The sequence below is a fragment of the Melitaea cinxia genome, chromosome 15, assembly GCF_905220565.1.
Source record: "Melitaea cinxia chromosome 15, ilMelCinx1.1, whole genome shotgun sequence".
Lineage (NCBI taxonomy): Eukaryota > Metazoa > Arthropoda > Insecta > Lepidoptera > Nymphalidae > Melitaea > Melitaea cinxia.
In genome coordinates, this window is record NC_059408.1 from 1158492 (window position 1) to 1302670 (window position 144179).

Here is a 144179-nt window from a genome sequence, read left to right on the forward strand (position 1 = left end):
GGCTCTGTAGATATACCACCGATTAAAAGAACGAAAAGCTTAGAAATTTTGGATGGAAGTAATGAGGAATGGAACGATGTAAATAGGATTATTCAGAGCTTTAATGAAAATGTAGAACGGTGTGAAAGTATTGCCAAAGATCTGGATCACAAACCTACGTCTAAGAGTTCCGATGGACTAGACAGTAAAACACCTCCAAGTCCAAGGAGAAAGCATTTGCTAAAAAATTCTAAAAGTAGTGACCAATTAGATGCAGGGTCCAGTAGATGTTCCAAATCTCCCTACAATCTTGCGCCTCATTCGGCTAGTAGTCATGAGCCGTCTCCTAACGTCACAGCAGAAATTCACGTTAGACCTAATAAAATTTCAATTTCACAGTCACCAGTGTCAGACGTTCCTATTTATAACGAAAGATACATGGCCTCTTGTCGACAATCGGAAACAATATCACCAAGCAGTAGTAACAGATATTCGGATTTTAAAAATATTGAGACGGAAGGAAATACTAAATTAAATCAGCCACCAGAACCTCGAAACGAACTTGCTTGGAAAAGTCAAGTCTTACAAAGAACGGCGGACGACATTCGCAAAAGAGTAATACTGGAAAAAGAAATGGCTGAAGTTCTGTCTAGAAATACGAAGTCTTTGGACATATCTAAAGACGGATATATTAAATTTCAAAAACAACCAGATTATAGAGAAGAAAGCAACATAGAACGAGAACCTCGAAAAACAGTACAAGAGCTAGTAGCTCAAGTTGAACACCAACAACGGTGTACTTCACCAGAGAGGGTGACACCTGTACAAAGAAAAATTATTGAAAAAGATCCACAGATACAAGTAGCTCAACCGCCTCCTGTTGTGTTAAAAATGCCTCAACAACCAATGAGACCAGCACCTGTATTGAAAGAAAAACCACCGAAATCGAAAAGATTTAGCTTACATAACCTCATACCATTCCCAACGAGGAAAACGTTTCAAACCCCGCCAAAAGAAAATGGTAATAATTCAGAAAGTAGCGACGAAGAAGACAATCCAATAAGAAGTACAAATCAACCGGGTCCCATGAAGAATACCAACCTCCTCCAAACTCTACCTCTACCGAATTACGAGACCATGTCTGTGAATTCTCAATCACCAGCTCCTCAAGTCCAACCACAAAACTATCCCCACGACGTCAGAATGATTCCGAAAGATGCATATTTTCATGAAATACCAAACAGGCCTATACACCATCAGTTGCCTTACAGGGAAATCGAAAATGGCGTACCATACCCGCAATATCCCTGTCAAAACCAATACGAGCACAACGAGCCAGGGCCACAAAATCAAATCCAAGGTCGGAACAGAAATCCAATATACCATCACCAGACTGGAGTCTTCAACGCTATGATGCAAGATCACATAATACGAGAGATAGAACGGATACCACATTGTTATAGCGAACATTTAGATCAGAATACGGAAGTGGAGATCGCCAATCAAAATGAACACTTTCGCGGTGGTTACTACGATAACCGTCCGCCAATGTACCCGGGCTTTAGAGGGAACCCACATGCAGTGAGGAAACCTGCTCCAGATCATAATCTGCTGCATAGTCGCCTTCAATCCTTAGCCATCAATACTCATTTGACGGAAACCCAAAGTCAGACAGACAGAGAATCGCATAACGACTCGGGATACAGCACGAAAGTGTACGGTAGTTCACAAGGACCTTCTCCAAGCCTTTCTGGACACGTAGACGATAACTTATCAGGGCAGAGAGTAAGTGTATTGCCTAACAAAGATGACGGACAAATGGGTGCCTCGAGCTTAGTCTGAAAGACAAAATTATATACTTAATCAATAAAGTCTGAACCAAGCCATATTATTAAAGAAATAGCCTTGTATCAATGAAGTTGTAACTTCTTCCTATGTTTTTAATTCATCTACAGCACTACACATTTCTATTTATTCTGTATTAACAAAATAAACATACTGATAAATAAAAGTAAACTTACAATGTTTTTTTTATAATATTAACTAAAGTACAAATTTTAATTAGAAAAGAGAGATGCCATGTTCACAATTTTATTAAGTTAGTATAATGTTTAAAAGTAGTAATTTGTTTTGTATAAAAATAATGTAAAATAAAGATTGTTTTGTATGTACATTCAGTCAATTTGTTTGTAAAAGTCAGTTTCAATAGAACTTGTATTTATAATAAAGTATCCTTGTAATAACTGACAATAATATTAAATTGATATTAGAATAAAAAGTTTTGATTGATTGATTTGTTTAATGGCTTTCAGCTGTGTCAATGTCACGTAGAGACAAAAAGTTTTAATTTATTTTGTACCGAATCTATGTACCGAATTTATAACTGATTTTCAAATGAAATTATCCTTGTTGTCAAAGTATTTTGTATCTTAATATGTTGTTTTATCTATGTAAGTTTTGTTGGAACTGACTGTAAACATTTGTAGTTGTTTGGAATTTGTGTATTATAATTATATTTATTGTAATATCTGTGAGCGTTTAATACTGATTATATTTTAATAAATGCACTTTGAGTGACACATCTAAATATTTTGTATTTTTTACAAGTTCCAGACATAGAGCATAGATTTAAAAAAAAAAAAAAACTAATGTATTTTGTAGTATTAAAAACTTTGCAGTTTATTTCTTTTATAACAAAGATTTTGTATAATGATTATTTAATTATTATTAAAATACACTCAGATTAAAACTAGCGATATTTTATAAATGAAACTACTATTTTACACTTATATCTTTATTTACAACTTATTCATTTGCAATCTATTATTACTTTACATAATTTTGAAACAATATAAAAATTAATTTACATTATACCCTCAAAGCAGCTCTCTCCCCCCAACTATACTCCTTATAAAACTCCCTAATACTAGTATGGTACAGCGGAACTCCAGACAAGACCGAACACTTCGCTGCAACAATCCTAACGCCCACATAGTCCCCTGGTTTCACTCCCTTTACTCCACACTCTGAGGGTATTTCCATCTGATCGAATACTACCTTGATATAAAATTCGTTTCTACCCATTATTTGACCAGTTTTAGGTACAATACCCTCTACAAGTACTAAGTGTATGTTTCCTATCTCCGCATTGTTTAGTTTCTGACATTTGCGTCTGTATAGTTCGATCATCCGCTGGTGTCTCTGCTTTTTTACTGATTCCGGTACATCGTCTTTGTAACGTCGATATGCTGCTGTTTTCTGTAAAATAATGTAGCATTTATTTATAGTGCTGTGTATTTAAGACTGATAGATAAACACTATATTTTTTTTGTTTATTCATTATTATTGAATATTTTGGGGGAATACAACAAACAAAGAGTTAATATTGCCAAATTTTTTTTTTTTTGTCACACAATTCGCTAATCCCAAAAAGTACTAACTAACAAAATTTATTACGATGATTGTTTACATACATTATCTAATATATAAAATTCTCGTGTCACAGTTTTCGTTGCCATACTCCTCTGAAACGGCTTGACTGATTTTGATGAAATTTTTTGTGTTTATCCGGTATCTATGAGAATCGGCCAACATCTATTTTTCATCCCCCTAAATGTTAGGGGTAGTCCACCCCTAAATTTTTTTTTATTTTTTAGACAAAATCTTTAATTTCTATTTTTTTATGATACAACATTAAAAAATACATACAACCCTAAATTTTCAACCCTCTACCATCAACCCCTATTTTTAATAGCGTTTAGCAGCAAGACAACGATTGCCGGGTCAGCTAGTGTTACATATAAATAATCATTTTTTGAATGTTGGAACCGGGCATATTACAAAAATAAAATGAACCTACCTCTCTCATGCTGTACAAGAAGAGGAAGGCCACGTTGTAATCGACGAGCTCCATCAGAGAGAGAGTCTCTTCGAACTCCGCGTCCGTCTCCCCACAGAACCCGCTGATCATGTCCGTTGACAAGCCAACTAGTAACGTTACATATTAGTTAATTTTATCAAGGTAGGGTACAGAAGGAAATATCTTGCTCACAATTTCGAGCAGACGGAATGGGGAAGTACCTCGACCTTACAGAAGATCACAGCTAAATGATACTGTTCTCAAATACTTTTGTGTTCCTGCGGTGAGCTCCTGGTGAGTTTTGGGTGTAGAGTCATTAGCGAGGTTGCAATAATGCTGGTGTTGCAGGCCTCTATAAGCTACGCTAAGTGCTCCCGCAGACATACAATTGTAAGTTGGCCGACTAAATCGCAGAGTATACTAATAGCTATAGTGAGATATGCTAGCCCGCACATCTCAACTAAATTGTCCAACTAATTAATTGGATACCGATCGTATCAGAATCGAAATTCAGTTCCGATCGACGTACAATTAAAAATTGGTCCAACTGTTCGTTAGCACGGTTACCTTATACAAGCTCGCTGACTATCCAACTTAGTTGGCCAGTCGCACGGCAAGATGGAAGACGACTACACGCGTGTGCGTGATTTCCCTACGCCCGGATCTTAGTCGACGGGTATGACGTCTGCGTCCCGATCAGTTGTTGCAAACGAAAAAGTAGAAGAACTTATAGATGAACCTTAATTTAAAAAAAATAGCATGTTTTAGAAATACCAAAGGACATGGGTTTCAAAAGCCCGTGGATATATATTAATTATATTTAAAAAAAATCCTTTCTTCAACGGCTATAGCGAGTCGGAAAGGTGTCCTTTTTTATTATTGCTGGCCCAATTAGATATACGAGCTCATCAAAAGACGAACGTTACTTAATATAGGGTGCATCCAAAATTTTCTATTTTGTTTTCGTCTTCTTTTTATTATTAGAGCAATTATAGCGTTTTTTTTTTCGCATTTTCACGCACACGCACCGCGCTAGCAACACTGTCACTGATTAAATCGAATAGTCTGCGGCTAACCAACCAACAAAACAAATTTGATCAACTGAATTGTAAACGTACGCAATTTAGTTGTTCGGTAGTCGGCCAACTTACAATTATTGTACGTGTGTGGGAGCACTAACCGCTTATCATCGGGTGGACCGTACGCTCGTTGGTTACCTTTGTAGTATAAAAATTGACCTACTAATTTATAAAAGATTTGAGATTACATACTTCATGTCGTACTAGCACCACAGTACCCCACCGGCAGTGTCATACGACCTCACACGACCTCACAGTACCTATCTCCCGGTATCACGGCCCGGACGCGCTCCACGAGGCGCAGGAAGGCCTCCCGCGTGTAGCCGCGCCGCACCACAGTACCCACCGGCAGTGGCACACTACCTCACACGACCTCACACTACCTCCCAGTACCTACCTCCCGGTATCACAGCCCGGACGCGCTCCACGAGGCGCAGGTAGGCCTCCCGCGTATAGCCGCGCCGCACCACAGTACCCCACCGGCACACTACTTCACACTACCTCACACGACCTCACACTACCTCCCAGTACCTACCTCCCGGTATCACAGCCCGGACGCGCTCCACGAGGCGCAGGTAGGCCTCCCGCGTGTAGCCGCGCCGCACCACAGTACCCACCGGCAGTGGCACACTACCTCACACGACCTCACACTACCTCCCAGTACCTACCTCCCGGTATCACAGCCCGGACGCGCTCCACGAGGCGCAGGTAGGCCTCCCGCATATAGCCGCGCCGCACCACAGTACCCCACCGGCACACTACTTCACACTACCTCACACGACCTCACACTACCTCCCAGTACCTACCTCCCGGTATCACGGCCCGGACGCGCTCCACGAGGCGCAGGTAGGCCTCCCGCGTATAGCCGCGCCGCACCACAGTACCCCACCGGCACACTACTTCACACTACCTCACACGAACTCACACTACCTCCCAGTACCTACCTCCCGGTATCACGGCCCGGACGCGCTCCACGAGGCGCAGGTAGGCTTCCCGCGTGTAGCCGCGCCGCACCACAGTACCCCACCGGCAGTGGCACACTACCTCACACGACCTCACACTACCTCCCAGTACCTACCTCCCGGTATCACGGCCCGGACGCGCTCCACGAGGCGCAGGTAGGCCTCCCGCGTGTAGCCGCGCCGCACCACAGTACCCCACCGGCAGTGGCACACTACCTCACACTACCTCACAGTACCTACCTCCCGGTATCACGGCCCGGACGCACTCCACGAGGCGCAGGTAGGCCTCCCGCGTGTAGCCGCGCCGCACCACAGTACCCCACCGGCAGTGGCACACTACCTCACACGACCTCACACTACCTCCCAGTACCTACCTCCCGGTATCACGGCCCGGACGCGCTCCACGAGGCGCAGGTAGGCCTCCCGCGTGTAGCCGCGTCGCATACGCTCCAGGACCGCGGTAGAGCCCGACTGTGCGGGCAGGTGTAGAAGTTTGCAGATGTTGGGCCTCTCTGATATTACTTGTAACACCTAGCAATATAATTTGCACCCTATAAAAACTGAACATATTACATATAATGGCTATCAAAATGGCAATGTGGGCAGCATATCACAGCTAGCAACACTGTTGCGCATAGGATGGTAACAACAGTGTGACTATGGACAAACTCTTCTATCTTATAATATACACACGGTCGTCTGTTCCAATGATAAGAAACTTCATGCTTGTGTTACAGGTAACAGCCGACTGTTAGAACTGTTTTTTTTAATATCCTGCTTCAAACTGTAATATACCACTACTAGGCATAGGCCTCTTTCCCCATGTAGGAGAAGGATCAGAGCTTAATCCACCACGCTGCTCCAATGCGGGTTGGCGGATATATTACCTACTATGAGTAACGATCGCTTTCAGGTGTACATGATACAACCGGGACCGACGGCTTAACGTGCTCTCCGAGGCACGGTGGGGAAACCCACAAGGACTGCACAAACACCCAGACTACGGCCTGTATGGCCAATACAAATGATTGTCATGAGCGGGGATCGTACCCGCAACTGCCAGCGCAACAGGTACAATCCATGGCTGTGACCATTTAATATACATACATATATTACATATATAAATATATAAATACTAATATTACACCCAGACTCAGGTGGGAATCGAATCCGCAACCTGCGAAATAGAAAGCAGGGCCACTACAAACTGCGCCAACGGGCTAGTTACTAGCGAGCTAGTAACTAGGGCTTATTGTAAACATTATTAGTTTGCAATCTATCCACGGCAACGAACTTCAGCGTGATACAGAAACTAGTACAACACCATCTCTGAAGGAGTCGTGTAAGTGCTGTTTCAATTTATTGTTACTGCTGGTGACATCAAAGGTGATCTTGGTAAATGCTGATGGGGTAACAATCGTTAATTTATTACTAAATCCTTACATCATTACCTCATCTGGAAAATCTTTAGGGTGCGCTGCAGTAAACCTTATTCTCATTTCCGGATCGACAGACGAAACTTTATCCAGTAAATCTGCAAACCTCAGTCCTCCTTTTTTGTGTTTGTACACTGTTCTGAAGCCTTAAAAATTCGTAATTAAAACGAAAAATACAAAATAACCAAAAAGAGCATTTGATTTTTTTGTCTATTTAAATAAAGTTTTTTTGTTTAAAAAATTTTCAATTTTACCTTCAGCCAAATGAGTGTCATATTTCTCAGTCCTTTCAGTGATATCTCTGTAGCTGTTAACATTCTGCCCTAACAGGGTGACCTCCTTCACACCACATTCCGAGAGGTGCCTGACCTCATCGACTATAGAGGACACAGGTCGTGACCTCTCACGACCCCGTGTGAAAGGGACTATGCAATATGTGCACATATTGTCACAGCCGCGCATGATTGAGCTACAATTGAAGGACAATATTTTAAAAAAAATCTCATTTATCAAGTACCAGCAGCCCAGGCTTCTCATGTGTAGTAATAGTAGTGTTGTAGTTAAAATTATTGTATTTTATAATAATAAATAAAACAATTATAGCGGCAACGAGAGCACCGTGTAGGTGATGCTTTCATCAACCTTTTTGTATCTAACAATATCTCTTAAGGTTCTAAACATTTTTGAATATCATATCAAAAATTGACCGCTCCAGCGGGGTTCGAACCCGCGTCTCCGACTTACCGTGTCGGCGCTCTAGCCAATTAAGCTATGGAACGATGCACCCTTATTTATAATTTTTAATTTCGGTTTAAGCGAACCGTGGCGCCGTCTATAGTGAGCTCTTTACAGAAACCCGCAACTATTCAAAGTTTCATATTACAATGAAAATCTTTGACAGGAGACGACACCGTGCTATTTTTAATATCTAAGATTTTATTTTTGTGTTATGTGGGTAACACAAAAATAAAATCTTAGATATCTCTTAAGATATTCATTTAAAGAGTAAAATATAAACGATAGTTTACAGGAAATACTTAAGATTATACTTAGGTTTATATATTCAACTTCATAAAGGATTAATACTGTATGTTTAATACTATAACTCAATACCATAACATAATATAATTAATCATCAATTTAAATTAGTAATCTGACATTTACCAAAATACTAAACTTTAATTATTATTAAATTATGTTTTGGAGAACTCAATAATTAAATTTACGTACAAATTTAATTGGTGAAATTTTTGGAAATTATCACAAGAATAGAAACACTTATAGATACACTTACATAAAAGCAGAAATACTGTCTTGATTCAATCTGACAGGAACAACATCGGCATAGGTCTCATCTAAGGACAAAAGCACATTGACCGCCGTTTGTCCATTTTCTGTTAAAGCTAAGAGCCGTGGTAGATCTCTGTAACTATCTGGTCCAGCAACTATAATTACAAGTTGAACTATATTTCATACTGATTTTTTTTTAATTATCATTGAAAAAAAAGTAATATTATTGCAACAATTTTAATTCCTAAACATAAGCTATGTGAACTTTCAAGAAGTTATTTTATTATTTTAGCATTTATAAAAGAAATGATAAGAAGAGATTGGATGAAGAGTTGTTTGCAAGTTCAAATAAGTTATGTTTTTTGTAGTCTGAGCCTTTGTGATTATATGCATATGTATACTGGGGGCCATGAGAAAAATGTGTTAGTTCAACAAACCTACCAACATCTACACACTTTTCTTTCTCTAACAACTTCTCCTTCAACCGCTCCGCCATACATCCTAGAATACCAATTTTAACTGGTTTGTTTTTATTCTTCGAAGATGCACGTCTGTTCTTAAAACCTCTTAAATGGTCTAAACGGTGCCATATCTTGGTCTCAGCTCCTTCTCTTATAGCACACGTCATTACAAGGAAAATATCAGCTTCATTTTCCACTTCTGTCTTCTCGAAACCTTCATTTTTTAATATAGACCAGACTATTTCAGTGTCGTTGAGGTTCATTTGGCAACCGTAAACATCAAAGTAAACTTTTCGTTTCGTAGTATTCTGAATGTTATCGGGTAAATAAGGTATGTGTGGTGGATGTGTAATCACTTCTGATATCCCATTTGACTCTTCTATGAATTCTTTTAGACCTGGGCCGTGTTTTAACTTGTTTTTTAGAGTACTCAGTGTTGCGTTCGATTTGCAACGACATTTGTATGAAGCACTGACATAACGAAGGAATCGCTTTCCATTTTGCAAAAATAACATTTTACTGAAATTATATGCTGTTGCATTCGACGATTTTTTGTTTTTATTCAACAAAAAAATATTATAAAATCAGCATAACCTCAAAACAACATCAGCTGAGATTTGACATTAGTGTATTGTTCTGAAATTTGTAGTCTGTGTATACCAATGGTGTATACTTCTGTAGTCAAATCTATAATTTGATATTATAATTATGTACCTATTTTTAATTTTAAAAAATAACTTTACATTTGGAAATTTAAGTTTTTCATGTTATTTATTAGACGAAAAACCTAAATTGTGGCTTTTAGACATATCTCAATTTTTTATTTAAAATTCAATTTGTTCTCAATAATTAAATATTATATTTATAATATTTATTGAAAATGTTTATGCTTGTAAAAAAAAAACAAAAATAACTAAAACTACCAAAAAATTTATATCGCCTTAAAAAATAAAAACAAAATGGCCGATTGACATATTCTTATGGCTACTACTTGCGTTGCGTAGAAAATGCTAAAAACGTCTAATTTTTCATTCTTTAACGATTGAATAATAAAGAGAATAATAACGATGAGCGATCGCTACAAAGAACACAAAGGTACTCGGATATAAATGTTATAAAACGTAAAGACTTAAACAACATTTCACTTAGATCTTTTACTCAAAATTTATATATTTTTATTTATCTTTGCCAGTGTTTTCGCATTGGCAGGGTCTTCGCGATCAGCGCGTGATGATTATAGAAAGCACAAGCAGAGAGATGGGAGGTCGAGATCGAGATCGCGGTCTCCTAGGCGGAATCGCTCACCAGCATCCAGCTTCACCCACTCGGAGAGGCCTAATAAAAGTCGAGACAAGGTAGAAATCGAAGGTATGTTATTCCCAAACATTGGCAAATACACCTTTCTTTATTTAAGCTTTCTGTGTTAAACGCATTTGAATGTGTGACATGATAAAATGATAGGCATGTTAAATTTTTTCCTGTATGGCTGCATGAACCTATTTATTTCATTAGTTAAATTTGTAACTACATAATAAATCACGAAAATAATAAATAGTAAATAAGTAGATATACAATAAAATTGATGTCAATGCTCTCAATATTTTACTAATATAAGCTAATGGGTACAATGGGATTTAGAAAAGAACCATTATGCCGGTGATAATTGGGAGGAATCTGATGAAGAAGTACCAGCGCCGCCGCCTCCTCCACGCATCAGCAAGATCTCGATTGGTTTTTCGAAACCTAAAGCACCAATTAAGATGACTCTTGGTGCGACATCAAAGGCTATAGAGAAACCGAAACCAACGGTAGCGTCAGTGTTCAATGCTGATGATGATGAAGAACCTGAGGAGATGCCGGCGGAGGCACGGATGAGAATGAGGAATATTGGCAGGTAAATAAAGAGAGAAATGAAACTGTTTAGGGCTTATTTCATTAGTTGTTGGAAGGCCCTCGATCTTACAGAAGAACAGAGCCAAATAATACTGCTTTTATGAAGTGTTGTGTTCCTGTGGTGAGTAAGGTGACGAGAGCTCCTGGGGGACTGAGGGTAGAGTCTGCAATGTGTTATGACATTTCTGGTGTTGCAGGCGTTTATAGGCTACGGTAATCGCTTACCATCAGGTGAACCGTACTCTTGTTTGTCATCCTGCAAATAGTATTATCCACTAACAGTGAAAGATATCCTTAATGTTCTATTATTAGTAAAAAGGAAAACAGTTACACAATTTTTGTTGAGTATTTCCACTTTAAAATCACTTTCAGTTGTATATATTGTTTAGTATTTATGATTTTAATAATTTTATTAGTCTGAATTAGCTTTTTAACCTCTTGCTCTTGTGAATAGCTTCATAAAACAAAATGTGTATTCAACAAATTTACTTTTTAAATTGTTCATTAACAAACTTCAAAAATCAGGTTCTCAATTGAATTGTACTTTTTTTTGTGTGCTACCTCATAACTTTACTGGGATTATGCATTTTAATTATTATTTTTCTATCAAAAGCTGGGTACGTACGTATCTACCCAAATACATAAATTAAAGTCTTTTTTTTTTTTTTTTAATTTAAGAACAAACCATTACAATACAGCTTACAATATATAATAATATTTATGTTAACAGGGAAACACCAACATCAGCTGGTCCAAATTCATTTGGGAAGACGAAACAAGGTTTCTGTGACGCTAAGAAAGTGTTTGAGAAAAATCTAAAGCAAGCACTGGAAACAGCAGACAAGCCACAAATCAAATTTCCACAGACAATTTATAAAATAAAAGGACCATGATAATTGATTTAAAATACGTTGTCTATGTATTATTGTAATTTATGTATGTTCATTAATATATAGAATGTAATCATTTTATTGATGTATCTGGATTAGAAAAAGCTCATTTAAGGCCTGATTAACGGGTTGACGATAAAGCTATCTAGCTTATAATGGTATTAAATAATTAAAAGTTTTTATATATATTTTCGCCATCAAACTGCTTTGTCTGTCAAATATTGTTTGCATACAAAAAGTTATAGTAATTGAGTTGAGGTGAAATGGTCTGTTAGTTTTTTAGCTTGTTTCATTAAATCGTGCTGGTAGAAACTATCAGCTTATGTGCGAGATAAACTATCAGCAACTAGCAAAAAAGGTTCTTAGATATACTTGCTGTAGAATTATGTGTCACTATTAAAATAGATCTACATTTCTTTTTTTGTGTCGCTCTAAACAAAAAACAATTTCATAAATTTTATTCAGCACATGTTTTATCTGAAGTGTTTATAATAAACTAGTTACATTAATCACATACCTGTTTATTTTCTGTATCTTGTCTATGAGGCTTCAATGGTTATGTTACTCATATTAAAGAAAGTTTTTAAAAAATAAATCATATAATCATATAGGGCCTATCCACACAAAATTTTTGTGGCATGTTTGTATCGATTTAAACGTCGATAAATATGTCGGTTATTGCTCTTCTCTTTTTTTTTTTAAATTATTTACAAACCGAGTGCTATGAATGTCTTTAATTTAGAGATGTTCGCAACGGCTATATATAATAATACGTTAAAAACAATATGCTACTTTTAAAACGCCTATTATTTTTTACGTTATAATATTAAATTACAACGACGCGTTTTGAAGCTCGCACATATTATAAATTATTTAATACTAGCGAGTACAAGTTTTATCACTAAAAATTTTATAATTTTGATAATATTCCTCTTTTCTTATTATGTAACTGATGTTACAATATATCGATTATCATATTTTTTTTATTATTATAAATTAAATACTTCCAGGTCACTATTAGAAAAAAGTGAGGCGTACTTAGAAGTCCATTGCTTTTATGTACAAATAGTTTATTTACAAAATAATTACTGACATTTTTATTTAAAGTTCAAAATCGAGATTAAATACACTTGTACACTGATTTTATTTACACAAAATGTTTTATTTTTAAAAGGTTTTATTGCCGTGTAGGAACATTAGTTTTGCCACTTTACTCGATGTGAGCCTTGTACGTCGATCGTTAATCAAATGTCCCGCCTTGGAAAAAGCACGTCCACAGGGCACTGATGTCACTATTATATTGAAGTATTTCACGAATATTAAGAATAAGGATGGGTAAATAATTTTATGACCACGCCACCACTCAAGAGGGCAACTTTCGCTGTTTATGACAACTTGTTTCAGGTACATGTCTACTTCTTCTGAAACTTTAGTATGTGTGGAACGGGGTGGCTGTGAGGCTGATATTTTTTGGTCAATTACGTTCCAAAGGGAAAGTTCTGGCGCACAACTTTCTGGAATGGTACTCGGTTGATCCTCACCAATTATGTTACAAATCTCTTTAATTATGTACGTTTTAGTTATTCTTAATGTTTCGTTATCGAAAGCAAACTGTTTAAATCTTGGATCTAAGAATGTACACACGGTGATGTGTAAATTATAATTTATGTTCGATAACCTTTGTTTTAGGCCTACATCAATATCCTTCGCTAATTTTTGGACGGGTTCATAAAAAGTATTATTTGACGCCATTTGCGCATGCATATTTAAAAGGCCCTGTGTAATAACCATGGCTTTACTAGCTGTCAAGTAATTATCTCCACTCATAATTAAAGTGGCCTCATAAAGAGGTTTTAGAACTTCACAAATTTGCTCTAAACATTTCCATTCTTGGAGTGGTATTACAGGCAAATCTACATTCAAATTAGGAACAGTTGCCTTAATAGATTCCTGCAGATGAACAAAGCGCTGCAACATAAGAAATGTCGAAATCCACCTTGTCGGCACAGACATAATTAATGTCAGTGCACTTCCTTCAGCTATACCTTGCGAATTAATTTGATATCGCAGCAGTTGCTCTTTTGCTTGAGAACTGCGCTTAAAATGGGCAACAATTTTTTTAATTTTAACTATCGCGCTGTCCACATCGGGAAGTGCCAAGGCATTTTTAGCTATCAAATTTATCGTATGAGCGAAACATCCGTAATGAGAATACCCTAAAATGTTTGCTGCACTTAGCATGTTTGGTGCATTGTCGGTAACAAAAAAATTAATTTTATCTGTCAAATTCCATTCACATATTGCTGAACTAATTGCTTGAGCAATGTTTTCTCCCGTATGAGTTCCATCTAGAAGGCTGCATTGTAAAAGTATAGACTTAAAGTCCAATGTAGTTTTATTTATAAAATGACCGGTAATGGCTATGTATGGCTGCATTGTACGCGATGTCCAACTGTCTACTGCTATGCACATACTGCTGCATTCCGTGCTTACAACAGATTTAATTGTTGCTAACCGCTCTTCATACTCACGTGCCAAAAGGGTAGTAGACAGCGTTTTCCGATCGGGTAATTCATAGTTTGGGTTTAATCCGTATACAAACGACTTAAACCCCTCATCATCGACAATGCTAAAAGGCTGGCAATCGATTGCCATCATATTCAACAATAATTTATCCAGGTTTGTCTTTTCATTTGTAGACAAGGGCCTAGATAAATACGACACTTTGACACGTTGCTTTTTCGGCGCATTTTGTGATGAGGGGCCTGAACGAGAAAAAGGATACACATTACTATCATTGGACCCAGATGTGATTGCATCACCACCACCGCCACCAATAACACCGGGATTAACAGCAACACCAATGTCCACATTAGCAGGAACAGCAGGCATAGCGATTCCAGGACCTGAGTACAAGATAATAAAGTTGAACTACGAGGTTTTATACTAGGGTACATTTGTAGAATCCCACCCGATAACCCTGTCAATAGAAATTACTTCGGAGGTTAAATCATACAATAACATCAATAATAAATTTCATTTTTTTTTTTTTAATATACTTTTTGTGTAAAATTACGTTTAATAGGAATTATAGCTGAATATAAAATGAAAGACTGTATCTGTATACAAAATTTCATCAAAATGATTTCAGCCGTTTCTGACATATCCAAAGTATAACAAAATAAATACAATAGTTACTCGTTTACTTGTACAAGATAAAATAAACTTACCGCTATTTTCGTTCCTGTTATTTTCTCTACTTATTTCTTCATATATAGTTAAATGCTTTTGTTGTAAATGATTTTTTAAATTCGATATAGTAGTTTTATATGAAAGTATCTTTTTACAATATTTACATTCCGCTTTTTTTGCAATTTTATCTACCTCAGTAAAATAATTCCACATGAGTCCTTTTCGTGGCGCTTTGATTAAGTCTGTTTTCTGTTCTGTTTCATTTGTAGACAAGGGCCTAGATAAATACGACGCATTGACACATTGCTTTTTTGGCGGATTTTGTGATGAGGGACTTGAACGAGAAAAAGGATGCACTTTCCGATCATCGGAGTCCGATGCGATTGGATCACTAACATCATCACCACCGCCACCAATAACACCGGGATTAACAGCAACACCAATGTCTTCATTAGCAGAAACATCAGAGATAGCGATTCTAGCACCTAAGTACAATAAAATAAAGTCGAACAATGAGGCTTTATACTTGTAATTCCACCCGCATAACCTCTGTGAGTAGAAGTTACTTGGGAGGTTAAATCATAAAAAAACACCAATAATTATTTTTTGAAGGCTGAGGATATTCAGACACTTGCGTTACTCCAGCGGTAATCTAGCCTGACTGATACTTTTTGAAAAAAAAAACTAACTAACCAAACCTAACCTCAAAATTAGACCGTTCATCGGCATAATTTCGTTCCGTGACTTCTCCGGCTTCTAAAGAACACTCTAGGGGTATTCAGTGTGATTAAATTACGGAAACGGAACCACAATAGATTTGAAACTGTACTTAGTGCCAGTCACGCTTGTCACGCTAAATTACGGCTGGAGTCACGCTAGTGTCCGAATAACCTTATCGTTTTTTTTTTTAATGTAATTTTTGTGTAAAGTTACATTTAACAGGAATTATAGATAAACTTAAAATGAAAGACTATATCTGTATACAAAGTTTCATCGAAATGATTACAGCTGTTTCTGACATATCCAAAGTATAATAACAAAAATAAATACAAGAGTTACTCGTTTACAGGTACAAGATAAAATAAACTTACCGCTATTTTCGTTCCTGTTATTTTTTCTACTTATTTCTGCATATATAGTTAAATGCTTTTTTTGTAAATGATTTTTTAAATTCGATATAGTAGTTTTAAATGAAAGTATCTTTTTACAATATTTACATTCTGCTTTTTTTGCAATTTTATCTACCTCAGTAAAATAATTCCACACTTGTCCTCTTCGTGGCATTTTAATTAATTATATTTAAAAAAAGTATTACTAAACTCACAAAACAACTAAATTAAATTTAAAATTTCTTAAAACGCAACACCGCAATCGTTAAAAATAACAAACTCACGAAAATAACGAACATCACACACGAACAAACGCGTTGTCCATACTGATCGAAATTCCAAATAAATAATATAACGTGTAGTATAATACGAACAAAAATATATTCGTTCTGGAGATTTAAAGGAAAATAGTTCTTATCTAGTTCCAATAAAATACAATTTGACATTGGACTAATATATTATACGGCAAGGTGAGATATTCTGGACATTGAAAGGAATTTTGTTCTTATTCCCTTTTAGTAGAGTACAATTTGGCTCTGTGTACATTTGAGTTGGAAAGTAATAAAAATGACTTCAACATAAGTTACGTTTGCCAGGTAAAATAAAATATAGGTTGTATGATTTATTTATAAATATTAGGTTATTTTATCCGTTATCTAATCAAAATCAAAAATAGCTTTATTCAAATGGCTCCAAGAGCACTTTCGAATCGTCATTTTACAAATTAAAACTTTAAAATCAAATTATTATTTTTGTAAAAGTGAAGCTACCACCGATTCGGAATGTAGATTCTGCAGAGAAGATGAAATACAGCGTCACTAAATCCACACATCTTTATCAACTATGTAATCCAGCACCGAGTAATAAGCTTTATCTATTAATTTTTTATAATAAAAACTTTTAAATTTATATGTACGATTTTATTTTTGTGTTACCCACACATTAGGAATTCTAAACATTTTTGAATATCATATCAAAAATTGACCGCTCCAGCGGGATTCGAACCCGCGTCTCTGACTGACACGGTCAGTCGGAGACGCGGGTTCGAATCCATATGATATTCAAAAATGTTTTAAATTTATGTTGAGACAATTCCAAAATCGTTTGTGGTATTTTATTATACATGCGAATACCATGACCCAGAATGGAAACGTTTACTTTGCGCAGTCGGAAACTTGGTGTTACAATTTTGTTATTCCTTCTCGTGTTTACAATGCGATTATTACTATTTATACATATACATACTGAATATTAAAACTATTTAACAAATGTTTTTAATATGTCTTAACATATTACTGACTTACCAAAATAGATAACAATTTTGCACGTTTTTAAAGACGAATCGATCGTTTGTACCGATCGCGTTCAAAGGGTCGTTAACCTGCGGGTGACCCTTTAACAGGTTCCCTGTCCCCATACAATCAACTTTTTGGCACTAATAATGTCCCGGGTCATTTTTGCAAATACATAATTTTTGATATTTTTAAGGGCTTATTAAGTTATTATGAAATCGTAACAGTGACGAAACGACCCTAAAACAATTTAAAAAAATCATGACGCTTATATGATTCATGAGCGTATCATAACGTATCGGATCGTTATACGTCTCATGAATCATATTTGATTCATATAATTATCTGTGCAAAAAGAAGACCAGAGACAACAAATGGCACAAAATTTACAAAATGTGTTCTACTAATGGTTATACATGGTCCTATTCTATTCATGCGGGATCTGGATCGGCTATTGAAGGATTGGATAAACCAGAATGTTGTGGTAAGGCTATGTGTCTTCCACATCTAAATAAAGGTAGATTGATTGTTGCCGACAACTACTAAACCGGGGTAGCTCTAGCTAGATACCTAAAGGATAGACATACAGATTTATGTGGAACTTTGCGTAAAAACAAAGTAAATTTGCCTAAAGATATCATTCGGAAAAACTAAAACGAGGTGATGTCGTTGCTAAGCAAATGGACAGCTTTGTAACTGTTTTGAAGTGGCACGATAAGCGTGATGTATTGATGATTTCCACTTGCCATGGTAAGGAAATGACGGATGTCACATCTTGGAGAGGAGAATCAAAAAAACCAAACATGGTTATGGATTACAACGACGCTAAGTAAGGCATTGATGTTGCAGATCAACTGAGCTGTTACCATTCCCCTCTAAGAAAAAGTATGACGTGGTATAAAAAAGTAGCTTATGATTTGATTTTTCAAACAGCAATAGTGAATACCAAAGTGATTTTCGAAGAGGCTACCGGTTCTTCAATTTCGGTTTTAGATGTACAGGAAGCAATGACACGTCATTGGCTTGGCAACTTGGTCATGAAAAAAAACAGCCAGCAAGAATATCCACTCTGCCTTCAACATCATCAGAAAGACACGCTCTAACTGAGATGGAAAACTCGTAAGGAGGCGTTGTGTCATCTGTTATGCTAACAAAAAGGCCGAAGGAAATCCTTTGCTAGCTAAAACAAGTAAACAACGAATGTGTAAAATGTAAAAAAAAAAAACATTTTGTTTGAAATGTTTCAATGAGACACACTGAGGCCAAATGCTGTTTTTTTTTTCAATTTTTTACTATATTTTTTAGTAACTTCGTGATAAATATTGTTCCTAATAAAGACTGATTTCGTACAAATTTGTTTAATTTCAGGCTGGAAAATAACTTTGATAAATAAATATATATAATAAATCACTACAGTTTTTTTCATTTTTTCTATTTTGACGATGTATCCCACACGTCCAAATACCAAATACCGTATTTATACTGATACGTCCATAAAAAAAATTCAAGCAAATTTGCTTCTATATTTGATCATATGTGATTCATGAACGTACAAAAATTGGTACAAAATATGTCCCATGAATCATATATGATTCATGGGACAGGGAACCTGTTAATAATGTTATACAACACGTAGTAATTTTAAAAAATGAAAAATCATATTTTGTGACTAAATTACTGGATGTATTTTATTGATTTTTTGTATGTGGGCTTGGAATATCACTATATATTCGATGTCAAAGTTATCGTTGTATTGTCATCTCCATTCTGTATAACAACATTCAATAAATTTAAAATAAAAATAAAAAATCAATTTTATGAAACAATTTTAATAAATTGATTTAGTTTTTTGAGTTTACGAATGAATCTAATATTTACGATATGAATGAAATAGCATTTTCACGAATCTTGTTTCCTTTGTTGAAGACATTACTGAAGCTCTTGATGATGGCAAATCCGTGGATGCAATATACACTGATCTCAGTAAGGTCTTCGACAAGGTTGATCATGTCGTTTTAACGAATAAACTAAAAAACATCGGCATAGAGGGACCACTGTTGGCTTGGTTCCAATCATACCTCACAAACAGAACACCGACTGTTGTCGTTAACGGTTATGCTTCTTTTTAATTTGCCGCTCGTACAGGTCGTCAAGGTTCCTATTTATGACCTTTATTATTTAGCATATTCATTAACGATATCAGCAGCTATTTCATAAATTCAAATTGTTATTTATTTTCTGACGATCTTAAGATATTTAGACCAATCTGTTCCAATGCTGATGCTTTACTTTTGCAGGGCGACTTAAACAAATTGGTATTATGGTGTCGAAGCAATGGCATGGTCCTTAATACGGATAAGTTCCAGATTATTTCTTTCTCGAGAAAGCAAACCACGCTTAGAAGGTCTTACTTCATTGAGGGCAGCATTTTATCAAAGGTGTCTCATGTGCGTGATTTGGGGATAATGCTTGATGATCGACTCCGTTTCCGTGTTCATATTAACAATATTGTCAGCAAAATCCTTAAGACCCTTGGCTTTATAATCCGCAATCGTAAAGATTTCAAAAACGCCCAGACAAAAATTACTATTTATTCAACACTAGTTCGTAGCAACTTGGAGTATAGTAGTATCGTGTGGAATCTTTATTACGATATCTACTGTAATAGAATTGAAAAGGTACAGAAAAGATTCCTACAGCACCTCTCCTTTTATCATGACATACATCGTAGGTCGCTCAATAGTTACGAGGAAAAACTAAAGTATCTTAAACTTCCACCACTTGTGAATCGAAGACGTCTCCACGATCTTGTGTTTCTGCACAAGTTGGTGAATGGTGTCATTGACAGCTCTTACTTATTAAATAAAAAAAATTCATGCCCCTTCAAGAGCAGCAAGACCATCTTCATTTACTCCATTTGTAGAAAAATTCACCTGTACTCGACAGGGACGCCTTTCACCAATTAACAGGCTGATGATGAGTTTTAATTCGTTTTACAAATGTAATTGCAGAAAAAACATTGAAAAAAAAGGTAAAACCCGATTCAAATGTTTCTACTGACATTTTTTCGAGTAACTTATCAATATTTAAATATATAATTGCTGATGATTTTTTTTTAATTGCATGACATAGTTCCTTAATGTTTTTTTTTTTTTTAATTCTCTAATTATTATATATCATTTTTTTTTAATTTATGTAAATAGATTTTCAGAATAGTTTTAAACAGCGATTCATTCATTAATGTTAATTTAATTTTATAATCAAACCATATCAAATTGTTTTTCATTTCAACAGTATAGTCAATTGATCGGGACTTTATTGAACTATATTGGAAGTGTTTTTTTAATGTATTTTAATTAATATTGTTTGTTATAATAATATTTATGTATAAGTGCTTAAATTAATAGAATGAATGTTAAGATAACGCTTACCTTTTATGATACTTTGTTTATGATTATATCTGTCTATTGTCAGTGTCTATCTTGTTGGCGTTAAATAAATAAATAGTAATACAAATTGAAATATATAGAAAATCTTTTTATTTTACAGATTTGAATGGTTACAATTTTCTTGTAGTAAGAACTTTTTTATCAAGATAATTGTTTCAAACATAAAAGTATCAATGTTGTCAATCAGTGTTGCAGCTTAACTAAAACAAAACTCAAGAACAACCTTTCTCAACTCAAACTGCCTAGACCAGAATTAATTTTAATTGAAAGAAATATGTTTTTATTTTAGGACTATATTTTACAGAAAAAATAAAGTGAATGTAAAAACTAATAATAAAATATTATATTTCTCCTTAATCTCCTTCAAAGGAAATGGTTAACTTAAGAAATATACCATTTTAAAACTTTTTATATTTGGATATAAAGAAATTATAGTATTTGTTCTAATTTTTAAATAAGATTTTAAATTTTTTTAACTCTTTCATGAATACGTTAAGGTGAATTTGTATGAAACAAAAATAAAACAAAATAATTTTTATAATATTATTTTAATTAAAGTTACTTCCTCTGTACATTTTGTGGTCTTGCCATGTCCCGGGGGAAGGTACTCTTAGGCGGAGTACGGATACGTCTGTCTTTCTTAGACCTGTTCCGTACTACCTTACTGTGGATAGCACATGACACGCAGTAGTGGAGCTTTGCATACAGCTTCGGGAGCTGGAATGCTGGAAAAATTATTGAAAATTAATTTTATAAATATTTTTCCTTTTATAACTGTACTATCACTTATGGTTATATTCATATTAAATTAAAATCGGTTAGAACACTTCATCTACATACATCTACTACATCTTCATCATACTTCTAGTGCAGCTTTTTTTCCTTTCTCAAGTTAACATTTGCAATAATTATATATTTATGACAACAAATGATTCAGTCTGTAACACACCTGTCCCACAGCTGGGCATAGACCTCTTGCTCTATGTAGGAGTTATGTAAGTAAATAACTATAATTATGGATTAATACCAACATACATAATAGCTATGTACTTTTATAAAGGCCTTTGTAGAGATTTTAAGCGAACAGGTTATTTATTAACGCCAAGTTGCACGAAACATAATTAAAATTTAAGTAGAGATTGAACTAATTTAATCACAAGGATTTCATACAAATCTTGCGACTAAATTAGTTTAACCACTACTTAAATTTTAATTTCTTTTCGTGCAACTCGGTGTATGTATTTTAAATATGCACTATTATTATTTAGATTAATATTTAATGTTTAAATAAATTATTTAATCCACGACTACTTACAAGCATACACGGAGGCCTCGTTGATGTCTCTGACAGCGGCTGCCTCGACAATGTTTCTGATCACAAACTTTTTGATAGCTTTGTCCTTAGGAACGCAACGGGCGCAGTTCGTGCATCTCACAGCCTTTACGTGCCCACGGCCGTGTTTGGCGCGTCCTCCATTACGGCGTTTGCGAGTCTGAAAACAAAATTCCTTACTTGAAGCCACATGTCCACACTACTTGACAATCACCACGCGTCCGAATCATATCGGTATCACTGAAATTCCTTTTAATTCACACTTGCGACGATTTGTATTAGTTTTTCATTAAGTTAATCGAGATTTTGGCAATTTTCTACTAATAATATAAAAGGATATACATTAAAAACTTACGCACCATTTTTATAACCTCCGATACGGTAAACGAAGAACGATGGAAAAGATTCTTTTGATAGAGACAACCAGGAATGAACGGTAAAAAGTTTCCGGTCATAGAGATGACTTTAATGTTTGTATAAATTGTCTATGCCCATGACCAAGAAATTCATTAGATCTATTTATTTTGGAATTAAAACCTTATGCTTGTGCATTAAGTATTACTTTAGATAAATAAAAATTAATAAAAAAACCTATGAAGGCTTTTTTTATACCTATTACGTAGAGAAATAACACGATGATTTTAAAATATTAATTTATTTGTCCATTCATTCATTATGTTTATATTCTTTGCTTGTTATATATTGTCTGTGGTTATTAATTTTTCTAATACGTTTTTGTATATTCTGTCGTCATTTCATTAAAAAAATATTTCATTCAATCGTTGCATGTAACATTATTTTTGTTGCTAAATAGTGTTAGATTTGTATAAATTATATTTGTTCAGCTTTTTTCATGAACTTTTAATATTATAAAATATATTGCTATACTTCAAATTTCATAAATTGTGAAAATATTCGTGTGTCGTCATAGTGATCATATGTGTATATCCATTTTATCATAATCAGGGCTGTAATTTTTTTTTTCAAATTGCGATGTGGCGCAGATAGTAATATTAATAACCGCGTGTGAAATGTCACAACATGGATGCCCAGAGAGACTTTCGAACAGATCGAAGGGCTTTCAGGAAGATGGGACGAGCCAACCCACTATGGAAGTGTTGGTGGAGACCCTTACGGGAACCGCATTTGAAATGACTGTGTCGCCTACCGACACGATATTCGCTATAAAGTCGAAGATATTCAGAGTAGAAGGTAGGTGATCACGTTTAAAATTACACAATCTTATTTCACAGTAAATGACTCGTTTATTATGCGTCATTGCAACAAAAGATATCGTGGCCTAGCGCTGCGTAAATTCAAATAAATACATAATACACCATTAACTAAACCCAAACGTATACATAACACACATTTATCTATTATTAAAACTTATACAAATAAAATAAATAAATTTGGTAGTGAATACACATCATTGTTTAGACCAAACATACGGATATTTGCTTATAGAACAAACAATGGTCACTAACAATTTAGTACAATTGTGTATTTAGTCACATGTAAGTATAAAATTATAATTTAAGTCAGATACAAAGAGTCAAGTGTTTATCAAAATATGTTAAGCTTATTATAATTCATTTCATATCAAGAGAATTGTAATAATAATAATAATAATATTCTTTATTGCACAACATTTAAAGATACAAAGCGCCCATGACTATTAAAAACGTCGGATGTGAAAAACAGAAACTTTACAGGAGAGCGATTCAAAGTGTAAATTGCGTGTATCTTTTTACTTATTTTAAGCAGGATCATGAAATTTTAAAGTATACTGTACAGGCTACTTATGTTTAATATTATTACTAGCCTTTATTTAATGTGTAAATATGAGAAAAGTCACTTGTTACATTTTTAACAGGTTAAGACTAATAGGTACTGATTTGTCAGAAGTACCACAACTAAATAATATATGCATAAAATAAAAAAATTCTCTTCAGCTGATGATAGACTTGGTTATTTGGGAATGTTTTATAAAATAAACAAAAAAGTGCGAATTTGCAGTTCCGACGATGTTAATAGTCACTAGCGAAACAAAAGTAGTACAATCAGAGGAAGATGTACGAAGGCGGTCTTATTGCTAAAAGAGCGATTTCTTCCAGGCAACCTTTGGGTAAAGACAGAAAAGAAATTGTACAAAAATGTTTCCTACTAGATTATCTATTTCCAACTAGACTGTAACAAGTCTATACATATGGCTTCAATCTTACTGGATGCCTATGTTTGTCAGATTTCCGTTTACTTATCTTATGACATAGTATCATGCTTTATTTTTGAAAGCCATTCTCAAACAAATTTTGTAATAGAAAATGAACTTTGAAAATTAGATGGAGAGAAGACCAAGAAAATATTCATCATCATCATTACAGCCTTTACAGTCCACTGCTGGACATAGGCCTCCACAAGTTCGCGCCAAAAATGCGTGAACTCATGTGTATTGCCCATAGTCACCACGCTGGGCAGGCGAGTTGGTGACCGCAGGGCTGGCTTTGTCGCACTGAAGACGCTGCTGCCCGTCTTCGGCCTGTGTATTTCAAAGCCAGCAGTTGGATGGATATCCCGCCACCGGTCGCCTTTTTAAGTTCCAAGGTGGTAGCGGAACCGTGTTATCCCTTAGTCGCCTCTTACGACACCCACGGGAAGAGAGGGGGTGGCCATATTCTTTAGTACCGTAGCCACACAGTAAGAAAATATTAATATTTTAAAACTTATAGACTATTATTCTTACAATAAGAAGTTTGAAGTATTTCTTTTTAAGGGAAACACAACATGCAATAATCAAACAGTAAATATGTAATAAAATATATATAATAAGATAAATTGATATACATTAAAAAAAAAAATATAATTATTTGATAATTTTATATATAAATAGTTTTACTAATACACATCAATAACTTTATGAAAATAACATCTCAACAACTAATTAATCCAGTAAACAATTAGCAATAAACTGATCAATTTAAATCTAAAGGAATGCAAGCCATAAAAGTTATAATAGTGTAATTAATAAATAAAAAAAATCAAAAGTAAATAAGCATTTTTTATACATATATTTTGTTTATCTGTGATAAATGATCATTCACAGGAATTAATACATTTTATATGTAACAGAAGGTCATATATTAATTATGTAAATTATTTAGTAAAAATAAAACTTGATTTGACAACAGATGTTGATTTGTATGCACAAGTCAATCAACTCAAACATGAAACTATACTTAATTACATATTATAATTATCATTTCCTATGGAATACTTTTTATTTATTTATTTATTTATTTATTTTAAATAAATTAAGTTGAACAATATTGCAATAAGGATGTAAAATGTATGGAAAATATGAACATACATTATGCATAGTGTGTATGTAATAAGTGTTTTTTGATTATTCTGACTGGAATTAATATTATTTTTACCAAGCAACATAGGCCATAATAAAATACTTGTGTATAACTCAATATAGTATATAAAAGTGGTTCTAATTGGTTCTGCTAGGTATAGGCATAGCTCTCCTACATGGAGAAAGAGGCATATTATCAGTGGGGTGCTACAGGCAATAGTATTATAAACAGTCCATTTTCAGTTAATTGAATTGTATCTATATTATTAGTTATGAAGAAATTATTTATAAAAATGTCGTATAGTATATGCCTTTGCACAAAGGTCAATACATACATACCATATTTTTGCAAAATTGAATGACTGCCAAAACATGTTTTCAAGTTGTAATGATGTAGTGACAACAAAAATAATCATTAATTTAAAGACAAGGATTGCATAGAAATAAAAGTATTTATTTGTGTAATTTTTGATGTTTTAGTTTCACAATTATTATTTAAACTGCTGTTACTTATGATGATGATGATGATTATCCACGGGCTATTTTCCGCAACTCGAGGTCTTAGTGCGCCTATTTTGCGTGGTAGGCTGGGGGCTTCATTCATGCCAGCCTAGCTCCTTGAGGAAACCTAGCAGACCCCTTGCGTTGCCGACGACTTCCCGGAGCGACCTCGGTGTCCCGAGGTGTATCGCCCTGTAGTTCGCCACACTACCGCATTCCAGCAGGATGTGTGTGGCCGTTTCTTCTGCCTCCATGCACGCTCTGCATAGGGGGCTGTCTGTAACACCTAAGTTGTGTAAGTGTTTGTTGAGCAAGGCATGTCCGGTAAAAGCCCCGACCAGTAGTCGGAGCTGGGCTCTCCCATAGCCGCGAAGTTTGCGGGACAATCCTGGGTTGATCGTCGGAAGAGCTTCCTTGGTCTGCCTGCAGGTGGTTAGGTTTGTCCAATATTCTTGGTGCATTACCTTGGTGTTGTGTCGCAGCTGGCTGCGCAGCCATCCGAAAGGCAGAGGTAGAATGGGTTCGGGTCCGTAGACCCTCATCTCCGATCCATTCCTCGCCAGTCGGTCGGCCGCGTCGTTGCCTCGCGATCCACTGTGGCCCTTTATCCATTGGAGGATAATGGTGTTTGTTTCACTTACCTTCGTCAGAGCTCGATGGCACTCGTATATTAGCCCCGATGTCATAGTGTCGCTCTGTAGGGCTTGCAGGACCGATCTGCTATTGGAAAGAATACGGATTGGAAAACCCTGTACCTCTCTAGCCGTGATCGCTGTTGCAACTGCTGTTACTTAAAATTTCTTTAAAATTTTATCAAAGTATCTCAACCTCTGCAACCAATCTTCGTGCATTCATTATTTAAAATTTATCATCGTTATTCTTTATGAAATAGTATTGGCCATGCAGATGTTTGCCGTGGTCTGGGTGTTTGTGCAGTCCTTGTGGGTCTCTGCACTGTGCCTCGGAGAGTATGTTAGGCAAATGGTCCTGGTTTGTTATCAGGTACATGTGACATCGATTGTTACTTATAGTAGGGAATATACTGGAGCTACATGGTGGATCTGATCCTTCTCCTACATGGGGAAAGAGGCCTAAGCCCACCAGTGGGATATTACAGGCTGCAGTGTATCGTTCTTGTAATTATTTATTTGAAAAAAAAATGCTAATAATTGTTTTATCTCAAACAAAAAAAAAATTCAATTTATAATTTTACATGGACAAGTACTAAAATGAGAACATCCTGAACATAGTCAAAGTACCTAAATTAAATATTAGCTACTCATCAGATTTCACTCTTTAAATGGGACCATGTGTGTAGCACCAGCTTTCGAATACAATAAGAATCAATAAAATTTGGACACCCAGAAAAATGTTGAGTTTAAAACACAAAAATGTACTGTCGAAAATAAAACCTCTTTTTTTGAAGTTTGTTCCAAAAGAGATTAAGAAGGTGCTACATTTTAATTTTTTTAATGGCAATTTAAGTTTGTGTTGTATTAATCAAAGTTGATCTACTTTAGAAATATGGATTATGTATATGCAAATATTGTTATGTGACTATTAACTTAGTAAGCTAGTTAGAGCCAATTGTTCAAATAACTTTAGTCAAATTACCCAACGATTACAGTGTGATTGATTAATATAAAGAAATTTAAATTTGTTTTCGTCCATAAATGCGTGATTTTGCGAAAGGGGGAAGGGTGGAGTTCGGAACATATTACGAAATGTGAGGGGTAGGCTGTAACGAAATATCAAATGTGTTTTTTTTTAAATTAACTACGATGAATAATTTTCGAAAATTTTAATATACTTTGTGCCAAAAAAAAAAATTTCGTGTAATTTTTGGGATTGGGGTTGTCTAAAATCTCACCACATATCAACAGATGCGAGATCTGGAATTAAAAAGTTGATAAAAAAGAAGTTTTACTTCAATAAGTTAGTAAAGGTAGAAAGAGTAAGGTTTATTTGTGTGCGTGTGTGTTTGTGTGTGTGTGTGTGTAGGTGGTGTGTGCTACATAAAAACGTTTTTCAATTTATATTTCAAATAGTAAATTGCTATATAGATTTCCTCATTTGATCGCCACATATGGACACTTGCAGATATTTTATGAATGTTAACAGATATAATTAATTGAACGTGATTCATGCATTTAAAGGTCGAAGAGCAAAAAATACTCCTAGTAATCTATCTTATGCTTGCTATTTCGTTATTTCAAAAAATTAAAATGGAAAGACATTTAATTGTTTATGTTTTTTGTTGCTAAATTCTACACTAAATCTTCAAGAAGTGTTATACTTTTAATTTTTTTAATTAATATCCATTTTGTAATATGGTCTTTTTACATCATTAAAAGTCTTAAGCAAAATAAAATAGTTTTATACACAGGGTTAAAATATTTTTTTTTTTTCATTTATTATTGAAACTAATTTAGTTATTTCGAGTTGGTTTTTTTTTCAAACATCAAAAGAAATGTTGAGATAAATTTTCGGTTTTTAGTAAGAGTGGCATTTTCTTTGGACTTACTCCAATGATATGATTCAGACTACTTTTTGTATGACATCAATTTATCTCGGGTTATTTAGTGATTATACGCTTATTATTTTGTTATTGCTATTTAAATACTGTGATAATTTCACTTTAATGTGTAGAGTAATTTTATATTGGCAGGTGACCTGGCAAACATTTTCCTGTCTTGTAAAACTATCAAAATGCGTGAAGTTTTTATAGTTGGGACAGTTTGCTGAAATTTTTCAATTTTCTTGTTTTCTTTATAAGAACCTTCTGTAAAGTATTAAAGAACTAAGAAAATATTGAAATTTGTAGAGTCGTTCTTAAATCATAGTTTGACTAAGAGTGACCTAGTCTACCTGACTAAGTTGATTAGAGTTCAGCCTTTCGATTAAAAACACATTACTCATTATCACATATGGTAATTGACGTAAATGTTTGCAACACTGTAGTTGATCTAAGAAAGTATATTCAGTATTACATCCTGTGTGTGTGGTGCGTCAGGCATCCCGGTGTCGCAACAACACCTGCTGTACAACCTACGCGAGCTCGACGACGCGCGCTCTCTCCGCGACCACGCCGTGGGGGACGGCGCGAGACTCCGCCTCGTGCTGGGGCTCCGCGGCGGGCCCGTGTCCACGCGCCGCCTGCCGCCCGCCGACCCGCTGCGCGACATCGAGCGCCTGCTCTACCCCGCGCGCTCCGACGAGTGAGTGCACTCTTTCTCTGACTCACTCACTCACTCAATCAATCATTCACTCACTCGCATGCTGTATCACTCATGTGTATTGTGCATTGTGCTCGACGAACTGACTAGCGACATTGGTGGTCTTACTAAATTTGTAGAGAACAAAAATATTTGCTAATACAGTCTGTTTTTTCTTTACTTAAATAGTTGAAAGTGCAGATTTTTCCATCCATGCAGTATTTCAGAAAAATAAAGAATATATATAAAAGTAAAAGATTTTTAAAATCAATTCAATTATCCCTAACGCAAGCAAATTCCTCTTTACAATAACAGTATAAGTAACTGTACCAATAAAAAAAATTTTCCCAAATGCAACAACAAAGGAAATGAAACATTTCCTCATTATGTACCATCACAATAGGCGCTTTGTTTTCCTAAAAATAGAAATTATTGGATAATTTCAGAGTCATTGTCACAAAGTTAAAAATACAATAATTATGTGGATTAGTTTTCTAAAAAACCCTTCTAGCTGACCTTCGTAATGTTTTCCTAGATCTGTATGTACAGTAAATCTATTTTGATAGTTTCCTTGTTATATTAATTAATAAATACAAGTTTTTGTCCTTTCACATTATATTTATTTTTTTATAAATATTAAGGTACTAGTATAATTCATTGAACAGAAAACTAATATAAGATAAGGGAACATACTCATACTACGCGACCTGTTTTGACAGTTTTTTAACCTCTTACTCCCCCTTGGTGACTATCCGTAATATTTGCAAGGCTATATATATTTATGTATCATACTGTAAATACATAGCCAGTACATATTATCAAAATAGTGAATCATCGTTGTCATTTGGCTGCGTTTCTTGACTTGGTATATGGTGTGCATGTTTCAGTGAGGAGGAGCGCGGCTGCAAGGCCACGGTGTTGGTGTTCCGCGAGGGCGAGCGCGTCAACCTCGTGCGCGTGCGCGAGAACCGCGACGGCACCTACTCGCCGCTCGAGCGCGCCAAATGTTAGTACCATCTGCCCACTTACTCTCTCGTCTCCCCCCTCTCTTTCCTTCTCTCTCTCTCTCTCTCCCCTCTCACTCCTCTCTTTTTCTCTCCCCTCTCACTCCTCTCTCTCTCTTTCTCTCTCTTTCTCTCTCTCTTTCTCTCTCTCTTTCTCTCTCTCTTTCTCTCTCTCTTTCTCTCTCTCTTTCTCTCTCTCTCTTTCTCTCTCTCTTTCTCTCTCTCTTTCTCTCTCTCTTTCTCTCTTTCTCTCCCTTTCTCTTTCTCCCTCCCTCTTCCCCTTCCTCTTTTCTATCTAATTTTTTCCCCACCTTGCTTCAACGTGAGCTTTACCCGCAATGAGTATCCCCATTCGATGTAAAAAAGTCATCAAGATATTGGATACCAAGAACTCTTGGCTCCATCGATTTTTGCTTTCCCGCTTCTCATTTCATCCTGTTGAGGTCAACCTTTAGTTGTGTTATACAGTACAATATTAATTATACATAATAACACACTGCTACTCTATTCTTAATAATGATTCATTTTTTAGTTTGGTTTTCGATATAACTTTTTTGATAACTAACACATTGAACCACCCGTCCGTTTGTTCCCGCTCATAAATGATGACACTCCCTGTCGCAGTCCCGGCCGAGCCGGCGGCTGGGCGCGCGGACGAGGCGGGCGCGCGGCGCGACAACGCCGTGACGCTCGGCAAGATGCTGGAGCTGCGGCGGCGCATGGAGGCGCTGGCCGTGCGCCGGCCCGCGCCCGCGCCGCGCGCGCGCAGCGAGGAGGCGCTGGCGGCGCCGCGCCTGCTGGACGCCGGCTGCGGCTGCGGCGTGCTGCTGCCCGCGCGCGCCGCCTCCGACCGCTCCATCGACGGCTCGCTCGTCGAGGTGAATCATACTCGCACACTCGCAGTGATACAATCATACTTGCACACTCGCAGTGACACGGCCACACTCGCACTCGCAGCGACACAGTCACACTTGTTCGCACGCAGTGACACAATCACACTCGCACACTCGCAGCGACACAATCATACTAGCACACTCGCAGTGACACAGTCACACTCGCTCGCATGCAGTGACACAATCACACTCGCAGTGACACAATCATATTCGCACACTCGCAGTGACACAATCACACTCGCACACTCGCAGTGACACAATCATACTCACAAACTCAGTGACACAATCATATTCGCACACTCGCAGTGACACAATCACACTCGCACACTCGCAGTGACACAATCATACTCACAAACTCGGTGACACAATCATACTCGCACACTCGCAGTGACACAATCATACTGACAAACTCAGTGACACAATCACACTCGCACACTCGCAGTGACACAATCACACTCGCAAACTCAGTGACACAATCATACTCGCACACTCACAGTGACACAATCACACTCGCACACTCGCAGTGACACAATCACACTCGCACACTCGCAGTGACACAATCACACTCGCACACTCGCAGCGACACAATCACACTCGTACACTCGCAGTGACACAATCACACTCGCATACTCGCAGTGACACAATCATGCTCGCACACTCGCAGTGACACAATCACACTCGCACACTCGCAGTGACACAATCACACTCGCACACTCGCAGCGACACAATCACACTCGTACACTCGCAGTGACACAATCACACTCGCATACTCGTAGTGACACAATCATGCTCGCACACTCGCAGTGACACAATAATACTCGCACACTCGCACTGACATAATCATCCTCGCACACTCGCACTGACACAATCATACTCGCTCGCACGCAGTGACACAATCACACTCGCTCGCACGCAGTGACACAATCGCACTCGCATAGCGCAGTCACATTCACACGTATACAATCATACAATTACACTCGTCCTCCGACACGCTCATGTATCGCTCCCCCCGCCCGCAGTCGCTGTCGTCGGAGCGCCTGTCGCGGCTCCCCGGCGCGGCGGGCGCGCTGCTGCCCGACGAGCCCGCCATCCTCGAGGAGTGCGACGACCACGCGCCGCTCGCCGCCGACCTGCCGCGCGACCTCGGTGAGTCCCGCGCTCGCCGCACCTTACACCACCTGCCCCGCGTCACACTCGCCTCGTACGTGCTGAGGATTGGGGTCAAAATCGAGCGACACGATTGGGAAGTATCTCGACCTTTTAGAAAACACAGTTAAATAAAACCGCTTCCAAGTAATGTTGTGTTCCGGTGGTGAGTAAGGTGGTCAGGACTCGTAGGGGGATTGCGGGTAGGGTTCGAAGACGCAAGTGTTGAGATAATTAATTCATCCATTACATGCTTTACGCTTCAGCCTGTAATATCCCATTGCTGAGCACACATAGGCCTCTTTCCCCTTGTAGGAGAAGGATTCGAGCTTCATCTACCACGCTGCGTCAATGCGTGTCGGCGAATATATTCCCTATTATGAGTAACGATCGCTATCGTTCATGATAACGACTGGGACCGACGACTTAATGTGTTCTCCGAGACACGGTGGGGAGACTCACAAAGACTGCATAAACACCCAGACCACGGCACACATCTGTATGGCTGTACGTCACAATTATTGGAACTGGCATAGTTTAAGAAAAAAATGTAACTAGCAAAAACACGGACTGTCTAAATAATAATAATAAGTAATAAATAATCATTATTATTTATTTATTTACTTATTTATGGCTCATTTAATGAATCGATTTTATTATTTTTAATCCAAATTTTTTAAGAGTCATCGGTCGAGATAGAAATTTGTGTATTTTATGCTCAGAAGTGATCCTAATCATTATCATCATTACAGCCTATACAGTCCACTGCTGGACATAGGCCTCCACAAGTTTACGCCAAAAATAACGTGAACTCACGTGTTTTGCCCATAGTCACCACGCTGGGCAGGCGGGTTGGTGACCGCAGGGCTGGCTTTGTCGCACCGAGTGATCCTAAACCTTATATAAAAAATCTAGACCGGTAATTTGAGTTGAGGTTGATCAAAAAAAATCGGCAATTTGTACTGAATCTGTACGTGGAGATCGACTGACATCGACGACAGCTAACGAGACATTGTTGCAGGTGCTCGCGGCTTCGGCTCCAGCGTGGCGCTGGCGCCGCCCGCGCACCGGCGCGCGCGCTTCTCCTGCTCCACGCCCGACCTCGGCCAGCTGCAGCGCAACAGGTGGGCGCGGCTACCCGGGAGCTCGGGGCCGGATTCGTATTCCACTTGAAAACAATATTATTTAGTATTTAGAGCCCCAGTCGGTCTGCTTCAGATTTCGAACTGGATATTATTTAACTGAGGTAGGGCACAGCAGGAATTTCCTGCTCAAAATATGGAGCAGCCCGACTGGGGTAGTACCTCGATCTTACAGAAGATCACAGCTAAATAATACTGCTTTCAAGCAGTATTGTGTTCCTGTTGGTGAGTAAGGTGACCAGAGCTCCTGGGGGGATTGGGGATTGGGTCGGCAACGGGCTTGCGATGCTTCTGGTGTTGCAGGCGTCTATAATCTACGGCAATCGCTTACCATCAGGTGAGCCGTACGCTTGTTTGTCGAACTAGTGGTATATATATAAAAAAAAGAATACTCGTTGGTATTCCAGGATGCTGCCCGCGCTGAGCCGCCACCGCAACCGCGAGCACCTGCACCTGAGCGACGACGGGCTGGACCTGCGGCCCGCGCCCGCCCCGCCCGCCCCCGCCGCCCCGCCCGCCCCGCGCCGCTGCCAGCTGTGCCGGCGCCGCCTGAGCGTGGCCACGGCGCACCGCTGCCGCTGCGGCGGCGCCTACTGCGCGCCGCACCGCTACGCCGAGGTGCACGGCTGCTGCTACGACTACAAGGCCGAGGCGCGCGCCCCGCCCGCCGCGCTCGCCGACCGCAAGCTGCCCAAGATATAGGCCGCCCGCCGTCGACACCGTCACAACCCATTCGAAAAACACTCAGCCGCACTCCGAGATATAGACAGGACGGCTCTAGCCCGCACTTACCACTGTGTTTCTATTAAAAAAAAGATCAGCGCCCAGGTGCGGGACACCGTCGGTACCGTCGCAGCCCATTCGAAAAACACTCAGCCGCACTCCGAGATATAGACGGGACGGCTCTAGCCCGCTCTTAACACTGTGGCTTTCTATTAAAAAAAAATTAGCGCCCAGGTGCGGTTTTAAATTAAAACGTAAAATGCGGCACCCCTGACGCCGTCGACACCGTCGATAGCGTCACAACCCATTCGAAAATCAATCAGCCGCACTCCGAAATATAGACGGGACGGCTCTAGCCCACACTTAACACTGTGGCTTTCTATTAGAAAAAAAAGATCAGCGCCCGCAGTTTTCAATTAAAACGTAAAATGCGGCACCCCTGACGCCGTCGACACCGTCGATAGCGTCGCAGCCCGTTCGAAAAACACTCAGCCGCACTCCAAGATATAGAGGGACGGCTCTAGCCCGCTCTTAACACTGTGGCTTTCTATTAAAAAAAAAATCAGCGCCTGCAGTTTTAAATTAAAACGTAAAATACGGCGCCCCTGACGCCCAGCGCCTACAGTATAGGTAGAGCCACCCCTGCACACACGTACACACAACAAGCACGGATCTAAACTGACAGTCTCGATCGGTGTTGCAACACCGAATAAAAACTATTTGAGTGGCTACTAAAATATCATTTACATATCTAATCTGTGTACAGATTTTCTGGTTAAAAAAAATGAAGAGATCGTCTCTTTAGAGCCGTTCGTGTGATTATAATGGGTTAAAAATAATATTGATAAAGCATAATTTAAATCGTATAGAAATTAAAAATTAATTTGTGAAATGAAACTTTGACCATAGTAAAACTTACATAGATGATCCTTTAAAAAATACGATAATGACAAAGAACAAAGTCTTTCCACTGTATGTTTCCCCATACCTAGAGAAAAGAAATATATTATTAAACCAATAAACTATTTCTCAATATTCAAGAGAAACGTAACTGCTATATCTATAATATTTATATATCGTTGAAGAGAAGCGGCTGTCAAAAAATATTCGAATCAAAGAATTCTAAACCAGTGGTTAGTTATTGAAAACTCTCACTATCAAAAAAAAAAAAGAACTTGCTATCTCAAATCCTAATTTACTCATTTTGATTTTTTTTAAGCTACCATTGAAACAAAAATTGTTATGGTGGTCAATATGTTTACTAGCTTGATATAAAACAATATGGATACCAATTTTAGGCTAAAATATTGTTCTAGATTAAGGTGTAACAATGAAAGTCTAACTATTTCGCCCGTTTTCAAAATTAAAATGTATTAAGTTACATTGACGAAATTAGCCATCAAACATGTATTTCCAAACAAAATAACAAGATTTTTACCGTGATTTGAGCATTTTAACAAACGAAATTACGAAATTATCAAATGTCTAAAAATTTTACGGAGAGTGTCATCTCGACCGCACCGATCAATCTTTGTGTACTCTCAACTCTAAATCTTCTCTATTAGCATGTTTTATTTTTATTTTTCTAATAGCGATAGTTTTCACCGATTACCCCACGAGTCGTCCACTTATATTTGTTCTGTGTAAAGTATACAATTCCGTCGGGACGGTGTCGATAGCTGTAGATATTAATGTCAAGTGTCTTACTCATTTCTTTCATTAAAATTTTATGTCAAAGGTTTTTTCTTTTCTTTGTAAAGCGGTTGCACGGGTATCTTTCTGCACGCTCACTAATCATTTTCCTGTGAATATTAACTTGAAACTGTAAAGATTCGACAAAAGAATGTTTAAAAAATTACAATACTAACATGTAGTTTATTGTTTTTTTGTTTTTAACAGGAAAACAGTTTGGAAAGATAACTGTGTGATGAGGTTATTGCCATGTAATATTATACTATAATCTTTATGTAATCTTCGGGACGGAAAGTTGTAAGTAAATTACACATTGAACGTCTTCAGTTGTTTCGAGTGTCTGGATATATTTGTCTTCGGTCGGACACTCGCTCGATTTTATTTTCTAAAAATTGTAGCGAGTCCGTCGGTGTTGAACGAATTGTGATATAATTGACCTAAATTAAGATTAAAGAAATGTTAAAAATCATCTGCCATGTGTGTTTTCGTAATTAAAAATAATTGAAAAAAAAAATGATCAAAAAGAAAAAAATATATATAAATAGATAATAATTGTTACAATACTTCGCCCTTACTCGTCGAAGGTGCTTTGTTTGTGCTAGAACACTTATTTCTATTCTTTTGTTCTATATTATTGTAATGTTAGATTAATTGCTTGTAATTATTATAATTGAGGCGCCCCCTGGACAAGTGGCCACACCCACGTAAGTATAAATATCTAAATTACCATAACTCCCTTTTTATCGTAATTTTTGACGTCCAAAACTATTTCAGTTTAAAATTAAAATGCCATCTACCAAGATGCAGTGAAAATCTGTGATTTGGTAAAATCTAAATATATGCTTTTGTGTTTGGCCACTTTTTCGCTCGCCTCCCTGTAGCGGTGTGCAGTATGCCGAGCGTGTCGCACGCGTGTCGCACACGTGTCGCACGCGTGTCGCACACGTGTCGCACGCGTGTCGCACACAGCGCGCTGTCCGCTCCGGTGCCGAATGCGCCAAATTTATACGTTATCTGTGGTATACTTTTGTGGTTTAATTACATTTTAGATAATTCATGATTTGTATTCGTTTAGTATCTATTCTTTTTGGTATCGAGTAAATTTATTTTTGTAACATGTATTATAATTTTTACTAACCGTTGTAGAGTGATGGAGGCGAATCGATAAATTGTCACGCTTCGAAAGGTTGCTGTTATTAAAAATATATTTTGTATAAAAAAAATATATTTTGAATTGTAAACCCAGTTAAGCGATTTTTTTTTCGACTTGCTCATCCTGAGGCAACAGAAGAGTTCCTATTCCGTAACTAAATTGTCCACATGATGCTTGTTCAATGGTATCGAGAAAGAATTTAATGTTGTTTATTGAATATTCACGATTTAATGTAACACAGTTGTTGACAAATGTACAATTTATTAAATTATACTTTATATTTGGGGCATTCGACTATTCCTTGAGTAATATTTAATGAAATTCTAAATAATAATAAAAAAAAAAATATTTAAAAAATTTCTGTACGTGGTTAGGACTGCCATTTTTCGACATGACATCACAAAAGTACACATTGTTAATAACTTCGCTATTATAAATTAAATATTAAATTCAAAAGAAAATTAATTAATTTTTGATATATTACGTTTTTCTTATTGTTAGTTGAAGCTAAAACTTAAAAAATGAATACACTCGCAAGGTGGCAACCCTAACTTATTTAAACTACAAAAAAATATATTGATATTAAAACCCAATACGGTTTATGGGATTGTTGATATAATCGTTGATAGTTGCGTATAGGAATCGTCTAGTACCTCGTAAAATGACCCTTTTCACTCATGTATAAAGTTCATAATGGTCCGTTCGTCGCCACAATGTCTTATAGTATTTTTATGTTAATAGTTACACATCTGATAATAGTTTTGGCTGACTTCGAAAATAAACATTGAAAATGCGTAAGCGTGATGTCATCTTTTTTATTTTATAAAATATACATTATTAGGTACTGGTTTTTAACACTATACAATTGTTTTATTTACACAATAATCAACTGATACCTTAAACATTAAAATTCAACATTTACAAACAAATAAAACTTAATATAATTATAACAATTATAAATATAATCAGAGTAACATCATTTTTGTCGATTTAATAATATTGGCACACAAGTATTAGAAGAGCTTGTATATTTTTATTTGATTATTGAACAGAAGGTACTGAACAGAAAAATTTGGCACAGTAGATAAGCCAAAGAAATCATGAGCTAATTGTTGGTGTTCATGTACTTTGTATAAATAATAAATATAGCTAAGAAAATTATAGAATGTATAGGATATAAGACATACGGATTGTGACATTTCAACCGGATGATTAAATAACAGTCATTTGAATAAAATAGGTACAAGAAGTGGGTATTTTGAAATTTAACACAAGTATTAATAATACTTTTCTAAAAAACAAATTATCGATACACATTCGGGTATCCAATAAGATATAAGAGAGAGACTATAGAGGTATCACTTTGAAATAGTTTGATCGATAATTAGGACAAATCTCCTCTTTTCTTCCAATCTTTTATTTAGAACACCTGATCATCGGTTTCCTTTAACAAAGATTCGAATATTTCGACCAAACTATCGATACCATCTCTAAAATTAGTGTCAACCTTCGCTTCCTGATCATCATTAAAGAAAGCATGAGCGAAGTCTATGATTTTGACTGTCCCCCAGGGATTAGGAGACGGGGAATCGCTCGCCAACTGGTCTAAGACCGCTCTATAGTTCATTTTGATCTTAGACAACTTGTCATCATAATTATGGTCGAAGGAATGGTTGTGATTCAGCTTTTCTAGAGCCGCAGCCCAGGGAGATTTTAGGGAGGGAGGAGAACCAAAGGTTTCCTGGGCTAGGGTCAAGGGAGCGACCGGGACGCTGCTCACTTTCCTGAAGACGGGGCCATTTGACGATATTTGTCCACTGAAGTTGGAGCCCGTTATAGGGCTGTGTAGCGAGTGTATGGAGCGCCGCCGCGGGACCGTCGGGGGGCGACATTGATTACGAGATCTGAAATAAATGAACTATTATAAAGTTTTACAGTTTATTTTCGTAATTTATGATATAATAAAAGTAATTGAGTGTAATAATATTATAACATTTAAAAACTTAATAAATCGAATCAAATATTTTAATAGACAAATACAAATACAGTAACTGATAAATATACAGTAACGACTCGCTCACTCATTCGGAGACTCGCTCACTCATTCGGAGACTCGCTCACTCATTCGGAGACTCGCTCACTCATTCGGAGACTCGCTCACTCATTCGGAGACTCGCTCACTCATTCGGAGACTCGCTCACTCATTCGGAGACTCGCTCACTCATTCGGCGACTCGCTCACTCATTCGTCGACTCGCTCACTCATTCGTAGACTCGCTCACTCATTCGTAGACTCGCTCACTCATTCGTAGACTCGCTCACTCATTCGTAGACTCTCTCACTCATTCGTAGACTCGCTCACTCATTCGTAGACTCGCTCACTCATTCGTAGACTCGCTCACTCATTCGTAGACTCGCTCACTCATTCGTAGACTCGCTCACTCATTCGTAGCCTCGCTCACTCATTCGTAGCCTCGCTCACTCATTCGGAGACTCGCTCACTCATTCGGAGACTCGCTCACTCATTCGGAGACTCGCTCACTCACTAGCGCACTTCGATCCACTTAGTCACTTGCACACGTCGACCCACTCCCTCGCTAGCACACGTCAAGCCACTCCCTCGCTAGCACAGTCGAGCCACTCCCTCGCTAGCACACGTCGACCCACTCCCTCGCTAGCACAGTCGACCCACCCACTCGCTAGCACAGTGAGCCACTCCCTCGCTAGCACAGTCGAGCCACCCACTCGCTAGCACAGTCGAGCCACTCCCTCGCTAGCACAGTCGACCCACCCACTCGCTAGCACAGTCGAGCCACTCCCTCGCTAGCACACGTCGCCCCGCCCACTGCACACTACTCACGCCGACGCGCCCCCCTCGCCGCCCGCGCAGCAGGCCCGCAGGCGCGCGGCGTCGTACACGAGCAGCAGCGAGGCGGCCACGAGCGCCAGCGGGCGCGCGCGCGCCGCCCAGCGCCGCACCGCCCACAGCGCCGCCAGCAGCTGCAGCAGCAGGGCGCGGCACACCACGCCGCCCGCGCTGTTCAGGAAGTTGCGGATCGCTGGCGGACACCGAGCCCGTTACTTGATCGATTTTATTTGTTCGGATGCGTTCATCTATACATGTAGTGGACTCGTCGTAAGACTAATAATCTAACGACGGTAGTCTTTTAACATGGTGGCGTCTATGGTCGTCCACTTTGGGAATGAATGGCTCGCATTAATCTCATAACTATTATGCTTTTGGTTTTTGGTAACTCATAGATGCCTGCAACATCAAAGGCAGGAGCTCTGGTCACCTTACACACCACAGGAACATAACATTACCTGAAAACTGTATTATTTAGCTGTGATCTTCTGTAAGATCGAAGTACTTTCCCAGTCGGACTGCTGCATATTTTGAGCAGGATATTTCCTGCTCTACCCCAATAAAAATTAAATTAAAAATTAAAAAAAAAAACCCGACACAATAACCTCAGTTGCCTTTAAAAAGTAAATAATAATTAAAGAAACTTATCTTAAAGTACCTAAGTATGTACGAGTATTAATAATTCTAAAAAAATACATCGCGTTGGGGGACCGCTCCTACTTATTTATTACCTACTATTTATTTTGTCATTAGTATCGCCTACCTAAGTCTTTTACCCGAGCCTTATTATTTGGGCAGACGTCGTTTCCGAACGGTCAGTCTCGTAGCGTGGTTGTCAGCCACCCGGGGTGGAAGAAAATTTTGCCGCCCTCTTATTTAGATATTTCAATTTAATGTATACTATACGTTACAAACATTATTATAGAGAACTTTTCGGCGAAAACAGTCATTATTTTGCATTGTACAGGGTATATCTATACATCTATACAAATAAAAAAATTGGAGTGTCTGTTTGTAATATTCAAATAAACGCTTTTTACTAAATGCATATGGATGTATAAAATACACGATACATATACCAAAATAACATGTTCTTACAATTTTTGTCTGTCTGTCTGTCTGTTTGTTCCGGCTAATCTCTAAAACAGCCGGACCAATTTTCACTGGCAGATAGCTGATGTAATAATGAGTAACTTAAGCTACTTTTATTTTAGTTATTTATTTAATTTTATAACTGCGAACTGAATAAAAACTTTGTTTAAATGACGTTGTGACGTCAAAAAACATTTGATGTGATATACCTACCAGCTTTTTAGACGGCGCGCCTATGCCGTAACGAACTCGCGGAGCACTATTTTCAGAGTTAAAAAAATATAAAATAATAGAGATCGAGTTCCGAGAGGCGAAATTTTTTTCTTGGAAATTTCCTCCTCTTTCAAAATAAAACCACAGAATACGATTCTGGATGAATAAGAGCGATTTTTCACTCACCGGAGAGGTATAAAAAATCTCCAGATCTTTTTCTCTATGGTTTTGCGATATACATTCTTGTTCTCTGATACTCAGAATAATGGTCCGAATTAATGGTTTCAATTAAAGGACTGTCCCTTACATCTTGTATGTAATAGAAGTCATTCTTCCTGATTATTAGTCATAAACGGGAAATTCCCGCAAGTAGAGACGTTGCCAGTCGCTACAAAATATCATTCAAAGAAAAGGGATTCCCTGACTTCGCGACAAAATAAGTAATTAAAAATTCCGTGCTCCTTTCAATTGGTTCGAATTTGTAGTTGCGATAAAAATAATATAATATGATTCAAATATTTACAAAATATTTTTATTATTTAACTATTGTTAAATTTTGCCGCCCCCTAAAAAGCGCCGCCCGGGGCGGACCGCCCCTGCCGCCCCACTACGCTACGCCACTGCGAACGGTCGTATCCGAAACGCAATATTTTGAAGTAATTTTATAAAAGTTTTCTTTTCTTAATTTTATTTTTAAACTCATCTATGTTGCTTAGTTAAGTTAGGTTAGTTTAGACTATTTGTCATTGAATTGTTAGGTTTGGAGCGGTCCCCCAACGCAATAAATAATAAATAAATAAATAAATAAATATCTACACAATACACACACGGTCGTCTGTTCCTAAAGTAAACAACTTAATGCTTGTGTTATAGGTAACAGCTGACTGGTATATAGCTACATATTTTTTTTTTTTTTCGATAAACATACTTATAAATAATACATATATAAATATATAAATAAATATTTATATTACACCCAGACTCGGGGTGGGAATCGAACCCACAACCCTCGGAGCAGAAAGCAGGGTCACTACAAACTGCGCCAACGGGCTAGGCAATGTATTTTTTTTAGAATTATTAATACTCGTACATACTTAGGTACTTCAAGATTGAGTTTCTTTCATTATTTTTTACTTTTTAAAGGCAATTCAGGTTATTGTGTCGGGGTTTTTCTTAAATTTTTAATTTAATTTTTATTTTATACTTTTCATAGGTACACTTATTATAATGTAGACTTTGTTTCTCCCCACCACATATATTAGCAGATATTGGGTATTTTCCCCACTTTTACCCCCAGAGTTTTTTCAGGGCTCAACCGATTTTCATTGAACACATTATTTTGTAATGTGCACGTGATGCGCTTTCATTTGAGACCCAAACTAGATTATATTTGCAGACATTCGGTTATTCTTCCCCACTTTCACCCCCCCAGAACTTTTAAACGACTCAACCGAATTTCATCAAACATATTTAAAAACACTCGCCCGTAACTCACCTTTCATACAATAAAAAAACTAAATTGAAATCGCTTCATTCGTTCGCGAGCTAGGGAGCCACAGACAGACAGACAGAGACGTCAAACTTATAACACCCCTCTTTTTGTGTCGGGGGTTAATAAAACACAATACCTCACACATTTATACTCTTAATCCTGTTAGATTGTGTGTATGCCCCATAATATATACTATGATCTGTGCTATTTATTATCTATGATTATACTCTTCCGTCTTCCCTCTCTGTGACACGACTGTAATAAAGTGAACGTATAATATTTCTTAATTAACTAAGTTTATCACTAAATAGTATAAAACAAAGTCGCTTTCTCTGTCCCTGCACATGTATGTACGCTTAAATCTTTAAAACTACGCAACGGATTTTGATGCGGTTTTTTTTAATAGATAGATTGATTCAAGAGGAAGGTTTATATGTATAATAAAATCCATTAAATAGTGGAGAAATACTGTTATTTTTGAGTTTTCTAATGTTATGTCGTAAATAATTATTATTTTTTTCGCTTAAATTGCAAACGCAGGCTGAACACTACGAGATTTATCAAAATAATGTACTAAGTATTGTACACATTAAAAAGGTCTACAGAAAACTCCGCTATGGTGTATGTCTATCTCTTATGGATATCCCACAATAACATTTTTTTGTCATTTACTTTTTACGACAAATAATGGCTAATTTTCAAAACGATTTTAACCAATACAGCATTAATCCTTATCTAATTAAATACCTTAAGTACATTATTGATTTAATATAGATCTATATGTCCCTTTACAGTATATGATTTAAATGAATATTTTCGAAGATATTACAGATTTAAAAATTGCGGTACGTAGCGTTTGCGGCGCGCGTTGCGCGCGGTTCCGGCCGGCTTTTACTTTAAGTTAACGCGTGCGGGTCACGGGCAGTAATGAATAAATCAAAACTACTGGATCGATTTTAATCATTTTTTCAGTGAATGACATAGGCTATAATTATATTTTATACCCGTGCGAAGCCGGAGCGGGTCGCTAGTAATATAATAAAAGATACGCAGTGAACGTGTTCTTATTGCATAACTCATTGTCAGTAATTCTTGATAACAACGCTTATAAAAATCTCAATAAATCCCAGAGCGGGACCTCTATTTATATCTACCTAAACGCTCAATCGACAATAAATCCTGTGAACTTTGTCCCATATTAACTTCAGAACGCGCTGAGCTGGCTGTTCATAAATTAATATCTAATCATTTAAAAGATATAAAGCTTATTCGAAGTGGTCTCCATTGGCTGCAACACAGTTCTTTAACTTTGAGGCCAATTATCAATTAAAGCACGCACTCTTTCTATAGGATAATTCCTTACAGCCAATCGTATGGATTGTTTTAGGGATTCCAAATTATCATGGCATTTAGAGCAAGTCATACTCTCTAAAGCTGACCATAAATCATAATCCAGCGGATTAAGATCGGGACTAGATGACGGCCAGTCTTCAGCTCTGATGAAGTCCGGAACGTTGGTTTCTAACAAGATTGGGTGGATCGAGTTTTATGATCGCCGAGTCTTGCTGAAAGGACCATTCTTAGTTATTGAGCATGGTATTGTTAAGGAGCTTAACTACGTTCTCAAGAATGATATCTTGATAAACTTGTGCCAATGTTTTGATATTTTTTTCACAAAAACATGGCTAAGTCACTCTGTCATAGTTAACACCCCACCAAACCATCACTGAAGTCGGATAGTGCCCACGTTTTTTGACTAAATGGGAAGCTTCCTCAGAGCATTTGAGCATAAAAATTTCTCGTCCGTAAACAAATTTTTTCTGTGCCTTCCCTTACCGTATCGCTTAAATAGTTGTTTTGATTATTTCACCCTATTTATTGTTAAATCATCAGTTAAGAATTGACCAGTATGTCTCTTATAGGCTGTCCTAAGTCATCTTTTAAAATACGCGACATGGTTCTAGGTGCTATCTTTATTTCCCAAGATAAAATCTTTTGCTGTCGGACAGGATGTCTTCGAATTCTTTCCCTTAGCGCTTTGATCGCCTTTTTCGTACGAACACTACATGGATGGGTTCATTTTTCCACAAGACTGCTACCCATGATAATAGCGTAATATTTCACTAGATTTACAAGTCCACAGTTTATTCAGATCGAGAGCAAGGTCATTGTTTAGTATTTCCATAGTCTCATGCAACATCGCCATGTAAATAATTTGCACACAGGTAAAATACTGATATCAGAAATGAAATATAGTAACGAAAAAATACACCCCCTTGCGGTATACCTGGATTAAGATTCAAATAATTTGGTGACTTATTTTTCGAAGTTAGAAACGGCTGATCTATAGATAAAATCTGTCAACGACAATTGAATATGACTTTTAAAAGATTGCCAGAGATCATAATAAATAGAATTACAGGAGCTACTGAAATCTTGGAAAACGATTCTAGTGAATATTTATCTGCATTGGTTGACCTGTTGATGGGAATACAGCTAATAATAATCTATGGTTTCTTTTATTAGTGTTTAAGAACTTTTTGGACAAAAAGACCTAACTTTAAACCTTCTTAATTAAAATCGATATGATGTAGATGACAAATAAACTCTTTAAGATTATACGGTCGCGTCGTATGTTTAGAAACTTACCAGCGATGACGGCGGGTCCATGCAGGCGCTTGCCGTAATCCTTGTTATATTTCAGCAGTTGCCCGCTGCCCAGCTTGTACACGTGGTAGCCGGGGATACAGAATCCGTACTCTTCTTTACACTGCTTGTACTTGCTTTCCTCGTTCTTTATCTTTTCTTCCGTGGCCAGGGGGTCCCATGTTCTTCTACCTAAAATATTTATAGCAGATGTTAAAATTAACTTATTTGACTTCTCGTCTATGGTAGTAAACATTTTTTTTTATACAATTAGTCGGCAAACAAGCTTACGAATCACCTGATGGTATGCGATTACCGTAGCTTATAGACGCCGGCAACACCAGAAGCATTACAAACGGGTTGCCGACCCGACCCCCAATCTAATCTACCCCTAATCTATCCCCAGGAGCTATGGTCATCTTACTCACCACAGGAACACAACACAACTTCAAAGCACTCAACAGTACTATTCAAGTGGGTTCCAAAAGCACTTTTGAATCCTCATTTTCGTCACAACCAATTCAAATTGTTTTTGAGACATTAATTAATCTTTAATTTGCTTACGCATCTGCCTGACTAACTGAGCGGTAGGACACAAAGTGAAACTTTTTCTGCTGACTTATTTATACAACTGCCGAAGGAACTCACCAATCTTGATATCCATGATGCACGGTTCCAGCATCCGCTCCGTCAAGTCCTCCAACATGATGTACTCCTGCTCGTAACCGTTGTACGTGAACTTCTTACAACCATAGTACTTAGGAATGAACTTTCTCAATTCTATCAGATCAGGGTCGTTTGAAGACCACACGCGAGAATAGAAATCTACTTCACGCTTCTGCGAGTCTTTCAGAATAGGTTTCAGTATTCTACCATTATTGCATTGGAGTAATCCTGAAAAAATGTGATGTTGTCAATAACATTATCGCCAATCCTTAGTAGATTAACCTGATAATTGCCAATACAAACATTAAGTCGAGAGAATAGAGGTATTTTACCCAGCAGTTAGTCATTGATAAATATATAGACATGGTGTAGTACTAATAGACTATATTAGTTATTAAGGTAGAAAGATAAATAATTGTGTTTGCTCGCAAACGAAAAAAACCGACTTCAATTACATCGACTAGTAATACAATGTATGTAGACGATAAAATAGTGAAGTAGGTACGCGTTATTATAGAGACAACTCAAAAAGTACTTGTCAGAATCAAATCAGATCAAATCAGATCAGTCAAATCAAAATATGTAAATGGCACCACGTGACAAGCACTAGCATTCGATTAAAACAGAATCGTCGAAATCGGTCCCATCAGTAAAAATTGGTAACATACCCAATAAAAAATACAGTCGAATTGAGAATTTCCTCCTTTTTTGAAGTCGGTTAAAAACGATAATTTTTCTAGGAGGCATTAATGTTTACAAAAGTAAAGCCGCGATCCAGTTGTGACATATATCATTTGAGGAGACTAAAAACAAACCAAACCTACATGCGTGTGAGTGTTCATGTGGCTGTGAGCGCTCGTCTGTGAGTATGTGTGTTGGAAAAAAATTAATTACCTATATACCGCTTATCAGTGTTTTCATTCTTGTGCCCGGCGACTTGCTGGTCGTAGGCGTGCACCTGCAGAGGTGTGCTGGGCATGGCGATAGGCTTGGCCATCATTTCGTCATTCTGAGGTCGGAGGCCGTAGTGAACCTGACGAAAAAGGTGAAAATATTTTTAAAACAATTATTTACAAACAACAAGAAAAAATATGTTAATGATTGCAAGAGTTACTCAAAATATTGTAAAAATATGTTTTTTTCTTTATATAAGTACAGGTTTACATAATTATATTATAATAACTAGCTGTGTCCGCGACTTTGTCCGCGTGAAATTTAACAAAACAGTTATTGTCCAGTTCGCCGAGTTATAAATAAATTTATAAAATAAAAGTAGCCTAAGTTACTCCTTGCTACATCTCTTCTTGCTACATCTACTCTCCTATACATTATGTACCGTCGGCCAAGAAAGTGGTGTACCGCCCTAAAGTTGAATGCCGCTTGCAGATTCATAGGTGATAAAGATTAGTTTCGCTTGCAGATCTGACAACTTCTATTGCCGTCTTTATCTGATTATTGATAACGATATTATTTATACCTAATAGAATTTAAAATGCTATGTATAATAATGACGTCTGAATACTTATCAATTAGGTTTACGTCATTATTATGTCTCCTTCAGTTACCTATATCTTTTAATAACGAACTTTGTTGTAATTTTCGATAACAGGAAACTAAATCAAAACTGGTACACCACTTTCTTGGCCGGCCATACATGTAAACTCCACAATTTTGGCAGTGTACGCCAGAATAGCTCGCAGATGGCAGATTTTTTTTCCAACTTACTTGACAATTATCGTTATATTTTGGAGGATTCACAAACTATCGATAAGACCGCCTTTGTACATCTTCCTCTAATTGTACTACTTTTGTTTGTATCTTTTAATGGTGTGCAATAAAGAATATTATTATTATTATTATTATTACTTTCTCAAAAAATTATAGCCTACGTGTATAAGCTATATTACTGTAAACTTTCATTAAAATCCATTCGATAATTTTAGCATGAAAGAGGAACAAACCTCCATACATCCATACATCCATATATCTATACATCCATACATACAAACTTTCGCGTTTATAATATTAGTAGAATAATAATAACAGTCATCACTAAAGTATACCAACCTACATGAGACACTGTATAGCTATCATACATGACTAGGTATACTAAATAATCTTACGCTTTTATTTAACTTTACGGACGTTTTTTGCCGGCTAGGGTACCCCTTCGCAACGCTTCTTATGGAACTTTGTTCCAATAATCAAAATATAAATTCAAAATACTGGAGTTGGTCATGATTCACAAAACAACTGTAGAGCGTTGTGCGGCAGCGTAAGGGAACGTACCCATACTACGTGATCCATTTTTAAAATTTTTAGCCCCATCGCCCCTGACTGGGTATTTACCGTAGTATTTGCTAAGACCCCCACCCCCTCTCCCTCCGATTTTCACGTAGTAATTCAAAAGTGTGGCTTAAGTAATTTTTTTACCATATTTCGCAGCTCGGTGTACTGTCAGTTTTTAATCAGCTGACGTCCTGGCATATGTGCCAGTGTTGCCACTTGTGAGTTTAAAAATGCCATATTTGAATGTAGTTCGAAAAAAACGAGATTTTTCTAGAGATGGCTATGTAACGAAAACCTAAGAGCGAACCCCGTCCCTGTGACCAAAAGTGGTAGTTTAGAGACCCCCCCCCCCTCCTCTGAACGGGTACTTAGTATGGGTACGTTTCCTAAAGAGAAATTAATTAGCATGTACATTAGTACAACGATAATTTGCCCCTGTTTTTGTACAATTAGGATCTTACCACTTATACTTATACACCTTGGAGTTAATTTTAGTTTAAAGGAATAATCCAAAACATTAATACTGTATTTTAAAAAGTTACAGCGATCTGTCACAAGTTTGACGTCATAGCTGCCCTCGTGATATTTTTGAGTTTTTGACGCGTATTTAAAAAACTATTAAAATATATATATATTTAAAGTTTTTTTTAAAGGTTTTTAGTTTTAGGTTCATTGTTCTAGTATATATTTTTATTTAAAGATGTATATTTGCTACTAGGAATTATGTCAATATAATTTAGGTATTTTACTATTAAAAAATATAAAATATTAATATATAACAACGTTTCTTGCATAAATAACATTTATTTAAGATATTGTAGACTTACGTGAGTAATAAAATACCGTTTTTTAATATTAGTCACCCTTGTGGTATAAATCAGGTCAGTGTGGAATCTTGCCCAAGGATGTTGGCGGTTTCTATCCATTTTATCAAATAAATAAATAAATCTAAAATATAGGATGTTCGACTACTAACTGCGTTCTTTCGAATATAATGATAGATCACGTTCTAAGAGAAAAAAAATCTAGCCCATTTTTAAATTTTACTGTGTTAATAGACGAATGAATCTGTCAGCGTACTTCTGCATAACTGTTCAATACTTTTCTTCGCCTTAAAAACGCCGATAAAGTGAAATATTAATACTATCTGCCGCATACAGAAACCGGATATGGAAATGAATTCTTTTACTCGTATTTAGTATGTTTTGTTAATGTAAATTATAGCCGTGGTATATTGTATAATATTGGTACCATGCGGAAAGTTTCTATCAAAGTAGCTCGTCTATTTTGACAAAGCCAAAGTTAAAAATGGGTCAGGAATGTTCTTCTCGGATCTTAACATATTCCACTTACAGAACTACCCATTTGAAAAAACGCAGTTAGGGATCAAACAGCCTGTATAAAAATCTCGTGTCATTTTTTGTCATCGAATTCCTCCGAAATAGTTTTACCGATTTTTAAGATTTTTTTTATTGTACAGTTGGTAGTTCTGAGATTTAACTGATTTGAATTTGAATTAAATCCCTAGGTGATAATGGTGTTCCTACCCATACATATGGCACCTTTGCTTGGTTAGTTATGAAAAAAATATTTTTTTTTATCGTAAGTTGTCATATTAAATAGGTGGGGCTATAGATTGAAATTGAATTGAATGAAGATATAGATCAAAATAACTTATATACTTCAAAAGTTAAGAAACGTGGCGAAACAAGTAACACCTTGAATATAATAAATGTAGATAAGAGTCAATTATACGAATTATTAAATTTAATCTAACAATAAGTCGAAGACACGAATATAAAGTAAATTATCGCAAACGTTAAACTATTATCAAAATGACATAATAGTTATTCTTAGTTGACTTAGTCAATATTTGTCGTTGCATTTTGGATAAGCAAAATTATGTAAAATAAAAAATAAAAAAATCTTGTTTACATTAATATAATCCCATCTAAGAAAAACGTGTGAGCTAAGTTCAATGTTGAATAATCAGCCATTCTTGGCTTCACAGAGAAAAGAAGCGAAATCTAGGTACACGGGAGCAAGTTCTATGTTCATCCGAGATTTAATTGAAGCTTCAGCAGATTTGACTCGACCATTATTGTATCCACAAGATTTTTTAATTTTTTTTTTATCCTTAACATTCACACACGGTCCTAAAGTAAGCAACGTCGTTATACTTGTGTTATATAAGCAGCAGCCGACTGATATAGATGCATATTTTATTAAACAGGAATAATACATATGCAAATAAATATATACTTTACACCCACCCTCGAGCGAAAACGAACCTACGATACACGGAACAGAAAGCACAGGTCACTGCACCTTCGCCAATGAACTAGCCTAGCCTATTAAAATGTGATGTTTGTGTTAAGGTTAAGTTATATTTGTGTTAATAAGAAATGAAAGTTTTTATTTAAATACAATTGATTAATTGCTCATACCCGCTTCGCACTTGCAAAATCTTTTAAGAAAAAATATTTAGGCATCCGAAGATGTGTTTAAACGGACAGTTTATTATTTTTTAATTATCAATACCAGATAATTATTTAATAATTGCTTTTAATATGAAACCAATGTTGTGTAATAAATTATTACCCAGATAATGTTCACGAATTGTTTATGACACAAAAAAACTGTAACACGAGAACAATTTTTTTTATTTGTTGTATCTAAAAATACTATAAAGATCAAAATATATCTAATAATAATACAATATAATAGGAATTTAGTAACCGGAATATTATGTATAAATAGGTACTCATCTCCTGTCTTAAGTTATTGGTAATCTGTTTTATACCTGATTATCATCTGCTGAAGAATAATAAGGTTTATGAAAAATTAATTCGTAATGTAAAAGCTATATTTGCATTATCCTATTATACACGATTACTATTGCTCTCGAATTGATTAGTCACGAAACGAATCACGTCAATATAGGAACCGTACTTTAATCCTTTCAAACCATTATATCTAAGTTATTTTAAGGTACAATAAATTATATTTTCATATCTTTAGTCTATATATAAATAAGTGCCTATAATCAGAAGTACTATATGAAAATATGAGTATATTTTATAGGACTGCACTTGAAAATAATTCTCGTAATTTTCAATATATTTTTTTTTACAAAAAAATAGTTAACTTATATTTAAAAAACATTATTTATATAACGGTAGATATTACGATAAAATTCAATATTAGTGTAAAATTGAGTACATGGAGGTCGAATTACTTACCTGATAAATAGACCTCTGCTTTCGCAGCGGTTTTCCTTGCTTCGGTCTTTCACCCACATCACTCATTTATCGTTTTTTCTGAAAAAAAAACACGTAAACAAATTTATAAAATATAAAATTACAGTTTGTAATTTTTCTTTTTTTTAAAATCTTTAATAACTATGTTCTGTCAACGATCGCAAACGAGTAAATGTAACGTAATTAACAATAATAATAATGCTGTCGAAGTGAATATAAATATATTTATTTTTGTGGTTTTCTATCAAATAAATAGGTTTACTCAGAACACGTGGGTAGAAACTATTTATGAACGGCTTCGGAATTATTGATAGGTACTCGAGATTTTTGTGGGTAGGGACGATAACCGCAACTTTTTTTTTTTAATTTAAGCTGTAGGTTTTTATTATAGAACGTCTTGTTTTTATGGAATGGTGTAATTTTTTTTTTCTCTAATTACTGACTAATAAATTCTTATACCACAAGAAAGCTACATTTAAAAAAATATTACATATAATCCCCCGACATACTATAATAATGTTAGGTACATTTACATTTTAGGTACATTTACATTATATTTTTTTGGTAAATGATTGAATCCATATAATCATAAATAATAATGATGAATCGCATTAAACAGTGCCAAATAATAACAGATTGTTGCACCGATGTTAAAATTGAGTGAATGAATAATAAAACATTTTATCTTATAATATTATTATGAAACGTTTTCACACTAATTGCCTCATCGCTTACTTTTAGTCACAAATTCATAACTCTGTCACTAAAATTTCAAAGTATTAATTATTCACATATTGACTCACAATTATTAGTAGTACAAAGGTTAATAATAAATATTTATAATTTTAAAAAATATAAAATAAAAGGAACAACTTCTGTATACCTTGTCGTACTTACGAAGTGTTGTAAGTAGTTTTTTTACACTATTGTTTTATTTTTTAAAACCGACTGCTACACGCGTGACAAGATATGTTTATCTAATCAATAATAAATCAACGTTGTCGAATATTTATCGATTTTACAATTCGCTTATTGATAAAATTGAAGTTTTTGTGGAAAAATTGTAAATTGTTTTCTATAAATAATAATCAAGTAAAGCATTGTCATTCATATAATGGCTAGTTTTGATTTTTCGAAAAATAGTAGATCTAAAAAAATTAAATTTGACATGAAAATAGATAGAAGAGATAATATGAACCCTCCGAAAAGAGTAGATTGGTGGATTAAATTTTTTAAATGTAACTTTGCTATTTCTCAATGGAATTTGATATTTATAACTTTTAAGAATTATATTCTTCACCATTTTTTTATTTAGCGTGCTTAGGGCGTTAAAATATGAATGTTGAAAATTGTATTTTAAAAGTTTTAAATATGTTTAATAATAATTTTTAAACCGAAGAACAATATAATATGCGATTACAGATTGAAGCAATTACCAGAATTGGTAAAAATATCCATCACGTTATGACCAAAAATGACTGACAAAGCGGGTTTTGTCTAAGTTTTTTTTTTTTTTACTTACATTAGCTATAAGGCGGTCTTCCTAGAAAAAAAAAACAAAACTGCGAAACTGAGTAGTTACAGTTGTGTACTACTTAGCTAAGTATGACACGTACTTGTGAGAGAATTCGTGATAAGATGCATCTATTCTATCTCATAATGAAGTTATCTTATAGGAACCGATGGTTTATTATATGAGTTTTACAACATTTTTATAGTAAAATACAATAATACACAAAAAAGGTTGTATGAAAAATAAATCTTTTTTTAATAGAAACTTTATTTCTTTTCCTTACAATTATGTATGTATTAACATGATTATACCATGATTTTAAATTCGCTTAAAAAAACTAATAATTGTTAAGGAATACAATTCGAATTCGTTTGCTTAAAAAATAATACTTATTTCAGACAATATTAAACAACAAAAAATCAAAAGGTATATAGTTCGCGTCATGTAAAAAGAACGCTGAAAGAAACTGGAGGGGGTGCGTTTGCGCATGGGTATACTCGCGCACAAAAGTACTGTTTTATTTTTTAATTAGGCTTTCACTCGCGGCTTCGTATAATGGTTATTGGTAGGTACATTAAAAAATACTAGAAATAACAGTGCGAATAATTCGGACTAAATAAGTATAATAATTATCACTTTACAAAATTACAATTTTTTTTTAAACAAAAGCAATAACAAATTTTTTAGTTATTGAAATGTCGCTCGAAATGTCGTATTCAAAAATATTAATTATCTGTACTCTCGATATTCGTATCTTTATAGTTTTTATGTGTATAAAATGATAAATTGATATTTGTTTTTTTAGTGAAATAAATAGTAAATGGAGTTTTACAAGTGTCCGTATGCTAATGTGTTGTGAAAGTGAGTGATAAATGCGGAAAAAACGTGAATTACGATTGACAGTGGTTTGTTTACCAAATAAGACTCTTCCAAAAAATGGACAGTACGAAAAAGTTTTTTCAAGAGTTGGCAACGCTGTAAATCGCCATTGCGCATTTTAACAACCAGCGTTCTTTTTAAATGACGCGAATTATATATTATAAATAATTTTTCTCACTTCTCTATGTAAAACTATTTCGTAATTTAAAACTTTTGTGCGCGATAATATTTTGAGTCGACGTCGAACTGTCCAACCAATAGCACACCGGCAAGCATGCGACACGTGATAAACACTCCCGTCCCCTACCCCATACCACCAAATAGACCGATAAATCGCTACTGCGCAGCTTCAAAGCCAGCGTTCTTTTTACATGACGCGAACTATATTTAATAAATTAAAACTAAAGTTACAAATATTTAGTAAATGCTCTTTAAAGTTAAACCTAAGTCCGCCAACATTTTATTTTTCTAAAAGTCCTTATTTAATTTTAATCATTTATATTTATAGAAGCCTTCCTCACTTTTTCTTCCAATCTTTCCCTCGCTAACCAATTTGTCTAAAAGTGGTATTTGTCTAAACACAGGATTGCCAGTTTTCTCTAACATCACAGCCAAAATGTATTTCTTAGTGTCCAATCCAGTGAAGTCAGCTAACTCTAAAGGACCCATGGGTATACCCGCACCTAACTTAATGGCTGTATCGATATCACGGGCTGTAGCATCGCCTGTAAATTAAGTATTTTTACTACCCTATGACTAACACAAAACTTACGAAAGTTTCTATTTTGAAGATAGAAAAATTTGATATAAATTTAGTAGGTGGGGCACAGTAGGAAATGTTCTGCTTAAAATCTGGAGCAGTCCGACTAGGGAAGTACCTTAACCTTACAGAAGTTCATAGCTAAGTAGTAATAATCTTAAGTACTATCGTGTTTCTGTGGTGAGTAAGGTAGTCAGAGCTCCTGGGGAGGGTCAAGGGTACGATCGACAACGCGCTTTCGAATTGCGATACTTTTATGCAGGCGTACATAGGCTACGGCATCCGCTACCCGTCAGGCAGCCCGTATGCTTATTTGCTATCTAGTGATACGAATAAAATATATATATCGCCAGCGTCGTGTTCCAATTTCCAATATCAAAAAAAAAAAAAAAATACGAGAGAATGTAGGCACGTAAAAGGTTCAAAGTTTTGCGTTAATAAATAAATCAATAGTTCAATATGGCTTACAGATTATATTTACTTAGTAGGTCTGTTTTTAACCGACTTCAAAAAAAGGAGGAGGTTAGTCAATTCGACCGTATATATATATTTTTTTATGTATGTTCGGGGATAACTCCGTCGTTTATGAACCGATTTTAATAATTCTTTTTTGTTGGAAAGGAGATATCTCTAGTTTGGTACCATAATAAGGAAACCAGGATCTGATGGTGGGTCCCAGAGAAATCGAGGGAAACTCTCGAAACCCGCATAACTTTTTCTGGGTGTACCGATTATAATGATTTTTTAATTTAATCGAAAGCCAATGTTTATCTTGTGGTCACATTTAAATTTCGTCGAGATCTGATTACAACTTTTGGAGTAATCTTTGATAATGCGTATTTACTTGACCATGTTTTCGTCTACTTACGTTGTATTACTTGTCTATATAATTGAAGTTGGTTTTTCTTCGTTTGCCTGTAAACACAATTATGATTTAATGTATTTCGCATGTATCGACCAGTGAAGGCTACATCTTATCCTGACATACAGTACAACTAATATGTATTTAAATGGTATCCCCCACCCAGGTATTAAAATGGTCACACATACATAAGATAATACTAACAAAAATAAACTTAATTTCTGAAAACACAAGGTCAGATAAGCGTACGAGAGTAAAGTATTAGAAAGATTAGATAAAAACTAATTTTTATTTCCGTATTTAAATAGACGTAATAAGGCCAAAAGGCTTTGATCATGAATGTAAAATTAACAACAAGTTAGCTAGTTAGACGTGCAACTTAAACCGACTGAAGATATTTATTTCTACCGCCGTAATTTTTTACACTTCATATTGTGTTTGTCCTTTTTTAACTATTATAGGCACAACTTAACGACATTCACTCCAAGAATTAATTAATCATATGTTGAATTTAATGAATCGGAAACATCAAAAATTTAAAGCTAGTGGAATCCCTCTGACGAAATTTTTATTTTTAAAAATAGTTGTTGTTGTTTTAAAATTTATCCCCAATAGGGAAAGGCAAAGGACTATAATCCATACAGCCTTTTAAAGATAGCGAAGAATCTATAATTCTATACGTTGTGGTCACAGACTACAGTAAAAAAAAGTTTTTTTCTGTAGTCTGTGGTTGTGGTGCCAACAAGTAATTAAGGTGTTATAATATAGTGTAATAATATTATCTGTTTTAGTCAATGTATATTTACGCATTCAGCCTATAACATCCAACTGTTGGGCATAGGCCTCTTTCTCAATGCAGGAGAAGGATTGGAGCTTAATCCACCACGCTGCTCCACTGCGGGTTGGCGGATATGTTCCCTACTGTGAGTAAAAATCGCTATCAGGGATTTATGATAACCGGAACCGACGGTTCAACGTGCTCTTCGAGGCACGATGGAAAGACCCAAAAGGATATACATCAAAACCGGAGAGAAATATTTTTACAAATCAAATATCAATCCCGAGCGGGAATCGAACCCGCAAACCGTCGGTGTTTTAGGTGACTCTTCGCACCACTACACAAGAGCGATTGTAATAAATATTTGCATACAGTCTTTCACATGTATGTGATTTTTATAAATCTTTTTGATAAATAAAAATATTTAAGCGCAAAAGTATGGTTTGTTAGACAGAAGACGTTAATTGTAAGCTGTAACTGATCGTTTGAAGTTCAAATCTGAACGACTCTGAGGGAACGGAAATTATTATGAATATTTTTATTTAAAAGATTCTTCAATAGCTCGTGTTCTGAACGGATCCGTGAAACAGAGAGGGCGCTGTATAAAGACGCTTTTCAACAGACTCCTACAGCTTCAGAGTGGATATTAAAATTAAAGATCTATTCGCGTTAAGAATGCAAACAATAAATTATGATGACGTGAACGCTTGTTTGTCGCGAATTCAAGATTGGTTTAAAATAAACAACTTGGTTTTGAACGCCAAAAAAACCAAGTGCGTTGTGTCTTCGTTACCTAATGTTAAGCATCCAAATTATAATTTTATAATAAATAACGAGAGGCTTATTGTCAATGATACTACAGTAAACTTAGGGATACATTTGGTCTCAAAACTTCAGTGGAATTCCCATTTGTCATCCTTGAATGGTAGACTCAGCTCGGCGACATTCGCAGTTAGAAAAGTACGACAACTGACCGACGTTGCAACTGCACGCTTAATATATTTTACCTATTTCCATAGTGTTATGTCTTACGGCCTGTTACTGTGGGGTAATGCTGCAGATATTGAGACTATATTTATCTTGCAAAAAAGGGCTATTCGCGGCATTTACGATCTTGGAGCTCGAGTCTCCCTACGGGATGTTTTCCAAAAGGTGGACATATTAACGATCGCGTCGCAGTATATTTATAACAATATTATGTATATCCACCAAAATATTCATTGTTTTGAAATAAATAGTAATAATCGCATTGTAAACACGAGACGGAATAACAAAATTGTAACTCCAAGTTTTCGACTACGCAAAGTAAACGTTTCCTTTCTGGGTCATGGTATTCGCATGTATAATAAAATACCACAAACGACTTTGGAATTGTCTCAACATATATTAAAAGTTTTTATTAAAAAAAAATTAATAGATAAAGCTTACTACTCGGTGCAGCATTACATAGTTGATAAAGATGTGTGGACTTAGTGACGCTGTATTTCATGCAACATGTTTCTAATTTTGTTCTAAAACACAGTTTATATATTATTTTCAAAAGAGTAACTGCGGAGTTTCTTGCCGATTCTTCTCTGCAGAAACTACATTCCGAATCGGTGGTAGCTTCACTTTTACAAAAATAATAATTAATTTCTAAAGTTTTAATTTGTAAAATGACGATTCGAAAGTGCTCTTGGAGCCTACTTAAATAAAGCTATTTTTGATTTTGATTTTACAGCGAGTAAGCGGTGCCACTTATATTATAGCCACTACTAACTAGCTACGCCTCTTGACGTTTTTCACTTCAACTGGTCAATTTGAACATGACCTTCTAATTTACAACGATTTAATTAGTAAAGTGGCGTGACAACGATGACTCACTATTTCCTTAACGAGAATAGAGTGTAAATGCAAACAATATTTGTATAGAGCAATAGCACTCAAAGAATTTGTCCAAGGAATGTCGAATTGTAAGTCCAAAGATAGAAATTGGAAACTTGAAATTTGAACTTTTTTCTATCATATTTTTCAATACCAAAAATAAAACATTAATAGTAAAATAAAAAATTTATTCAAAAAATACATTTTTAGTTTTTAACATGAATATAAAAAACAAATTTATCAAAAAATTGCATTCTTTGAAAGAAATCAGTTCTTGTTATACTTATAAATACCCTCCCCAGTCTTGATACCAAGTTTTCCCTCCGCTACCAACTTGTCTAACAATGGTATAGGTTTGAACACTGGGTTTCCAGTCTTTTCATACAAAACTTGAAGCACAAACTTGTTCGTATCCAAGCCTGTGTAATCTGCCAACTCCAAAGGTCCCATAGGATATGACGCACCCAACTTCATCCCAATATCTATATCCTCTTTTGACGCGTCACCTGGGAATAGATAAAAAATAAAAATAACCCAATTTGTCATTAAAAATTATTAAAAAAAACTTATAAATAATAATATTATATATTATTATGCAAAAATATATAATATAATACTATATAATATAATAAATATACTTACATTTTATGTGTATTAATAAAGCAGCTCATGCATTTAAAAATATATATGCATATGTATATAGCAGTCAAGTTAATAAAACCTGTTTTCTAACCAAAAACCACAAAACCAAATTAATAAACTACATACAATACTTAAAACCCTCAAATAGAATAAAATTAATATGTCCTTAACATAGCAGCTCGATATATCTATTTTTTGTAAAGGCAATATAAAAATTAAATATAATAAAAAATTAAAAAAGCATTAAGAAAATAATAAATATGATGATGATGATGATGAGTGATCATACTGTTAGCCTATCTACTCGACTATCGACTTTACTTAATTAAACCATAAGTGAAATGTAATATTCATGGTCTGCCATAATTTAGTTATGCGTGATAAAAAATAATTAAAACATAAATGACAAGAAGACCTGATTAAATAAATAAATATGTTATAACACACGGTCATCTGTTCTTAAAGTAAGCAACTTAATGCTTGTGTTATAGGTAACAGTTGACTGGTACAGCTACATATATATATATATATATATATATATATATATATATATATATATATATATATATATATATATATATATATATATATATATAAACGACTTTAATTACATCGACAAGTAATATAATGGGTGGAATATGGATGTATACATGATACATATACCAAAATAACATTAACATTCTTTACAATTTTTGTCTGTCTGTTTGTTCCGGCTAATCTCTGAAACGGTTGGACCGATTTTGACGGGACTTTGACTGGTAGATAGCTGATATAGTATGGAGTAACTTAGGCTATTTTTATTTTAGAAATTTATTTGTATGGATACCTAATTCTGCAAACTGAACTATAATTTTTTTATTAAATTCCACGCCGACGAAGTCGCGGATATAGCTAATATATATACATATATACAAGAATTGCTCGTTCAATAGTATAAGATAAATATATACACATACAAATATACATACATATAAACACACAACAGTAGTAGAACAAATAAGGTACTGTAAGTTATAAAAACCTGCAACACCAGAAGCATCGCATGTGCGTTGCCGACCCTATCCAGGAGCTCTGGCTACTTACTCACCACAGAAACAGAACACTGCTTGATAGCAAAAATAAAACATTTAGCTGAGATCTTCTGTAAGGTCCGAGGTAATTCCCCAGTTGGGCTGCTCCAAATTTTGAGCAGGATATATAATGTTGTGCTCCACCTCAATAATATACATACTTACACATAACATAAAGTACATAAACATCTATATATTACCTCTCTCATACATCCTCATAGCTTCAGCACTGTACGGCCCGAGCAACCTATTCACCACAAAGCCAGGTGTGTCCTTACAAGTGATACAAGTCTTGCCGATAGACTTGCCCCACGACATCATAGCCTGGTAGGTCTCTTCCGATATATGATCACCTTTGATCACCTCCAGGAGACGCATCACAGGAACTGGGTTGAAGAAATGGAGACCACCGAATCTGATAAAATTAAACAACAATATTGGAAGGTAAAATTTGATTGTTATTTATCTATAACACAATCTCAACTATTTACAACTAGCAAATTAATTGCACGCCTCCAGGGAGGCCCCTGTAATACCTGTTACACACTGTTGCAATTATTTTTTTCTGTTATTTATTTGCATAATTACACATACACATTAGCCTATAAGGTCCTGGAGTGGAGACCGCGTCTTGGCAAACGCAGTTTGGGACGTCCTCCGGCCCGTTGGACCGACATTCTGCGTAGGATTGCCGGTGTAGGCTGGATGAGGATTGCGGAAAGCCGGGATGTCTGGCGCGAACTTGGGAAGGCCTATGTCCAGCAGTGGACTGCTATAGGCTAAAGTGATTAGCCTATCGCAATCCACTGCTAGACGAAGGCCTTCGCAAGTTCACGCTTATCGTCACGGCCTCCGGCAATCACCAACTAGCCTCCACTGGTTATCATATATAACTAGGAATAGTGAGGCTGCCAGGCACTAAAGGCTGAAATTTTTGGCGCGCACTCATGATTTTTGCCAATAGTCACCACGCTGGGCAGCCGTATTGGTTAATTTGCATAATTCAATGTATACCCTGCCTATCTCTGCCCCTAGGTTGCCTGAAAGAGATCGCTTTTCAGCGATAAAGCCTTTGCACCATATATTTGTTGAAATCAATATGTTATGAATAAATGCTGGTTTGATATATAAAGCATATTGTTATGTTATACTTCATAAAAAATATTTCTCATCTATTGTACAACTTACAATAAGCGTTTGTATCTTACTGTTCTTTTGTTTTTTTTTTTTTTCTAAGCATTAATTTTTTCTTATAATAAAATTTGGCTAATTTACTACAATGTAAGATTTAAAAGTTTTTTCATGATATGTAATGTGTACTTTTTATATTACATGTTATTTAAAGTTAAGTTTTTTTTGCACATATAGCCTACTTGTAAGAAGTAATTTTTGATTATGATTTATCCAACCCGAGCTGTTAACCAACCCGTGCTTACCATACCATACCACATTATAAAGCTGAAGAGTTTGTGTGTTTGTTTGAACGCGCTAATCTCAGGAAATAGTGGTCCGATTTGAAAAATTCTATCAGTGTTAGATAGCCCATTTATCGAGGAAGGCTATAGGCTATAGAAGCAATCATATCATCACGCTAAGACCAATAGGAGCGTAGTCCAAGCAGACGAAGTCGTAGGCAGAAGCCTACTAAAGATAGGAATAACATATTTATACCTATCTTTTCTCTTAATGCCAGCTCCAATTTCATTAATTGAAATAGATGAAGTGTTGCTAGCGAGAATAGTGTGTTCCGGGCACAGCTGAAAGGAAATTTAAAGTCAGTTAATTTAAAATGCCCATTAATATTAATACAGGTTTAAAAGTTTATCATAAGTTCAATAAAACATTTAAAATATAATGTACCATGTACTAATTACAGTTTTTTTTTCGTGTCTGTTACTGTCCCTAAATGATTTAAAAGTGTCATCAGTGAGATGTGTTCTTGTTAGCACTCGGACTGGACTTGTCATAGGTATATCTCCTACCGAGACGGCATTTTAATTTGGAACATCATTGGGTAATACTTATGTAACAAGATTGTAATAGCTATCTTATTTTTCTTATCTCTTTAAACAAATCTTAAGTAATTAAAAAAAAATAGAGAAATAGAACCTTCAACTCAATGTTAATAATACAGAGTAGCTTTTACAAAATAGTTGATATTATCTAATAAAGTTTTATCATATGTAAAGCTCATTGCCACCTATTATCTAAAAAATTCTATTATTTTAGAACAGTGGTCCTTTCCCTTTTGGTGATGAGAGACCACTTGTCAGCACTTTAGCCACCAACTGTTTTTGGGGAAAATATTGAGTATTTCTACTGGAGTTTCTCCTGAATGGAGAAAGAGGCCTATGCCCAGCATTGGGATGTTAGAGGCTGAATTGTATGGAGTACTTAGTAGTTATTGTTTAGTGCGACTAATTCCCTTATTGCTCTATTTTTGGGGATCACCACCAGTGGTCAGGGGACCACTGGATAAAAATATAAAAAATTTATACCTGATCAAGCTTATTAAACAGCTCTTGCTTGACGTCAAGCTTTTCAACAATCGCTTCAACAATCAAATCGACATTAACTCCATCTTCTATATTAGTGGAAACCTTGATTCTCTCACTTGCTTCCTTAACAAATCTTTCTGCCTTTAATGGATCGTCCTTATGAACCTTCCTTGCGACGCGGTTAAGATTATTCTGAATTGATTTCTGAGCTTTCTCAAGTAACTCTGGCTTCAAATCCACAATGGTTACATTCTGACCTGCTTGAGCTGCGACCTTGAAATTAAATGGACTAAATAGAGAATTGAAGAGCATTGTTGTAATATAGCAAAAGAAATATTAGTGTGTTTAGGCAATGATGAATATAGTTATACATATAATTAATATATATTAATTATAGCTAATTATTGTCGTATTTTTTTTTTTAATTTTAATTTATTATAATGTGTAAAGATATTCTGTAGGCAGCAAGTGCCAGTAACTGTGTATTTACTAATCAAAGCGAAATTCAAAGTACAGTTACATGTGTAAAGAATGAAGACTATTTATACAGTTGTATTAAAATAGCCTTATTAAATATTTATTTTAGCTTACCTGAGCGATGCCAGATCCCATAAGACCTCCTCCAACTACCGTAACAGTCTTAATAGCATTTAGAGAAACGGAATTTGAAAAATTTCTAGTAAAACCTACTAATTTATTCATTTTGTAATTATTTAAGGCTTTCGTAACGACACGAAGTTAACTTGCCGTGTAAATGATAAATGACTTGTCGTTGTTACAACTGCTTATAAGTTTCAAAGTCCACGCAGCACGTAGAAGATAATAAAATGCGATAATTTATGAGAATTATAATCATTAGTAACTACTCACCTGCCATGTCGGTGAAGCCGCAACGTAAACACATTCTATCAAATTCACAACAATTAAACTTTTTATAGCAATATAGCAGAATTATCAATTATTATTTACTTTTATATTTGTCAATTTATTTGAATAACCTAAAGTTAATATAATAAGAAAATTTCATTAAAAATATTTTATGTTAAAGTCATATAAGCGTAATAAATAAGCTAACTATAGATATAAAATTGTTATATTTTCATGTCATCATAATAATAAACAAACAAGTTATATTATATATTATATTTATTTATTTATATATTTGCATTATTTTCACATAACACACATTGACCGATAATACACACATATATATGTCACTGTATGTCACAAAACAATGTGTGTATGCGAATTGCGAACAAATGAAGAATGAATCAAGATTGAAATTTGAATCATTGAAGTATTTGTTCACACAGGCACACAAACAAAAACTGATAAAATCAAATTTCATGAGTGTTGTAGGATGGTTGTAGGCAGGTTTCTATATGTATTACTATACTCTGTGGTTGTAGGTAATGGTGTACACAGATAACTTATTTCATTTAGCAACCTGGATAAGTACCAATTCATGCAGATCTAGATTAGAAAGGGCGGTTCAACCCTGGCATCTGGTCTTTGAGAAAGTGAGAACTCAAGTTTTTAATAAACTAGCTTGTCCAAATATTAAGGCTTAACAATTCGTTCAGTATTATTAAAATACATTCAATAAAAAATACAAATACCTTAAAATGGTTAATTTAATATTATAAAAAAATAAAAACGCAAGTTAGTCTGCGATTATATTTACATTTTGTCTCATCTGTACTCTGAATTATTTTATATTCGTACCATTTTTGGACTACGGCCTACTTAGAAGAGAACCTACTTTTAAGGACGCTATCACATTTTGAACTCGCTCAAGTTTAGGTACTTAAATCGCAACACAATAACATTACGCGTACGTACACATTGATACCGCTGTCTGCTCGATTTTGTACCGACGTAACTAATCTTGGTACTTGAAAGTATTAATTTTTAACTTTACTGGTATTGATTAGTAAATTTAGTTGTAAGTTTAAAGTCGAACTTGGTAACTGTTACTAAGTACCTACTATTCACGGAACCTTTCTCCTACTCTGTTTATGACGATGTCTTAAGGCGTCAGGGTATCTACTACTCGTTCGTCGTACTATACAATAAAATATAATAGATAATACGATCAATTTTAAGTTATATAATTATAGTTTTAACATTTTGTATTTTACGTAGACAATCTATACAAATAAATAAAATTGTAATAATAATTTTGCTATATCGAAATAACTGCTTTTTACGAATGCAATGGTCCATATACCAAAATAACATTTTTCCAATTTTTGTCTGACTGTTTGTTCCGGCTAATCTCTGAAATGGGTGGACCGATTTTGAAGGTACTTTCACTGGCAGATAGCTGATGCAATAAGGAGTAACTTAGGCTACTTTTATTTTAGAAATTTATTTATTTTATAACCCTGCAAACGGGACAATGACTTTTTGTTAAATTCCACGCGGATGAAGTCGCGGGCACAGCTAGTATAAAATAAACTAGCTGACCTGACAAACGTTGTCGAGTCTTAACTATGAATATTGCATTCGAATTGCTAGAAAAAATATTAAAAAAAGTGTTATAATCAATCTTCTGTCAATTCTATGTCAAACGTCATTAGGTTACATCATAAATATTTATATTCTCCAAAAAGCTAAGGTTATTAACCGACTTCAAAAAAGAAGGAGGTTACTCAATTCGATATACATATATAACTTCGACGTTTATGAACCGATTTTGATCATTGTTAATTTTTTTTGTCTACTTACGTTATATTACTTGTTGATGTAATTGAAGTCGGTTTTTTTTTCGTTTCCAGCAAACACAATTATTTTAGAAACAATTTTATATGGTGGTTAAGTATTCTTAAAATTTCTTATTTTTCGCGCCATTTTCTTATTTTTTTTACATAATAACCTTTACCTGATATTATAACAAACACAAAAAAAAAAGAATTAGCGAAATCGGTACAGCCGTTCACGCGTGATGGTGTGACCAAGGGAAATAGGGATTCATTTACATATATATATAAACAATCAAATGTAGTGTAAAGACAACAGATTTATTTACTTTATGATGATGGTGTGATTTAACTTAACTTTTTTAACTCACAATTCTACCTACTTTAATAAGAATTATTTAGTTGGTCGAAAATCCCTAACATTAACACTTCGCCCTATACTAATTTTAGATTTTTAAGTACACTCAAAGTTAAAACCTGAAATTCTTACAAGTATTAAGTTTTTGTCCTTATATCCTTAGGCACAATAACAGTTTATTTAAAAAATAGCGCATAATATGAAATTTTAGTCATTTATTATTTTCACTGTAAATTCGATCGATCATTTAGCCTTCTAGTTTTATACAATGCTATTTTCTGTCGTATACAAATATACAGTAATAAATAGTTAATTGACAAGGATCTTATTTTTTTTTATTTCAACAAGTCCTGGAATTTATCTTGGAGTTCATAAAATTAAAAAACGTGAACTTAGTGACGTGAGAATAACCGTCATAGCTACCAGGATACTACCAAAGAGGCATAGACCACTTATAAATCCAGTGTGTACTATTGGTGTACTATACTTAAATACTTATGGAACTGTCATATCAATTTTAACTTTTAAGTGAACTTTGGAATTCTTTTATCTATTAAAATTAGTATTACTTTTGAACACTTCTATAAACTGGTATTTACCAAGTTTATTTTTTAGTAATAAAATAGAAAAATATATTAAAATGATCCAGTTTGGCGTTATTGCAAGGAGCTTTTCTAGTTCTTCGGCAGTACAAAGTGCAATTAAAAATGTTACTGTTATTGGAGGTGGTTTGATGGGATCTGGTATTGCACAGGTAATAAAAAAAAAAAATTAAAGAGGTTTATTGACCTTTTTAGAATAATTTTATTACTTTTAAATTTTTTTTTTCAGTACTTTTTAATTCAAGTAGCCCTAACAGTACCTAATTCTCTCTGCAGCCAAATATTTTACGAGATCTTAAAATAATATTTCTGTCGGCTACATATTTTGAAACTTTTTTTTATTAGGTATCAGCTCAAGCTGGTCAAAATGTGATTCTAGTGGATGTGAATTCTGATGTTTTGGCAAAGTCACAAAAGTCAATTAGCAACAATTTGGGCAGAGTAGCCAAAAAGATTTACAAGGACAATCCTCAAGAGGCAGAGAAGTTTGTCACAGAGTCAATGGCCAGGATCAAAACAGCCACAGATCCCGTGAGTGCAAGTAAAAGTGCTGATCTTGTAGTGGAGGCTATCGTTGAGAACTTGGATGTCAAACACCAACTGTTTAAGAAACTTGATGAAGTAAGTATAAAAAGTACAAAAGGCAACCTTATCACTTAAAGCAATAAAATTGTGTAAATATCTAATGTCACTGTATTAATGAATTAATTAATTCTTAAGTTTAATGGCTTTCAGTTGTGCCACCGGGCACTGTCGATTTCGCCAATGTCACGTGACACAGAAAAAAAAACGAAGGAGACACTGTATTTTTTTTTATATATATTTTTTTTAACAAAATAAAACAGTGTCTCTCTTTCATAAGAAGGATAAAATTGAGTCAAAGCTGCTTTAGTTACAGTGTATAATGAGGAATGCACATGTACATAAAGCTGGTATAAGCTTCCAGAACAAAAAATATCACACAGAACATCACAACAGAACTTTAGTATACTGTTATCTATTTTATATAAGTATATTTGACAAATATAATGCTTTCTGAGCTAACTCATTTATAGAAAAGAATTTTAAGCTATGATTTGTTATTATTTAATATTTATGAGTCCTCTGCCAAAAAGTTTTTGTATAAAATATAGATCAAACTACGTTCATTAGCCCTATATATACTTAGTTAAAATATTTTTATTTGTTTCAGGCCGCTCCGGACCACACCATATTAGCGTCCAACACCTCTTCACTCTCAATTAATGAAATTTCATCAGTTGTTAAGAGGAAAGACAAGTAAGTTTCTAGAAATTTTAACATATTCAATTACTTTTTAACTGACTTCAAAAAAGGATGAGGGAACTCAATTCGACCATATATATATATATATATATATATATATATATATATATATATATTTTATGTATGTTCGTGGATAACTTTGTCGTTTATGAATTGAATTTGATAATTCTTTTTTTTTTTGTTGGAAAGGAGATATCACAAATATGGTACCATGTTAAGAAAACTAGGATCTGATGATGGAATCCCAGAGTAATCGAGGGAAACTCTCAAAAATCGTGGTGACAACTTGTGCGTTTGTTATTTTGTTTCGTATACTTACATTGTATTGCTTGTCGATGTAATTGAAGTCGATTTTTTTCATTTGCGAGCAAACACAATTATTGATTGCCTAGTTAGTGGCAATTTTTATAGCTATCTCTCCTATTGCTGTAGAATTAGCAATATCCGCATTGCCTGGTTGATTAATAAGCTTTGTCTGTTTTACGGATTACGATTATATTATAATTTACAGAGGTAAAAATATAACACAAATGTATCAATTTAGTAAAAAAATGTAATAAAACAATAAAAAAGGCCATATGCCTAGTGTCTTATTTCTAGTAGTAGCATTATTTCTAATTTTTCGAGTATTTTTTAAAATATTGTATCATACTGTTAAGGACACACAAAGAAACTAGCGCCATCTAGCGGCAACCATTGAAACCACGCAAAGACAGAGTCCGCATGAAACTCTCTACTCAATACTAGATGGCGTTAGAGGAACTATTGTGGAACTATATAGAAGTAAAGTCTCGAAAACCGGGTACATGCGCGAACTTTCCAGAATGGTCTGGGTCTCGTGTCGGCCGATATAAATAGCCGCAGGTAGGCGAGCGAGTGCAGTTCAGTTTGAGCGATCTTCGAGGCGACTTCAAGAGTGAAAACTAGTGATCAAGAGTGGTACCAGTGAAACCTACGACATTGGCTACGACTGAGGACATCGTGAGTGCTTAGTGTTTGAACTTAGTGCTTAGTGTTTGAACCTAGTGCTTTGTATTGGACCTAGTGCTAGTGAATAAAGTCTTGAAAAGAGTCAGCAGGTCTTTCTCTCCAAATCCTTTGAACCCTAACACGTAACAACTGGTGTCGGAAGTGAGATTTGGAGATGCCATTGACTCCGAGAGAAGACTTCAAGGACTTCAAGGGCGTAAGAACAAGGGCACAATGAGCTGCGGAGGCCACACCTACTGGGGACCAAGCTCCGCCCACCGTGGACCAAGCCCCGCCCACTGGATCCGCCCACCTTACCACCCACACCAGCGACACCGTAGCTTCTACAGACTCAAGTGGCTCTTCAATTAGCAAGTTTAATTAAATTAATGGAGCTGCAAAGGGCTGAAATTCGTGCTTTGCAAGAATCACAAGAGCAAACAAGTTTCAAATTGCAAGAATCACAAGAGCAACAAAAGGCTGAAATTCGTGGTGCTTTGCAAGAATCACAAGAGCAACAAAAGGCTGAAATTCGTGCTTTGCAAGAATCTCAAGAGCAACAAAAGGCTGAAATTCGTGGTGCTTTGCAAGAATCACAAGAGCAACAAAAGGCTGAAATTCGTAGTGCTTTGCAAGAATTACAAGAGCAACAAAAAGAGCTCCAAGAAAAAACGCTTTGGGCTATAAAAGATGTTAGTGACGCGGTGACTAAGCTTCGAAAAGATGTCGACGTAGTGGAAGAACGAGTTACCGGGTTAGGATTGGATCTTGAAAATGTGAAAACCGGCCTCACTGAACTACAGAAGAGAGTAGTACGCCTTGAAACCATGAGAATTGCGATGTCTAGTGGAACTACCGGAGTGGGGCAAGGAGCAAAAGTGAAAGTGCCTCCATACGACGGCACTACTTCGTGGAACGCTTATCGTCGACAATTCCAGACTGTTGCTACTGCCAACGGATGGACGGAAGAACAATGCCTGCCCGCTTTCACTGTTGCGCTCAGGGGGCAAGCTTTGTCGGTTCTGGAAGCACTGCCACATACGGATACGAATGGGTTCCAAGACTTGATGGAGGCACTTGAATCCCGATACGGGGATCGACATCTGGAGCACGTGTTCCGTGTCAAACTGCGTGACAGAGTTCAACGCCCAGGAGAAGGACTACAACAATGGGCGTTGGAAATCGAAAAACTCGTCAGGAAGTCATACCCAGGAGCCGACACCAAGATGGTAAACACGAATATTGTTCAAACATTTGTCGACGGAATCAAAGACCTGGAGATCAGAGCTGCAGTGAGGCTTCGTCACCACACCTCGTTAAAGGAAGCATTGGCGCATGCTTTGGAGGTCGAGGCTGTTCGCCTTGACATACGGCAGACCCCTAAGATCTGCGAGGTCTCTGAGGAAGCTAAGGTAGTTAAGGCTCCTACGAAGAAAAGTTCTGGAGTCATGTGCTACAAGTGCGGCGAGAGGGGCCATCTTCAGCTCAACTGTCCGCAAAAGAAGACCCAGATAGCAAGGATGAAAAGGATCGAGGAACAAATAGAGGAGCTGAAGAAGCAAAAGGCTTCGCCTCCTGCCCGGGATCAGGAGTATGACTTCAAGACGAAACACCGCAGCGGAAAGTTGTATGGGAATGCCGACGCACTCTCACGAAGGCAGTGTTCGGAAGTCTGCAAACATTGTGTTAAGCAGGATTCTAATGAAGTCACATTAAAGCTAACAAGAACAAATCCTTTGGGTATCTGGGAGAGTGATGCTATGAGGGAAGCTCAAGAAAGAGATGACGACCTTCGGCACATCATCACATGGAAGAAACGGGATGACGTAAAACCAATCTGGAGTGAGGATGCACCCACTGGCGCTGTCACTAAGGCGTACTGGGTTCAATGGGACAGTCTGATACTTCAAAACGGAATACTCTACCGGAAATGGGAGAAGATTAACGGCAGAGAAAACGGGATGACGTAAAACCAATCTGGAGTGAGGTTGCACCCACTGGCGCTGTCACTAAGGCGTACTGGGTTCAATGGGACAGTCTGATACTTCAAAACGGAATACTCTACCGGAAATGGGAGAAGATTAACGGCAGAGAGTTCCACCTTCAGATAATTGTCCCAAGAACGAGAGTACTAGATGTTCTCCGTGAAATACATGATGGCGTATCAGGAGGTCATCTAGGTGTCAAGAGGACGTTAACAAAAGTGCGAGAACGATTCTACTGGTTGCATTGTCGAGATGATGTACAGGATTGGTGCCGCAAATGTACTACTTGCGCTGCTGTAAAAGGACCACAGACCAGGAGCCGTGGGAACCTGCGGTTGTACAACGTCGGTGCACCGTGGGAACGAATTGCAGTTGACGTAGCGGGGCCATTTCCTGTAACGGAATCGGGAAACAAGTATTTTATGGTCTTAATGGACTACTTAACCAAATGGCCCGAAGTGTTCGCCATACCAAACCAAGAAGCTACAACAGTCGCTTCTAAGTTAGTCGAAGAAGTGATATGCCGCTTTGGCGTGCCTCTAGAAATCCATTCCGATCAGGGCAGGAACTTCGAATCGCAAGTATTCCAGGAAGTGTGCAGAATTTTGGGCATGCATAAGACGAGGACCACCGCGTACCATCCACAGTCTGATGGAATGGTTGAGAGATTTAACCAGACCCTTGAGAGGCATTTGGCGAAATTGGTAGACGATAAACAAAAAGATTGGGACAAGTATATACCACTCTTCCTTCTGTCCTACCGAACCGCCGAGCATGCGAGCATAAAAGCTACCCCGGCGTATGTCAATTACGGTAGAGAATTACGAATACCAGTAGACCTATTGACTGGAGGGGCACCAGAGGGACCAAATACCGTACAAGACTATGTCAGCGATTTAAGGGAAAAAATGCGCTATATACACGCCTTGGTTCGGGAAAATGAAAAAATTCAAGCGAGAACATGAAAACCAGATACGACCAGAAATCGAACACGAGCAGCTTCAAGGAAGGGTCACTGGTGTGGCTGCGTAACCCAACCCGCCGGAAAGGGAAATCGCCAAAGTTGCAGACCAAGTGGGACGGTCCATACAAAGTGGTTACCCGACTGAATGATGTGACTTACAGGATTCAAAAGCAACCAAGAGGGACATTCAAAGTGGTACACATAGACCGTCTGGCGCGTTACCATGGCAGTAACAACGATGCTCGGGACGAGCATCTCTAAGAGGGGAGTAGTGTTAAGGACACACAAAGAAACTAGCGCCATCTAGCGGCAACCATTAAAACCACGCAAAGACAGAGTCCGCATGAAACTCTCTACTCAATACTAGATGGCGTTAGAGGAACTATTGTGGAACTATATAGAAGTAAAGTCTCGAAAACCGGGTACATGCGCGAACTTTCCAGAATGGTCTGGGTCTCTTGTCGGCCGATATAAATAGCCGCAGGTAGGCGAGCGAGTGCAGTTCAGTTTGAGCGATCTTCGAGGCGACTTCAAGAGTGAAAACTAGTGATCAAGAGTGGTACCAGCGAAACCTACGACATTGGCTACGACTGAGGACATCGTGAGTGCTTAGTGTTTGAACTTAGTGCTTAGTGTTTGAACCTAGTGCTTTGTGTTGGACCTAGTGCTAGTGAATAAAGTCTTGAAAAGAGTCAGCAGGTCTTTCTCTCCAAATCCTTCGAACCCTAACACGTAACAATACTTTAAAAAATTAAAAACCAAAGTAAAATATCAGTACTTACAAAACTGTCGACAAAATTAAATTTTTTAATCGAAATTCAACTGAAATCCTAAACCTTACAGGATATTATTAAATAACTAACATTACATTATTACTTCAGGTTCGGTGGTCTTCACTTCTTCAACCCAGTACCGGTAATGCGTTTGCTGGAAGTAGTGAAAGCTTCAGAAACGTCCGATGCTACGTACGAAGCCATGATGGCCTGGGGCAAGAGCGTCGGCAAGACTTGTATCACTTGCAAGGATACCCCCGGATTTGTTGTGAACAGATTGCTTGTACCGTACATAGCTGAGGCTATTCGATTGTTTGAAAGGGGTAAGGATTTTATTTGAATTTTTTTATACTATTACGGTTTTTTTTTTACATGCATACATAGTCGTCAGTTTACTAAGTTAAGCATTACTAGCAAAAGCAACAGCAAAGCTTAGTGCTTGTTTTAGTCGTTTCATATAGCTACATTTTTTTCAATAAGCATACATAGATAAATAAATAGAAATCGAATTGACAGCCCCCAGAGCTGAAAGCAGGGTCATTAGAAACTGTACATTTACATTATAAGATTTCTATTTTCTAATTTCATCACTAACAGTAAAAAAAATTTAACATCAGACCCCAAACAAAATTATCCATTGTAATTTTATATTAACATAGCAAAAAACAATTCTAACATAAATAAATTAAATTTATTTTATTTTACAGGTGATGCCTCAGCCCGTGACATTGATATCGCCATGAAGTTAGGGGCAGGCTATCCCATGGGACCTTTAGAGTTAGCCGACTATGTCGGTCTTGACACCAACAAGTTTATATTAGACGGATGGCACAAGAAGTACCCACAGGAAGCACTGTTCAACCCTATTCCCTTACTCAATAGGTTGGTATCCGAGGGTAAGCTCGGAGTAAAGACTGGAGAAGGCTTCTACAAGTACGACAAGAAATAAATAAAAAGATACCATATTGTAAGAGTAATCAAAATAAATCAAATATATTTATATACCTTTTATATATATTGTTTATTAAAGTTTTTATTTTTAAAATTGTTTTTTATTTATTTAACTAAGTTGCAAACAAATTTACAGCTCACCTGATGGTAAGCGAGTACTGTAGCTTATATACACCTGCAATTCCAGACGCAACAAGCGCGTTGCCGACCGTACCCATAATACCCTCCTAGATATGTTTTCATGCAAAATGTTTCCTTAGACTATCTTAAATTCTATCTTTCTTCAGATTATCACAAGTATCCAGACTTAAACTCAATCCTCTTTATTGTCTGAACAGATGAATAACGAACAATTCATCACAATATAATCAATAGAGTATACAAAATATAAAGGGAACGTTAGTAGCTGGGCAAAGAATGAAAATGTATAGTATGTGTCAATACAGCACTGTTATAACATTTTATTAATATGTACAAGAATTTCTCTTTTGTTCAAGTTTGTACGATGTCAATTCATTTGATATATTAGGGAATTTTTGTAATAGAATTATTTTTGATTGTACTATCATTCCAATTCTTAACTTCATGGTTTTGTGTTTAAAATTGTTTTGATTTTATGCAGTTTTAATCAACAAGGATTATGTCACTCCATAATGGATAAGGAATGTCACACATGTTACATACAAGAAATGTTCATTATAACCATCTGCAACACTAGAAGCACCGCAAACGCGTTTCCGACCCTATCCCCAATTCCGCACTAACAGGAACACAACACTGCTTGAAAACAGTGTTTTTTATCTGTGATTTTCTGTAAGGTCGAGAGGTACTACCCAGTCAGGCTGTTCAATATTTTGAGCAGAAATTTTCCTGCTGTGCCCACCTTCAATTAAAAAAATAAAATATCGTTAATAATAAACTTTAATAATATTATGTTTTTAAACACCTATACTTAATTACATATCATAATCATCATCTTCACGTTTCCTTTTCTGTGAGACCTCATCAACCTCCATCTTGACGGGGCCCTGGGAGGACGGGCCCGCTGTGACACGGACTGCTGGTTTTGCTACCACCTGAAAATACCGAACCAATACCGAATATAGTAATTTAATGAAAATCAATAGTACAGGAAATCAAAAAACAAAATAAAGTAATATGGTTATTACTTATAACCATAACTAATTATGAACAAAAAAATGAATGAGTTTTAATATAGCAGAGCATAAAAGGTCAGAAACTAAAGAATAAAGTAGATTGCCTAGAACAGAAATAGGTTACAATTTTCATTTAACTAATACTACAAACTGATTTAGTCTAATCAAATCATTGTCAAACTTAGTGATCTATATATTTTTTAGGTCTAAATCTGGAGAACAAAATTTATTTCATTTCTAAGTTTCTCACCTTACTACTAGATGTGAATTTGAGAACTGGTTTAGGAACCACACTAGGTTTTGACGACACATTAACTATGGCTCCGGGCGGTCGTTTCACAACAACATTCTGTGGTCCTCCTGGTTTTGGCGTGGTCACTGTTTTCATGGTTGGTGTGGCCGGTATTGCAACTTTAGTGACTACTTTCTTTGGAGCTGGTTTCAAACGGTAATTGCAGGCTGACAAACAGTAACTGAAAAAAAAAATAGGTTTAATCTTTATGATATTATTAATTCTTAACTATAGTGAGTTAAGCTCGCAGTGAAAAGAAGTCCAGTAATTGTTTATGAACCAACTAGCTGTGCCCGCAACTTCGTTCGCGTGTAATTTAACAAAAAAGTTATTTATCAGTTTGCAAGGTTGTAAAATAAATAAATTTCTAAAATAAAAGTAGCCAAGTTACTATTTATTACATCAGCTACCTGCCAGTGGAGCTCACGTCAAAATGGGTCCAGCCGTTTCAGAGATTAGCCAGAACATACAGACAAAAATTGTTAGTTTGGTTTATGTACCGTATATATACATCCAATATGCATTTAGTAAAATGTGGTTATATGAATATTACAAACAGACACTCCAATTTTATTTATTTGTATAATGTATAAATAAATAATTTAATATCTTTTACTGGTATGTCTAAATAAGTAAATCCACGGCTTAATAAAGGCTAAATAAAATCAAAGGTCACTCATTCATTGCCTCATTATCACAAATCTTGAAAATGACTAGATTTTTTAAGGTTGAAAATTTTCATACAGGTAAATGATAATAACAAGAGTTTAGTACAATAAGGATTTTGAGAAACTCTTACAAACGAGAACATTGGGAGGTTAAGGTTTGCATGAACCATGATTCATTATTCAAATTTCTAGTTAATAATTCATTCATTCATCTAGTAAATAAAAAATAATCTTTCTTACAATTTTATTTAGATTAATAAAATATAACCTAATTTATTGTGAAGATTTGTTGTTGATATATTAACTAAAGTAAATAAATAGTTTGAATGTATATCATACCGATCTGGTGGTAGCCGCAAGCCACAATGTGGTTTGATTAATGGAAGAGGATTCACATTCTTTACTCTCGCTAGCTCGAGGAGCACTTCTCTGGGAGGAGGATTCGTGAAGGATTTGTCCAATTGCATCTGAACCGCCAATCTTACATCGTCCAAATCTATTGTTTTTTTCTTCGCATGGTTAGCAAAGACTCTCGCATCATCCAACACGGATGTAACATAACGATATGTGAATTCTAAGAGCTGGTTCACGACCCTCGGCTCGTATTCTGTGATGCCAATTTCTTTCATTATGGACATAATAACTTGAGCGTCCTTTGGTAGGTGTTTCATTAATTGCGTGTTGGTTTTCGTTTTCTCTTTTTCCGACATTGTGTTTTAGATAGTTTTAAACTTATAAATACAAATGATAAAAAAATATTTATACTATTTATCAAAAGTGATTTTTTTAAACTTATAAAACAATAATAACACGAGTGCCAGCGATTGGTTAGTGTTGAGTTGTTGACAAATGACACAAATATGCCAATTGACACTTGACAAAGAATAGAAGAGTAAAGACTATATCACTGTACAAGCTCTGCTCAGGGTCTCTGCTTTCTGGTAAGTTTCAGTTACAAGCGATTTCGAGTTTTTAGTGATTTTGTTTTTTGGCAATTTCCACTTGAATTGAATTACTTATATATCTGTTTGTGTTGTGTACTGTTAAGTGTACGTTGTAAGTAGTTTTTTTGTTTTTTAAAAATGGTTACAGAATGGTAACAAAACCAACAGAAAAAGACCTTTAAACGATCCTTCTGACTCTGACCAGACTAAAAGGTTAGTTGTTAACCCATCTTCGTCGACTCCTTCAATTCAATTAACATACAGCAGCCCCGAATTCCAAAACGACAAGAGGTTATACTCTTCGGATGATGCTGCTCCATTTGTTGTTTATGTCACCAAACCTGAGTCTGAATCCAGTAGCGGTACAGTTCTTCGCCCTATTCAATTTGGACTTTTCTTATTCAAAACAGCATCAAAAACATTGTTATGGATGGTATTAAGAGAATCGGTAAGAATCGAATTTCTATTGAATTTAAATCAGCCGAATATGCTAATCACTTCCTGGACCATCCCGCTCTTGGAGCTGCTAGGTTTATGGCACTAATTCCATCTTATAGTGTATCTCGCATGGGAATTGTTCTAGATGTCCCAGTAGATTGGTCTATGGAGGAATTTGTGGCTAATTTAGAGGTTCCCCTTGGATATGTAGGTTATAAGGTAGGAGATTGAGCGGGAAGTTGTTAATGATGGTTCCCCTACCTGGATCCCCATCCAGTCAGTTGTCCTTACTTTTAATTCTCAAAAGCTCCCATCATGTCTTAAGAAAGCATTTCCTACCTCGAAGCTTCTGCCAGATTCCCTCATGTAAGACGTTCATTTGCTGGCTCTACAATAATCTCTTCCTCTTCTCTTTCTTACTCTATAAATAGAAAGAATACTCCTCCAACCACAATCTCCTATATAAAAAACAGTATTTACTCCTCGTCGCCTCCTCCCTCTATCACATTCTCTCTCTCCTAAAGATTACGTTATTGAACTTCTTACTTCTCTCCTGATTAACTTGCTTTTCCGGTTCAGTGATTCCGAGCTACCGAACAATATTCACAAGTACTTAACTCAGCTTGCAAATCTCATTCCCAATAATGGAGCACATCATCCTACAGTGGAACTATCGTAGCGTTAAAAACAAAATCCATGATTTATTATATTTAATTAAAAAGCACAAACCATTAATTCTTGTCGTTCAGTAGACGTGGTTAAAACCTGGTTCTCATTTTAGAGTCCCGAACTATGCATGCCTCCGGGACGATAGGAGTGATGGCAAAGCTGGAGCAGCCATACTGGTTTCCTTGTTGTTATGTTAAATGACGAGTCCCCCACTCGCAGGGTCTCTCCTCTACAAAACCCAAATAGTGCTGTGGACTTATCATTCTGCTCTGCATCTCTTTCTTCCCTATCCTCGTGGATCATTCTCCCTCATTCTTTTGGCAGCGATCATTTTCTAATTATTATATCACTATCATTCTCTTCTAGACCTACTGTTAACCCTATTCCCCTTAGATTGAAATTTAATGTGACCAAAACAGATTGGTCACAGTTTGCAGTAGCTACGGATAATGAAGTCAGCCATGTCCCTCCTGTTCAATAAAACAACGTCCACCTAGTATATAATTATTTTAAAAATGCAAAGCGCTGAAAAGGTAATTCCTTTAAAAGGCTCTGGCACTTTTAGAAGGACATCCCCTCCTTGGTGGGATGCTGATTGCTCAAATGCATGTAAGCGTCGCAAAGATGCTGAGCGACAATACTCTCTTTCTATGAGTCTAGATAATTAACTAAATTATAAAAGAGTGGCAGCTGAAGTGAATAGACTGCTCTCTAAAAAGAAAAAGAGTGGCTGGTACCACTTTTGCGAAAGTTTATCCCCTGCCTCTCACCCTTCTATTGTTTGGAAAAACATTAGGAGATTTAGAGGAACACTTTCTCCTAGTGATAACCATCAGTCCAATGACATATCTACTTGGATCAATGCCTTCTCGCAAAAGTTGGCACCTCTATCGGTCCCTTCATTGTAAGAGTGTACATAACCTCTAATCCTACCCCAGTAAATCAATTCTATGCCCCCTATTCTATGGAGGAATTTCAACTGGTTCTGCAGTCCTTAACAGACTCCTCTCCTGGTGAGGATGGTATCCCTTATTCTTTTATAGTCAAGATTGGTCCAGTTACTCAAAAGCTGTGCCTAGATATTTTAAATTATTTATATTTGCCTATCTTTAAACCGGAAAAACTTAGTACAGACCCCAATTGGCTATAGACCAATAGCATTATCGTCCACTGTTGCTAAGATCCTTGAACATCTTATTAAAAACCGATTGGAATGGATCATGGAAAGTGGAGGAGTCCTTTCCAAAACTCAATTCGGTTTTCGAAAAGGCTTTAGTACCATGGACAGCCTAGGGATCTTCATGACAGACTTACGCATTGCATTCTCTAAAAAAGAAACAGTCGTGGGAGTATTACTTGATGCGGCATCTGCATATGATAATGTTTTTCTTCCGGTACTCAGACAGAAAATGCTAAATCTGAGTATCCCCGTGAGAATGACAAATTTCATCTACAATTATTTTTCTTCCCGCTCTATTGTTATATCTACAAGACTTCTTCTTTCCCTCCAAGAATGGTGTGGAAAGGACTTCCTCAAGGCTCTGTTTTGAGCCCTTTCCTTTACAGTATATATACGCATGATTTAGACCGCTCAGTTAATTGTTTTTGCAATGTCCTTCAATGTGCAGATGACATATCACTATATATTTCCTCCAAAGACATAAATGACTGCACTACTCGACTTCTTCGACGAACTCTGCCATTGGCTATTTGAATGATTGGTTAGATAATCATGGGTTGTCTATATCTGTTGACAAAAGTACTGTAGTAGTTTTCTCTCGTTCCAGACTTGTTTCTGACATTAATATAATTAGTAACCAACAAGTTTTCCCGGTTAAAGATAGTGTAAGATATTTGGGTGTTAATCACATAAATCAGAAATGTGAAAAGAACATTAATATACTGCGGTCCCTTTCAGGAGTATAGTGGGGCTCCCATCCTTACTCCCAGAAGCTACTCTATAATTCTCTTGTCCGTAGTCATTTAGACTACGGGTCTTTCCCCTTAGAACTGTATAATAAATTATCTTTAAGGTCATTAGACAGTCCAAATCATTAAGAATCATTATAGGTACCATGCAATCTTCCCCAGTTAATGCTCTCCAAGTTGAATGTGTTGACCCCCCTCTTCATCTTCGAAGAATACCTATCTGATAGATTCCTTTTTAAAGTCTTTCAATCCCGTTATCACCCACTTATTAGTAAACTCTATTCTCTTTCCCAACTCTTCTCTTCCTCTAATTATTGGTTGCACAAAGATCCCCCATGCCTCTTAATTAGCTACCAAAAACTGACTAGTCTCCCTTGCCCTATCTTCAAATGCCGAATTAATCCTCTTATTGAGACTCCTTTTGAATCTCTTATATTCCCACCTCGCATTATCCTTAACTTTTCTATTACAAAAGGCTCACCTATTGCTAACATTCAATTTAATCAAATAATAAATGAACAGTTTAAAGACTGGCTACTTATTTTTACGGATGCATCCAAATTTTATGTTCATAGCTGCGTTGGTGTGTCCGTCTGGATCCCTAAAGTAAATGTGATTTTAAACTTTAAATTACCTGCTATGTCTTCAGTTTTTACAGGGGAACCAATAGCTATTTTAGAAGCACTTTCTTTTATAGAATCACATCATTTAGATAAGTCCATTATACTGTCAGACTCCAGAAGTGTTCTTGAAGCTATCGTGTCAAACCTATTTCGGTCAAAAAACAAATTTTCTTTCATCCTGAAAATAAAACAGTTATTTTTTAAATGCCACTCACAGAACATTCGGGTCGTGCTTGCATGGATTCCTGGACATAGTGGTATTTCAGGTAATGAAAGTGCAGATGCTTATGCTAAAAAAGCCAGAATATCTGGTATTCTTAGTCAATTTAGAGTTTATTGCCAGGATCTCATCCTATTTGCAAAAGCCTCACATGATGACTAAATGGAATAAATAATCTTTGGTCTCAGTCAAGCAGATCCTGTGGCAGACATTACACTGAAATTCAAGACACTATTGTATATATAATTATATATATATATATATACACTAGCGACCCGCCCCGGCTTCGCACGGGTGCAATGCTGATACTAAATATACTACAGAATGTCTTTATTTATAGTGTGAAGCATAATAACAACAACATTCAACATTCAATAGCGTCGTTAGATTACGCGTTGTTACAGAATGCGTTGAAGAAATAAAGGTTCACTGCTCTTTCCCCGTAGGTGATAGCGTGAACATATGTAGCCTATATGATGACCCGACTTCTTAATAATATTTGTGCCAAATTTGAAGTAAATCCATGCAGTACTTTTTGAGTTTATCCCGGACATACATACAGACAAACAGACAAAAATTCTAAAAACCATATTTTTGGCTTCGGTGTCGATTGTAGATCGATCCTCAAGTATTCTTTTAAAAAAATCTTCAATGTACAGTTTTGACTTTCCTACCATTTTATTATATGTATAGATTTTGCTCATTTAATAGTATTAGATATAAATTTATTAATTTAGTTTGGTTTATACTTACTCTTTGTAAGTATTCTAGTTTACGACAAGCACAAAACGCAGCCATAAATACAGATTCAGCTAGCTTGCTTTACTTGTAAAGCAGATAGCTCATACACATATCGGCTTTACTACAAGAACTGTAGGTACATTTATGTCGCTGATTGCGATTCAGGTATTAGAAATAGGCGGGAAATCAAACACACTGTATATAATAACCATTTCGATTTATTCAGTTAAAATATGAAATAACTTACGTGTACAGTAAAAATAAGTTGTTAAAGATAGTCATCGAAGTGTTAAACCAAGTATACCGCTAAAAGCCCATCGGCCTGCGTTCAACATTGCTACTACCTTAAACCTTGATTTACCAAGACTAAATACATTCTAAAGATTACATTATTGTAATTTGCATTAGGTACATTAACATATAAATGGACAATTTGGACGTACAGTTGTGAATTATTTACTATAGCGATAAACAGAATGTCCTATAGATAGCGCATGTTCTTCACTTTCGTTCCATTTAGATTATTTTACACGTTAATATTTACACGTCCCTACTTACATTTAGATACTTCTTTTAAATATTGTATACAAATAATCTTTATAGATTTTCATTTTGATGTTACCAAATATAAATTATCTGTTTATAATAATTTTATACGCGATCTCGGAAGATCGAAGTGTGGTTAGGGAGAACGATATATTAAACTGAAAATTTAAATATCTTTATAATATTTTATAAGGTTATCCCCGTCCTTTTTTAGACCTTAGACCATAAGATAATGTATGGAAGGCATTATGTCATAGAGGGGTAACTTCCCGCGCGTTCAGTCAACGAAACGTCATAGTGACAACATGGAACAAAAGTAAAGCAACACTTTCGTTAATGGAGCGGCATTTTCATCAAACGGTTTGCTTGTAATAATAAATCAACCTATCTATTGAAACGTCCTTGATATGTTTCGTACAATTAATAAGCGAAACGACGATATTTTGCGCTCGAGGAGGGAAAACTGGAAATGTATTATTGCTTTCGTATTATTATTTATAGTCGTATTTCGAACTGTTCAATTTTGTTTGCCGCGTACGAAACAATATTTCGGCTGGTCTCTAGACAATCGGGCGTCTCTGGTACCACTCCCACCATGCGAAACCCCATGGTTATGGAGACATTATAGAGATATCCATGGTTAAAGTTTTGAGATTAGAAAAAGACTTTAGAGCTATCACAATATCTTAAAGCTCCGCGTCTGACTCCACTTTAGCTCCGGCGCTACGGGAAGTGCACTCATGCTTATTTTCGAACAGGGGGTACGTAAAAACGATCTCGACTGCAAGATCGACAAACGATACAACTAACGTTTAACGACTGACAGATAGACGCTATCAAATAAAATGGCGCGTCACTTAGCGTTTCGTTCAAAAACAATTTAAGCACAAACACATAACATTATTCTAATCTCAATACTTTAACCATGATATCTCCATAACCATGGGGTGGGAGTGGTACCAGAAGGTAACCCACTCCCCCCTCCCCCTCCCCCCAAAACCCCATAAATCGACGCCCGATGGTCTAGAGGCTTACCCAATATTTCTTGTATATCTTTAAACTCTTCTGGTTCTTGTTCAATTTTTTACCAAGTTTTCATATTATATTTAACGGAATCGTTAAAAAGGTTACAGAAAATTGTATTTCCGTATTGTTCAGTACACGGTAAACATTTCTTCACGAACATGTCAACGCCCAGCATTATTCTATAGCTAATAAATTGTGCTATTCGCTGAAACCACCCGATAGAGACTATCAACATTCTTTTGTTTTTACTTATCATATAATTATATCACCTAGTGAGGTTTCAAACAATAACCTACAACGTACCTCACACGTTAAGCCTCATATAGACCGTCACTAAAACTGTATATGTATACACATTATATATATCTAATTACTCGTTAAGTTAATAAATAATATGTGATCGCTAATTTCGAAATAAACATTTGAACTACATATTTATAACGCTCCATCGACTAAAGTAAACGTGTCACAGTCGTTACGTATTTCGTCAGCGATCGGTCGTAACGCGTGAGGTGATCTAGTTTACTCTACTTAGGTAAAAATGTACTTATCGAACTACTTTCATACAGTCAATACAATATCGTCAACAACGCAACTAGGGTCTACTTACGACGAAACTATGAACATCACAAAAACCCGAGACTATCTTCAGTGTGGCTAAGAAAAAAATCGTGAAGGATCGGATGACCTCGGAACGCACGCGATACACTCTAGTATCGCACAAACGAAACTACCAGCACGGGATTACTGCGGCAAATATACAAAATGGCGCTGCATTTGTAATTCATTCATTGATATATTGGCAAAATGGGATCAGAAAATAGATTTCTTTCGGTTCAGTAATTTCAAATACTTCAATACTTACACTTGAAGAATAAAATATTAAAAACTGATTGCACATTCGAAAATAACATAACAAACGCTAAGCTCAACTCTCGTTACTTCTAAAAGTAAATAAAAAAATATTAATTTTGCAATCGGATAAATGCCGTCAGACCGTCCTCGGTAACATTATACAAAAATATCCAAACGTATCAAATTCAGTCCGTATCGTGAAAAATCACCAATATTTTATTAGCAAATTGCGAAAGGCACTCCTTAATGCAAATCAATATGGGTATACGTTTAGCAAAATCTGCGATGACGCTAGGGTCTAGGGGGCGCCTGGTACGTCAATACTTCCCTAATAAAATACGAGATATCGCCACACGGGCGGCTCGCGAACCGAATTCACCGTTGAGCTCCAAACAAAGGAACAAGTCATTCGAACGCAAACAGAACTTACCCTATGTATTAATTAGAAACGGGAAGAAACTACAATTAATAGACACGACAACTGTCCCCGGTGTCTCGGGTACGCTACGTGTTACACTGCTTACATTATTATTGTTGTAGCCGAGACCCCGTCTCGAGCTCGTCCGAACTATTGCACATGAACCGCAATAAATATATACATCAGTTTATTATTAACATATCGATTGGAATCCATCACAGCCCGTCCGCCGCCGGCGCTACGTCGTAGCCACGCGTAGCGCAAACGTAGCCGGACGTAGACGCGCGCTACGCCCGTCATTAGATGTCGGCGGTCAGCTCGGCTGATACCTGTAATTAATTTTGAGTTAAAACAACATCGAAATACGTCAATATTTAAACGTGGTGACTGGGAGTATCCCGTTTAAGTGTACCTATGTGGCGTGGTGGGGTGTGCACCTATGTGGTGAGTGCAGCTATGTTGTGAGCACACCTATGTGGTGAGTGCACCTGTGGCGAGGTGGGAGCGCACCTATGTGGTGAGTGCACCTATGTTGTGAGCGCACCTATGTGGTGAGTGGACCTATGTGGTGAGTACAGCTATGTGGTGAGCGCACCTATGTGGTGAGTGCAGCTATATGGTGAGTGCAGCTATGTGGTGAGCGCACCTATGTGGTGAGTGCAGCTATATGGTGAGTGCAGCTATGTGGGAGCGCACCTATGTGGTGAGTGCAGCTATATGGTGAGTGCAGCTATGTGGTGAGCGCACCTATGTGGTGAGTGCAGCTATATGGTGAGTGCAGCTATGTGGGAGCGCACCTATGTGGTGAGCGCGGGCTGCGCGTGGTCGGGCGGCGGCTGGTGGTGCGCGGCGGGCGGCGGCGCGGCGTACTCCACCACCTCCTGGTAGATGAGCTGCTTCCACTGCTCCACCGTGTGCTCGCGCTCGTCCACCGAGTGGTCGTACGACGCCGGCGCCGGCTGCGGGCAGAGGTTGTTGCGTTGGTTAGGTTGCGCTTCACATTGGTATTTAAAAAATATTTGAAAACGATAATAAAAAATCGGCCACGTGCGAGTCGGACTCGCACACTAAGGGTTCCGTACCATTGAATAAACAAATGTTCTGTAAAATATTTAATTGTTAAATAAAATTAAATATTTTGTGAATATTTTAAGCGTTTACCTAGTGCTGATTTTAATATCGGGCAAAAAGCGGCAAAAATCACTTTAGTTGTATGAGAACTCCTGATATTTTTTTTTATTATTATAATTTTATTATTAAATATACAATTAAGTATTTTGTGAATATTTCAAGTATCTACCTGTTATCATTTATTGATATCGAGTAAAAAATAGTTCAAAAATCGCGTTTGTTGTATGGGAGTCACCCTTAATTTTTAATTATATTTTATTTTTAGTATTTGTTTTGTCTGTTGCCTCTATACGACAGAAATACATAATTTGTGAAATTGACGGACGGATGGACAGACAGCGTTTTTACCCTTTTCGGTACGGAACCCTAAATACGAAAGATAAAGCGGCTCGCAGTATAGCAGTGCAGAGGCCACTCACCGCGTTGACCTCGCCCTCGTCGTACCACACGTTGATGTAGGGGTGCAGCAGCGCCTCGTCCACGGAGATGCGGCGCTCGGGGTCGATGACCAGCATGCGCGACAGCAGGTCGCGCGCCTGCGACGCCTTGAGGCGGTTGTGCTCGCTGGAGTCGGACGGGAACAGGATGTCGGGGAACAGGCGCTCGAAGCTGTAGCCGGCGTAGCGCGGCCGGTTCTCCACGTAGTTGCGCACCGTGGGCTGCAGGCGCGCCATGAAGGCGGCCGACGGCGTGCCCAGCTGCTCTGCGGGCGGACGCTCGGCTCAGTCATTTTTTTTTTTATATCACTAGGTCGGCAAACAAGCGTACGGCTCGCCTGATGGTAAGAGATTACCGTAGCTTATAGACGCCTGCAACACCAGGAGCATCGCGAGCACGTTGCCGACCCCATCTCCAATCCCCCAGGAGCTCTGGTTACCTTACCAACAGGAACACAATACTGTTTGAAAACAGTATTATTTTGCTGTGATCTTCTGTAAGGTCGAGGTATTACCCCAGTCGGGCTGCTCCATATTTTGAGCAGGGAATTCCTGCTGTGCCCTACCTCAGTTAAGTGATAGTTCAGTGATTAAAAAAAAAAGTCTGCTGCGCTTGCAATCGCGGCTACGTAACACTGTTTCCGAGCAGTGTTGTGTTCCTGTCGGTGAACAAGGTGACCAGAGCTCCTGGGGGATTGGGGATTGGGTCGGCGACGCGCTTGCAACGCTTCTGGTGTTGCACGCGTCTATAAGCTACGGTAATCTCTTACCATCAGGTGAGCTGTACGCTTGTTTGCCGAACTAGTGATATAAAAAAAAACTTGCAGACTCTCTCTCCACGTAAGAGAAAGACCAAAGCCTAATACACTGCGAGTTATTTATGATAACGACCAGGACCGGCAGCTCAACGTGCTCTACGAGGCACGGTGGGTTAATCTACAAGGACAGACATCCAAACCGGAAAGGAATATTTGTACAAATACAAATATCCATCTCGAGCGGGATTGGTGCCCGCAAGCCGTCGGCGTTTTAGGCGACTACTCGCACCACTACACCGGAACAGCTGTTACACCAGAACGGTTAATAATAATAGAAATATTACAAATAACACAATTTATGAGGATAGACCAGGGGTTCCCAAACTTATTTTGTCTACTACCCACTAAGAGAATAAATTATTTTATAGTGCCCCCTTTGAACAATCTTTTAATGAATATTAGTTGATGTTCACAAGTTGTAGTCAAGAGTCCTTATAGATTAAATGAAAAATCACCCCCAAGCCTCTACACAACGCCATCATTTTTTTCTAGGTATCTACCCCCGCCCCCCTTTAGTACTGCAGCACCCACAAGGGGGCGTTATCGCCCACTTTGGGAAACACTGGGATAGACGGATGGTATTTACTAATTTAGGAAACTAACTGAACCATTTAACCGATGACACTTTGAAATGACCAAAGTAAAATAATATTCTATACAGGTCCAAAAATACAATAGTAATGTCCAGCGGGGAACGCTATGAACATTTCTAAGGCGGAATTTGAATAATCGCAATAGCGCAAAACCTCGATAAAATATTATTATTCTTCTGTCACAGTCATTTATAATTTGAAATTAGTCTCAGAAAAGTTAATATCAAATAATATAAATTTTATCCAACTCTTAACCACTTAAATGCTCTAGAGCATTGCAATGTGTTGCACAAAAAATTAGATCGAGTGATTTCTTTAAATTTAATGTAGTAAATATAAAACTGACTTACCTATAATTTTGTTCCACTGATCGATGTGATCAGTTCCCGGAAACAGTACACCGCCACGAATCATCTCCCCCATGATACATCCTACTGACCAGATATCCACATTTTCCGTGTAACCCATACCGAGGATCACCTGAATATATCAAAAAATATATAAACAATATATATATATATATATATATATATATATATATATATTTGTATTTTAAGCATTTTTTCTCATTAAGAAATAAATAAACGGTTCAAACTCAACGGCCCCCAGTAGGATTTAATCTTGTATCGGGAGTCCGGAATCATGCACAATACACGAGCACAAACGCCCAGACCACGACAAACATCTATATGGCCAATACAAATGTCTGTCGTGAGCGAGGATCGAACCCGCAACCGAGAGTTAAGGACGGATAAGTGTTTACCAAACATAAATAAAATAAAATAAAAAATAAAAATAGCCTTTATTTCTACTACTAATAAATTACAATTATTGTTAGTACAAACATATGTATGTATGAATATATATTAACCTAACCTAACCTATATATTGAAGCTATACAATTTATTCCTATACATATTTATAATATAACTTAATTAATATTAGTAATAGTCGCCTCTGCGGCGTAGGCCTCTCCCAAACCTTTCCATGTATCCCTTTCCCGTGCTTTCCGTGTCCATAGCATTACCAAACATAGTGCAGATATTATAAGAAGTAATTCCAAGCCACTTTTTATAGCCAAAAAGAACAATAACAACGAAAAATATTCGATTACAAACACGGAATGTAATTTACAAATAATCTAACTTCATGTTTATGAATATGCAGATTTATTTAATTTTAATTGAGGTTACAGCAGTTCATATCCTGCTCGAAACCTGGAACAGCCCGACTGGAGAAGTTCCTCAACCTTACAGAAGATCACAGCAAAATAATACTGTTTGGTGAGTAAGGTAGGGAGCTAGTGGGGGAATTGGGGGTAGGGTTGGTAACGCGCTTGCGTTGCGCTTGGTGTTGCAGGCGTCTATAGGTTACGGTAATCGTTTACGATCAGGTAGTCTGCACGCTTGTTTGCCGACTTAGTCGTATAAAAAAAATCAATTTTAAAACTTTCGACAATGTAACAAAGTAACTTTAGTAGATAATATCCATTACCTCGGGCGCTCGGTAATATCTGGTGACGACGTAGGGGGTCATCATGAAGGTGGTCCCGGCCGTACGCGCCAAACCGAAGTCCAAGATCTTGAGCGTGCAGTCGCTCTTCACTACTATGTTGGACGGCTTTAGGTCCTAAAACGCAAAGTTTACACTTTTATATATACACTTAATTAAATAAACGCCTCGATTCCCTGCGTAAGGAGTTTGGAAGCACACCCAGTACACAAGTTACAAACGCCCAGACCCCGACAAAAATCAGTATGACCATTATGCCATAAGCGGGTACCACCAAAAAAATGTTACTCAAAGGCAAAGATTAGATTTAGATGATATGATAAAAACCATAAAAATCAAAATTATCTGGATTTGGGGCTTAATTGACAATAAGTATAAAGAACAAAAACTATTGAAACGTTTACTTAAGAACTGATAATGTAGTATTGATAGTAGTACATAAATAGATCATTTGATATCTATTCATCCATATAGAATTGTAAAAAACTACAATCAGCTAACAACACCAACTTCAATTCACCGAAGTAAAACAAGAACGAAGTCACTTTATCGAGCAGCATTCAAGCGCTGTTCGAATAATATAAAGTTTGACATCCCTTCATTTACTTATTCAAAGTTATTTTAATATTTTCCTTTTGCCTTTATTATCTCGGATTATATTATATATTTTAAAATACATTCTGTAAAGGAGATTTTTTTAAATTCAGCTTCATTACTTGTCATCTGAACTTTGTGTAGAAATTCAATTGACACAGAACAATTCTCAATGCATAATTTCTTTAATGAATTAAAAATTTTGGAGGTTTTCAAGAGCTTGGAGTTTACGCGGTTTTTCCTTAAGTTGGCAACGCAATTCCGTTAATGTTGCAGATGACTACGAGCAGTTACATTTCATCCACTTGTGTGCCCCCCTCCCATTAAGAATATTTCGTTTAAAAACTTACCCAAAATCAAAATCAAAAATAGCTTTATTCAAATCTCCAAGAGCACTTACGAATCGTCATTTTACAAATTAAAACTTTAAAAATAAATTATCATTCTTGTAAAAGTGAAGCTACCACCGATTCGGAATGTAGATTCTGCAGAGAAGAATCGGCAAGAAACTCCGCAGTTATCCTTTTTAAAATAATATATAAACTGTCTTTTAGTACAAAATTAGATACCCGATGTATGATTCCAGCAAGATGGAGATGCTTGATACCGCAAAGCATCTGATAGAGCAGGTAGCTCATACGTTCGTGATCCAGGTCCATCTGAATCACTTGGCATAAATTAGCGTCCATTAGCTCCATCACCAAATATACGTCCTGGAACTCTTCTAGACTCTTCTGTGGCGTGAATGCGTTCAAAAGACCAATTATCTGAAATAGTTTGTCATTATTTATAGCAGTATTTCTATTTTGTCTTCTGACTGGTGACTCTATCTCCAACACCTTACGCTATTACACAGGAATTAAAAAGCAAAACTTGCAACATTTAAGTTAGGCTGAAGATTATATAATTTTGCTGATTATTGTCGTAAAAGAAGATAATTAGGTGATAGGTTATCAGGGAAATAGTGATTACATTTTAACATAAAATTTAGTTTAGCATAATAAATCAAGCATTTTGTATGTTGCTTAGATTAATTAAATGTTTTGAAAAGGGTTTCCAAACTCACATTTTTATGGTTGACGAGTTTCATAAGTTTGAACTCGCGGTAGGCGCGTTTCGCGTGCGTTACGTTCTGGAAGGGTCTCGAAAGCTTCTTGATCGCGACATTTTGCTGTGTCACTGTGTCATAAGCCGCGCTGAAAAGAAAAAAATCATCAATTCGTCTATAAAACCAGCAATGGATTTTGATCACTTTCCGTCGACACCAACTCTCTGAAATCTTTCGTTAGTTACAATAAATATAAAACAAAAAATATATACATATTTCGATACAAAAAAACGTTAAATTAAAAAGCCATGCATACATTTTTAAGTAGCTATATGTTTTTTTTTACATTATTATAATACTTTGGATATATTTTGCCTAATTAGTTCGAGTTGCTACATCGATGTCACGCGGGACAATTAATTTAATTGAAAAATTATCCAGGGGACTTACAACGATATTAATTTTGAGTTATGTAAAAAGGAAAAATATTGCTTATTATTTGAATAAAATTAAACCGTTACGTTTAGATTGTTTGATAAGTGGAACATCGACTAAGTCTATTTTCAGAAATTATACAATTAATTTTAACAAATAGAACAAAATTATTTTAAGTAGCAATATTTTAAACCCAAAAACAACCAAATACAGTTCATTAAAAGATGAGCTTTCCTCCTTTTCAAGTATAAGAGTCACTCCACAACTTATTGATACAGAAATAACATTTAAGAACCATACTATTCATTGTATCTCACAGCCAAATATTTAGTAATTTGAGTTAATTAAATAAAGAGGACAATAAGAGGATAAAGGTCTTTATTGCTAAATGAAAAACGGGTTTAACAATTCTTGAGGGTAGAAAGAAGCTTAAAATGATAAATTAGCGCCCATTAGTTAAGTATAGATGTTATAATGGACTAGAATGATTATGGCGATCATGATGATGTTAATTGTTAATTTGCGTCCTCTCGATCCTAGATGTCTCTTAATTATTTTTCATTACGTATTGAAAGGACATATCTATTTCTATCTGACCCCGAAGACATGATGTATTTTCCAAATATGTTTTGAAATGTCGTTATACCATTAACGCAGGCATTTAGTTGAACTTGGCAATGACCATAGTGATCATTCCATCTTATTTAAGCTCGTGATAATACATATACCAAGATTGACTGATTAATTGAAATAAAAATTCCAACCAGAATCAAAAGCTGCATGTGTCCAAATAGACAAAACGAGATTCAAATTCATTCATCTGATAGCAGTTTTCCTTATTTCGTTACAAAAATTTCACGTATTTTTAATAAGATATTACTATAATATAAAAATTATAGCTATTGCCGATGCCACTGTCTCAAAATTGAAGATATTCCTGTAAACAAGACTTGTACCCTTACAAATTGCTTCCAAACGTCACCCCAAAATGTAGCCCCGAAATCATCTAGACATTAAGAGATAATTAGTGTTCAAAACCAAAGCGGGATGAGTGGAAACAATGCAGCTGAAGCATTTTCCAAATGCGTCGCTTACCACACCATGCCCTGAGCGCCCTCGCCACGGCGGACGAGCTCGGTGTACCGCGTCGGTATCGTGAACACCGTGTCACCGAGTGTGACTGAGTAAAACTGAACCATTTCTACTTCAGCTAACGTTACTACTGGATCAGCTATAAATAGAAATACACTTTATATGGACAGCCCGGTCGGCTGACGGGCGATGTTTGCTGCTTGACGATCCTTTTCTCTGTTACATTATTATTTGCGTACCTCATAAGCATTTTGTATTGTAACTGAAAATATCGATAGAAGAATTTCCTTGTATAAGAAAAAAATGGACGATTCCATATTGTTTAAATCTGTTCTTTTAGGGCATGCTTTCGTAAGAAACGATGGTTACAGTTTAGGAGTCGTAAATAAGTTCCAATAGTTGTGCTAAATGTAGAATTACATTGCGCAATGAAGGGAAGCAAAACATTGAACGATCATTAAAATGTTTTATATAAAACTACAAGAACAGTGCAGATATGTGCATGCAGATAAATGATGGCGTGCTTAGTACATGTGCAAAGAATAATTTCGACAAACACAGATATACATGTACATATTACAATTGTAACAAACATAAAATTAATTAAAAGAAAAAGTAATTTATAAAACAGATCGTATCACGAGGTTGAAGTTAAGTTCTAGATTCTGAAAGACAATTTATATTAAATAACTTTAGCTGGCTTAAGTATAGAAAACGTAATTGGAAGGTTTATGTTTTGATAAGTCAAAGTCTCAGAGATCATGCGATGGTATTTAGAATATTAAGTGTGTTTGTATGTCTACACATGCATAAATATAAATAGCTCTTCACTTACGTAACATTATTAAACAAGGCTTTGAATATTCAAAACTAGAATTGTATATTAAAATACTAAATAATTTAAAAGGTAAAACACTATACAAGAACGCAATTGTATTTTTAATCGACTTCAAAAAAGGAGAAGGTTACTCAATTCGACCGTATATACTCGTATATTGTACATACGGTATATATACATATTTTTTTTTTATGTCACTAGGTCGGCAAACAAGCTTACGACTCACGTAAGCGATTACCGTAGCTTATAGACGCCTGCAACACCAGAAGCATCGCAAGCGCGTTGCCGACCCAATCCCCAATCCCCCCAGGAGCTCTGGTCACCTTACTCACCAACACGAACACAATACTGCTTGAAAACAGTATTATTTTGCTGTGATCTTCTGTAAGGTCGAGGTACTACCCCAGCCGGGCTGCTCCATATTTTGAGCAGGAAATTCCTGCTGTGCCCTACCTCAGTTAAATGTATGTTCGGGGATAACTTCGACGTTTATGAACAGATTTTGATAATTCTTTTTTTGTTGGAAATAAGATATCCCATGTGTGGTACCATGATAAGGAAACCAGGATCTGATGATGGAATCCCAGAGTAATCGAGGAAAGCCTTCGAAAATCGTTGTGACGACTAGTGCGTTTGTTAATTGTTTTCGTCTATTTACGTTGTATTACTTGTCGATGTCATTGAAGTCGGTTTTTTTAGTTTGCGAGCAAACACAATTGTTCACTTTAAGACAGGAGGGATATTTATCTATAGCAAGTTGGGTAAATATTGGGTTACTGATGTACTAATTTACTTACCATACTATGCCCTGTGCTCCGGATCCGATAGGCTTGAGGTTCTGGTAACGTTTTAGGATTGTGAAACGTGTGTCGCCGACCTCGACTGTGTAGAAGTGTGGGTGGCGCGGCGGGGCCGACATGGCGGTAGCTGGCGCCGCGTGGGGCATGGACCACCCCTAGCTGTTCGTGATGAGTAAATAATATATCATGTCACGACATAATGCGATAATACTTATTAAGAAGTATTAATAATTATAAGTAGCACGAACGAACTTGTGTACTGGTGCGTGTGCCTAACACCGGCGGTCGCGGGTTCAACGCTCGGAGTGGATATTTTGTGTTTATACAAAAATTTATGTGTGGTCTGGTTGGGCAGTCCTTATGAGTCTTCTCACCGTAACTCGAAGAGCACTTCAAGACGTCGGTCCCAGTTGTTATCATGTTTACCTGATAGCGATCGTTACTCATAGAAGGGAATATATCCGCCAACTCGCATTGGAGCGGCGTGGTGGATTAAGCTCTGATCCTTCTCCTACGTGAACAAAAAGGTCTGAGTCCAGCAGTGAGATGTATGTGCCTGAATCAAGAATCGTGACAAGCAACTCATAAATGTTACCCAACAATAATATTCTCAAATATCAGGAATAGCCTTTTGTATCTATCTAATCTGCCTCTCGAAGAATGCCTTCCAGTCGCTTTACGCATATAGAGCAATTATAGTTTCGTTACAGTAGCAAAACTATCACTTAAACCAGTTTTCTAATGACAATCATTACATTGTGTAAAACAAATTCGCGTCCCGCTGTCTGAATGCTTAGATCTTTACTACGCACCGGATTTTGATGCGGTTTTTTTAGTAAATAGAATGATCCCAGAGGAAGGTTTATATGTATAATAGATCTATAATATAATAAAGGAACTCTGATAGCCGTGCGAAGCCGGGGCGGGTCGCTAGTTATAGATAAAATTAAGAGCGACGTACTAATTCGTAACAGCAGTAGCACGTTTACGATTTCGCGTCAAATTTGGCAAAGAAATTTACGACAAAGGTGCGTCAGAATGGCCATTTTAATCCACTCTAAGCACGATCAAAATTGGTGTTGGATTAAGGGTACTCGGCGTCATCCTTGACCGAGAATCAAGATTCGATATCGGAAGAAATAATTACGGTGGTTCTTTATTATCTTTAGTGAAATACGCGATAAAAATACTTCGATCCGAGAGGCTTACTTTAATAAATTATCCGTAGAGATGAAGCGCCGGTCTCCATAAAGCGCGCCTCTTTGGTTTGTGAGTCTATCACACGAAATTCGTAGACTGATACTTCGTTGGGATTATTATCTGTAAAAAAAGAAAAAAAAAATGTTGTTAATTGGAATTTGAAATTTAAATAATGCTTTAATAAACTTCCATTCGCTTAAAATAACATTTACGTTTTCTAAGAATATTCTCGATTAATTTGGAATTAAGCTTCCAATTAAAAATATTTTATCTGTACTATAATGGTAATTTTTGTTCTCGTTCAATAATATTTGATGGAAAATTTTATTCTATTATTCATTCAAACTAAATTCTGCATTATCTTTATTGCTCAGACAACCGAGAGATTAGAATAATTTTATTTCATCGTTTCTATTGAGTTTCGAAGTACTGAATAGAACTTATCTTTGAAAAAATATTGAAATAATGTTTGAACTGTTAAAGGTAAACAATGAACAAAAAATATTAATCAATGAAATTCGAATAACTAACGCTTTCTTGATTCTTGTACTGAACATATAATTTTATAATTTTGCTCATAAAGTACGGAAATATCATTCTTTCGTTCTATCGTAGTTCGTATTGTAAAAAGCACGTTCAATACGTTCGGCTAATGTTCTGCGCATAATCTGTACCAGCCTAACTAAGGAAGTACCTCGACCTTACAGAAGATCAGAGCTAAATAATACTGTTTTCAGGCAGTATTTTCGTCCTATTGTAAATAAGATGATCACAGCTCCTGGGAGGATTGAGGTTAGAATTGGCAATACCCTTGCAATGCTTCTGGTGTTGCAGGCGTCTATAGGCTATGATAACCCCTTACCATTGGTGCGCCGTAAGATTTTTTCCCGAACTAGTTGTATAAAAAAAACAACATCAAGAAATGTTTATACAGTAATTTATTACTTCGGTTTGCGTTTAAATTGCTAATTTGCATCTCCAAGTGGCAATCTTCTGCCGCCGGAGGCTCTTACCGATATAATGAGATACAATTATGGTATTTAATCTTTCTTTCAAATGTAATGTTTCTGTTATTGGTTCTTGAATATCTGCAATACTAATTGTATTGATATTTTATCGATACGATCTCAGGGAAAACTAGTTTTGAGATAAATTGGGTTGTACCAAGCATATTATGTTTTGGCCTACACCAAACTGGATTTATGTTGAAAATTACTGTAAATATGTAACCCTAAGCAACGCATGATATGTGACTTCGACATAGCGAAACGAGAGTTCTGCTTTTCCGGTAGCAACATGCAGTAGGCGAGCAATAACAAAAATTGTGCATTTTAATATATATGTGTGCTACCATATAGGTAGCGTGAGACTACAGTAGGTAAAGCCAAATATGTACACATTTAATTTTATAAATTTTAAATCATATAAATTAATTGTATCCAATGGTAAAATTTTTTATTGACTATACATAGTAGTGGACTGCAATAAGCTGAACTGAAAAAAAAAAACAGAACTGAATACAATATCTATACATATAACAAAATCGTAGGAAAGTCGAAACTAATGTCAATGGAAAGTAAATAAAATATAACTCTGTATAATTATGATTTAAAAGAAAATCTTTATGAGTGTATATCGAATGCATGACGTATTAGGATTAATCATTTAGAAGACTGAAGTAAAAGTCTAACACAATTGATTCGTTTTGTCTACCAAGAAAGATTTCTAAAAAGTTTTCACATATCAAAAGTGTAAATAGCTAAAAAAAAATCAAGTCTGATTCAATCTAAGAATTGAAACTGAACGCTCACACTGTTCACAATTCCACAACCCATTTAACATCTAAATGAAAATATCATCAACAGATATGAAATGGTTCATGCAAACATATCATCGTAGAGAAGACGATATCACAGGTCGATAGCGAACATTGAATTCAAAACAGGATTGTATTAACATACAAACTCACACCAGAATCTATTTGCATTTAACAACACGTTGGCTGAGATTCATAATTGTATATATATAAGATTAGGAATAGACGTATTAGTTTTGGAGTATTATAATATAATATCGATTCACATTATTCGTGACTGAAATAAAACTCAATAAAATAATATATTTAGTACTTGGATGACCGGTGCTTAGCTCGATTTTTTTTTTTTTGGTGATAAATCGTGTCTTTTGGAAATTTTATTTAAAACAAATTAAATACTTACCATTGAAATATGAATATTATTTTTCGATCTTACCGACATGATAATAATAAAATATGAACTGGTTATTTCGATAAAGAAACACGAGTGCAATTAGAAAGAAAAGGGGAAAAAATAATCGGTGCGGAGAAATGAGGATTTGAACCGGGGTCTTCTCGTTTCGTGAACACCCCATTTCCCACCTGAGGTATTATAACTTCATAAATAGGGGCGAAATTTCCTTTTCTATTCTAATGATATATTGTAGCCATTTTTTATTTGCGGCCAGGTTTAATTAAGCCGCAATATATCGATGGCTCCTAAGTATACTGAGTCAACTCTACTTTTAATAACTTTATTTTTTTCTTACATAGGTAGATAGGAAATCAAGGAAATGTTATTAATATCTTAAAAAATTAAATTATCAAAAGTTGTTAGTTGACTCAGTATACTTAGGAGCCATCGATATAATGATAAATAGAAAAAATATAGCTTTCATTTGATATGTGAATAATAAATGTCCGTTATGTACGTATAAACGTATCGAAATCGTACCTGTTTACATCTGGCTGCGAAGAGGTGCGGCCAAGTGCACAACGGGAGTTGTGATTTAACAGAAGTGAACGAAATTTTTTAACAAAAATCAATTAACATTAATTCACATTTAGATCGGCAACCTGGTCGTTATATATTCTCCTAATCATAAATATACATAAAATACAACAAAACCTCGATGCATGAACTAATTTGCAGTGGGATCTCGTACCAATAGTTTTAACATAGTAGCAGTTTTTTTGAAACTAAATCTGAGCGATGGTAGTTTCTTTTCTTTTGATGGCCTGGAAATTGTCTTACAATGACAACAATTGTCAGAACCGGGATAATATTTCGCCCTAGTTCGTGTAATTCGCACAATGGATCTCCTTTTCCTTGGATATCCTTCACGCTTATTGTCTGTTTTATTATATGTCTAGATGGTAGTTTCAACGTTATGAACGATAAAAGTTATTCATTTGTCGTGGGATCAATGAACGGCATGTTAAATGTTTTAATACGTGAATGGTAAGACTTTTTGGGAATAAAGGTATTAATTTCTCAAGTAGCAGAAAGGCACGAAGCAACAATTTCACGAACCAAACCGCGGATTGGAGACAACTGATCTGCGGCTCCGTGAGCTTCAGTTCGTACGTGATGAGAATAATATGCTTCACGACAATTGAAACTATTGAAGTTGTACACATACATACACGATAAGATAGTAGACATACATACACGAAATCTATACTAATATTATAAAGAGGTAAAGTTTATAACTTTGTTTGTATGTAGGGGGTAATCTTCGCAAATACTGATCCGATCATGAAAATTCACTCACTAACAGAAAACTACACTATTTAGGAGTGACATAGGCTATATTTTATTGTAATTGAACAAAAAATTCAGTAAATAAGAAAACAATTAAAATATAATATGAAAAGTGTAAATAAACTAGCGCCATCTATCGCTATTAGAAAACAATTTATTAGTCTTTCGACGTTATTAATTTAGTCTATCGACAACGTTTTCTTGATTTTTGATAGATGGCGTTGGAGCAACATATTATTTATTTAAGTGCTATAAAATTTGTTTTTTAAAGTATGTTATTTGGTTCTGTATTTTAAAATAATAAATACACGGGAGCAACATATTATTTATTTAAGTGCTATAAAATTTGTTCTTTAAAGTATGTCATTTGGTTAATATAATAATAATTAATGCCTAACGAAGTGGGCACGGGTCGGCTAGTTAATTATAAGATGGCGATATATAGGCGTTACATGGCACAGTCAAAGAATATTATTTTGTGTATGGTGATATAGATATAATATGATACAGAAGTTACGCAAATCATATACCTATCCGCTGTCGTGAAAGGCATTTCGTCTTTTTACTTTCAATACATAATTAGATTTGACGGCACGTAACCTGGTCCAATTGTTGATGTACAATCGTAATAGCTCAGTGGGAAACTATTAAATCATTGGTTTATTACATTCTCGTTTTTTGGCGCAATGGTAACAGCACTGGTTTGTGTCTGTTTTGCTGGCGGTTGCGGGTTCGATCCCCGCACATTACAAACATTTGTATTGGCCATATAGATGTTTACCGTGGTATGGGTTTTATTAGTATTCTTCGATTTAGTTAATTTTGATCATCTCATCAAAGTGGTTTTACATTATACATATAGATAATAAATTATATAGAGAAAGAATAAAGATTTAGCCTCGAGCGTAATTAATAATACAGCAAAGAATTAAACTATTATGTTTGGGTAGCAACTGTAACTAGTAACAGGACATAGAGATAAGGAACTACAGGAAGTATGATAAAATCTGGAGCAGCACGACCGGGGAAGTACCTCAACCTTACAGAAGATCACAGCTAACGCTGTTAAATAGTGTTACGTTGCTGTGATGAGCAAGGTCTCCAGGAGGATCGGGAGTAGGGTCAGCGCTTGTGATCAGGCCAACCGTACATTTCACCATTAGTTTATCATCCTAGTGGAGTATAAAAAGGCCCTAACGTTACAAACTGAATACGTCATTATATTTAATCCCTCTTCAAAGTCAAAAAACAAGTATGAAAAGTCACAATAAATACAGATAAAATGAATGCGAAACTTTGAACGTATGAATACAGATAAATTATGAATGCATCTGAATGTTTACAAATAACCTTCGCGGATTTCGTTTCAAGCGACGGATGGATATTTTTAGCCATTGCAGCGGCTTTAAATGGTAAAAAGTTGTGTATGCATTTGGTAACCTCGATTTAAAATCGTTTTTGTGAATTTTTAGTACTTTTTAAATTCTCTGTTTAATGTTGGTTGTTTTGTTAATCTTTTGCATTGCGACTGTTCCTAATCCGCTAATTAGACTCCAATATAACATCAATTCAATTTCTACTACATAACGACAGGGACCTCTTCCCACGAGTGGGACGTTGCAGGCTAAAAAGCATATGCAGTGACTTCTGCATTACAAGTACGAAAGTGCATAGTAATATTAACACTGAGAAGTCTACATTTAACCAGAGCTGAAGCCTGTAGTGCATTTCTCCTTTGACAGGTTGTATGCGAACAAGAATTAGCCTTAAGAGCAGTCCTTTTCAAAAAGTAGGTTCCACTTAAGAAATTATTTTTATGGCACTGGCTTTATCAATCCTTACGATTTGGAAGAATTAAATTGTTGTTTTGAAAAATTAAAAACATATACTGAGCACAAGTCTAAGGAAGGAAGGTAAAGAAAATATTTTATAGGATTTTTAAAAGATTAGCAGCTTATTTTTACTAATGAAAGATAAAAAATTTGTTAAACGCGCTAATCGGAAGAACTGCCTGCCTACTTCTATTATTGTAAAATTCTTTTTGTGCTTGATAGACCATTTATCGAGGAAGACTAAGGGCTATACGAGTATAGTATAATATTTAAGTTTTCTTTTTCAAATAAATGCACGTGAAACGCCGTGGTACAGATAGTAATATTAAAATGTTAAAACATGCTTATAAGAATTGTTTAAATGATTTTAAACACTTTTACAAATAAACTACAGCTTTTGAATTCACAGGTTACGAATAAAAATATTTGATAGATAAAATGGATGTTGATCGTAACAAAAACAACCAAATCCTAAGATTTCATCAGTTGGACATCGTTATACGCCAAATCACCTTATCAGCAACCGCTGAAACAGGCTCTATAATTTGGGCTCAGCGATAATCCATTGATTATTGACATCATTGTCAGATACGACATGCAGTATTATTAGTAAAGAGCCAACAAAATAGGTTTTATTGTGCAAAGTAGTATAATTTTTTTTCATGAAGCCAATTAAAAATTAAAAAAAGAAAAAAAAAACATTTTCGAGAGCTCTTCGTTTCGTTTATGTGTCAAGCGGCTGTCGACTTCCGAGGTAGATAATATTATGAATGATTATGAAAGAATTTTTCATAAAAAAATATTTCCGTCACACTAACGAGCTGCTTTAATTAAAAACATGCATTAAAAAAACAATGTATTACATAATCACAGTACAATACTGATAATTTCAAGCGTTATTGGCAAACTAATTGGATGTCATTAAAATGAAAATCGAGTGGGTGTATTTAAAGGCAATAACAATGTGACATTATATTATTGTTTTCTATGATTGTTTAATTCTAAGCCCCTTATGAACCCTTGAATAAATAAATAATAAGTAAATTCATAGAAACGAATGATATTTTTAAATTTTCAATTGAAGACTTCACAATTGTTTGTATGCCAAATGGCAGACGAAAGTACAGTTCGCCTAATGGTAGGTAGTTATCGTATTATGTGGATGCCAGCAACACCAGGATCTGCGTTGCCGACCCTACTTTCGTTGTCAATACAGAAAAAACCTCATCACTTTTTACTTTAATGACCACAGGAACCAAATACAAATTTAGAGCAATATTGTTTGGCTGTGAACATCTACAAGGTTGAGGTACATTCCCAATCTCTCTGCTCTAGATTTAAGATGTAGATACCCTGCTATAGTCAACCACAATTATTTTACATGTACTGTATGTGTTTAGTTAGGTAGTGAACATTAACTAACTAAATTCTTGTAAATTTGCATACATTAGCATTTAACGGCGTACATCAGAGACGACAAAACAAAGACTTAAAACTCCTATAATCCCTTTTATGTGTTATAGGACAAAAAGGATTTTGAACAAGTTTTCTTTTAAATTTTTATATACAACATATATTAATTGTAAAATTATGCCGTTTTAAATCATAATATTTGCTGATCTGACAGGTATTTTCCCGTCTTGTGAATTATTAGACGTTTAAAAAATCGAGTGTGCTTTAGACCACACGACTGAAGTAAAACTTACGAAACGTAACTCTCTCTTTCTTCTCTTCTCTTTCTATCTTCACTAACTTAATATCTGTCTCTCTACCTCTGATCGCCCCTGCGAGTTTGGTTTAATCCGTCTCGCAATAACGGGCATAAACTTTAACTTCATTTTGTATGGGAAATTCGGGATTTCAACCTAGTTCTCGCGTTTGCCGCTAGATGGCTCTGTATCGATTGTATCGTATACTATTCTTAATCGTCTAGGCTGCACTGTTGAAATTCCCATGCAAAATAATCTTTACGTATAAACGCGTTTCTGTCATGTTTCTGTGAATAAAACTCGCACTAGGCACTCTGTTCACCTTGTCCGATCAAACTTTTCGTAACGCTCTCATCATGTATTCACCAGCAATAATCTGTTAAACTTTACAATTTCACGAACAATTTTCTTAATTTTTTTCCCTGTAAGAACTTTGAACCAAACGTTAGAAATAACAAAAAAAAAAAAAAAATGCTAGATCGGTCCAGCCATCCTCGAGTTTGGCGCTCAGCAGCACTTTTAGAGATTAATTATAATTTATATACCTATATCCAGATTACTATAAATGCAAAAGTTTAAATGTAGTATGTATGTTTATTCCTAAATAACGTCAGAAGGTTCCAATTATCCCTTATAAATAGGATGGTGTGAAATGAAAATCATAGATCGAAAATCAGATAGCTGAATCGAGTCTACGTGGCAAGTCTAGACGTGTCCCCAGGGAGCGATTAGCTGTGATAGCATCGAATTCAAATGAATACAACGTCCAAGATCTTTAAGACAGAATTATAATTCAAAGCAAATATAACTCTCATTATATATTATTTTACGTAGCATTTTTAGAAATTTTGTTTCAATGTAAGATGCCAAAGTTTATCTCTAAGATCTGTAGGAGTATGGATCCCTTACATTCAAATCCTTAACGCTAACTTTGAAATGTTATTAAAAATATAACTTTGATAGAGTATAAACTACATAAATAAAATATCAATATAGTTTGTTAATCGTTAAATTCCCGATAGCAATTAGATACAATTCAACGTGTAACATCCCATTGTAGGCCATAGGCCTCTTTTTGATTTCTGAGAAGGATTGGAGCTTAATCCACAGACAGCTTTACTGCGGATTGGCGGATATATACTCTACTCGCTTCAGCCTGTAATATCCCACTACTGGGCATAGGCCTCTTTCCCCATGTAGGAGAAGGATCAGAGCTTAATCCACCACGCTGCTCCAATGCGGGTTGGCGGATATATTCCCTACTATGAGTAACGATCGCTATCAGGTGTATGTGATAATAACCGAGACCGACAACTTAACGTGCTCTCCGAGGCACGGTGGGGAGACCCACAGGATAGACAGCCTAACCGAAAAGAAATATTTGTACACATACAATTTGATACAATTACATAATTTAAGTTAAATAAAAAAAGTGAAAATTTCTTGTTCAAAATATACTGAACCAAGTGCATGAAATGAAGTGAAATCAAAATTGTACACCCTTTAAGAAAAATTTCACACACGTAAATCTATAAATGGGCAGCTTAGGGGACTACAGTTCTATCAATTTCCTTAACAAGAGAAAAAGAAGAAAATTTAATCTAGTAGGCTTATAAAGCTACAGTATATTTACAGTGCAAAGACTATACTTTTTTTTTTATGGCAGGCATTTGACCACAATCTCACCTGATGTTAAGGGACGATGCGGTCGAAGGTGGAGCATGCCTGCCTAATAACAGCCTATTCACTCTAGTCTTGAAGGCACCCAGATTGTATCGTTCGGGAAACACTTTACTATCTTTACTATATTTATATACTTCGTTTTCTTAAAAACTTGGAGTAAACTAAGGGGTTAGTCCACTTCCTGTTCCTAAGTTTTCAGGATATGTGTTACTCAGTCAGTCAAACGTCGCTAGCCCTTAATTATGGATGTAAAAAATGTAAGCACAATCCGTGTAATCAGCGTGTTAATAAAGTTCGTTAATAGTTTGTCGGAGGCCTAGGGAAATGAATGCTAAATGATGTTAAATGTGAGCTTTAACCTGATTCAGCTGGCTCGGTTACAATGTCGGACGTGAATTAAAATTTAACGATCACTGGAGACTTAGTTATCTCTGAGATAATTCCCGCTGTTGAGTTTATTTTTTCGATTTTATAAATCTAGAAATAGATGAATGGCAAATTGTTCCCCGTTTTTTATTTTCAACAAGCTTTTTGCTCGCGGCCACACTTGCGAGGATTATACGCTTTTGGATGTTTCGTTTTCTACCGTTAAAATATAGCCTACGTCGCTCAGTGATATCGTAGCATTTTCCTGATGAAAGAAATTTTTAAAATCGGTCCAGTAGTCTTTGAGTTTGTCCATTTTAAATATATGCAAAAATACAAATCATTCCTCTTTATAATATTAGTACAGATGATAAAAAGTTCTAGTTACAAAAAAAGATACATTATCTATATCTTCCATTTGAGAACATAAATTTTCCCCCTTTACCTATCGATATATTTTTTAAAGGTTTGACATTTGATAGACGATCCCAAATATGGTCCAAAATTTAGATTATCAATTTCTAATATTTCTGAATTTCCAAACTTTACAATCGTTCTCCCCCAAAATCGAAAGCTTCGTAAATATTGTTACGAATGGGGCCAAGTCTTAAAATCTTATTCCACGCCGTAGCCGTGAAATGGCAATGAAAAATAATATTTTAAGGGATTCGATTCGGCGCGAGGATGAACGTCAAACCATGAATTATTGCGTCCAATCTCGATTAGGGATTTTATGTTGAATCAAAAAATGGCAACGTTTCACCAATTTTCGCATGGCTTTTGCCGGTTATTCGTATTTGCGAATGGCGTACGATTCGTGTGTTGCGTAGCTACACATATATATTACGTACATTTGACTAATTTTATTGTTAAAATGTAAATAAGCTACTAAGTTAAAACAATATATTTAAAAATTAGCAAATGGGCGCGGTTTAAATTAATTGTTGTTACTTTTATATAATTAACAATAATCTAAAGTTTATATTATTGTTGAATAGTGTATAAGCACGAAAATTTAATTTTCACATACTTAAAAATTAGAGGTTTTTCTTTCATTCATATTATTAACTTAGAAACATTAAATACTTCTAAAATTTTACTTTTAATCAAGATATCTCAATAAAAGAGGTTGTTTTAAGATTTAAAATTAAAATAACGGATACTGATATGTAAAGAATCAGCAGGAAATCAAACAACTACTCGTTTTAAGAATGCTATCACTCCCATAAACCGACTTCAAAAATTTTATTGTGTTTAAAAGTTTTAAACTAGACGCTGAGTACTAAAATGGTCATAAAGTTAAACTTTGTCTTCAAGATTCCTATTTCATAGCATTAGTGTTATAATGTTTTGTTAGCCTTTAAGTACAGGGATTTTAAAGGATGTTTTACTAAAGTTACGGTCCTTTTAACTTCTAATAAAATTTATACGAACTGTCCCCCGCAGTTTCAGCTACGTTAGATGAGTTTGTAAAACAACTTCGTTTTGATTTTGCTACAATTGTTTACAGAATAATGACCAACTTCTAGTTGACAAATCACCATGGTGAAACCTATACAGGATTTAAAGTAGACCTCTAGACCTCTTTCTCTTAGATTACAACTATACAAAAATATCTAATTTCGCATGTGATTTGCGTGATGATAGATTAATATAAATTCTAAAAACGATTATTTTAGATTGTATTACCGATTTATTTTTTTATATTTAAAAATAAATTAATTTAATTACATTTGAATACACATTTTACTTATACATCAGTGGCTACGACTACAACATTATAATGTTGAATTTTATGCAAAATAATGTTTACCTATAAAACTATTAATTATTTCGTTAGTTATTAAATCATAACATACTTTAGCTGTGTGGCTAAAGTAGTAAAGAATATAGCCACCCCCTCTCTTTCCGTGGGTGTCGTAAGAGGCGACTAAGCGATAACACAGTTCCACCACCACCTTGGAACTTAAAAAGCCGACCGATGGCTGGATTACCATCCAACTGCTGGCTTTGAAATACACAGGCCGAAGATGGGCAGCAGCGTCTTCGGTGCGACAAAGCCAGCCCTGCGGTCACCAACCCAGCCAGGCCCAGCGTGCAGCGTGGTGACTATGGGTAAAACACATGAGTTCACGCAATTTTTGGCGTGAACTTGTGAAGGCCTATGTCCAGCAGTGGACTGTGTTAAGCTGAAATGATGATGAACATATTTTAGTTCGACGTCAATTAATGTATGCTAAATATTTAAATGTACTCTTATTTTTCTCAATCCATTCATCAAATTATTTATTTAAGAATTATCAAAGAAGGTTATATAAAGAAATTACAGTAAAGAATATACGAGTATAAATCAAATACTTGGCTGTCTAAGATGCTTCTCGCATTTCGTAAATGTATATTTATTTACTTTTTTATTGTATATCACATAGCGTTATTTTTTTTAATACAATTGGCGTTAACATGGGATATTATTAGCTAAATTTACTCAAGGGGAAGCAGGAAGTCTTACTTATCGTACCTATTCCCTACCCCCCTATATCAAACACTTAAAACAAAGTACCAGGCGCGCAGAGGAGCGTAGGAGTGTAATCATTTATTCGCGTCCCGGCGGCTATCATCGCGCTTTACCGTAGGGCGATCTCTGAATGCTAATACCGTAATCGATACGATACCTTCAGCTTGTTTCACTCGCTTTGCTATTTTCTATGTTATGTTGTGTTGTATGTATGTGTATGTGTTGTTGTAAGACAAATCGATGTATAATTTATAATTAATATATAGTTTATAGAAGTATTTTTTAATACCCTATAAACTTAATAGTAAAAGGTCCTTTTTGTATGAAGAAGAAAGTATGAACTTTATTTCACCATACTGTGATACTTCGGTTTGGTTATATCGTGTAAATTTTTTCAAAAGTTATATTTTCTTATATGGCTTTTCGTTAGCTTTAAGTATTAACTGAGTTTAAAACCATGTGTTTAAGGAATACATCGGCTAATCAATGTAAGACTTCTGTTCATTTCTTATATAAAAAAGACAAAAAATAAAGGCGGATGAATATATTTACTTTTAAAATAAAACTTAAGTAGCTATCTTAAAAAAAATCGTAAAACATAAAAAAAAAAAATTCGCGTAGCCTTACTTACCGCACCTTTTAAAATATTTATTGCGAACATGTATTAGAGTACTCTGGCTAATTACAAAATGATCCCAAGGTACCTACTGCTATAAAGTTTATTGAGAATAAGCGTCTGATGCCCTAATTATATATGCAAACGAGTGTATCTATGTATATATAGATTATACAAAGGTCAATATTTTATATTTGATGGCACGATTTTAATAAATTGTTTTTTTTATTTTTTATTTTGATTTTGTATCCATCAGATGATCAAATTTTTAGCTGTCAATATTAATTTGCCACAACGTCTCAACTACACAGTACTAAAATTAGTCTGATTGGTCTGAAGATAATGATTTATTACCAAGTCAAAAAAATAGTTGCAAAAAAAAAAATGGTACACTTTTTTACAATTCGCCGTCAATTTATACACATAAGCCGTGTGTCGGGAGAGAACGAAACTGTCTAACAAGCAATGGCTAAACGAAACCAGGGCCGGATACTATTGTGAGCATTAGGGGCAATTTATGTGGTTTCCCTTTTGGTAGGTATTTAAATCTTATAACATCTGTTACTAACATCTACACCTACCATTATTGCACTAAAAAAAGAATAGATAGAAAATTACACGTAAAGTTGATGGCAAAGGTGGACTTATCTCTAGAAGAGATCTTTTTCAGTCAACCAATGATTATGAGAGTGTCATATAGCGCGGGAGACAGTGCAAGAAAAAACAGCGAAAAGATAATTGTGTTTGCTCGCAAACGAAAAAAACCTACTTCAATTACATCGACAAGTAATACAACGTAAGTAGACAAAAAAAATTACAAACGCACTAGACGTCACTACGATTTTCGAAGGTTTCTCTCTATTTCTCTAGGATTCCATCATCAGATCCCGGTTTCCTTATCATGGTACTACATTTGGGATATCTTCTTTTCAACAAAAAAAGAATGATCAAAATACATACATTTGGGATATCTTCTTTTTAACAAAAAAAGAATGATCAAAATCGGTTCATATACGACGAAGTTATTCCCGAACATACATAAAATACACAAACACATGAGTTTGCGACATCTTTGGCGTGAACTTGTGGGGAGGCCTATGTCCAGTAGGGGACTGCGAAAGGCTGCAGTGATGATGATGATGATGTGATGATACATAATATATATATTGAGTGTATACAAATTGAGTAACCTCCTCCTCTTTTGAAGTCGGTTAAAGATAGCTAAATAACTGTAATATACTTATAAGTATAAATACATACACTTACATAAACACATATACTTACATACATACTTATCAAAAACAAAAAATAAACATAGACTAAAAGTTTATAACGAAATTACTTTTTCATAAATTAAAATTTTCTCTGATACACAATTAGAAAAAAATACATACCACAATTAGAAAAAAAAATCTGATATTAATTCATGTTTCCTTAAAAAACTGATACTTTATATAAATGTAAATTATTATATACGTTTTACTAAAGGAAAAAATCTGTTTTTCATAAGGTTAATTTAAAAGTTATACCTAAACGTAAATTGCAAGTGCGATTCAGAACAAGCAATATTGTTTAACGCCATCTATTGACAACAGATTGCAACGCAGGCTACATCGCCACTAGGGACAATACGGCCCTGAATGAAAGCCACAGTAAACAATGGGGTTGGTGTGTTTAAATGGTGTTTAGGGTGCGGTTGCCAGCCAATGTTCTTTTCGAACGTACAGAAGGGTATTTTTAGATTTAACTTTGAAGTTCTAGTATGTGGTTTTCGAGCGATTTGACGGGAAAAAGTAATGAGACTTGTGCATGTCACACATTTTCAAGATTGTCACACATTTTCGTACAAAATTAAAGTACATTACTGAAATAAATAAAACTCGAGTCTAAGACAATAGTTTCTAGAATATAACGATTTATCATTATCATCATCATCATTACAGCCTATACAGTCCACTGCTGGACATAGGCCTCCACAAGTTTACGCCAAAAATAACGTGAACTCATGTGTTTTGCCCATAGTCACCACGCTGGGCAGGCGAGTTGGTGTCCGCAGTACTGGCTTTGTCGCACCGAAGACGCTGCTGCCCGTCTTCGGCCTGTGTATTTCAAAGCCAGCAGTTGGATGGTTATCCCGCCATCGGTCGGCTTCTTAAGTTCCAAGGTGGTTGTGGAACCTTGTTATCCCTTAGTCGCCTCTTACGACACGCACGGGAAGAGTGGCGGTGGCTATATTCTTTAGTACCGTAGCTACACAGTACGTAACGACAGTATATAACGATTACTATTATTTTATTATAACTCTTATGGGTGGAAACTTTTAAGTAGCGAACTGTATTATTTTTAGTGAAATTAACCATTGATGAATTATGAAATCGTTTCTAGATATAGTAATGAGAAGTTAAGTTTTTGAATTCTCTATTTTGATATTACGAGAAGTAATTTAAATCTAATATATAAAATTCTCGTGTCATGGTGTTAAAAATTGAACTCCTCCGAAACGGCTCGACCGATTTTAATAAAATTTTGTGGGCATATCGGGTAGGTCTGAGAATCGGCCAACATCTATTTTTCATCCCCCTAAGTTATAACGGGTTGAGGAAGTTACTAACATATATGGCAAAACAACGTTTGCGGGGTCAGCTAGTGTGTTTATAATAATCGGATGTAATCTTATCATTTCGATTTATATATAAAATTATTTCAAAAAACATAATAATTACGTTCAACATTAATACTTGACTAATATATACATCTAATATATAAAATTCTCGTGTCGCGGTGTTTGTAGTTAAAATCCTCCGAAACGGCTTGACCGATTCTCATGATATTTTGTGTGCATATTGGGTAGATCTGAGAATCGAACAACATCTATTTTTCATACCCCGAAGTTATAAGGGGGGAGGGGATTAAGGGCGTTAATAACATACATGGCAAAACAACGTTTGCTAGGTATATATAAGCAATGCGATCTGCATTAATAATTAAAACCGTTTGGAATCTGTCTCATAATTTGTATTAAAAACCAATTATTTTCCGTCTCGAAAACCTGAATACATTTTACTTAAGTTTAAAACTAGGTTACTTTGGTTAAATACTTCTTTAAGTAAGATTCTTAAGTAGATTTAGACAATGGTCTAATACTGTCTTTAAGATTCATCGTTTTAATAGTCAAAGATAAAAAAAACTATGCTTATGCGTAAAGTATAGACACAGAGGTTGATAATACGGTAAGAACTGGCCAGCTTTTAAAATAATAAAAAATGTATTTCGATAAGGTGAACTAAAATTACACTTATATTTTTCTTGTTTCCAAAATAATTAACTAACTGTTAAACCCATTAAGTTATATAAAAATTTAAAATACGAATTCTTATGGTATTCCTACAAAATTTTATTAAATATCACCAATGATATCTAAATTGAAATATATGTTTTCGATAATAGAACAAAAATACTACAAGACTATAATACTATTTACGTATTATGCTCTTCACTTAGAAACAATGTCATGGTAATAAATCTTTAAGAATATTAAAGAAGAAAAATTCATTTCAATAAAAATAAGCATCATAGATCGAACGCAGTCATATTACGGACCGATATCTCTCTCCACCGCCCATCCTCGACGCTATCTTGTGACCGCGTATCTGTGTTGCCGAGGTATTGTGAAGCCCTGCATGGACTTGCAGGTTGCATGAATGTCGGTTTCATTATTGAGACACTATAAATTACAATTATACATGTTACCGAATAGTATCAAATTACGTTCATAGTTTCCACGTCAAATATTTTCCGACACATTGAGGAAAAAACTTAGCATTAAGACGTAAACGGCTAAAAGACAGTCGATATGACTCAGAATCAGCGAATATCAAATATACAATTGCCAAATTTATTCATGTGTTCCATTCACTGCACTACTTGATCGCTATTTAAATGCGAAATATATTTTAAGTTTTTCTTTTTATTAAATAGTGAGCCAAGGACTTTAGACTGAGTTAAAGCGCTTTTTCCTACAGGGGAACTCTATAGGTAGAATAAAAGGTGTAACTTAATCAATCACTTTTAGTCTAGTTGTTGGTTAATTTCTCTATCAAGAAACACCATCAAGAATAACTACCTAGTTTCGTGTTGCAGTTAACAGCCTTGCGTCATTTTTAAGTTAATTTAGTTATTATTTCATGATTCAGTCTGTAACATCCCACAGCTGGGCAAAAGCCACTTTCTAAATGTAAAAGAAGTATTGTAACTGAATCCACTACGGTGTCACTACGTAACTATACTGCGGAATGGCGGATTGCTCGACCGTGGGTTGACTTTTCAGAATACACGCTACCGATCCTAAGTAAAGATTTACATACCTACATGTCGACGTCTTTTTACGTTTTTGAAATAAATTATATTTATTTAGGATGTTTGAGTTATATTATATCTCGATTTAATTGTATATATATTTATTTATTTTTTTATTTTAATACTTTATTGTCCAACAATATAAACAGTTGTAACAAAAGGCGGACTTAATGCCTAGTGGCATTCTCTCCCAGTCAACCTTTAGGCCAAACAGAAAATATTATATAAACTATTTATAATGTTTCCATTTATTGTACTTGATGTTTTTAGGAAGGTACCGACTCGTAATAGTTTATTTCATATAGACTTAATAAATTGTTATATTGATACAATACGCATAAGGATTGACGGATGAAATTTAGTACCTCGGTGAGCTTCTGATTTCTTTGGATGAAACGTGAAAGTTTAATACATATGTGTGGTATTCTATTGTAACATAAAATTGTAAATATTTCCATTTAGTGTTCTGTTTAAATTCAATAAAATTATATAATTTTTTACTTTCGAATTATTGTTCATTTCGTGAAGATACATTACCAAACACATTAGCTGTGTATCTGCTTTCGGTAAATATTCTGCTCGTTCGCTACGTATGGCTAATATCCTGCTCAAAATCTGGAGCAGCCCGACTGGGGATGTACCTCGACCTTACAGAAGATCACAGCTAAATAACACTGCTTTCAAGCCGTATTCTGTTCCTGTAGTGAGTAAGGTGACCCAAGCTTCTGGGAGGATAGCGGGTAGGGTGCTTGCTGTGCTTCTGGTGTTGCAGGCGTTTACAGGCTACTGTAATCGGTTACCACCAGGTGAGCCGTACGATTGTTTGCCGACTTAGTTGTATATAAAAAAATCATACAACTTAACATTTAATCTACTATCTTCCATGTAGACTACAAATTAGGAATAGTCGTGACTACTACGAACTGTCGTAGCTGTACTACGAACAATCATTACGAGTCGGCCTTTGTTATGGTTTTATTTTAATCTATCAATACATATAATAAAAATGTAACGGATCGTTGTCTGTATACGAAAAATACATTGGTACTTTTATCAATGCAAATAGCACCTAAAACAATGATTGTTAGAATTTTTGTCTGTGCGTTTGTGCACGCTAATGTCAAAAACAGCTTATCAGATTTGTATGTAGTTTTCTTAAATATATTATGGTAAGCTTTGCTTAACATTTAGTGTTTGTTTCATGTCAATCGGTTCAAAAATAAAAAAGTTATGCCAAGTTAAAGTATCACGTTGAACATGTAAATACCCAAACGACGGTGTTTGTAATTCAAAATAAACCAAAAGATGTATCAAAAAAATGCTGTTCAACGTCACTATTCCACGGGGACGAAGTCTTGGGCACAGCTAGTATTAAATACCTATATTCAATGTATCGTTTACATAGAGCTATTGGAAATAAACAGTTTTCCTTTAGTTATCGGATTTTCTTTACATACCTCGCGTATGTTTTCCCACAACAAAGCGTATTTGCACTGTCTATCGCATTCGTGTGTTTATCGCATATTCTGTTACGAAGATCAATATCTTCGTAACAGAATATGTATATTAATAATACGGAGTCCAATGACTCTGTATTTTTAACCGACTTCCAAAAAAGGAGGTTCTCAATTCGGCTGTATTCTTTTATGTACGCTACCTCAGAACTTTTTATTGTGTGAACTGCTTCCGATGATTTTATTTTTGTTAATCGAAAAGGGGTGTTTGTAATGTGGTCCCATTTAACTATTACTTTTTCATCTAACTATACGTTGCACCACTTGTCGATTTAATTAAAGTCAGTTTTTTTTTCGTTTGCGAGCAAAAACAGTTATTGAATTTATCTTTTACAAACAAACTAAAATGGAATCTTTCACCGTTATAACATTTAAGTAGACTATCTGTGCCCGCGACTTTGTCCGCCTGGAATTTATGAAAAAATTATTGTTCAGTTCGCAGAGTATTAAAATAAATAAATTTCTACAATAAAAGTAGCCTAAGTTACTACTTATTACATCAGCTATCTGCCAGTGACGTGAAAGAAGAAAATTTTGGTATATGTACCCTGTATACATTCATATGCATTTAGTAAAAAGCAGTTATCTTAATATTACAAACAGACACTCCAATTTTATTTATTTGTATAGATTATAATGATTTATTTAAGTGTACTTAAATATAAATGGTAAAAGAAGATAGCAACCGGCCCTTTCGTAGACATTCAATCCAATACTAACAAGATACACAAACGCGTTGACCTTTCCAAGATCACGTTCCTTGTATTCGTTTCGTGTCAGACATGTCCGCCCTCTGGACTAAATATGAACCTTGGATAGCTTATTACGAGCTTCCGCCTATTCATGAGACTTAGAAGGTAAAAGTATTTATTATTTTTCCCTTATTATATAATACAACTAGCTGTGACCATTTGAGAAAAAAGGTACTAAAATATTAGCAGGGGTGTCAAATCAATTTTGCAGAGGGCCACATATTAAATTTAGAATGTGTAGGCGAGCCAAAAACAAAAAAAATAAAAAAAATACGGTGTTCATTTTAAAACTTCCGTAGAGGAATCGAGTGAAGTCATCGAGGGCTGTATTGATACGGCCCGGGGGCCGGATACAGTCCGCGGGCCGTATTTTTGGCGTCCCTGATCTATCGATAGCCTTCATCGAGAAATGGATCTAACACAAAGAGTACTAACATAAATTTTTTAATTCAAGAAACAAACTTTTCAACTTTATAATATTAATACGTGATGTAAAACTCGTCCTCGATGCACCGGGTTAAAAAAGTGGACACACTCAGCCGATTATGTTGTAATTTGAACTATTTTGAGTGCACCCATTTGTGTTATTCCTTCAGGTGCGAATATATTAGTAAACATTTTTCGTATAAATGTAATAAACGATATATTTTATATTAGCAACCAGCCCCGGCTTCGTCCGCCCGTGCAATGCTACTACTATCAAAAATGCTAATACTAACAACAAAAGACACGTTAAAAACTTCTAAAATTAACCGTGTATATCTACCATATTATGCATGTATTATACGTATAAACCCTCCTCTTGAATCACTCTATCTATTAAAATAAACCGCATCAAAATCCGTTGCGTATTTTTAAAGATCTAAGCATACATAGAGACAGACAGCGGGAAGCGACTTAGTTTTATACTATGTAGTGATACGTGCGTATTCATACAAACATGTAGTTAGTAGACGTTTCTAGAAAAGTTTTTTAGAGTGATTTACAATAACTAGGCAAAGCGGTCGGTTTCTCACGTCACTTTGTTCACTTGATCCTATTAAAAGTATTGTAACTGGATTGAACTAGCTCGTAAAATCTCATAGCTGGGAAAAGGCCACCTTCCTGTATAAGAGACAACGTAAATTAATCTATTCCTTGCGTTTCTAGTTTGTAGATAAGCGTAATGAATATATCTTCTTAGCGTTGCCGAGCCCATGCCCAATTCCCCCAGGGGTTCTGATCACCCTACTCGCCAACAAGAACACAACACTGCCTAAAAGCAGTATTATTAGCTGTGATCTTCTGTAAGGTTGAGCAGGAAATTACCTGCTGTGCCCTAACTCAGTTAACTCGGTAACATCCGACAAAAACCTTAAAAATAAATTTATATCTTCATTCTGTTCAATAATTTTGGTAAGAAACAAATATTAAGCGATAACGCTGTTTTATCGCCTGCCTGCCTTACAAAAGCGTTGTGTAGTGACCATTTCTCTTATTGGCATACCAATACTCAATATAGAGAACATACAATTAGATGTATGAAAGTATATCTATCTATACGCTTCAGCCTGTAATATCCCACAGCTGGGTATAGGCCTCTGCCCCCGTGTAGGGGAAGAATCAGAGCTTAATCTACCACGCTGCTTCAATGCGGTTTGCCGGATATATTCGCTACTTATGAATAACGATCATGATAACAACCGGGACCCACCGAGATCGGGAATAAACATTTTTATAAACACAAATATCCACTCCGAGCGGGAATCGAACCCGCGACCGTCGATGTTTAGGCGACGCAAATACGGCATACGCACCATTACACCAGAGCGGTCGTCATATCCGTCTACACGTGTGAGTAAACATATCACTATCCATATTCAAAGAAATTAAAGGTACATTCATCATCATATAAAGTGTATTAGAACTTATACATACAGGGGCGGAGATATATCAAACATAATTTAAGACTTACCATAAATTAGAGGCAACCATTTTGCGACATTACACCCCGTTTACAATGAGACCTCGATATCTGTAACAACATAATTATATATTTTTAAAATACTTAAATATTTTTTATTTAGATATTCTGTACTAGGCCTTATACTTGACATAGTTACATATACACAAAGTTTTTGTATAAAATGTTTAAAAAAAAAACATATAAAAATTAGACGAGGTCGCGCGTTGGACCATTAATCATTGAATATAAAGATTTTTAGGGGAGGTCAACCATCATTAAACTTTGTTCCCTTAGAAGGTTACAGGAGATTAGCGTTCGCCGTTCGATAATATATAAAAATTTAGTAAAGAAAAGGAAAAAATATTGTGTTAATACCCAGTAATACCGAACAATACACGGTATGCCGCGTAAAATAAAAACGCCCAAGTTCTGGATTAATCCATGGTTTTACTTTAATTTTTTTTGGGAACGCTTACCTGTTATTTTGTTTCACAGAACAAAAGCTAGGTTATGGTTAGCTAAAAAAAATCAAGGTAGATCACATGTATACTTAAATATGTAAATATATAGATAAACTTACATAACTACATATTATGTGCTTGTATTTGTGTATGTGTATTAGAAAATAATCGTAGCCGTTTTTTTAATCTTTAAACAATTTGTAATAAAGAGTACTTTATCCGTCATTAAGAGCTAGGATTTCCATTTGTAGGACAAAAAAAAAACGAAAGGACCTTTTTAGTTTATAATAAAACTTTTTATTTTTAGAATTACATCTTCTATATAAAGAAAAATATCGTATCACGATGTCTGTCCGGGCTAATCTCCGTAATTACTAAGCCAATTTTAATGAAATCTTGCACAGATATAAAATACTGTTCAACTTAAAATATAGGCTTTATTTAATTTCGATTAATAACTGCAAAATTTTTGTTGCAACATTAAAAAAATATGGCGGTATGAACTTGCGAGGTCGGCTGGCGGTTGGCGGATTTAAACTAATTAATAAATTACTAATCATTTGAGTATAAATGAGACTGGCGAGCCACTTAAAAATGAATTATACATAAAAATTTAATGAACTATTTTTTTAGATGTCAAGTGTAACCAAAAAGTATGTTAGCTTTATATTACCGCGTAATTTTTATACATAATATACTGATAGATATAGATTACAATAAAACCATCTAAAATGATCATTACTATTGAAATTTCATTTCTTATAATATGAAGTACCTGATAAACCTATCAATAACTTATCTGTCGGATCATCATCATCATCATCATCATCATTACAGCCTAAACAGTCCACTGCTGGACATAGGCCTCCACAAGTTTACGCCAAAAATAACGTGAACTCATGTGTTTTGCCCATAGTCACCACGCTGGGCAGGCGGGTTGGTGACCGCAGTACTGGCTTTGTCGCACCGAAGACGCTGCTGCCCGTCTTCGGCCTGTGTATTTCAAAGCCAGCAGTTGGATGGCTATCCCGCCATCGGTCGGCTTCTTAAGTTCCAAGGTGGTTGTGGAACCTTGTTCTCCCTTAGTCGCCTCTTACGACACCCACGGGAAGAGAGGGGGTGGCTAAATTCTTTAGTGCCGTAGCCACACAGCACATCTGTCGGATAAGGTGTACTAATTCAGTACATTGAAGTAAATAACGAATTTTTAATCACAAGATCAAAAATAATAAACAATTTCAACTACCCTCACAGCGTTATCATTCAAAACTATACCTCCGATTAGTGAACATAAAATCATTCTTCCAAAGTGTACGCCGATAGTCGGACCCTTACATGTTCGCTCTATAGCCGATGTTAATCCGTTCGGAATAATTTCTGGCTCGTGCGACGCCCGATTGACGGTTTAAACGACCCTTAAAAATATTGAGACTATTTTATCTTTTCACTTAAAAGGCTTTGAATTTTTTATGGTTTAGAAAATGATATATGAGTGATATTAAATGATTATTATTCATTTATTTATTCTTAATGTACACCGAAATACAGACACATTAAAGAAAGATACAATACAAGATGTACATAGGCGATCTTATCGCTAAATATCGATTTCTTCCAGATAACCTTTGGGTACTGGACACCATACAGTAGCAGCGGTTAGAAGTGAGCACAAATTAAGGAGGAAAATCAATAATAAATAGATAAAAACTACAATATGATGGACTTATGTAATTATTTAAAAAAAAAGAACAAAATAAGTAAATAAAAAAAAACATATAAATAAGTAAATATCTCTATGATTATCTATATAAGTAATAGCAGTACTAGAAAAGACAAATGCAGAGCGTGCAGTTAGTATTTGGATGTAAATAGGGTATTTATTTATCGTTTCAGTCCTACAATAGTTCAGAGTTCTGAATAATGCGACATTGTTGGAAGACCCATAGTTACGGTAATATCTAGTGTACGTTTCAATTTTAGGTAAGTATTTTTTCGTTATTACTAACCACGACTGTTTAAAAGCGTTGCTGAGTAGGTAAAGGAATAAAGGATTTAAGTAGCTGTAGAGTGGACCGACGATCTCTTAAGATCGCCGGCGGTGGTTGGATGTGAATTGCGGAGAACCGGGATGCTTGGCGGGAACTTGGGGAGGCCTATGCCAGCAGTGGAGTATGATAGGCTAAAACGAGCGAGAAACTTATATTGGTATTCCGCTGTTTTAGTAACAATACCAAATGCATTAGTAGGTATCAAAAACACCCAACTCCTTGTACCAATTTAAGGTTTAAATAATCCTGGGATATAGGGCCAAAATGTAATATTCCTGGAATCGTCCTCGGGTGTAAAGACAAAGTTCTACAGACTTGTACCGACTTCGGTCAGTCGGGATGAACCAAACAGTAGCAAAATAGTTATGGTTTAACTTTTTTTTCTGAGTTCTCTGTAAACGCCAAAATGGTTTTACAACTTTAAATTCTCTGTCTGCCGTCTTTATCGTAATTCACAAACGGATAGACGAAATTTAATTATGTCCTTTTTATTTGGAGGCTGAATTTATCGGGGCATTCGTAAAACTAAGATCTTTAGCTCTGTCTGATGTAAATCTGATTTAGTATTGAAAGGTAAGCACTTTTTCAAGTTGAGAAATCAGTTTTATAATAAAATTTTCAGCTGAAGTAGGGCACAGCAGGAAGCCGGGGCGAGGTGGGAAATTCTAGCGCGACCCCCATCTCGCCCCACCCAGGCAGACGACTGCTCACACGTGGTGGTTTTTTTAGTCTAAGAAAGAGAGTAAGAAGTAAGAGTCTGACAATGGCTCTGGCGCCCCCGTGCCGGAGGGTATCCATGATGGATTTTCTCCAAAAAAGAAGGGCACAATAGGAAATATCCTGCTCAAAAACTGGAGCAGCCAGACTGAAGAAGCACCCCCTTACAGAAAATCACAGCTAAATAATACTGCTTTCAAGGAGTGTTGTGTTCCTGGTGGTGAGTGAGGTGACAAGAGCTACTGGGGAGAATTGCGGGTCGGCAACGCGCTTGCGATGCTTCTGGTGTTGCAGACGTCTATAAGCTACAGTGGTGTGAACTCATGTGTTTTGCCCATAGTCACCACGCTGGGCAGGCGGAGTGATGACCAGTTTGTTAGAAGACTCGTAAATATCTATAATATCTCTCATATAGAGAAGAAACATTTGCCCATTTCGTTTATTTATGATCTGTTCTAAAAATAGGTAAATTATTTTCTGTGTCATAGCCGATTGATTCATTTTTAATTATTATTCCTTTTTAACCGATATAAAATATACAAATGTTACACACAGAGTCGATGAAATCGAAAAAAATAAATAAAGATTGGAGCAAGGTCACTACAAAATAGGTGGCGAATGCTAGCGCGACCCCATCTCACCCCATCTCGACCCACCCCGGGCGGACGACTCACACGTGGTGGTTTTTAGTCAGTAGGAGTCTGACATAACCCTCTGGCGCCCCCGCGCCCCGGTATCCACGATGGATATTCCCCAAGTAAAAAAAACGTCACTACAAAATACCTCAAGCCGATAGTTACAGGTTATTTTTTCCTTAAATTAGAGCGTATGAAATCGCGTGGTGCAGCTAGTATGTATATAAATAAAACCAAATTGCTAAATATATCGCTAAGAATAAAACTAAAACGGCTAGACTACTACTTGGTAGGTAGGTAGGTAGGGTAGTAGGTGTTTTTCAAGTGATCTGAGATTTTCTATAAGATTACTTACTTATTATTTTTATTACCTTACTTATGATTCTATTACCTTACTTACTTCTTGGTACAATTTTTCCCAATTTTCAGTTCACAAGACAGGACAACGTCTGCCGGGTTAGATAGTAAATAAATAAAATTCGATCTAAAAAGAATACTTATAAAATATACAAGAGAAACAAAACGACAAGTGGAGCATGCAGACTCAGTGAACTGAAACAGATCTTTGAAGTTGAAACCTCTTTGGAGGGATTACGAGTTCGTTCGCAAAGTTACGCTACCGGCAATAATCTACGATAAACGGTTTAATGTCTTAGCAATATATTATATAATTTACACTTCTTGATTATTTCTTGTATTAATTTATTGGAATTTTTTTAATCAAAAATTGTATTATTGGTGGAATTGTATTCATTTCCTCTATTAGAATACGCGCTTCGGTCTATAATATCCCACAGCTGGGCATAAACGTCTTTCCCCTTGTAAGAGAAGAATCAGAGCTTAAGCCACCACGCTGCTCCAATGCGGGTTGGCGGATATATTTCCTACTATGTGTAACGATCGCTATCAGGTGTAAATGATAACAACCGGGACCGACTTAACGCGCTCTCCGAGGCACGGTGGGAAGACATTCTAATAACTATACACAAAAAGGAATATAGTAAAAAAAAAAACCACAAACTCGCCTATGCGTCACACATTGATGTTTCATATCTTTTTAATATACGGATATACGCTTTACCTTAAAAACGGAAGGTAAAGAGGGAAGGAAAAAACGATTAAAGTCGTACCAACAGATCTTAAGACTATTACGAAAATCGTACGGCTCACTCGATGGTAATCGATTACTGTGGCTTATAAACGCCTGCAACACCAGAAACGTCGCAACCGCGTTGCCGACTCTATCTCCAATCACCTCAAGAGCTCTGGTCATCTTACTTACCACAGAAACACAACACTGCTTCAAAGCAGAATTATTTAACTGTGACATTTTGTAAGGTCGAGGTTTTTCCCCAGTCGGGCTGTTCCAGATTTTAAGCAGGATATTTTAAGCTATACCCTACCTTAGTTTAAAAAAAAACTTATAAATGAAGCCACGCGAAAAAATTAGTCGAAAAATATCCGTAAGATATTCGATATATCTCGTTGTAAAAACTGTCTGATCAAATAACACAACAGCACTCAAGCCTCCCGTAACATTCCCATCAGCCGTCTCGTTATGTTAATTTTACTTCAAGGGCTGAAAAAATAAATCGCTTTCGTCTGTCTGCGTCTATTTTTGTTTGTCAAATAAACAGAAAAAAACTTACTACTTTTTATTTCGGAATTTTTTTACTTTTTCATTTTTGTTATTTTCGTATTTTAATGAGATTTTTTTATTTACATAACGATATTCGACTGAAGGGAATAGTGGATAATGGTTTGATATACTTTTTTTTTATTAAGATTGTATAAGTTAACAAATATACATAAGTTTATGTATCAAAGTTAAAGACTGCGATTTGAATGTCACAATAAAAAAAATGTTTAACATACACTCGACGCCATCTTCCTTTAAGGTAGTTTAATCAATGCTCGAGTTTTAGATAAGAGGTGACTGACACACTTTCTTGTAATAACTAACCTAGACTCGGGACGAGAGTCAAATCCAACGACCATGGAGCATAAAATAGCTTCACTCTCAACTGCACAAACTCACTTTCAAATGCTAAATCAATTTAATATCATGTAAAAATTATTCATCAGAGCGAGTTTTCAAAATACCAATTCTTTAAACGTACATTTTAAACTAGAACATACTCTGAAAAATGTGTTTTAGCGCTTATAATCAATGGTTAAAAGCTTATGTAAAGCCTGCGAATAGACTAGCTACCGAGTAATGTAAATATACACTTTCAAAGGCAAACTGATGGCGATCGGACCGAGACTAACTAGCGGCCATTACTGAAATGGTTTTAGTGACATCGGATTGAATGGATGGCTAAATTATTTTTTATGGACCAGACGGGCTCTGAAGACTCGTCCTAACAGGACAAAATTATTTTTATATCACACTATATATCTGCAATTTTCAGTAATATACGAAACGTATCTCTCTCTCTATATCTCCCTCTCAACTTCCGTTTGCCTCGTTCGATCACACTTTTCGTAACGCTCTCGTCACGCACTCACCAGCTTACTCCCCAAGTCAAGCTGTGCGTACAGAAGTTTTACTTTAAAAAAAAGTATTACGTACGAAGTTCGTCGGTTCAGCCAGTACTTTAAAAAAAAAGTAAAGTAACGAAACGAACAATTATTTCCCTTGGCCTTTCTAATTAAAACGATAAATCAATTCACGTGAAAAGATATCCGATATTTCACGGTAGCCATAAATCATTTGTAATTCAATGGCACGTTCGTGTCTCACAGCGAAGCGGGATCGATCCCCGGGCGAGGCCGATACAGATAATAAATACTAGATGTGTCAGAATACTGACGACCTTTTTTATGTAACGGTGTCGGAGGTCCATTAGCATTGATTGTCCTTGGTTGGATTTTCGCTTTAAGTATTCTGCGAGTAATTATATTTATTTTCGATTGTATTTATCTCTTTCTAGTTCGAGTGTTTGTCTGCGCAAACTCTGGAGTGAACACAAATTTAAAGTTATCGGTCAAATAATTCACATTTCGTCTTGATTTCTGGTTTGAATAACAAATACCGCTATTGTTATTTAGATAACAATAGCGGTATTTGTTATTCAAACCATAATGTTTACGCGAATTTCACTCATTATAATAAAACAACTTTTTCGGATTTTATGTAAACTTAATAAAATATATATATATATATATATATATATATATATATATATATATATATATATATATATATATATATATGTATATAATACGCACACACAGATTAAGCAATCATACATATATATACACAACACAACGATAGAAATCACGTGATGCTAGTAAAGTATTTAAGTAGTCCATATTTATTACCAATGTACTTAACATTTCATATGAGTTACTAAGATTATATAAAGTAGATTTTTTATTGAGATCTGAGAGAGTGAGAGAGAATGCTTTCATTTTTTTCCTTTATTTGAGGTGAATGAACTAAACTTTAGTTACAATTAGTCGGTCTAGCGACCTTTACAATTTTCATATTCAACTTTGTAACAACAGTCTGGAATATAACGAGATATAAAAGTACCAAGCTATTTTACTATCTAAAACTAATATTACTTTTCACATTTTACTTTCAAATACTTTTAACAAAATGATCAATTAACTTATCAATATAATTATTTCAATAACTTAAATCGTTTTAAGATAATGCGATCACTATTCATATTTAAATTTATATTTGTTCTGATCTGTCGCCATCTACAAGCACCGTACGTCCCCGTGATCATGGTGACTAAAACATTGCCGAAATGTAGGGATCTTAACAAAACAATAAATGCGATAAGCACCTGGCGGTCTGGCGCGAACTTGGGAAGGCCTATGCCCAGCAGTGGACTGCAATAAACTGAACTAACTGACTTTAACATCCTTTGTTTGATGTATTAAACGAAAACTGTTGCTTAGAAAGGAGGCTTTGATGTTTGCAATTGGTTTTATCAATAACTAATTCAATTGTTTATATAAATGGAACTACTACAAATATATCAACTATCAAATTATAACAATATTGATCGTCGTTAAAATCGATATCAACAAAGCCCATCCGATCAGCTGCTTACCAGGCGGGGTCGCGAGAGTACCGAGCATTATTTACGACCGATTGCGATCTAAGCGGCGACAGTTACTACTTCTGTAGCGGTCCAACGAAATTTATCAGAATAACCGGCCTGCCAAGAACTGCCTACTTAAAATTATCTACACCACAAATTCAACTTAATCATTTTAGGACTAAAGATCAAAATCGTTTGTAATCATTAAAAACAAAAATTTTCTTCAATTATAAACTTATTGATTTAATGTTATCGACTTTGTGGTAGTTATAATGTTGAAAGTAGAACGATCAAAATATAGGAAAATATTGTGAATTGAGTTATGAATAAAAATGCGCAAATGTGCAAAATAACCGATGTCAAAGGTTGAAACAAATGAACTTGTATTTTGAATATAAACGATTAATAATTAAGATAAGGGGGAAGATAATAATAAAAAATATGTTTTTATTATACTACCCATCCACATAATTTCATTTGACATTCGAAGATAAAGGTCTCTTTACCTATGAAATTGCAGTTTCGTCGTACTGGCTATTTCAAAACAAAAAAAAAAAAAGAAAATCGGTAAGAACTCGAATTTCAAATTATTTTTATTTTAAAAATATAGAATTCTTTTTTTATTATTAGTCATTCATTTAATGGTTAGCGTTCTGTTTACATCGCATTTGTACGTTTTTTGTCATAATGGATATATTAAAAATTCGAGTGATTATGGCGTATGAGTTCCGTCGTGGTAGCAAAGCGGCAGAAGCGGCACGCAACATAAACGACGTTTATGGTGCGAATACTACTAACGATCGTACCACCCGTTATTGGTTTGCTCACTTTCGTTGCGGAAATTTTGACCGAAAAAATGAACCACGTGGTCGGCCGAAAATATTGGTCGATAATGACGAATTAAAGGTGATTGTGGAGGCTGATGATTTACAAGCTACAGTTGAATTTGTTGAGCTGATTTATCTGCTGAGCTTTCGAAGTTAGCAATAAAACAATATTGGTCCATTTGCGTCAAATTAGCAAGGTAAAGAAGCTCGACAAATGGGTGCCTCACGAATTGAATGAACGCCAGCGCAAAATACGCGTCGAGGCGTGCCTTGCACTGCTCAACAGACACACAAACGACAGAAATATTGAATCGCATTATTACTTGTGACGAAAAATGGATTCTATTCGACAACCGCAAGCGCTCAGCTAGTTGGCTAGTTGGATCCTGATTCAGTACCTAAACAATGCCCTAAACGAATAATGACCCCTAAGAAAGTGATGGTAACTGGTGGTCTAGCACCGGTGTGATTCATCACAGCTTCTTACCAAACGACATGAGCATTACTGCAGACGTGTACTAAACACAATAATGGGGAAGCTCACACATCCAACCAGCTTTGGTCAATCGCTCGGCTCCGCTGCTCCTGCACGACAACGCGCGACTTCATACTGCACAGCAGACGGTCTCCAAGTTATAAGAGCTGGAGTTGGAAGTTCTCCGTCATCCACCGTACTCACCAGATCTTGCCCCTACAGACTTCCACTTTTTCCAGAATTTGGATAACTTTTTGGCGGGAAAAAATTTCAATACTCGAGAGGCAGTACAAAATGCCTTTGAACAGTTTGTTGCCTCTCGTCCAGCAGAGTTTTTCAAGAAAGGCATCAATAAGTTACCAATCATCAATATTCCATGGGTAAAATTACTTTGAATAATAATAATAAAAACTATAGAAAAAAAGTGCATTACCTTATTTCACCAAAAATGGCAATTTCATTGGTAAAGACCTATTATTATTCCAAAACATCCTCCAATATTGCTTTAAAAAAAAGACAATTTTAATTGAAAACTCAAATTCACTGAAAAAGAAGTTGATAAAAGCACTACAATGTAATTAATTTAAACAACCAAGACCTCTGCTAAAAAATAATTCACAACTTTTTTTCTCAAAAAAAAAAAAAAAAAATCCGGTCTACAGAATTGGAAACCAAAACCTTTTTCGACATAATAATTTATAACAACATATTCCAACAATGGCCGCCGAAAAATCTAAAGAGATAAGTTGCTGGCGATAAATTTCGAACAATAAACCATAGCGAAGGTTCGGGAATACGTTTATATCTGGCGCTACGTAATCTAGACGATTTATTTCTAGAAAATATTCATTTTTCATTGCTCGTCTACGTGCTACTGTATGTCAGATTTTATATCTTACACGAGAACGTTGAAGATCAACGTATATCGCTATTGTAAAAGTAACTTATAAGTAAACAAAGGAAAATAATGAATTTATTTGGTATTGACCACCCATTGGAAATTAGTTATTCACTTTAATTAAGTATTTATGTACACGTAGCTTAAACTAATTATTTTGATAATTTCATGTATATTTCAAAACCCTTTAACGATAAGTCCTAAACACAAATAAATTATAAAATCAAAATCAAAAATAGCTTTATTTAAATAGGTTTCTAAATCATCTTCGAATCATCGTCGTCATCTTACAAATTAAAAATTTTAATTATTTAAAAAGTGAAGCTACTGCTGGTTCGGAATCCAGATTCTCCAGAGAAGATTTGAAAAGAACCGGCAAGAAACTTAGTTGTTACTCTTTAAAAAATATAAACGATGTTTTTATAAAAAAAAATTGATAATATCTTGCAAGAAATACAGCGTCACTATAACCATCTTTATCACTTATGTAATCCTGCAGTGAATAATAAGCTTTAGCTATTAATATCAGTTTAATACAAACTTTAAATTTATTCTCAGACAATTTCAATATCGTTTGTGAGATTTTATAAGTGATAACCATAACCCAAAAAAGAGACTTTTACTTTGCGCAGTCGGAGACATGGAATTACAATTTTATTATTCCTTCTCGTGTTTAGACTGCGATTAATTTATATCAAAACAATCGATATTCTTGTAAATATACATAACATTGTTATAAATATATTGTGACGCAATTTTTAATATGTCAATGTTATGAAAAATAATACGCCTAACACTTAACGGTCCGCAGTAGGTATAGACAATTTCAATATCGTTTGTGAGATTTTATAAGTGATAACCATAACCCAAAAAAGAGACTTTTACTTTGCGCAGTCGGAGACATGGAATTACAATTTTATTATTCCTTCTCGTGTTTAGACTGCGACTAATTTATATCAAAACAATCGATATTCTTGTAAATATACATAACATTGTTATAAATATATTGTGACGCAATTTTTAATATGTCAATGTTATGAAAAATAATACGCCTAACACTTAACGGTCCGCAGTAGGTATAGATATAATTAGATACTATGCCATGTATGTAGGTGTAGTGTGACGTTTAGACAAACGCCCATACAATGAGAGAAATCTTTATAGCTATATAAATATTTGTCAAACATCCATTCATCGTAACTGTGTCAAAACATCATTATACAAATCGTGTCACAATTTCAAGCGGTCGTGTCGTAGTCGTGTCGTAATCATGTCGTATCGTCTAAGGTGTTTGCAAAAGTCTTGAAACCCGTAAAGTACGCGAGGGCGAAATGCTTAATTGGACACGTGACGTCTCGTGTGAGCCTCGCTACGAGATTTTCGCTACGAAACAAAGCACCTCTACGAAGTGTTGTGCAATGAAATTGTTTTTGAACGTTTTTTTAATTATTTTTAATAAGCACCATTATTGTTAGTTCTTAACCCTGTTACCGTAAGTATCCAATTGGTGCCGGAATTATATGTTTTATATTTCGCTGTTCGTCTGGATGTCCATTGGATTCCAACGACTACCGGCCTTCAGATTGATGGTATATGTACACTAAAAATGTTCACAAAATATGTTCTAGATGTTTAAGTGTGTTTTTGTACGAATTAATAATATCAAATTGGTTCGCACTTGGCTCTGCTATTCATATGCTATGTACAAGTCTATCACACAGATGAGTTCACGCCATTTTTGGCGCGAACTTGTGGAGGCCTATGTCCAGCAGTGGACTGCGATAGGCTGAAGTGTGTACAAGTCTGTTAATCTAATCGTATAGTATTAGGTAACAAGAACCAGTACAGCTATATACATAGCATATGTAAATAATAAAACAGTTTTAGATATACTATCTATATAATATACAAAAAAAAAGTTTTACTATAAGAAAAAATCTTTTCTCAGCAGAGGGATAGTAAAATGTAAGAGATAAGAAAATAGTATATATATTTAACAATTATATATATTTTTTAATATTTAGTACATATTTTATTTTATTCGTTCCTGTGGGCCTAGCCAATGAGGTCGAGAGGGTGGTGCAGAGCTTAGGTAACTCTGCGTTTTCCTGAAGAGTATCCTAAGCGACACAGTGTCTGTCTGACACTGTCTAAATCGTCTACAATAGACGGACTAAGGCCAATGATGATTTTAATTAACTGCGTTATATAGGAGGCCTTTCGTTTCACACTTTATGTGCTTCTTTTTCAATATAGCCTTTGAGAAATTAATGAATAAACAAAGTTTTCTTTTGGAAAATGTTTTTTCCGTTTGGATCGAAGTTAATTAGCTTGACTTAATTTGCTTATTGAATTTCTCAGAAATATTTATTAATAGGACTTTTTGAATAGGTGTAACTTTACATTTAAGAAAATTCTAAAAATAACATGAATTATGTATTTCGAAGACTTAAAAATTGAAAATAGAAAAAAATATTAAAATTTATATTATTATTTTTATCGTTTTAAAAAGAACGTTGCTGCAGAATGATATTGACAAAATTTATAATAAGTACTTTAACTAAAAAAAATGGATATTTTTGAGATACTTATGATAGGAGAGCTTTATATAAAATTCCTTCGAATTACGATTGTTATATAATAAATAAACCTTAACATTTAATTAATACATAGCATCCTATATACATTAATTAATCAAAGTAACTAATTTTATTATAAATATGACTATCATTTCCTAAAACTTTCGTTCAAGAAACTCCATTATACCTTTATTGTTGATAAAAGACGGTCGAGTGCCTCCAGTCCCCTTCAGTGTGCACTGAACCTACAAGTTTTAAGATTTTCATCATTGAAAATACACGAAAACCCAACTTATACTTCAATTTTGATGATCCGGATCGAAGTAACCCCTAGAGCCGCTTAAGGGTATCGTTACACTTAAAGTTCAAAGCTACGCTGTGTTGCAGAGATATGAAAATATAATTGAAATTATAAGTTTGTATTTTTTTTATCGAAATGACATAAGATATGTACACCTTCTAAGATTTTTCTAGTCAATAAAGACTTTTTTTACTGTAATTTTGTTATTTTAGTATAATAATGTAGAGAATATATTTAAGAGATGTAATAATAACATTACTAATTGATATTTGTGAGTGTGATTCTTTGTTTTTGGGTCTTTATACATTTAACTAATTTTCTCTATCACTGGTAATATTTTCTGACTGTAATTTTGTTATTTTAGTACAGTAATTTAGAGAATATATTTAAGAGATGTAATAACAACATTACTAATTGATATTTGTGAGTGTGATTCTTTGTTTTTGATTTGATCATATACATTTAACTAATTTTCTCTATCACTGGTAATACATAAAAGATAAATAAAAAAAAACACCTTGAAGCCGCGACAATTTTGTTATGAAACAAGAGTCGTTTAAAACAAAAAACACAAAATATATAGCGCTTTACTTTCAACGGACGACTGGCCGAACAGTGTACGATTGTTCTCGTGTTTTACGATATATTGTTATGCTTATTTGAAGCCGGATCTGAGTGCATTTCGCTGTAACGTTAATAAACCGACCGCTTTTTGATGTTGTATAATTTTGCGATGTCAGGATGGAAGGGTAGGCGTTGGCTATTTTAAATTACTTTATTTTTTATTAATCTAACCCATTATTCTATCTATCTTTTGCAAATAAATAAAGTTTTAATAAACTAAGACACAGACATGGTAGATGATGTTTGTGGATGTGTAAAAGAGTAAAAAATCTACTTAAAAATAATAGTCAGTTGGAAATCCAGTAGTTTAGGTATTGGCTGTCTCGCTAATTTTTGACTCGTATACGAATGCGGCCACACAGTTTTACATGTAAATATTTTATTAATTCGTCTTGGATATATTTTTTGACTATCCACCAGCCCGCAGTGGAACGCGTGTTAGATTAAGCTTCGATCTTCATTTTTTTTTTGTCTCATATTTACGGATATATTATTGGATTATTTTCATAAAATAAAATAAAAATCCATTCGCCTACGATTGTAAGACATTATTTTTATGTCCTACGCTTGTAGTTTCTCTCCGTGATTTATCATTTACGGAAAACGAGAACACAAAGCGTAGCAGAATGTGGAATATTTTACACAAAAGACGTGTTGGCGCAATGGATATAGAAACTGACTATTGCGCTAGTGATATCAAGTTCGACTCCGATCATAATATAATATGCATAGGCTTGATATCTTTCGTGGTCTCGAGGTTTGTGTTGTTTTTTCTCTGTTTTCGCACGCCTACCCTACAACATTTACATACAAACATTTCGGTGTCTAGAAGTATAAAAAAATTTTAATTTGATAAAAATTAATTTTGTATTTATTGTCTATTTGACATCTAAAACTAAAGTTTAACAAAACGTATACGAATTTGTGAATTAAGATTCGAGAAATGTAACGATATATTATCTTGAACGAGTTGATAAATAAAGATACGGAAGATAGCAAAGATATACTTTAGCAATAGTGAAGTATAGATACACGTTTTTATGATTATCTTGACAAAGGTATCGTTTTGTTATGAAGTAATTGTAGCAGCTTGTAACTATCCATCCGTTCTTCACATAGAGGATACGTCAGGAGAAACATCAGAAACAAAAATCATCATTAGTCGCCATTGATTGAATTGCTTAACTCTAAACCAGCAAGGCAATTTCGCCCCATACACGTATTTATATAATATCATATATCGACATACACCTAGTTAGTATTGTAAGGCGTTATTTTACCTTCACGTATTATTTATTATATAAGTCAAATACTATAAAAATGAGTCGGTCGTCATTTTGTAAAACACTATACTTTATATTTATCAAATAAAAAAATAACACACACACACACACACACACACACACTTATTCAAACAGGCAACCACAGATACAGTTAAACTCTAGAAATGACAATCTTGCCCAGTGTTTGCACAGATTAGACACGTCAAAATACAATCCAAGTAGTTTTCACAGGCGTTAATAAAAATACGACGCAAGAACTCGAAGGCAATAAAGTTAAAAGTCTCAACGGGGCCATATCCACCTTGCTTCATCCTGCGGCAATTTAGTTAAGCGTTCGCAACACACGCGAATTTCCAACTTTAAGAGAGAATATTTGTGAAAGAGATTTTATATTTAATGTATTGATAATACATCAATATAATTTTTTTGAACTGACGACGTTGGCGCAACGGTCACAGCACTGGTTTGTGGCTGTTGTGCTGGCAGTTGCAGGTTCGATCCCCGCACATGGCAAACATTTCTATTGGCCATACAGTTTCTTGATCTGGGCGTTTGAGCTTATCTATTGTGTATGTTTCCAGACACAGCAGTTAATCCTAGTGTGTGTCGTTGAGTGTGAGTTATTATTTGTGTTATTGTGTGTGGCGTGTGGTTTATTATTTCTTTTTTTGATATAAATGAAAATGGATAACCGAAATGTATGTACGCGCATAACTTCCAAACAAAGTTTGTGTAAAGGAAAATTCTAAAAAAATCGATAAAAAAGGCGGTTCGAATATCGTCAGGGCAACTATTAAATAATATGTTTAAAATACGAATACTCACAAGTTAGTCTGTTCTTAAGGTATGCAACTACAAGCAAGGTAGTTTTAGGAAACTACCGATATATCTATATATATTTGGTCATACACTGTACGTTAAGCGTATTAATTTTATTCTGTAACAATCAAGGTAAAAAAATATTAAGGTAATTTGATTCAGAGTAGCTTGGACGGAGCACTACCGTTTTGTGCCTTGTGAGTGCGACACAACTTAAGACAAACTTTAATTTTTATGAATTGTATACTTTCGTAGTAAATCTAATATATAAAATTCTCGTGTCATAGTGTTAAACATTGAACTCCTCCGAAACGGCTCGACCGATTTTAATAAAATTTTGTGGGCATATCGGGTAGGTCTGAGAATCGGCCAACATCTATTTTTCATACCCCTAAGTTATAAGGGGGGGGGGGGGATTAAGCGGGTTAATAACATATATGGCAAAGAAACGTTTGCGGGGTCAGCTAGTATTCTTATATAAAATAATAATTAAATAAGGTTTTAGACCGTAATTCTCTAAATTTAATGCAGTAAAAGTAATTTGCTAGTAAAGGTCTTAACAAACGATATTCAGACTCGTCATATCATGGAATGTAATCGTGACAATCTAATGCCGCTCTAATGCATTCTCACACCGAAGGGATGTGCCGCTCAGGTCACTGACCGCATTTTCTATTCCTTTGTAATTAAAAAAAGTCCATTTGTAGTTGTTAGTTGAATAAAAAAAGTTGCCGGGTGAAAAATTGAATTTTATTGGAAAATTGAATTTATTATAAAATATTTAAATAAGACGAGAAAAAAGATTAGAATATAAATGAACTGTAAAAAATTTGAAAACCTAATTTTTATATCTTCGCTGTACGTACGGGTACGTACGTACGTATGGGTTTTAGTACGATTTACGAAAGTGGATATTTTTTTATTGTAACTTTTTTAAATTGTTTCACTGACAAGCCTGATAAATCGATCGGATGTTAATTTAAAACTGCCTACTTTAAAATTAGTTTAAAAATCAAGCAATAATTAGTTGATTAACAATATTAACAACATAATTATTGATACTTTTATATTGTGTATTATAACGTCAGAAAAAATGTATGTAAGTTTAAAACTAATGAAATAAATTCATAAATATATTTTCAAACAAACGACACATTATTTTCGCGCTAAAATAAAACATATTTTTTGCAAGAAGTTTTTACTCAAAAGTAGCTACGCGTCAAGCCAAGTGCTATAATCGCTGCATTCCCCGGCAGCGCTGTAATGGCCGTTCGAGACCGTGCCGGTGTGTCGAACGTGCCAACGCCCGCTGAACCACGTAAGTGCTCAGCAATTTAAGCGCTTAACGGTCTCTAGTTCGGTGTGACTACGTTACATACTTGATTTTTTGTTATCAAAACGTATTTCTTTAAGAGTTTCTTAAACGTCTAGTGTTTAAAACTGTACAAGTATAATTGTTTCGCGAATTACTGACCTATTTTTGCTTGAAATATTGTTAAATCGTGTTTTGTTTGAAGCTACTTGAAATAATTAAAATACTGAAGTTTTTTGTTTAAGATTGTTCAAACGTAACACAATACAGGCTCGGTATTACAAAGTTTTGTTTAAATAGTAATGTTTTATAAGTTTCAACTGAGGTAGGGCACAGCAGGGATTTCCTGCTCAAAATATGGAGCAGCCCGACTGGGGTAGTACCTCGACCTTACAGAAGATCACAGCAAAATAATACTGTTTTCAAGCAGTATTGTGTTGCTGTTGGTGAGTAAGGTGACCAGAGCTCCTGGGGAGATTGGGGATTGGGTCGGCAACGCGCTTGCGATGCTTCTGGTGTTGCAGGCGTCTATAAGCTACGGTAATCGCTTACCATCAGGTGAGCCGTACGCTTGTTTGCCGACCTAGTGACATAAAAAAAAAAAAAAAAAGTTACATAAAATAATTATTCTGGATTTTTACATTATCCAAAGCATATTAGTCTTACGACATCAGCGTGTGTTGGATTGTAGCGGATTATTTGTGGTTTTCGTGCATTATTTGAAAATAGAATATATTTAAATATGGCAAGGTCGTAAGAGGCGACTAAGGGATAACACAGTTCCTCTACCACCTTGGAACTTAAAAAGCTGACCGATAGCGGGATAACCATCCAACTGCTGGCTTTGAAATACACAGGCCGAAGACGGGCAGTAGCGTCTTTGGTGCGACAAAGCCAGCCCTGCGATCACCAACCCGCCTACCCAGCGTGGTGACTATGGGCAAAATATATAAGTTCGTGCAATTTTGGGCACGAACTTTGAGAGGTTTATGTCCAGTAGTAGACTGCGACAGGCTAAAGTTCGCTTCCTAACTATATATATATATTTCTTTTTTTTCTCACTACTACGTGAAATAATATTCATCTATTGTTAAAACATCTGGATTATTCTTAGTCATTTTTACGTATAGGTTTTAAATTTATAAAAAAACATCTTTATAGAAATTTAATTTTGCATTATTATTTACCCTAACCTCTTATATATTTAAACATTTCAAAGCTGACAAAGGGTTGTATCATGTGGGGACGGTTCAACGACCTCATAACAAGGTCACGAGTGCACTGGTTCCGTATATCGACTGCGCAGGCCGCAACTGCCGGTCTAGTGGTGTGACAATCCCTTACTAACTCTCTCTGATAGTACAAAATCGTTCTCAGGTTATTTGCTGTACCTGACATTTGATTGAAGTACCTGAGTTCCATTCAAATGTTTCGATGGGATTGATTATAATAATAAGTATTAGTTTGTTTGTGTTGATACACGAAGTTTTAAGTAAGGCAGAAATTATTTTGTTTTGTAAAATGACGATTCTAGAGTGCTTTTGAAGCCTATTTGAATAAAGTAATTTTTGAGTAAATGTGGTTTCATTTGGTTCTTTACGCCTCTATCGACTCTGTATCATTTCGAATCTAAGAGTTTTAAGCACATCATTTTTTTAAATCCAATGACAGTAAAACCCTACGTTATTTTTAGCTATTGTAGTAAATTTTCTCGAGGATAACTTTTAGAGTTGGTTCAGTTTGATTATTAATTAGAAAAAATACTCGCGGCGCTGAGGACTGACGAGAGGTTGGGTCTATCGACTGGAGAGCCCTTCAATACGCTTCCCTAGATCACCGTAGTATTCGACTGAGGATAGCGGTTATATTTTTGTATTTCGACCCTTAACCCAAATATCATAGGGTTCTGTTTACCGTAAATCAGAACATGGTAATATTTTAACGATGATAAGTACGAAACTCATCGCTAGTTTTATTACACATTTTACGGATTTTAATTTCAGGTTTTTGATGAAAAACGTGAATTTTATTTTCCGAATACAATATTCTAGTTTGAAAAGAAAGTTTTATAAATTTTGCTATCCGAAATGTACGTAATTTGCCAGTACTTTTGAAATGCTATTTTTATCTTTTTTTTCTACGTTTATTTAGTCATTTTATCATCAGATTGAAATTTACCATAACATTCTTCATATTATTTTTTTAAATTGCCACAAAGCCCTCATTTAAAAAAAGATAAATACTTCTAAACACATATTAAATTTTTCAAATTAAAACACATAATTAACTCAGACGCTGACTTTGTGACATTAAATTGATTTCTTAGAAGCGTTTACGAGATTCAACTAAATTACATAATGGGCGATGTTCAAAGGGTTTCCTTCTGACGAGCTGAGAGGCTGTGGATAGGCAGCGTAACGGGATGAGGGCTCTCAACTTCTTATTGGCCGCATTCTGGATTGCGTCACATAAACTATTTGCGGAGGAATTGCAAATCAATAGAGGTCCGAAACAATGTAACAGACGAGATTTTATTGTTTTTGTTTGTGGACAAATACATTTTGGTACCATTTCGGCAGCCATTTTAATCGTATATTGTTTATTGCACCATTTTTTTGGACATACTTCCTTAATTGTACTATTTAAGTTGGTCTCGTAGATAAAGCTATTCGTATCAAGCCAGCCTTTTCTCTAAAGTAATTGTATAATTGTAATAAAGAAGAAAATGGATTGCAATATGAAGTTTTTGAGATGGTAACTATTATAATATTTTGAATAAAACACAAACTTGTTTATAAATTCATAACTTTCTCGTTTGACAAAGTGAAACATCTGCTATTTGTAAATCCACAATGTAACAGCGTGGCGAAAGATTTATTTTCCTATTAACTGAAACACAAAATTCTCAACTTTGACACATTTACACGCGCTTAAAATTTAAATTTCCTTAACGTTTAGTTGACTCATGACGGTAATGTTGAAAAACAGAACAAATCAGGATGTAATTTACAAAAGTGGCCAGAGATTAGTCGTCAGAGATGATAATCTTCAAATTAATTTTTTTTTAAACAAAGTTACTAGATCTCTACTGAGGATTGTAAACAATGTAATTCTATCTAAACGGAGTCTAATAGAAAGTAAATTATTAAAAACATTAAAGTAATAAATATAAACAATAACAAAATATTTTATTACAAACGAGTTTACTTTCAAATTAAAAAAAAAAACAGTTGTTTAATAGTGGAAAACTTGATCTGAAACTTGAAAATCACCTCCTGAAACATCTTTTAATTGTTGCATTGCCAATTATGATTAGGGTATAATGGGACTGACATTTTCAGCTTTGCTGTAAAAAGTCACAAAATCAAAATAAACAAATAAAATTTCTTTTAAGATTCAGTCACGTCACTTTAGCTTACAAGATGCGTATCAATCTGATCTGCTTTTGGTGACTCCTTAAATACCGTTTAAGAATTCATTTCACGATTAGCGGTGAAGGTAACGCCAAGGAATGCGCATATCGCGTAAGAAGTAATAAAACACTTATATAGGCCTAATACTTTCCAATAAGAGAATTAAAAAAAAAATTAAAAGTTTCCGATATTTCTTCCCTAATGCTAGCGAGGTAGTGACGGGTTCACTGATCAATGCCACCAAAACCAACCAAAACCAATAAACCAATTGTGTATTTTTAAAGTTTTAATTTACTCCATACCACTACTGTCCAGTTGGAATATTCAGAAAAGGGTAGGATATAAATTGATAAATTCAGAACAGGTCTCGTTCCAAAATATATATGAAATAGTTTTGCTTACGAACCGTTTTTTCGTAAGTAAAACTAACCGTTTCCTGTATATAGGCTGGCTTAAGTCAAATAAAAAAACAATGACATAAATGTACATAAAACACAATACAGAACTATAATGAACCAGTAATTGCAACTAGAACTCCAAGCATCTCGCAAGATGGGACCAAGTCTGAAAAACTTTTTATGTATGACGTCAAGGCGTCATTTCTGTCGGACGTTGCGCAATTTCAACTGCAGCTGTTACATAAAAGCGTTACCAGGCGGCCATGATGGGAGAGGAAATTGTAAAGATCACTTTTATTTAGTCGGTTTATGTATTATATAAGACTGTATGCGGACCGTGAATGATAGATGGTGCTTGACCTCTTATCCGATCGGGTAATATTTGTTTAATGAATTCTATTATATGAAATATTATTATTATATATTATATATTTACTTTGAGATTTTCCAGACTTATTTTAATATTTGTTTAATGAATTCTATTATATGAAATATTATTATTATATATTATATATTTACTTCGAGATTTTCCAGACTTATTTTAATGACATTTTCTTCTTTATTGGCAAAAGTTTTAGCTTTCTTAAAATCTATTCGTTTAGGTTACGTAAATATGTCTAAACTTAGATTAATTTGAATCTATTTACTACAAATTTATTACAAATAAACGTTATAAACATGTAATAAATTACGTCACATCATTTTCACGATTTTTTAACCTCTCCCCCGTCCTTGTCACAGTTAGTAACAATTATAAGACCCTACCTAGTGAGACGACATCACATATTTTGCAATTTTACACCCAAGAATTATTGAATTAAAACATCAGCTTCGGCCCTAAAAATTTGATTTATTTTGAAATGTGACGACACAAAATTATAGAATTCTCCCCACCCGTTGTCACACTACGTCACACTTCGTCGACTTCCTAAACGTGACTTCCCTTTAACGTGAGACGTTATTTATGGATGGCCTGTTACATACAAATCGTTTTTATTTCTATTTATAAAATTAAAAATCATCGCTTTATTTTCGCTTCATTTTTAATACATGTTTCATCGACTTTTTTTTAAATACATGTTTTATCGAAGTAAATTAAAATAATCTTGTGAAACTATTTAAAAAGCCTTAAAATAACGATTTAACGATCAAAATTATTCAAAGAAAACAGAAGATAAAAAGGTAATCCGCAATCTCTCCTTTGATTTTATAATCTATTTTAACGAAATTCTTTTGTCTATATACCAGTCTATCCCTTTTGGATATGGTTTCTACGCATTAATATGTTTGTACTAATTAAATTCGATAAAATAAGTAAAACTATCATCATAATCATAAAACTATAAAAACAAGACAAAAAATACAAATAGTTTCAGTTATATAGTCGTCAGTTTAAAATCAAAACTTAAAACTTTCCTTTATTCAAGTAGACTTCAAAAGCACTAGAATTGTCACTTAAATAAATAAAGTAAAATAAAAAAGCCTTTTATTTCTTCCAGAAAACGCTTGTTTACAAGTTAATTACTTTTTGTAGAAATAATCGTCACTTAACAAATTATAATTCAATGTCGGAAAAGATAATTGTTTATCTTTTTTAACATTGAAGCCGAAACAACATTGAGGCCGAAGATATAAAATCATCAGGCAAAACACAAATTCATTCCACATTCATACAATATTAAACGGCAGAAACGCCATTACAGTTTTTAGTATTTCGTCTCTTATCGAAAACTTTAAGATTAAATCCATTCATTGTACAGCCTCGAGAGAAACTTAAACTGTAAAGTTCACGTTTGAAAGGGCAGATGGGCAATGAAGACGCTTGCGATGTTAAAGAAAGGAATGTACCGTAAAATGCAGAACATTCATCATTGTAGTCGAGATTGTAAGCAGTGACGTGTCACAAGGCTGTAGTTTACTGGAGTTTTACGAATGTTAGCTACGGTTTAATGCGAAGCGGACATTCTGTTTTTGAAATCGTTTCACGTTGCAAAAAAAAAAAGTAAAAAAAAAGTTAAAATTTCTGCTATAATTCACTATAATTCAAGAAAATCTTGCATGGTACAAAAAAGTTAAATTACTCTCCTAGTTTATTACAATTTTCGGGATATTTCTGAATGACTGAGTTGCTTGTTATTATAGCGTTTTCATATTTAATGACTGAAATTATTAGTTACTATATTTATATACTCTTTATTGTATGCAACAACAATAAAAACAAAAACATATTAAAAAATAAGGAATAGTGTACAAAGGCGGTCTTATCGCTTCCATTAACACACTAAAGAATTGGCCACCATGACTCTTATTTTATTTGAAATGTAGAATTTTTTTGTGACGTTAGTTAAGTGTCTGATCACCTTATAGCGAAATAAATATTGTCATTACATGGTCGCTGAAATATCGAGAATTAAGATGAGATCGTGACCGTAAAAATTTCAAAATTTCTCAGTATTCCCTTCGTATATTTAAATGGTAAATACAATAAAACATTACCGCATACAGAAAACGAGAAACATTCTGAATGGAGGCTACCATTTGTGAATAACAAGCTCCTTGTAGATAGAGAAGGAACTTTCGACAGCGCGACGAAGATTCTGGAGATAGGCCTCACATCTTGGCCTAGTTACACCACCCAATGATATGGAATTATTCATGTGCCGGTAAAACTAACTTTTTACTTCAAGAGAAAAAGGCAATTGTTTTATATTTATGTACATACAACTTAATAATATATTTATTTAATAACTTGGGGAGGCCTATATCCAGCAGTGGACTGCAATAGGCTGAACTGACTGACATAAATATTTATTTTTCCTCTTATGTGACTTCAAATATTAAAAATTGACTGAATACATAAAAAAAAACCTTTGGAAAAAAAATATAGCATTAACAGAGGTTTTTTTTCATCTAATTTTTTCTAATAACTCGTTTCGAATAAATTCCACTATGAAAAAATAAAATACGAAAAAGTTGTAGTTAAGATATATTTTCTTAAGTCTTCGTTTATTTCATAAAAATATATAAATCCTGGAAGCGAACGGAGAAATAAAATTCTCATTATATTTATGAGTTTCCTTCGAGCTCCCTATAGTGTGAGTAATATCCATCTCGTCGTAAATATAATATAAACTGGTGTCACTAAAAGATAAAACTTGAAAGGAAAGTATTGTCGACACACGGACCGTTTTAATCAGTTGCTGATAAAACTATCCGACACATAACAATATATTTATAATATATGCTGCATTTTTTTTTCAACATTAACCACTTTACCTGTTCGATAGTTATTGTAACCTTGTTGCTGGTTTAGCAATAAAGTTCTCTTGTAAATTTTTATTCTGTATCTGTCCAAAGTAATGTACACATTACCATGGACTTGTAAGGCTTTTTAATGTGCAATAAGGATTAATTTAAGTGTATTTTATGTTGCGTAAATGTAACTACTTTTATGTGCTAGAAAAAACTTTAGTGTCATTATTTCATCAAATGTGTTTTGTAAATATTTCAAAAAATATATAATAACGTATATATACATTAAACAAAATAATGAAATTGAAATCATAATATGATAATGAACATTGTGACTAAGTCTATTTTATAATAACTACGGCAACAAATTAAGAATGATTCATATTTTTTTATTCCATCGAAAAAAACAAGGCCTTAGACAACAATGATACTGTTGCAACAAAAAACCTTTGCATTTCGTTACAAACGTTTTCGACATTTGTACTATTATGACTCAGAACAACGTTATTTATAAAAAAAATCTTTACATATAAATTTCTTCTGTGCGTGTGTGTTGTCACTGAAGAGTCGTGACTCCTGCTAATCGACTGGATCGATTTGGTTAAAATTTGTTGGTTTGAAAACACACCTGGACCCGGTAGGTGGCGCTGCTATCGGTATGACATACCGATCAAATTTGGTTTACATTTACGTGTTGCAGACCGCACTGTTGACAAACATTTGTATTGGCCATACAGGTATTTCTCGTGGTCTGGGTGTTTGTGCAATCCTTGTGGGTCTCCCCACCGTGCGTCGTAGAGCACGTTAAGCCGTCGGTCCCGGTTGCTATCATTTGCACTTGATAGCGATCGTTACTCATAGTAAGGAATATATCCGCCTACCCATATGGGAGCAGCGTGGTGGATTAAGCTCTGATCATTTTCCTACATGGGGAAAGAGGCCTATGCCCAGCAATGGGATATTACAGGCTGAAGCGTGAGACCGCACTGTTAGAATTTTTTTAAATTAAATATAAGTAACATTAAACTATAATTAAATTCATATTATATTAGACAAGCCGTGCCCAGCGATGTTAACCGCTAGAAAAATATTACGTAGCCTATACTATAGCCTTTCTCGATAAATGGACTATACAACACAAAAAAGAAATCAATTTGAACTAATACTTTCTGAGATGTAACGCGTTTAAACAAACAAACTTTACTTTTATATTATTAGTATAGATTTCATTGAGTTTGTGTCCCCGAGGAAAACAACTCTACACAGTTAATTTATATATTAATCCATATTTTAAATAAAAGGAAAAAATTTAAGGACATTATTACAAGAATATTACAGAAGACTTTTAAAACGGCGAATACTTCTGAACGAGCACAAAAAAATATCAAGTGTAAGAGTTCGTTACAGCCCGCCCCAGTTACTTAAAATATTGTATATATTGTGTTTTTAGATTAACACAGCGAAACCTCTTTTGTCTTCAGGTCATTGTTATTGGTATGCCATTAATGACTTCGGTTTTTTTTGTATGTTTGTATAATAATTCTAGACTATATATAACATTACGTCTGTAGTAATATAGTCAACGACCTTGTATAGTGGTCAGTTTGATGCACCAGCGGTCACTAGTTTGATACCCGCACATGACAATTTTTGTGTATGTGATGATACGTTTTTCGGATTCGAAACAGAGCATCCCCATCCTAAAGTGTGCCGTTGAGTGTAAGGCAGATACTTATTTATTTAATTTTAGTGAAAATAAAGAACACGTTTCATGATTAAGCTCTGATCCTCCTACATGGGGAAAAAAGGTCTATGCCCAGCTGTGGGATATTACAGACTGAAACGTAAAGAACATCTTTCAAGAATTTTAAAAAAGTAATATAAATAAATAAATAAAGAAAATTTTTGAATATCATATCAAGAAATGACCGCTGCAGCGGGGATCGAACCCGCGTTACCGATTGACCGTGTCGGCGCTCTAGCCAAATAAGCTATGAAACGATGTACCCGCTAGATCGAAATTTTTGATATGATGATTTTTATATTCGGTTTAAGCAAACCGTGGCGCCGTCTATAGTGAGTTCTTTACAGAAACCCATAACTATTGAAAGTTTCATATTACAATGAAAATCTTTGACAGGCGACGAAAATTTTTGATATGATGATTTTTATATCCAGTTGAAGCGAACCGGTTAAAACAAATATAAAATCGTACAAATAAAGAACATTTTTTCATGGAATTATACTATAATCACCTAATACCAAAACAAGTAACACCGCGTGACTTCTGTGGTTCAAATAAACGTTCTCTTTCTTTACACAATTATTTTTTATTCATGAATTCAGACAAAAGCTCCACATTAAAGTGACTCGAAACTTTCACACGATAACGTAGCTTCCAAAAAATAAAACTGATGAAATATGTATTTATATATTATGTACGGGACTCAAGTCGGTGAAAGTTAGAAACAATACTTCGTTAAGAAAGAGCGCCGCGGATTGAAGAACCAAACTAGCGCGGAGCTGGCGCCTTTTATTCATGACGATTAAGCTGGCCAGCGGACCCTTGCCTCAACCGCGATAACTTTATTTAATAAATATTTTTCATTTACAAATGTTATCGAGCTCATATCTATTTCCTATTTTATCACTATTTACTATTACATAATAAAAATTGTGTTTGCTCGCAAACGAAAAAAAAACAGACTGCGATTACATGGACGAGTAATACAACGTGGATCGACGAAAAAATAGTCAAGTAACTACGCGTTATCAAAGATTACTCAAAAAGTAGTTATCAGATCTCGATCGATATAATTTATATGTGACCACATGATAAACATCAGCTTTCGATTAAATCAAAAATTATCAAAATCGGTATACCCATTAAAAAGTTATTGCGGATTTTCGAGAGTTTCCCTCGATTTCTCTGGGATCCCATTATTAGATCCTGGTTTCCTTATCATGATACCAAACTATGGATTTTCTCTTTCCAACAAAAAAAGAATTATCAAAATCGGTACATCTAGTAGAAAGTTATGCGGTATAATACAACGTAGGTCGACGAAAAAAGCGTAAAGTAAAAACGCATTATTAGATATAACTCGAAAAGTAGTTGTTAGATCTCAAATAAATTTAAATGGGACCAATTGACACACACCACCTTTCGGTTAAAACAAAATTTGTCGAAATCGGTCCACCCGGTCAAAAGTTCTGATGTAACATACATTAAAAAAAAAAATACAGTCGAATTGAGAACCTCCTCCTTTTCGTCGAAGTCGGTTAAAAATGACGAGGCAAAATTCCCGAAATTACTATTGATTCTACTTCATCCCCCACCCTCACAACTCACAATATAGATACACATCCGCATCCTGGAAACGTGGCTTAGTCAAAATTTCGTTCGTGCAGCGATATCATCAATTATTGTTATACTTATTATTTTTATGCAAAAAGATGAAGACACTTAATTTTCCATAAATATTTATAAACGTGAATTATTTCTCAATTAGTACGATAATAAATTTATTTTTCGAGACAGCGATTATGTTGTTACTATTTCTATTACATGTAAACATTAAACATCAAAACGAAAAACAAATCACTAAAATATAAAAAAACTATCAAAGAATTACAAAATATAATTAAACTATCAGTCTTAAATGAAATTTTTCTAAAAGAAAACCTATAAACTATGAAATCTATTTTTAGCCTATTCTTACAATCAGCTGTTTTACGGTCGCCGTTGGTCATTCATTCCGGTTGTCTCGTACATATTGTATATTTTATGAGAAATAAAGTCACCGCAGCGAGCACTTTCCTAACTAATGTCGACGGATACACTGGAGGTATACAGAAACTTTTTATAGAACAGATACAGCAAATTGCCCGAGGGAGTACCGAGACGGTATGAATATTCTGAAGTAACTTTTTTTTAAAGTTAAAGTTCTGAAAATGGATAAAAATTTCCATAACTTAGGTTAATTAAACTAACCATAATGCTAAGTAGGTACGCATATAAATATTTACGACAGTAAGTAAATTAAAATAATTTAATACGAGGGCGGGATGACAAGTAACTAGCTACTGCTATTTAAAAAGTTAAAATTAAAAAATATATATGTCATTTTTAAATTCGTATCTCTGGCCACCTGTGTTCTAAATTTGAATTTGGTGTCGTGAAAATTTTATTGATTTTTTGTCATTTGAAAATATATTTCGTCAACTGCTTTCAAAATGGATAAAACTGAACAAAGAGCGGTGACAAAGTTTTTTCATATGAAGGGCATGAAGATATCTATGACGAGTTAAAGAACGTTTTGGGTGAATGTGCTCCTTTTTATGCCACAGTAAAAAGCTGGGTGGCTGAGTTTAAACGCAGTCGTACATGTGTCCAAGATGAAGCCCGCCCCGGACGTCTAAAAAGCGTCACGACTCCGAAAATCGTCGTGAAAGTACATGATATGGTTTTAGAAGATCGACGATTAAAGTTATCTGTAATAGCTGGCACTACAGGTATCTCAAAAGAACGGGTACATTATATCCTAAGTGAGGAATTAAAATATGAAAAAGTTATCGGCCCGTTGGGAGGCCGCGATTGCTTACGCACAATCAAAAAAGATTTGGGTGCAAAACTCAACAGAATGTCTGGACCGTTTTCAGATTAATAAGGCCGATTTTTACGTCGATTTGTAACAACAGATGAAACATGGGTTCATCATTACACGCCAGAATCAAAAATTCAATCAAAACAGTGGAAAAGGGATGCCCGGCTCCAAAAAAGGCATGACTGTAAAGTCGGTTGGAAAAGTGATGGCTTCCGTCTTTTGGGATGCAGATGGGATCTTGATGATAAATTACCTTCCTAAAGGTCAAACAATTAATAGAGAATACTACGCCAACTTTCTAGAAAAGCTTCATCAATGTATTCAGCAAAAACGACCAGATTTGGCGGAAAAAAATTCATCTTCCACCAAGACAACGCTAGTGCTATGCTAAAGCAACGTAGCAACACATGTGTTAAAGCTATGGCAAAAATCAACGAATTTAAGTATGATTTGCTACCCCGCCAACCTTATTCGCCTGATCTAGCGCCATCAGATTTCCACTTATTCCCTAAGCTCAAAACTTTTTTGGGCGGACAGAAATTTGCCACAAATGATGAAGTCATAGCC

At 35.4% G+C, this 144179-nt stretch overlaps 11 protein-coding genes across 11 annotated transcripts in view; 4 read left to right on the forward strand and 7 right to left on the reverse strand.

Annotated features, from left to right (window-relative positions):
• LOC123660560 overlaps positions 1 to 1995 on the forward strand; it is a gene marked incomplete at its 5' end in the record, with an annotated part of 12379 nt that extends 10384 nt beyond the window's left edge. Inside the window, one exon of the mRNA XM_045595617.1 lies at positions 1 to 1995. This exon is cut by the window's left edge and continues 849 nt beyond it. Coding sequence (XP_045451573.1) covers positions 1 to 1821 — 1821 coding nt within the window.
• A 762-nt stretch (positions 1996 to 2757) lies between these two features.
• On the reverse strand, positions 2758 to 9581 carry LOC123660274 (CDK5RAP1-like protein). Its single transcript, XM_045595369.1, has 7 exons — positions 9047 to 9581; positions 8610 to 8760; positions 7570 to 7784; positions 7331 to 7461; positions 6254 to 6410; positions 3839 to 3966; positions 2758 to 3237 (listed from the first exon to the last, which is right to left on the reverse strand). Exons 1-7 carry the CDS (start codon positions 9579 to 9581, stop codon positions 2848 to 2850), a joined length of 1707 nt encoding a protein of 568 aa, XP_045451325.1. The 3' UTR covers positions 2758 to 2847.
• A 450-nt stretch (positions 9582 to 10031) lies between these two features.
• LOC123660326 (PEST proteolytic signal-containing nuclear protein-like) lies at positions 10032 to 12361 on the forward strand. The gene is made up of 4 exons (XM_045595428.1): positions 10032 to 10161; positions 10276 to 10434; positions 10705 to 10960; positions 11690 to 12361. The coding sequence occupies exons 1-4, from the start codon at positions 10134 to 10136 to the stop codon at positions 11850 to 11852; spliced, it is 606 nt and encodes a 201-aa protein (XP_045451384.1). The 5' UTR covers positions 10032 to 10133; the 3' UTR covers positions 11853 to 12361.
• A 655-nt stretch (positions 12362 to 13016) lies between these two features.
• Positions 13017 to 14741, reverse strand: LOC123660561 (E3 SUMO-protein ligase ZBED1-like). The gene has a single exon (XM_045595618.1). The coding sequence runs from the start codon at positions 14739 to 14741 to the stop codon at positions 13017 to 13019; it is 1725 nt and encodes a 574-aa protein (XP_045451574.1).
• A 6682-nt stretch (positions 14742 to 21423) lies between these two features.
• On the reverse strand, positions 21424 to 22694 carry LOC123660300 (40S ribosomal protein S26). Its single transcript, XM_045595403.1, has 3 exons — positions 22584 to 22694; positions 22207 to 22384; positions 21424 to 21616 (listed from the first exon to the last, which is right to left on the reverse strand). Exons 1-3 carry the CDS (start codon positions 22677 to 22679, stop codon positions 21450 to 21452), a joined length of 441 nt encoding a protein of 146 aa, XP_045451359.1. The 5' UTR covers positions 22680 to 22694; the 3' UTR covers positions 21424 to 21449.
• Positions 22695 to 23208: 514 nt separating this feature from the next.
• LOC123660562 (AN1-type zinc finger protein 4-like) lies at positions 23209 to 37855 on the forward strand. The gene is made up of 7 exons (XM_045595619.1): positions 23209 to 23436; positions 29097 to 29301; positions 30186 to 30304; positions 30927 to 31180; positions 32215 to 32341; positions 33363 to 33465; positions 33891 to 37855. The coding sequence occupies exons 1-7, from the start codon at positions 23256 to 23258 to the stop codon at positions 34183 to 34185; spliced, it is 1284 nt and encodes a 427-aa protein (XP_045451575.1). The 5' UTR covers positions 23209 to 23255; the 3' UTR covers positions 34186 to 37855.
• A 207-nt stretch (positions 37856 to 38062) lies between these two features.
• Positions 38063 to 51818, reverse strand: LOC123660372 (inositol polyphosphate multikinase). The gene is made up of 6 exons (XM_045595464.1): positions 51557 to 51818; positions 46920 to 47058; positions 46008 to 46253; positions 45363 to 45551; positions 39917 to 40109; positions 38063 to 38955 (listed from the first exon to the last, which is right to left on the reverse strand). The coding sequence occupies exons 1-6, from the start codon at positions 51620 to 51622 to the stop codon at positions 38472 to 38474; spliced, it is 1317 nt and encodes a 438-aa protein (XP_045451420.1). The 5' UTR covers positions 51623 to 51818; the 3' UTR covers positions 38063 to 38471.
• A 6582-nt stretch (positions 51819 to 58400) lies between these two features.
• On the reverse strand, positions 58401 to 63384 carry LOC123660278 (probable 3-hydroxyacyl-CoA dehydrogenase B0272.3). Its single transcript, XM_045595372.1, has 5 exons — positions 63031 to 63384; positions 62440 to 62712; positions 61613 to 61698; positions 60142 to 60356; positions 58401 to 58735 (listed from the first exon to the last, which is right to left on the reverse strand). Exons 1-5 carry the CDS (start codon positions 63139 to 63141, stop codon positions 58497 to 58499), a joined length of 924 nt encoding a protein of 307 aa, XP_045451328.1. The 5' UTR covers positions 63142 to 63384; the 3' UTR covers positions 58401 to 58496.
• Positions 63385 to 65969: 2585 nt separating this feature from the next.
• LOC123660265 (hydroxyacyl-coenzyme A dehydrogenase, mitochondrial-like) lies at positions 65970 to 73121 on the forward strand. Its single transcript, XM_045595358.1, has 5 exons — positions 65970 to 66253; positions 66447 to 66722; positions 67294 to 67379; positions 72185 to 72399; positions 72784 to 73121. The coding sequence occupies exons 1-5, from the start codon at positions 66140 to 66142 to the stop codon at positions 73023 to 73025; spliced, it is 933 nt and encodes a 310-aa protein (XP_045451314.1). The 5' UTR covers positions 65970 to 66139; the 3' UTR covers positions 73026 to 73121.
• An 809-nt stretch (positions 73122 to 73930) lies between these two features.
• Positions 73931 to 76027, reverse strand: LOC123660297 (transcription initiation factor TFIID subunit 9). The gene is made up of 3 exons (XM_045595399.1): positions 75484 to 76027; positions 74435 to 74657; positions 73931 to 74103 (listed from the first exon to the last, which is right to left on the reverse strand). The coding sequence occupies exons 1-3, from the start codon at positions 75852 to 75854 to the stop codon at positions 73984 to 73986; spliced, it is 714 nt and encodes a 237-aa protein (XP_045451355.1). The 5' UTR covers positions 75855 to 76027; the 3' UTR covers positions 73931 to 73983.
• An 8323-nt stretch (positions 76028 to 84350) lies between these two features.
• LOC123660721 (stress-activated protein kinase JNK) lies at positions 84351 to 94089 on the reverse strand. The gene is made up of 8 exons (XM_045595768.1): positions 94061 to 94089; positions 92849 to 93010; positions 89705 to 89834; positions 89208 to 89405; positions 88027 to 88161; positions 86883 to 87012; positions 85104 to 85387; positions 84351 to 84512 (listed from the first exon to the last, which is right to left on the reverse strand). Exons 2-8 carry the CDS (start codon positions 92995 to 92997, stop codon positions 84351 to 84353), a joined length of 1188 nt encoding a protein of 395 aa, XP_045451724.1. The 5' UTR covers positions 92998 to 93010; positions 94061 to 94089.
• Positions 94090 to 144179: the final 50090 nt, after the last annotated feature.

Coding starts and splice junctions, on each gene's coding strand:
- LOC123660278 (XM_045595372.1), bottom strand. CDS start 63,141: ATGAATAAATTAGTAGGTTTTACTAGAAATTTTTCAAATTCCGTTTCT. Junction 61,699..62,439: donor TGTTTAATAAGCTTGATCAG/GTATAAATTTTT, acceptor ATTTCCTTTCAG/CTGTGCCCGGAACACACTAT. Junction 60,357..61,612: donor GGCATTAAGAGAAAAGATAG/GTATAAATATGT, acceptor TAATTTTATCAG/ATTCGGTGGTCTCCATTTCT.
- LOC123660721 (XM_045595768.1), bottom strand. CDS start 92,997: ATGCCCCACGCGGCGCCAGCTACCGCCATGTCGGCCCCGCCGCGCCAC. Junction 89,835..92,848: donor GGAGCACAGGGCATAGTATG/GTAAGTAAATTA, acceptor TTTTCTTTTCAG/CGCGGCTTATGACACAGTGA. Junction 85,388..86,882: donor TCAGTGGAACAAAATTATAG/GTAAGTCAGTTT, acceptor GTCCGCCCGCAG/AGCAGCTGGGCACGCCGTCG.
- LOC123660326 (XM_045595428.1), top strand. CDS start 10,134: ATGAGCGATCGCTACAAAGAACACAAAG. Junction 10,162..10,275: donor TCGCTACAAAGAACACAAAG/GTACTCGGATAT, acceptor TCGCATTGGCAG/GGTCTTCGCGATCAGCGCGT. Junction 10,961..11,689: donor AGAATGAGGAATATTGGCAG/GTAAATAAAGAG, acceptor TTATGTTAACAG/GGAAACACCAACATCAGCTG.
- LOC123660300 (XM_045595403.1), bottom strand. CDS start 22,679: ATGACCGGAAACTTTTTACCGTTCATTCCTGGTTGTCTCTATCAAAAG. Junction 22,385..22,583: donor TATCGGAGGTTATAAAAATG/GTGCGTAAGTTT, acceptor TTTTGTTTTCAG/ACTCGCAAACGCCGTAATGG. Junction 21,617..22,206: donor CGAGGCCTCCGTGTATGCTT/GTAAGTAGTCGT, acceptor TAATTTTTCCAG/CATTCCAGCTCCCGAAGCTG.
- LOC123660561 (XM_045595618.1), bottom strand. CDS start 14,741: ATGCCTGCTGTTCCTGCTAATGTGGACATTGGTGTTGCTGTTAATCCC.
- LOC123660372 (XM_045595464.1), bottom strand. CDS start 51,622: ATGAGTGATGTGGGTGAAAGACCGAAGCAAGGAAAACCGCTGCGAAAG. Junction 45,552..46,007: donor CATCATGGATATCAAGATTG/GTGAGTTCCTTC, acceptor TAAATATTTTAG/GTAGAAGAACATGGGACCCC. Junction 40,110..45,362: donor TGGACCCGCCGTCATCGCTG/GTAAGTTTCTAA, acceptor GGTGTCCGCCAG/CGATCCGCAACTTCCTGAAC.
- LOC123660274 (XM_045595369.1), bottom strand. CDS start 9,581: ATGTTATTTTTGCAAAATGGAAAGCGATTCCTTCGTTATGTCAGTGCT. Junction 7,785..8,609: donor GACAGTATTTCTGCTTTTAT/GTAAGTGTATCT, acceptor CTTCAATTGTAG/CTCAATCATGCGCGGCTGTG. Junction 3,967..6,253: donor CCGGGCCGTGATACCGGGAG/GTAGGTACTGGG, acceptor TAACGTTACTAG/TTGGCTTGTCAACGGACATG.
- LOC123660562 (XM_045595619.1), top strand. CDS start 23,256: ATGTCACAACATGGATGCCCAGAGAGACTTTCGAACAGATCGAAGGGC. Junction 32,342..33,362: donor CGACCTGCCGCGCGACCTCG/GTGAGTCCCGCG, acceptor ACATTGTTGCAG/GTGCTCGCGGCTTCGGCTCC. Junction 33,466..33,890: donor GGCCAGCTGCAGCGCAACAG/GTGGGCGCGGCT, acceptor TTGGTATTCCAG/GATGCTGCCCGCGCTGAGCC.
- LOC123660297 (XM_045595399.1), bottom strand. CDS start 75,854: ATGTCGGAAAAAGAGAAAACGAAAACCAACACGCAATTAATGAAACAC. Junction 74,658..75,483: donor TTGCGGCTACCACCAGATCG/GTATGATATACA, acceptor TTTTTTTTTCAG/TTACTGTTTGTCAGCCTGCA. Junction 74,104..74,434: donor AATTCACATCTAGTAGTAAG/GTGAGAAACTTA, acceptor CGGTATTTTCAG/GTGGTAGCAAAACCAGCAGT.
- LOC123660265 (XM_045595358.1), top strand. CDS start 66,140: ATGATCCAGTTTGGCGTTATTGCAAGGAGCTTTTCTAGTTCTTCGGCA. Junction 67,380..72,184: donor GTTGTTAAGAGGAAAGACAA/GTAAGTTTCTAG, acceptor TTATTACTTCAG/GTTCGGTGGTCTTCACTTCT. Junction 72,400..72,783: donor TATTCGATTGTTTGAAAGGG/GTAAGGATTTTA, acceptor TTTATTTTACAG/GTGATGCCTCAGCCCGTGAC.